Source organism: Acanthopagrus latus, chromosome 16 (assembly GCF_904848185.1).
Source record: "Acanthopagrus latus isolate v.2019 chromosome 16, fAcaLat1.1, whole genome shotgun sequence".
NCBI lineage: Eukaryota > Metazoa > Chordata > Actinopteri > Spariformes > Sparidae > Acanthopagrus > Acanthopagrus latus.
Window position 1 is genome coordinate 3,062,248 of NC_051054.1, and position 122,504 is coordinate 3,184,751.

General features: G+C 43.6%; 5 protein-coding genes, 1 long non-coding RNA gene and 2 other non-coding genes across 13 annotated transcripts; 4 read left to right on the top strand and 4 right to left on the bottom strand.

Moving 5' to 3' along the window:
* Positions 1-16,917: 16,917 nt before the first annotated feature.
* LOC119005107 lies at positions 16,918-17,623 on the bottom strand. Its single transcript, XR_005070383.1, has 3 exons — positions 17,492-17,623; positions 17,203-17,303; positions 16,918-17,114 (listed from the first exon to the last, which is right to left on the bottom strand). It is a non-coding gene; the product is annotated as an uncharacterized LOC119005107 (long non-coding RNA).
* Positions 17,624-42,230: 24,607 nt separating this feature from the next.
* Positions 42,231-43,556, top strand: LOC119004640 (phospholipase A and acyltransferase 4-like). Its single transcript, XM_037071742.1, has 4 exons — positions 42,231-42,428; positions 42,549-42,657; positions 42,795-43,063; positions 43,191-43,556. The coding sequence occupies exons 1-4, from the start codon at positions 42,414-42,416 to the stop codon at positions 43,308-43,310; spliced, it is 513 nt and encodes a 170-aa protein (XP_036927637.1). The 5' UTR covers positions 42,231-42,413; the 3' UTR covers positions 43,311-43,556.
* An 11,219-nt stretch (positions 43,557-54,775) lies between these two features.
* Positions 54,776-61,217, top strand: foxi2 (forkhead box I2). The gene is made up of 2 exons (XM_037125083.1): positions 54,776-58,255; positions 59,431-61,217. The coding sequence occupies exons 1-2, from the start codon at positions 57,649-57,651 to the stop codon at positions 60,030-60,032; spliced, it is 1,209 nt and encodes a 402-aa protein (XP_036980978.1). The 5' UTR covers positions 54,776-57,648; the 3' UTR covers positions 60,033-61,217.
* A 12,212-nt stretch (positions 61,218-73,429) lies between these two features.
* Positions 73,430-73,501, bottom strand: trnat-cgu. The gene has a single exon. It is a non-coding gene; the product is annotated as a tRNA-Thr (tRNA).
* Positions 73,502-73,672: 171 nt separating this feature from the next.
* On the bottom strand, positions 73,673-73,744 carry trnat-cgu. Its single transcript has one exon. It is a non-coding gene; the product is annotated as a tRNA-Thr (tRNA).
* A 20,600-nt stretch (positions 73,745-94,344) lies between these two features.
* On the top strand, positions 94,345-96,566 carry cfd (complement factor D (adipsin)). The gene is made up of 5 exons (XM_037072663.1): positions 94,345-94,501; positions 94,654-94,810; positions 94,930-95,071; positions 95,185-95,475; positions 96,200-96,566. Exons 1-5 carry the CDS (start codon positions 94,438-94,440, stop codon positions 96,377-96,379), a joined length of 834 nt encoding a protein of 277 aa, XP_036928558.1. The 5' UTR covers positions 94,345-94,437; the 3' UTR covers positions 96,380-96,566.
* Positions 96,567-96,716: 150 nt separating this feature from the next.
* On the bottom strand, positions 96,717-100,678 carry LOC119005138 (GTPase IMAP family member 8-like). Of its 5 annotated transcripts, none has more exons than XM_037072659.1 (4): positions 100,628-100,678; positions 99,642-99,721; positions 98,695-99,525; positions 96,717-97,975 (listed from the first exon to the last, which is right to left on the bottom strand). In XM_037072659.1, exons 2-4 carry the CDS (start codon positions 99,649-99,651, stop codon positions 97,263-97,265), a joined length of 1,554 nt encoding a protein of 517 aa, XP_036928554.1. In that variant the 5' UTR covers positions 99,652-99,721; positions 100,628-100,678; the 3' UTR covers positions 96,717-97,262. The 5 variants fall into 5 exon arrangements, with proteins under 5 accessions (XP_036928554.1, XP_036928553.1, XP_036928556.1 ...); XM_037072658.1 differs by having other exon boundaries at positions 99,642-99,724; positions 100,628-100,673; XM_037072661.1 differs by lacking the exon at positions 100,628-100,678 and adding an exon at positions 100,265-100,558.
* Positions 100,679-100,926: 248 nt separating this feature from the next.
* On the top strand, positions 100,927-121,500 carry c16h20orf194 (chromosome 16 C20orf194 homolog). Of its 2 annotated transcripts, none has more exons than XM_037071175.1 (37): positions 100,927-101,108; positions 102,061-102,140; positions 102,286-102,411; positions 102,515-102,639; positions 102,961-103,057; positions 103,275-103,381; positions 103,462-103,539; positions 103,656-103,757; positions 104,062-104,117; positions 104,211-104,346; positions 104,716-104,797; positions 104,975-105,011; positions 105,122-105,206; positions 105,294-105,370; positions 105,483-105,527; positions 105,642-105,687; positions 105,770-105,881; positions 106,068-106,138; positions 106,243-106,290; positions 106,377-106,467; positions 106,602-106,705; positions 106,820-106,963; positions 107,166-107,251; positions 107,372-107,473; positions 108,119-108,222; positions 108,368-108,458; positions 108,567-108,701; positions 108,848-108,973; positions 111,374-111,411; positions 112,468-112,603; positions 112,960-113,046; positions 113,759-113,865; positions 114,156-114,230; positions 115,018-115,205; positions 115,331-115,396; positions 116,056-116,149; positions 116,420-121,500. In XM_037071175.1, exons 1-37 carry the CDS (start codon positions 101,053-101,055, stop codon positions 116,524-116,526), a joined length of 3,447 nt encoding a protein of 1,148 aa, XP_036927070.1. In that variant the 5' UTR covers positions 100,927-101,052; the 3' UTR covers positions 116,527-121,500. The 2 variants fall into 2 exon arrangements, with proteins under 2 accessions (XP_036927070.1, XP_036927069.1); XM_037071174.1 differs by having other exon boundaries at positions 100,928-101,108; positions 108,119-108,236; positions 108,370-108,458.
* The last annotated feature ends 1,004 nt before the right edge of the window (positions 121,501-122,504 follow it).

A 122,504-nucleotide genomic window follows, 5' to 3' on the forward strand; every position in this document is an offset into this window, starting at 1 on the left:
CATTGAGGCTGGTTACAGTACAGAGGTCATTCGTGGAGTTTCCTGGTCGACAGGTACCAGGAGATTTGACCTACCGTAGTTCTTGCACAGCCCGGGACAGTAAAGTTCTACTGTGGCTGCCCAGAACATCAGTGATACCATCTACAGAGCTTCAGTGAAGTGAGATGTCTGCACAAAGCTTAAAAGAAATCACTCAAAGACAACTCCAACCTCAGCAGCAGTTCACCCTGCTGCCATCTGCCAAGAGATGCAGCAGTATCCGCTGACAGACAACCAGAACACCCACAGCAGCTTCTCTCCTCAGACAGCAGCTTCTCTCCTCAGACAGCAGCTTCTCTCCTCATACAGCAGCTTCTCTCCTCAGACAGCAGCTTCTCTCCTCATACAGCAGCTTCTCTCCTCAGACAGCAGCTTCTCTCCTCATACAGCAGCTTCTCTCCTCAGACAGCAGCTTCTCTCCTCAGACTGTGAGACTCCTGAACTCATCCTCCGTACCACACCACAAAAAGCTATTTTCTTGTGTAGCACAACAAGACTACAACTCACATTTTATGACAGATAAATTCACTTTGAACCTCGAAGAAGAAGCCACCAGTCTTCCTCAAATGATCAAAAAGCCAATCTGACAGCGACTGTCTTGGGAGCGACTCACCGCAATTAAGAGGTTTTCAACTGGTAATGGAAATGCAAATTGACGCAGGATGGTTTGACTCAATCCTGCCAGTGGAAAAGCCCGACCATGAGGCGGATTTTGTTTGCTTTGGATTGATTGATGTAGCTGGTACATTTGCATTTCTAAACATCGGTATATATAATGTGCAATTATGTGTGTCACTGTGACATGATAAGTGTAAACAGACCACAGCGACTGGTGGTCTCCAGTTTGTGCCAGTGCAGACCACACGCTTGTCCTCTGGTACTAAAACACACTGAAACATGCTTCTTTTTTAAATGCTGCTCTTCAGATATGTTCATATTCTCGTTCAGGAACTGTGATCCCATCCTGGCCATCAATTTGCTGCTGATTCATTGATGCAAAATGCTCAATATTGCACCTTCTTTACACTTAGCAGCTGGATGATATTGGACTCTAAGTGATGTGTAGCTGAGGCTTGTTTGTGCTGCTGTGAGCTGATTGTGTCTTGTTTACAGTGTGAAGGCTTCTAACGGGATGATCACGCTTTCCTCTCCGCCACTGTGTGATTAAAGATGGAGCTCTCGCAGATTTCTGGCCGCCTTTTATTTTCTCCGTGCGCCGCCGCACACACTCGCACAGATGACTCACACACGCTCTCTCTGTTATTGTTATAAAAGGGAGAATCTGTAATTTGTTAGATTGGATTACGTCTGAATTACGTTCTAGGGGCCCTTTTCGACAGAGTTGTTCTCTTCTGCAAATTGGATTAGCTTCTACTCTCCGCTTTGTCTTCAGCGTTGTGTGGTTAAGATGTTATTGGCATGACAGAAAGCAATATCTGGTGTTCTACTGTGTACTCTTTGTTTATACTGGAGACAATTGGGCCCAATGAGTCTCAGTTTCGAGGCTCGGTCCTGAATTCATTTGGCCATATAAATTTAAAGTAGGGAGGGGTTCGTGTACATCGTTGAAAAGCTGCACTTAAATATGGAAAACAGGCGTATTGCCCCTTTTTATAAGGCATTTAAGTCAAAATAAAGCACAAAGCAACTTTAAATTACCCATAAATGACATGTCCATCTGTTGTTTCTGTCACTTATGTATTTAACTTTTCTTCCTGTCACTCCCAACTTTATATTGTGCAAAGCATTTATACAAAATGCCAAAAGTCATGACGCTTAACTGATACAATGAGGTCTTTACACACTAGAGATGATGAACAAATTGCACCAAAAATGGAAAGTACTTACCTGCAAAGATTTCACATGAAAACTATTAAAAGTCAGTCGCAACACAAAAGTCCACTTAATCCACTATTCAGTCAGCTCATTGAGCTAATCTTCATCTAACTCCGATATTATGATGATCACAGTGAGGAGTGAATTTATTTCACTCCATTCTTTCTTTTGTTCCCAGTTAAGTGTAAAGTTTCTAACCTAGATTCTCATTAATTAATGAGTCCTGTTACCTGTTACCATCCTTTTAAGTAACTGCACAAGCTGTAATTAGCACCTATAAATCGCGTATAAATCGTGTAGCGGCAGACGTAGCGGCCTACACACACTGCAAGCGTTGTTCTGTCGGACGTGCGTCACATGCACACAAATAGTCAAACGTGGAGGGAAAAAAAAAATACAGCATGAATCACAGATCACGCTTTTGATTTTGGATTTAGAATTGAAATCGTGACAATATATACACAAAACAAGGTTGAACAGACGTTAGTTAAAACATTATTTCCTTCCAGCATCTTGCCACAACAATCTCAGATGACATCTCGGTATTTACTTTCCTCAAAGTTTGCATAAGTGCATCCCACACACACACACACACACACACACACACACACACACTCCTCACTGCTGCGAGGCTACTTCCAGACCTTCCACCGTGAAGCTCCCCAGCGTTCAGCTCCTCGGCTCATGTAACACCCAGACGAGAAACTCAAGACGACGGTGAGTCACACTTTAAATACCTGTGTAGGTGCGAGAGCGTCGCATCCCAGATTGCTCACTTCTGTTCCAAGAAAAGGATGAAGGAGGAAAAGTTTCATGCCACTTTTATTGTTTTCCTCTCCTCGGTTTGAGAGATAACATTTATTGCCTGTGGAGAGACACGAAATAGAGAAGGGAACATTTTAGTGCTCCACAGCAGGAGGACGCCGACTGTCTCTGCACCGCAGGGGATTTGTGTTTATACCTCCTCAGAGGTTCAAATGATCTGGAAAATGAGGAAATAAACACTTTACTGATTTAGCTCCTCAGGTAACAAACGCTCATCCGTGTAATACCGTCAAGTGTTCTGTCTCCGCCTCGTAGGACAAGATAGTGATGCTGCACGCTAAAGGTTTCCAGGAAATCCATGCATTCCTCGTTGACTTTTTTAACCGTTGATTGCTTCCCTCGATTTAGACTGAATTTATGCCTCACTGTTTTGTTGGCCGCCACCAACACTGCAGCAGCTGTGAAGAATTACTGCGAGGAAACAATAAAATATCCCTCTCTCCTGAAAATGTGTCAGGAATGTCTTTAATTTGACGCGTCTCAGCCATTCAGAAACCTCACATCTCATTGTGTCACCAAAATCAATTCATGGTCTGGCTCGTAATGCAGAACATATGAGGATGTTGTTTGCTGTTGTGGGGCGTCCTTGTTTTGGAAAAAAAAAAGAAAATAAAAAAAAGAATATTCAAGCAAAAATAATAAGGATTTCACACGCAAGTTTGCCAATAATGACAGGGAGAGTGGTCTGTAGTTTTATGTTTCACATTTTTCATGTGGTGAATCTCATTTTGGAGTAAAAATATTACAAAATGTGGGAAATTGTTGTGAAAGAGAAGAGGAAGAAAGCGACGTGACTTTCATGACTGTCGACTTCGACAAAATCCAGAAGATTTCGCCACAGTTCAGCTCAGTTGAGCCAGAACAACTGAAAGTAAAAGTTCGGTAATAAATTACACCTCCTTTTTATTGCTCCTCTGTCGCTGGTAGGTCCTCGCTGGATGTTTTTGAGTGAAGTTTCCGGTTTGTTTGGGATAAACACAGTAAGAAGTGGCTCGTTAAGTAAAACAGGAATTTGTGGGTTACCGCCTCGGTCACAGGCCACCTTCCCACACTTGTGACCAGCAACACCAGGAACTCAGGCTCATTATACTTTTACAGGAAACCCATTTCACTAAAATCCACTCATCTATAAAACCAGACCCTGCACGGTGCTTTTAAATAGAAAACATCAATATTGAAATATTGACAGCAACTGCAGGGAAGACACACATTTTCTTTAAAGGTTACATATTTATAAAGGCTTTTCAAACCTGCTAAAAATGTATTTCATCGGGAGTCAGTGAATCTAAAAGTCAGATTAAAAGGCAGAAAGTAGCATCAAATTACAGAATAACAAATCGATACGCTCAAATTTGCTTCTGTAAAACTTAAATCATTCATTTTTTTGCAAACACGTGTCCTGATATAGTCACAGTACAGTTAAATGTGCTGAGTTTCATGTCAGGAAGTGGAGGCAGCCCAGCAAAACAGCTGCCAAGCAAGACACCACTGTTCAAGATAACGTTCCAACATTTGTAAGTGTGTCACAACAAGACGTCGGGACATTTTCCAGCTGCACTGGCGCAACAATACTTGATTTTTTTGATGTGACAATGAGACGATGTATTTCTTTTCATTTCCTGTTGCTTAAACTTCCAGCATCCGTCTTTCCAGATAAACTGTGGACGAGTAACCGATTAGCTTTTAAAACTTTCCAGGAACTCGAGTTCAGTTTCCTGTTGATGCAGCTTCACCTCATCTCTTACTGCTCGGAGCAAATTCACATATTTTTTGGGATCGACTTTATATGCAATCAGTTCGACACTAAAACCCCCTGTGCACTGAGCTTTAACACACCTATGAGAGTGTTTCGCTGCTCTCTGACTCTTTTGTTCAGTATCTGTCTTGATCTTTAGACTCTTGCTTGATCTGCCCAAATCTTGCACATAAATTCTGCAGCTCGCTCGCTCTCTGTTTTGTCTCAACGTTCCCTGAGATACACGATTTTTAACCTTTCTGCTCCTCGTCTTGTTTTACATCACAGGCATCAACCTGTGTAAAGGCAACTTTCAATATTTCTTTTTGCGTTTTCTCTCTTTAGTGGTTGACATCTTTTATCTTTGTCTCACTCCCCCTCCCCGCCTCACACACACACACACACTTTTCCGACTCTCTAATTCTTTTTCTCTGCCGCTCTCTTTGAGTCTGGGAGGCTTAGACTTGTGAAGAGGGGGTGATAGTGGAAGAATGATGGAGGGAGACGGGACCGTTTGAAGCATCACAGCGGAAATCCAGAGTCCTCATTCACTGTGTGAAGCATATGGAGAGCACATGGCTGGAGTCTCGTTCCCTTTCTGTCTCCAGCTCTCCTGCTCGCAGAGGTTCGGCTCGGAGGGCTCCGCTTTGATGATGGTCCAAAACAATCTTCCTCTTCGCTCTAGACATTAGTTATGAGGATTAGTTGTTTCCTTCTGTAGCGTTGGCTGCAGCGCCAGCCCATCAAAGGCGTCCCAAAAATGGTCCTGTCTATTTTTAGACCGTGATTCCCTTTTTGTCTTCGGGCAGGGAGGATGTACGGTAGCAACCTGCTCGTCTCAAAACCCTGACTGGTGGTTTTGATATAAAAGACTAGACTGTGAAACTGGAAGAAAAGAAGGAGAGATGAAAGAGTTGGCCTGGAAACCCCGGCCCAGTTACAAAATCTGTCATTTGGAAATAGTGTGATTGTAATGGATTTTTCTGGCGAGCACAACTTTCAGTTTTGGCCCCGAGGACGGACGTGGAAGTGTTCATTCAACACTTTGATCCACAGATAGATTCTGTGTCTCAGCAGCAGCTGCAGGTCAGATTTTAATGAAATTCATTGCTGATGGTCACCAGAGGAGGAACCTTGTAGTTTTTGTTAGCAATCAACATCAGAACATGACCTGAAATACAACACAAGAACTATCACAAAAACTTTGACTCAACTCATCAAAGGATTCTGGGTCAGAATTGCCAGAAATGCACGCTTGACTTCACTGCAAAATGCTGCAAATTTCTGTCTTACAGCATTTGGACGTATGAAATATTTTTCTGAAATGCTAAATATTATTACTTGGACTTGTTTTGCCCTCTCATCTTAGAAACACTTTCTGTTAGAGTGTTTTATTAATATTCATTTGAATCGCAATATATTTTCTGAAAAAGACAGTCTTAGCTGTACTGAAAGATTGTGTTTTACTGTTTAAGGAAATTGGTCATTGACATTTAACGATGGGCACAATTGTGGTCATGCGTCTCCGTGACGTCTCCGCCCCTCCACTGAATCACCAGAATATGTTTGCTGAAGATAAAATCCCCGTCATTTATGCAAAAATATTGCATTTGGAAATAGTTTAAGTTATTGGGAGACAATTACCGCTGTCTTGTTTCTCTGAAAGTGGAACTGGGCTCCCCGTCTGCCAGGAACCCTTCTGACTTGCACATTATTGCTTGCTGCATGAAGTCCCAACTGTAAACTACAATTACATCGCATTCCAGGTCAGTCTGTGGTTGTCCAACACATTTATATTGCCTCAATTAACTTCCCCAGGCTTTAGACGTGAGGGATAAATTCACCCAAATGGACCTCTGGGCTGCTGGCGGTTCCAGAGATATTTCATTTATTTATCGCCTCAGCATTGTTTGTGGCTCTGTGGCTTCAGCGTTCCCGGAGTTGTCACTTGGACGGGCCGGCACAGCATTCCGATGAAAAAACGTGGCCCGCCATCGTCGGGGGGGGAAGCTGCCGTCGTATATTTTCTCCACGAAACATGAAGGAATGTTTTTAGTTGAGTTAATTATAGAGTACTTTCTCTAATTATTGCAATTCAAGACTGGTGTGACAAGAGAGCTGCATGTACTGAAGCGTTCGTCTTCAAGGAAACTGTTACTTCATGTCTGCTTTTCAAAAAGAAAAAAAAAATTCAGACACACATTCACACAGTATGGAAGGAGGCTGCGGTTGTCGACGAAGTATCGGCTGCCATGTTTTTTGTTAACATTTGATGTTATCCACCTGGACTGTTTGGAGGTCGGATGTTGGAGAATCAGACCTCCGACTTTGACTGGAAGGCAGCAGAGAAAGTAACGTGAGACGTGTGAATCTAATCTACAAACAATCAAGTAGGTGAGAAAACAAACAAAGACAGGAAGTAGAGTTACTGAAACAAGCAACAGGTGAGACAGAAAAATCAAAAAACACTTCATGAAGGATTGGGTGTGACTATTGAACTTCTTCTCTTCTGGATTCCCGACTTTTCCAACAGAATTTTGGAGCCTGGCTGCAGAAACTTGATCCCGTTCAACCACAGCAGCATCAGCGAGTCCAACACTGATGTTCTGGCGATAAGGTTCTGCTTGCCGTCTGCGTTCCAGTTCATTCCAAACATGTTGGTTTGAGGTCGCGTCTCTCTGCAGGCCAGTGGAGTTCTTTCACACCGAGCTGGGAAAACCAAGATTTCCTCTGACTGAGTAAAAAAAAAAGAAGAAAAAAAATCCAAAATCATACTTCTGATTATACGATTTGATTGCCGTTTAAATAAATGAAGTTCTTGAGTCCCAAGATGTATGTGAATTGAGTTTAAATTGATTGATTATATGATATTATCTTACCTCTTGCTGCCATTATGCCATTAATGTCTGGCTGCTCTCAGTAAGACAGACTGAAATTCTCTACTGCTGTCATAAAACCAAGGCTTTACTGGAAATCTTGTAATAAAATCAGCTTTTATTGGCATTTTTAAAAAAATGATGTGGCTATTTTGGAAAGTTTGGGCTTTTTAATGTTTGAATACAGTCAATGTTGTTCTTACTGCTGCTTTATTTCTTTGGTTTAAACTATTTTAATCAGGTTTACTTTTAAAGTCTCTTGTCTCTGGAGGGAGTGAGTTGATTGTTGAGTTTCATTCTTTGGGTTAATGGTTCAGGCTGGAAGTATTTGTGGTGACAGTGACGGATGAATGGATTAAAAGAGACTCAATCCTTATGCAGAAACTTACATGTTGTTGCTTTATGACTAAAAACTTGCAGTTTTGTCGTCTTTTGGATGTTTAAAAATGAAAAATGATCTTCTTTTCTGTGTCTCGTGTTCTGTGAGAGAAGATCCGAGGCTGAAGTTGCAACCAGGAAGTTGCATTTTACACGATATGCATCACCTGGACATTCGCTCTACACGTGTAGTTATATAAATGCAAAGCGGAGGAGAAAAGCCTTGCTCAGCATTCATTCTATTATACATAAAGGTGAAGTAAAGATCCTCTTAGTGCCACACTTTAAATTCATATAGACGCTTCACAGCAAACTCTCTCTCGCTCTTCCTGGTGATGCTCATGAAAGATTCTCACTCCCAGGTGACCTGACCCACTTCAACTCTCTGAACCCACTGCTGGCAGGTGAAATATCGGATCAGAATTTATCTCTCTTTCTTCGTTGAGTATCTAACTATCAGAGATGATATTAACAGACACATGAGATTCAATATATATACTCTTGTGTATAAGAATGTGAATCCTCAGCGGCTCATAAAACATCTCTCTTTAAATGGCCCGGCCCGGCCTCAGCATATGCTCTTTTATCGACTTCTTCTGGTCCACCTTGGACGCCGGGATTTACGGGGTTCAGCCGCTCCGCCTGGATCGCTTTCTGAGTGTAGCAAAGAGCACGAGGCTTCAGGAATGTCACAACAGATCCAGGGTCAGGGGGATCACCGACCTTGCACCCTCCTATCTTTGGTCCTAGTCCTGATTTAGTGATGCTGCCTAAACCCCCGTCACCTTGGAGGACTGCAGAAGGGTCTGGATGGAGTTTTCTGGAATGTCCTTTTATCAGCTGCAGTCGAACAAAGACGCCATGCTGGACGATGAATCAATTTGGTTTATCCGCACTATTATCTGGCTACGCTGATGAACACATCCTGGAGAAAAAAAAATGTGCATCATACTGCAGAATACCAACATATAGAATGACAGCGTGAGTTTAAAGTGTCACTCATCAGGATGCCAATTTGTGTGCCTTGCTCATGGGGGCTTGAGCCACAGCTGACAGGCGAGGGGGGCAACCCGATCCTCATTTTCCTCCGGTGGAGTGCGTTAGCTGAGGAACAGGCCGCCGCGTCCGTGAAATTGCTACACCGCTTCTCTCCATTTCCTCCCACAATCACTGACAATAGAACAATATCCAATTATCTGGAGAACAACACCGCCTCACTGCCAGCTGTACATTAGTTCTCAGTTTCTGGGAATGAGTCCTAATATCTCGCTTGGCACGGAGAAGGGCCTCCTCCACAGCTGCTCCGCTCGGCTTCCAAAGGATGGAGACAGGAAGAAACCAAACAATGGCACGCAGTATATTTTCCGGATATATCTAACCAGCTATCTATATACTGTATCTATATATCTGTCTGTCTGGTGTATAAATCACACAACCCCTCCAGTGAACTGCGGCGTTTCCAGAATTAATTTTGGCATTTAGAGGAACTGCTTCACTTGTGTGTTTCATTGATTTTTTTTGCAGACTCTTCCACCACTGATTGGACGCAGATCCCAGTCTGAACAAAACCTGCAGGGACAGAATTTTCTCTCTGTGCATTTCAAGACTTTATTGAGGGTTTTTGAATCAATTTACAAATTTAAAAGAAGGTTTGTTGTGACCTTCTACTGTGTGAGTGTCTGTGGGTTAAACTCTGGATCACACTAAAATATCTCTGAGTATCTGGTATCTTTAAAGGTTTGACTTCAACAGCAATTACTGTTTTTGAGTGCATCAAGTATTAGATATATAATATGTAAGAATTCTGCATCGAAATGTCTAAAAACGGATCAGATCAGAGCCCACTGTTCCTCTGGGTGTTTGTTCCTCCAGGAGGTCCGGCTCTCCAGAATAGCTGCAGAAATTGATTGTGTGTTTGAAAGTGATCTTCTTTTTGTTGTTTGAACGTTACTACATACTATAGTAGCAACCGTTTAAACTTTCAAACCTTTACATTTAAATGCAAAGTATGTCATTTCTGCCACTAAACTCTAAACTAACGCAATGAACAAACAAACAAAAAAAAAACTAAGTAGCGTGGCAAAAAAAATTCTGTTCACAGATGATTTAAAAACCCAAATCTCCCCTGGAATTTAAAGCAACAGAAGACCAAATAAAACAGAATTACCTTGAATAAAAAGACAGATTTCTCCGGTTTGGAAACATCTCAGATAACGCGAGGACACTCAAGAAAACATTATATCTTTAATTGTTTGAGGTTAAATATTAACCACATTATTTGTACTTTATTAGTGCGAGACGACTACAACACGTTGGTGAACAGTGGCCCAATCAGGAGACAGATTTTTTCAATCACTCCATCAGTTCAGTCTCATGCTCATCTCCTCTATTCTGTGTATTTTGTCTTCTCCTGACTGACCCTCACACATCGTATCTGAATTTACTACAAGAAGTCGAGTTCTGCTCCTCATTTTAAACCCCGGTTCAATTTTCTAAGCATGAATCCAATATGCTTTTCCGAGCGCTTGAGCTGCTTAAGCGAGCTGCGAGTCTCCTTCTACATATGTAATTTCCTCGTCAAGAGCTCTTAGGTACATTTGAACCCAGAGCTGCAGCAGCGAAACGTCTCGCTGCTCATTTCCAGCTGTGGAGAGGATGGAGAGAGAGAGAGGGAGAGAGGGGGAGAGAGAGGGAGGGATTGAAGGGGATGGATGAGAGGAGTGAAGAGATGAGAGGCGAGATTGGAGTTTGGGGTTTCCTACTGTAGATCACAGGGTCAGAGAAGAGGGAGGGAGGGCCTGAGAGGATATTTCATCTCAGCGTAATGTTAGATGTCTATCTTCTCCTGCCGTCATACATAATGTAACATGCTTTTTTTTGCCTATTCTGCGGATACAGAATCATGAGCTGCTGCTGCTGCTGCTGCTGAGAAGTGTATGTAAGCAGTGAAATCATGCCGGCACACATTGAAATGTATTCTCAAGTGTCGTATGAAGAACAGCGTCTCCACCTAACGAGTGAGATGGAAGGATAACATATGCATTTTTAATAGAGACATAACATATACACCGTGATTAATCAGGGATGAATTTATTTCGGATAAACTCATCGCTGCCGCAGCACAAGCGTGTCGTCTTGGGAGACATTTCATCATGAAACTTTGTCATCCAGGAGCTCATGAAGCGAGGCGGCAGCTCTGGCTTCTCCGTATGAAAACTACGTCCAAGAAGGATCGTCTTTGTGCTTTTTTTTCTCCCCCTCCTCTGTCTGTCATCCCGTTCTTTTATTTTTTTTTTTATGGATGTGCTGCTCACAGTCTCTCTCCTGAAGTGGAAAATCTGAAGTAATTGGTTTCTGAATTAAAGAAAGCACGCAGGGATGAAAACAGGCTCTAATTCATTTTACTCTCTCTGGGAGAACGGGGTGGCGGGGAGACTTTGGGGAATTCTGGCGAACGAGCTCGTTCGCCCTCGATTTCCCCGCCAACAATCAGCCGCGTCACTTTAGCATCTAGGTGTTCCTATTAATAGAGCTCCGGGTCAGCGTCGGCATGCTGAGGCTTATTTTGATTAACCTCACGCCTCTGCAGCCGTGGCAAAAACCTCTGTGGTTTTAATGCACTTCAGAGGAGGAGGTTTTAGTCGAGGCGAGAGACGGGTTTGCTGAAAGGGGTTTTTAAAAAAAAAATACATAATTGGCCGGCTGTCAGGGGAACACAGCGGCAGAGGATCGTAATTGGGGGAGAGAGAGAGCTTCCACTCAAGCTACAAGAATTAAAGAGATTTCTAAGTTGGTGTCAGGAGTCTGACACGAAGGCCTGACGTGGTGTATTACCTGAAAATGAGGCATTACACTTACTCTGACAATGAGCCATTACATCCAGCCGGCATGATATGCTTAAAAAGGGGGTTCAGGTAGCCGCCGTCGTCGGCATACTTAGTAGTTAATCTGCAGCTGAAAGTCTCCGTCTGTTGAGAATGTGACTGAACTTTAAAGTTTCAGAGATCGTTTAAGTTATAAAAGCCTCCGTCACAGCAGATCTGCAGTCAAATGGCTTCTATACGTTTGTTAACGGACACCAACATGCCAAAATGAGTTGTTTTCTAAGACACGTATGAGCCGAATGTTGTGAGATCGGATTGTTTTGTCTTCTACTTGCTTACGTCTCCAGTTATTCCTTCTGCTTGCTGTTTCGTTTCTCTGTGCTTTGGGCATTTTTTGTTTTTTGTTTTTCTCTCCTCCATCCTTTCTGCCCGTGACCCTGAAAATGATATCAGCGCTCCGTTTTGATGGATGTCTCGATTTCCAAAACGCTTCTCGACGGGAGGGGGAGGTGAGAGGTGAGAGGAGGAGGCTTGGCTGGAGGGGGCTGTGAGAAACAGGTACAGGTGTGTCCTCTGCAGAAGGGATATATAAAAGAAACACAGCTGGAAGATACGAAACCATGGCAGGATCAAACTTTCTGCCCTGGACGCGTCTCAGGTGTGACGGACGAGGAGGTGAAGGCTGTAGAAATGAGGAGGCTGCTCCCTCCAGCTCCTTAATTACTGTTCAGCTGACTCACCTGTTCCAACACACTCACCTGCAATCCATCAGCTCATCAGCCCTGCAGTGGTTCTTCAGATCAGTCAGTGTGCTGACGTGGTCTGAAACCTCCCTGTGATCAGTTCTCATCCGCCTGCCGGCCGTTCACTCACCTGCCTCGCTCGACTACAACCTCCATCCCACCTGTGAAACTCAAACAAATGACCGATGCTGCTAGTTTTTTAGCTTCTGGAGCTCTGTGGCCAACTCAGTGGTTTGCATACACACAAGCAAATGTCCTGTTTCAGTTTCCTGACTGAACCTCCTTGAAAAGATTGGGATCAGCCTCTTTGATTTCAGCTTTACCATCTGTAAGAGAGGACAGTTCTTCTCCTTCTCCATCGAACCGCCAGCAGAAAGATTCAGCGCTCCTGTACTATTAATAAAACGCATTCGTGTAGCTTTTGCTCCCTTTTTCCATCTCAGGGAAAACAAATAGCTTCCACACTGAGATATTGGTTACATCTCTCGCCCGTGGCCCCGACCTCCTCTTCCCATTCCTTCCTTTTCTCTGAACGATTACATACAGTGTTACAGAGCAGCTAGCGGCTGAATCGTTCCCACATTTATTTTCCAGGCTGAACGGCTGAGTGTGTGTGTGTATGTGTGTGTGTGTGTGCTGTTAGTTGGTTTATTTATGGCAGCAGAAGGTGGTGACTCACGCAGCATCAAAAGGTTTCAGCAAACTTAATGTAAATAGATGTTGATGCAGCCGCCTGCAGCCGTGTTGATGTGAATGTGTGTGAAGCCCAGAGGAAGACGGAGACGCATCCATCCATCGCTGCCACCTGAACCCCCCTGTGAGCCTCAGACTGTTAGATATATGTATGGTGTGAGTCTGTTAAGCGTACATGCAGTTTACATAATGAGCTAGATAAAATCAGAGGGTGCAGAAATATGTCCTGTGTGTGTTCGTCATCTCTCTGGTTGGTTCTTGTCACTTACTGTCCTCTCTCTCAGCTTCTAACTCCACCGACCTCGAGACAGACAATCCCAATCTGAGCGCTGAGGTGGAACCCAACTTCAAGCTTCAAACTTCTTCTTTTTTTTTTTTTTAGAAAAGTGCATGATGCTACAAATTGTGACTGGATTTGGCTTCTGTCCACCGCGATCTCCTCCGAACTGAGGGGACAAAACGTTCCCCTGTGGAAATGTGATAAGAAGATAATGTGATTTTCTTCACCTGTGGTCAGAAATGACATGAGTGGACACAGAGAAACATTTTTACGTGGGTCTTTGTTTCCCCGAAGGTTCTTGAAATATGCAAGAACAGCGTAAATGTTGGTCAGGGATGTTTCCTCCTCACTTACTCCATCTTGATCAGCTGCTCCGTCAGTACAACGTACCTCATCTGTACAACTCAAGATGTTCTGACCACATCCCAGCGTCCTCTCACTGTCCTGAACTCTGTATTGATCTTTGTCGTTTGCTTTCATGATGTTGATCTCTTGTTGGTATCCCAGCTGTCAGTGACACCACAGGGGGGCTTCGGCTTCTCAGCAGGGTGAAGAAGAAGAAGAAGAAGAAGAAGAAGAAAAAACTGACATTAATGCAAAGCTTGTGTTTCTAACCCAGGTTACAGTTCAGCGTTTGATCCTCTGCAGATCAATCAGAGATATCAGTGACATCACGGCTGTGAGCTGACGGTGATGGATGTGCTGCAGGGAGTTCACACACTGTAGAGCGGGAACTGTGCGAGTGTGTGTGTGTGTGTGTGTGTGTGTGACTGGTATCATCATCCCCGCTCTTTACTCTCAGCAGATAACCTCTGCTTTGTACGTGGGGGTTAATCCGGGGATGATGGTGTTGGGGGGGGGACGTTCCTCAACGTGCTGCATCTGCAACCCCTCAGTGTTCGGGGGGATTTAGGCCGTCCAACAGTAACAAACACAACGAGACAACTGTCCCTTTCAGTCCCGACCCCCCTGAAAAGCCCCAGCGTCCCACCAGGATCACAGCGCACTGATCAGCAAAAAAAAACAAACAAAAAAACCCCTCATTCACTCAACCGCTGGATCACAACATAAAGGGGATCAATTCTTTTTGAATGAGCGAATCCCTTTCATGGGATTTGACAGCGATCGGCTGGAGAGGGTTCGTTCTGCTTGTTCAGATCAGTTTCTGTCACCGCCACAACTATGTGGCATCGAAACAAGAACGCAGAAACTGTTCTGGATGCTTCTTTACTCTAAAATAACCGAATAAGGTCGCTCCAAATTAAGTTTCCATGTTAGCAACACATTTTGGGAGCATGTGAGGATTTTCTTTGTTCATCAAAATGCTTTTTAAGATCATAAAGTACAAACAAACTTCTTATTTATCCTCCGTTTTTTGGAATAAATGTGTATTTTTGCAGAGGAACGATGTCAGCTCACATGTACATCATCTCACGACGCTGTTAGTTTGCAGGTTTTTTTTTTTTTTTAGTTTTCACGCTCCACACATACCTGTCTTTGAGTCTTATTCAACCTCTGCAGCAACATGATGAATAGATGCTGACACTGAAACACAGGAGGGGAAACTCTTTTAAAGAGACTGTTAATTGGAAGAAATAGTTGTTTTGTAAGCGACGCGTTGCAGCGGCCCTGATATGTAGTACTTGCTGTGTTTTTTGTTTTTTAGCTGAGCTTCAAGGTCTCTCTGGATTGATTGCTGTGGATTCAGATCAGTGCATGTGGCTTAATAATGCTGCTCATCCACCTGAGCAGCAGCAGCAGCAGCAGCAGCAGCAGCAGCGGTGGTGGTGGTGGTTGTGTACGGAGCTCTGAAGCCTAAATTAACTAAATCCAATCAGGATCAATTAAAATAATGCTGCTGTAGCTTCCAGGTGGGCTGTGTTCTTCTTTCTCCGGTACGTTTTTTTTTTTTCCCCCTTGATGATGGATCGCAATAAACTCCCCACATGTCTCTCTCTTTTTGCACAGCAGGCTGGACGCTATTACATGCAGCCATGATCTAATAGCTCCTGCTGATGAAGAAGCCATATTTCATTTTTCAACAGCAGAGAAAAAAAAGAAAAAAAGAAATGGCTCCTAGGTTACAAAGAAAAACACTTCTTAAAAGTCTGGAGGAGTTGGAAAAGGAACCGACCGTGGAGGCCCACACACACACACACACACACACACACACACACACACAATTAACATCAGACGGACGGATCCTGGACTTTTTTATGACGTGTTTGTTTGAATCTCTGTTTGTGTCTTTCATCGGGTTGTAAAGAACTCCGAGCCTCCTTTTTTGTTAAAAGTGCCGTTTCTCAATAAATGTGTCTCGACTGGAAGTGGGTCAGGAGCACTTTGTTCATCCTCGGCCTCTCGTGTTTTTCTGACACTCTCGCTCACTATCACCACATGACAGCCTGATTGATGGAACATGCTCTGCAGATTAGAAGCGGGGTTGTTTGGATACGGTTTGCCTGATAGAGCACTTACACAAGGCTCCACTTGTGTTTTCCTTCGTGTCTGCTGACAAGTCGGGGATTGTAGCCGAGCGGCGAGGGACGCCGTGTTGGGCAAGGCCGACTGGTGCAACAACACGGCAGTGTTATCACAGACAACAGTGTGAGGTTAAAGCAAGACGGTTTCTTTTGGCACTTTGATTTATTTGGTTTTATAATCAAGAGAGACGGGAAAGCGGCGCGCGGCTCCACTCCGTATACTTTTACACTTTTCATGTTGCATTGTGTTTAAACATGAAGTCATCCGTGATGTCAGAGTCACTTGGTTCTGTGGTTCTGTAGGTTTTTTTGGGGAGGTTCTTCTGCTGAACTTGGAGAAGAGGATCCCCTCTTTGCTGGCTTGTTTTTCAGAGGTTCTCTATCACGTCTATAATCAGCTATCCAATATCATCATCTTTTAAGGTCGATCTTTTATTTTGAAAAATTCAATTCCACATCTGTGTCACCTTTCAGTCCAAACCCGCCTCCTTCCTGAGCATTCAAACAGCGCTGGCGTCGGGCAGGTAATGGCACGCAGCCAAGAACAAGACAATCACTGCTTTTATTTCCCTCCTGGGAATAAATCAGCAGCGTGGGAGACATTTTGGGTTTTGGAGAAAAGACGACATCTCACTCAGCGGATTTCTAACTCGTTGCTCTCAGCTGTTCTGTTTCAACAGTGTTGGATGCAGAGCTGAAACTGAAACATGATCATCAATCCAAATATGAGTAAGAAAAAGTATAAATAATACATGTGGTTTGTAAAGCGATGAGGAAAAACTGCAGGCTGATAATGCTGATGGTCAGAAAACAAACAACTGTACACTTCTGTTCTGTTAAATGTTCTTGATGTTAAGTCGTGTTTCATGTGTGATGGTGGAGTCAGTTTAAAGTAAACTGTTCACCAAACATCTTCTTTAATCAACTCGTATTGATTATAGGCTCCTGCAATGGATCGAGATCATGTTATCGATGTCATGTTGGACCCTGATTAAACTTTAATTTGATTGATCTCTTGAAGACGCTCATTTGCTGTGTCTCAGTTCAGGCTCTGCATCGCCACAAAGGCCGAGTCCTTCAGAGACCTTGTTAACCTCGTCAGCCGTTGTTAAATGTGGGTCTAGTCTTTGGAGCATTTCCTGGTTGCGACACCAGATGTTTTCCCCTTACGTCACGATTTCTGCCGCCCAGGCCCGCGAAAGTGACGATCTACGCCACGCGATGTCGCCATTTTCTCTCTTTCTTTCTTCTTTTTCTCTTCCAAAGGATGCAAACGCTGAATTGAGACACAGCAATTGTGTCTCGTTGATGTCCAGTTGGTTGGAACATCGTTGGATAAAATGAAACATTCCAGTCTGTGCTGGTCCTGACTGGGAGTGTCGCCGATCACAAATCTGCTAAACTAAAAAAAGAAAAAAAGAAACATAAAGCACAGAGTCTGTTTTCTAACGATCCTTCATGGTGGAGTTTTAACACTCAGCTGCAGAGACCTCAGTGCTGAGCGTCTCCTCTCCACGCACACGTCTTGTTACCGTACACGATGTTACGTTTTGATGATTTTGCACCGAGCTGCATCGACAGCTACAGAAATCTGTGTCGGTTTAATATGAATTTCACTTAAAATCCAAACAGGAAATGTGGAAAAAGGGAAATGTAAATGAATATCTTTATAAAATCACATCTGACTGCATGAAATAATAAATTGTAGGTTCGATGTTTTCTAGTTTTTGTAAGCGATTCATGTCTTCTACCATGATGTTAACATACAGAGCTGCTCACATTGAGAGATGAGCCTCTGAATAAGACATCACTGAGATCCACAGGATCTCCATGTGCTGCCCCCCAGGCCTCGTGTCTGCTGGTTCCCAGATAGAGAGTGTGAACAGCTAAGCCCTGAAGGCCTTAAATTCCCTGCTGCACTTTGTAGTAAAGTAAAAAAAAAACTCTGAGCCAACCTGGGCAGGAAAGTTTGCTCGAATGGATGTAGGTCAAACAGAGGAATCTTTAATTCCACATCAGATTCTTAGAATTCTTTTAAATATGCAGATAATTCCACCATAATACAGGGATTTATATTCCCGACATCATTATGCAAGTAAATTAATCTAATCAACAGAGAATTAATCAGCGATTAGCTGACTAATTACGTATTTAACAGCTGCTGCTAACACTTCCTCAAAAGGTGAGAATGTGTTACTTTATTCATCACTATTAGCATGCTAACAAGCTAATAAATGAAATATTGCATGATGGTTAAAAAGCGGTGTTGTCCCGTTAGCACGTTAAATGTGAGCTCGTTAACTTGCACGTAATTATGTTGATATTCTAACACCAGGATCATTAGCATGCTAACATTAGCATTCAGACAGCACGCCTGCTGAGGCTGACGAAGTATCAGCTGATAAAGATTATCTATAAATGGCCACCATAGGAAGGATAAGCTGTCCTGATCTAGCTTACCAGCTTATCTAGCGAGCTGTGGAGGCTGTTGTTGTGTCCGCAGTGCCTCCTGTGGTTAAGATCTAAGAATTTAAACATCTGTGAGAACCAAAACACTTTTATTTCCTGGTGTATAATCAGCATTTTTGGTAGTTTGTCAACAACTTCATTTGTCGAATCGCAGAAAGTTGTCTTCACATCACAAAGTTTTTCATGGGAGTCCTATTTTTAACCTTTTATCCCCACTGTGATCCCGATTGGTCATTTCTCTTGTAAATCTCTTAATTTGATAGTGTTACGAATTAATTAGGCGTTACTCAGTTTGTGTGTGGGATAAGCGTCACTATACCTGGCAACCCAACCCAGAAACAGCAGTAGGCGAGCACAGATGATCCTGTCTGACGTGCATCACTCGTCACTATGTTCATCAAGCCAAGAAGAAAAAATATTTGCAAAACATCCCCCAGAGTGTTTGTCAGGATGATTGTAGAGAATTGTGGGAAAAACATTATCAAACATGCTAAAGATGCTAAACACAAATTGGCTCCCTCTTTTTCACAGCCAAATATTAGCAGCTATGGTTTAAATAGCTGATTTAAATACACATAAAGTTGTACCACAGTACAAAAAAACTGGACGGAAGAGGCAACAGAAAAAGAGTACGGAAGCCCAAAAGTAATCTCAGGTAAAATGTGATCGAGCCGTGTCAGTGTAACAGGATAACTGAGGTCCCCACAGGCACCTGGGTGGAAAATTGGCTAACACCTTTAGCAGGGAGAGATTCACAGGAACCAGCAGGGACAGGAGAGGCAGCGTCGGGCCAAAATCTCATTCAGCTGGCAAGAACAAATGTCTGCAATGTGTGTCAGTGTGCTAGTGTTCTGTGTAAACTGTCCCTGGACCAGCGGCACAGCCACACATTCCACAGCATTCTTGGTGCCGACTGCACTCTTCAGAGCTGGCTTTTCCTTTTCAAGTCAGATTATTCCGTGTGGAACCTGAAAATGAGCTTTTCTGGGGCCATTTTTCTGTCTCCCGTGAACATGTTTTGATGAAGAGATGCACTTTGGAGTTTTGACTTAATTGAGGCATCTCCCTAAACAACCGTTGCGACAGCGATTTGGCTGTCTTTGCTGCATTGTGTGTGCCTCGTTTCCCCCCCTACCCCCCTCCTCCCCATGCAACCACCGTTCGCTCTCTGCCAGGCTGATGTTGGTGCCAAAATTATACTTGTCATGGCTGTGATTACATTTAAATACAAAATGCATGTAATTTTCTCGGCTTTGGCACACGATTTCCAGCCCAAATTTCCACGGCGCTCAGGAATTTTAAGATTCAAATCCGATCTAAGTCGCGTCTGCTGCACATCCAGCAGACAACGGGCCTTTAAACTTCCCCACGAAAAAAGTACTTTCTCATTTGCTGGTTTGAAGAGTCACAATCTGATGGCTGCTGAAGGTGAAAACCAGCAGCGAGAGTTGGGTGAATGCTGATCCGATCTCGAGCTCTATCAGCTTATTCAGCGCTGGGTGTTTTTCAAATGAGGATCCTCAGGGCGAGGTAGATGGAAGAGCAGGCTTGTTGATCCTTGAGAAACTCCTTATCTGTTCTTTGTTGGCCCTGCGCACATTGATCACGCCCATTGTTGTGCTTGTCCCATTGAGGCCGGCGTGAATGAGCCTGCTGCGTAACAGCTTTAATGCTCCCCCTTGAAATGAAGACGTTCCCACCGAAAGAGATCCTGACACGGAGAGTGAGACGTCAGACTTTCTACACAAAACCTCATATATATATTTAACACACTATTAATGTCTTAACACAAACACATATTCAACAGATTATTTCAAAAGGTATTATTTGCTAAAACTCTTGACATAAATAGCTGTTTTTCCACTTTTCTTGGAGCTGTTAAATCCTCCGTTTTCTAAATGAACCATGGCACAGACGGTCTGGTCCGCTCCCGTGTCTGCTGTAACCCTGACCTCACTTGTCAAAGCTATATTTTATTCACATTTTGTCATATATTTTTAACTAGAAATGGCCGTTTTCGCGGTCTAGCTGTCCAGCTGAATAAAGTTTGGGTCTTCTAATTTAAGATATTCGCTCCAAAACAAGCCCACCAAATGTGCCACGGAGCATCCTCCAACCTACAGCTCATGCTTCCTGGCCGCCGCGCGCTTCATGGTGACTTAAACATAATATTTACTTTACTCTCATTTACCGTTAATGGCCATTTTTCCGTCCCCCTTTTTTTCTCGTCCTGCTTTATAATTATTGTCTTTCTTTTTCCCCTGCAAGAGAAGTTGTTGGCATAGTCTCATTATCGAGACATATATTTTTCATGGGCACCAGTGTGGGTTGCGTGTGGATTATTTATAGAAGGAATCTACCTTCATTTTAATGATTAATTAGTGCTTAATTTTAATGAATTCAGTCGGGATCCATATTGTACATACAGACCAGAGTTCAGAGCTGTGACACGGGGAGAAGAATTTGGAGATTGCACAGCTGGCCAGTCGTGGAGGGATTATGAATTTTTAATTGGGACGAAATTACTTCATGTCTTCATGCTCCTAAAAAAAGAGAGAGACCATATTCTTCACAGACACAGTTTCATCCCTATAGCCTCAAAATGTCGCCTCAGAAGTGTGACACGTCTCGCAGCCTCGCGGCTTCGTGTGCCTGTGGTTTGGGTGTGGTGATTTAAGTGTTTGTGCTGCTCTGTACATACGTTGGCACATGTGAACCGGGCGAGGTGTGACTCAAGTGCCCTCTACTGGCGGAGGCGAGTCCCCACGTGTTGTCAGATCTCTTCCCCCCGAGGTGGTTGAAGTGTAATGGGGTTTGCAGAGGAAGAGGAGAGGTACCGTCAGAGAAAAAAAAAACATCTTTTTGTGTTATTGATCGTCAACAACGGGCGTGAAATTCTCTCTTTAACCGTTCCGCGGCCTCTCTGCAGTGTTGATCCTCAATAAATACGCCGTGCCGGTCTGTTTGTGTGCAGCAGGAATGAGAGAGAGGAGAAAGAGGGATTAAGTCGACATATTTGCTAAGTTTCATACCACTGACCCCGAGTTTAATGAGTCTCTGCGCCACTTACGTTGATCCGCTGTGTTGGGCAAAAATACATGAGGGACCTGCTTACTCTGAATCAGTATTACGGTCCTGCCACAGTTCAGACTGCAGTCGTGGTTTAGAAAGTGCTGAGGCTGTGAGTCTTTTTCAGTTTGTTCATGCAGACAAACCCTCATTCACAAAGTTGTGACACTGAAGCAAACTGAAGTAACCAAACATCTTCTTTAATCAATCAGTAATCTGCTAATCCTTTCTGATTTAAACTCAAGTGAAAACAGCACAAAGACGATATATTTAATGTTTTATCTCATCAACCTCATGGTTTTTTTTCCTCAGTTTACTCTGGATTTAATGGTAGCAACACTTCCCAAGAAGGAAACGAGACAGTCGAGCAAGGACGGGGCAGTTTGTTTGCCAAAGATTTGCATTTGGTTTTAATCACACAGCATCCCAACATTTCTATGGACATGAAGAAGACTTGGGTAGCGTTGAATCATGGGAGTTGTTGCCTTCATTGTTAAACAACCACCAAAGAGAGGAGAAGATCCGCCTTATTTTGAAAAATAAGCACAGTAATGAACAGTAAGAGGCAGATTTTTGATTGCATTTTGAATCATGCTATGAATTACACACATTTCTCAGATTTGAAGGCAATTTTGCACGTCATAGTTCCTTGTGAACATGGTAAAATACTGTCATAGTCAAGATACGTCACCAACAGTGACATGGCCACAGGGATTCACAGAAAAGGTGAAAATCACAACAAGTCTGGCCATCGTGAGAAGCTGCAGTCATGCAAATGGAAACTCAGTCAGTTTGTGAGCTAGATAACGTTCAGGACCGGTTCTACAAGGTTTGGGTTGCAGGATTTGTGACTTCACCTCTCTGTTGCTGAAGATAATCGACCTACATGACTCAGACACAGATACAGAAATAAACAAAGTCACAGATTTTCACGGACGCTGCTCTCCAGGTCTAATTTCTAGTCCAAAATATCTCAATACACACAGAAACCAAGGCGACAGGTTCAAGGTACCGCAGGTGGACACAAAGCCTGCAGAACTCCACAGGTTGGGAAATCACGCATTCGTCACCCGGCTTCTGATAAATGTGGAATAAGATCTTAAATGGACACAGTGTCTGGTATTGTTCGCACCACGCTGAATGTTTGCAGGAGACAGAAACAGTAGGAGACCACTTTGTGTTTCGAGAGTGCAGCTCTTGCAGCGTGTATGAAGGAGGCGGATCGGCTCACGGTTCCCCTTTGCTTATCTTTCCCATGGTAGCGCGTCTCACGCTGCGTGGGCTGGACTCGGCCCTCCTCCTGGCCCTGCCCGGCTATTCTCCAGCCTCAATAGCTCTGTTTGACTCCCCCAGCGGAGTTCTGAGTCGTCTGAGGGCCCTGCAGCAGAGTCCCTCCTCTCGCTGGGACCCCGAGTCCTGCCCCCCCCCTCCACCACCACCATCAGGGCCAGCGAAAAAACCCCAGCGCCACAGGCAGAGCGGCGGAGACCAGGGGTCGGTCCACGCCTCTCACTAAAGAGCTCCAAGACAAAGGCAGAAAAAACAAAAAAAAAAGAGAAAGGAAAACTACGCTACCGGGCTGACCCAACGCTGGTGTGTTTGTCTGACAGCACGATTTATGGCAGAGCTTGAGATACTGCTGGAGCCAAGCTAACAGTTTACACACTGAGAGCTGTTCCCAAGGACAGACCCTCAGAAGGGAGGGTGAGACAGAAAACGAAGGGAGGTGGAAGGACAGAGAGACCGAAGACAAAAAAAAAAAGCGAGGGGGGGCAAAGCAACGGGAGATGGGAAGTGACAGGTATAGAGAAAATGGAAGATCAGAGGGGGAAGGAATCGAGACAGGACAAGAGGAAGGGAGAGAGAAGGAAAGACTGTGGTCGACTGAGAGAGATGAAACAAGGAAAGAGAGGAGCAGGATGAGGGAAACCTTCGTTACAACCGAGTGAAAACAACCCCACATGTTGCAATTGTGTTATTTCAGAATTGTCAAGGACGCAGACAGAGTTGTGCACACACGCAAGAAAAATGATTCTGGAAGATAATGAACATGGTTGAAATGATGCCTGAGCTTGCAGATTTCAGAAACAAAGACTTAAAGGACTCTCTGGGAACATTTCTACCTGTACAGTTCAACCTCACCTCCGTATTGTTTTAAACGCGGTGCATCATTGTGGCTCCTGCAGACAAAAAGCACTCATGTCACGCTGCCACTCATCATGTTGTTATCGGTCCTGACGGAGACTCTTATTGCATTCCCTTCATCTCCAAATCACATTTATGTCGGGAGGCAGCAGTGAAACGCCATCTTGAGCTCTCAGTGCCTCTTGAGTACATACGACACACATCTGTATAGAAGCTGTTAATGGAAATGCCAATAATTCAGATTTTTCACAAGGTTTGCCGGTAGATTTACATATTTCGAAACCCTACACAGTTTCATAGATTAAATACAAGCACATGAGTGTAAAATACCTTTTATAGGAGTCTTAAATTCATAGCTCACAGTAAAATAAAGGAGACGACGTACAAAAGAGTGTTTGTGGAGACGTCGTTGCCAGGTAGACAGTCGGAAAGTGCACGAGGATAAAATGATGCAGTGTGAAGGGTGAAGTCAGGAGAGACGGGACGTAAAGTCTGACACCGAGCTGCAAGCTGAGCAGGAGGGACGAGTTTGCTCACCTCCACCTCTGGGTTGGGTTGCCAGGTATGACGGCACATATCCCCAACAAGAAACTGAGACATTTCCTTACAACTTGTAGGACTGTGATGTTTGGAGAATCAGGAGCGCAGCAGGAGTTAAAAATGGAGTGTCTAAAATGTGTTTCACAAACAGCCAAGTGTTGTAGTTTCTTTAACAAGCTTCAGTCCTACGAGAGTAAAGATGACACCTGATGTGCTCGTCGTTATTCATCTAAATGTGATTTCTCTCATGTTCATTGTTACGTAGGAACATTTCCTCCAGTACGTGTCTCACTTGTGTTCTTTTGTTCATTATTCTTCTCCAAGAAGGCACAAAGAAACACATTTAAGCTCTACGCAGACAGTAATTGTTGGTAGGATTCATCCACTGTGCTCGTTTTGTGGGTCTTCTCACAGGTTTTGTTGGAAAGATGACTAATAATTGACGTTAAAATGACTTCATTAGATGGAGATTCTGCCGTGAGGGGGTGGGGGAGCCTAACAAAGGTGTAATGAAGAGTGATTGAGAGTGGCGGACGGAGCGAGAGGAGAGCAGGACAGATGGAAACAGAGATGAGTCGGGGGTTGAATGAGGGGATTGGCTGCACGCTGAGTCTGAGGTATCAACTGAATGACTGTACGCTCGGCTTGCTTGCTCGCGGTTGCCATGGACACCTCGCAGCGGAGGAGCAAGCGTCCCGGGGAGTTTTCTCGACGTCCGTGTTCTGAGAGAATTGTCAAATGACGTCGTCAGCGGCTGTAACCGTGGTGACAGCTCTGACATCAGACGAGCGGCGCTGTTGTCGTCTGCAGGTAGACACTCGCTCCCCTCAGTGACGCCTCCGTGAGACATTATCACTTCTTCTGTACAGCCTCCACGCTCTTTCCAGGAGAAATATTTATGCCATGCTTTTTTTTTTTTTCCTTTTTTTGTTTAATTTCCAATTCACTCAATGCTCAGGATTTCCGATATTCAAGCTCAGGCTACAATGCCGACTAGTCTTCAGGGAGGACAGAATGTATTAATCTAAGAGTTTCAAAGGGCGAAAAAAAAATGTGCAGAATTCTTTCGGGGATGTAAAGACTGGGAAAACATCTCTCTCAGCGCGGATAAATATTTGGATTAATCCTGGTTTTCTCATGCAAAGTGGGGCCTTAGCGATACCTTCAGCTGAGCGCCGGCTCCTGGATGAGTTAAGTAAGCCCCAACAGCTTAAAGAGATCAATTGGAATCCTCCCCTCCTCCTCCTCCTCCTCCTCCTCCTCCTCCATTTTCTCCTTCTGCCCATTCAAAAGAGTGGCCAACAGCATGAGATGGAGGCACACTCATGTGTGAAATAGACTCTTCATGAGGACGCTGGTCTTTGGCCGTCTCGTTTTGGGACCTCCGTCTTAATCCCCCTCCGGATTCTCGGAGGAGGGAAGGCGAGGACAAGGCCTTTTCTTTGGGAACAGAGGGCGAGGGGCGGGGCAGGGGGAGAGGCTGACGAGTCTATTGACAACAGTTGCGTATCTGTGGAGATTTAGGTGATGATTTCATAAGAAATGGTTGACTGAGCAGCAAAGGGCCCCGTCTCTACCCCCGAGAGAAAAACACCCTCAGCGACGCACTTTCTTCCTCTCTGCTGATGGTTGTGAATCCCAACGGCTGAAGTTTTCCTTTAACGCAAACGATGAGCTCCACCCCGCCTCAAATATACATTCAGAAATGCCAGTAATGAATCTTATTGTGGAGATTATGATCTCAGGAGGACAATTTGTAATGTGTAACCCTGTAATTTGTGTTTCAGCGTCACCCATGATCAAAACTTTAGCTTGACCCACACTGCAGTCTCTGGATCTGCACATGGAGTTAACAGTTTCTTCTTTTTACCTCCAGCATTTACAATATCTAACCCTCCTCTGTGCAGAGTCCCAACTTACTGGTTTAAAGGTCCCATATTGTAATAAATTAGATTTCCATGTCTTTTTTAATTATAAATCAGATCTAGTTGCTATATAACTACTGTGAAAGAGTCCAGATTCAGGAAATGTGCCGTCAAACAATCCATCGGGACTTCTTTAAGTTTGTGATGTCACAACTTTACAGTCACGCCTTCTGCAGGACCCGGGTTGCAAAAACATGGTGGGCGGTGCCTGCTCAGGCCTGCGAGAGCTGACCAATCAGAGCGAGGCAGAGACTAAAGCAAAGTGTACAAACAGAGAGTGAATAGTGATTGTTCTTTAAACATTAAAGTGTGTTTTCTGTGCGCGATATGGGACTTTGTTTTATCACCAGCTGCACGTCTGTTTGTGGTCACATTTGTTATATTTGCATAAGTTTGAAGGGAAATTCTGAGGGAATTTTTAAAGTTCGGGGTGTGTAAATGATTCATGCATTCCAAAAGTGTTTGGAATCGATCCTGTGGATCGCCTCAGCCGGCTTTAAAGGCTGCAGTGTAATCCGACTGTCAAACTGCTTGTTTTTGCCCCTGACAGGCTGAGATTGTCCAAAAAACATTACAGAAACGATTCCCGCAGAGACAAATCTTATTCATTCTTAATTTTTATGTTGCATATTGGGTGAAACAGGACAAGAAGAAGTTGGAAGCACAGAAACGTGGATGTGATCCGTCACTGCCAGCTGTGCTTATTGAAAAACACAATATAATGAGCATCTTGGAAACACCAGTGGGAATTTGCACTTTCAGTCTTGTTTAAAGAAACTCTCTCTTTCACACACACACACACACACACACCAGTAAATAATCCCTCACACGTCGTTCTGAGACATAAACAATCTCAGCAGCACGCACACACACACACACACACACACACACACACACACTGATTGGAGTTTGCATTCATTCTTTTATCTGATAATGAAGAGTTTCTGGGGGTTTCTGTGCTCCACAATGAAGCCAGGCGACAGATAGCTGTGTGTGGTTTTAGTAACAGATGCTGTGTCCTCTTTAGCCTCCAGTATAATGAAGCTCTGCCTCTCTCGCTCTGACTGGCCCATAGATTCAGCTCCAGCAAAGTAATTATCCGTGCTCCGCAAAGTCCTCTCAGCTCAGTCCGTGCTAATGTCTAACGGATTCATTATAGTGTAAAATAGATAAAAATTCAATTATTTCCTCCCGCATTAGTCCCGACGACTGTCCTCTTCTTCTGTCGAGGCCGCTCTCATTGGCTGCAGTATCAACACCGCATCACAACCGGGTGGCTAATGTGGCGTTTCTGCTTGAAAAGATAGAAATTAATTGAAAAAAAAAATAAAAAATCCCTGCGAGAATCATTTCCAAAAAGAGAAAAAGTTCCACTGATCATCGTAAAAAAAAAAAAAAAAAGTCTTTCACAGCCTGTTTTCTGTTCACAAAGTCGTCATGTCGGACTGAAGGCTCCGTGTCTGCTCGGGGAGATAAAAACACAAACTTTGTGTTAATGTTCACGTCTGTTTGTCCTCCATCACTGCGTTCTGCTGCCACACTGAAGCTGCAGATATGAGCTCATGTTGTGAATATATTAATCTGCTGTGTCATTTGATTACGCCGAGAATTTCTCTATATATGATATTTCAAAAAGACTCACACGGAATTATTAAAACGCTGTGAATCTCGGGATCGTTTATCTTTAAATCCCAGCAACACTTTTATCCCAACAAATAAACCTTCCACAACAGATTAAACTCGGCTGTGATTGGTCGATTGCCGCGACCTCTGAAAGCAGCTTTTATTCTTATGACCTATACACAGGCATTTATAAATGATGAAATAACCATAGATTTGGACTCAGCTCGCACGTTTTGAAGGATTCTTTTTAAGCGTTTGCGAACAGAGTGAAAGTTTTAAAATGTTAAAGTAAATGTGTTTGTGTCAAGGTGATGAAAAACGGAGCTCCTCGCTGGAAACTTTGTAATTATTGAGACAATTTACAGGATGAACGACGCACATTTCACATTAGGAGACCTGACAGAGAGTGGCCAAAAGTAGGAACAGCCAACTACCTGTCTCCTGGTGAGCTATAGTGAGGTCACTTCCTGTTTAACTGATAAATTAACAAGTCAAATGTGACATTTTGACATTTAATTCGCCATTATTGGTCATAGCAGACTGATAAGACTTGTAATCGACAGCAACATCTGTGTGTCTTACAAGCATGAATCATTTAAAGCTGTGAGGAGTGTTTGTTAGTCAGCAGACCAACATGTGGATCCAAATCTTCACTACATGAATATTTAATGCAAAGGTTCAAAATTCAGACATTTAGTGGTGACATGAGGAGGAGGAGGACACAAACATCCAGTTTTACATGCTCGTCTTCTGCCTCCATCATCTCATTAATGACATCATCGCCCTCTCCATCTTCTCTTTCATGCCATTTACACGTGTCACTGAATGTCAGCTCGCACGACGCCGATCTCTCGATTTCACATCTGCAAGCGCATTAATATTCAATCCGCTGCTGAATATTGCATTTCCTCTGGTGCCCGTTGAACTTTAAAATAGGAGGTGCGATGTGTCAATTCAGGGGGGGGAAAGTTGAAATCTGAACTTTTTGAAATGACGACGTTCACGTTGCATTCAGCGCGTGCAACCATTGTTTTGTTTTTCTAAATAATAGCTGACAATTGTGACGAACATTTACGCAGATTTAGTGGCAAAACTCACAGTTTGGTTTAAACAAATCCAAACCAATGTGTCTTATTTATTTGCAGCGTTACTGAAGTTAAAACGTCGGAGTCACAGTTAAAGAAACGAGCTTCAGGTTGTGACTGGTGTCCTCGCTCTCTGCAGGACTCCCCTCCCCGCTCACAACAGCACCAACATTTAAAACTCACTAATTTGTTTCCTCGTTTATCGCTTAATTAACTTGCAGCATTTCAGCCGCAAGACTTGACGATCAATATAAATCACTGCTACAGACGGAGCGAGGGGGGGAGAGAGAACGCCGCTAATGAGATCAGATTAAGGAACGGAATTACACCCGCTGCCACCACCGATGATTAGAAATCACTAAGTACCCCTCTGTGCTATTAAAAGGCCATTTAAACAGCGTCCGTATACCCTATTTCTGTCTGCGACGATGCCGTAATTACAGTCGGTCGGACGCAGATGAATCGCTGCCTCCCACTCGCTCCTCTTGGCCTCTCGCTCTCCGGTCTCGCTGTGCTCGGAGAGAAACCCCAGCAGTTCACTCCGACTCGGCGTGCGACGATTTACTGATCTGTTTCCACGAGGGTACGACAGCAGCGGTCGGCGTTCATCAGCTCCTCGATACTAATCATGCTCCTGAAGCCGCTGGGGGGTTACAGACGACTCCCAGGCCGTTTTAACAGAGCCGGAGGAAGATTTTAAAGAAAGAGCTGTCACTATATTCACGTAAGAATTGTCTGAGATTGAGATAATACAGGGCATGTAGCTGCTGTGAACAGATCTGAAAAGTCGCACGATACATGTAACAGTCAGCCGTCTGTGGGTGTTGACATGACATATATTCAGTGAGCGTACGTGAGAAGCAATCGTACAGAGAGCAGCTCAAAAAGCAACCAAGACTGGATAACCTCAAAATAATCTGAGGCTCGACAAAGAAGGAACCTATGAATGTTTCTGAACCACGATTTTCAGCTTTTTACAGTTGCTTTTGTGGGGATTTCTTATTTACACAACAGTTTGGTCAAATCATTTAGAGGATGCAAATACTGTAAGAGTCTTTACATTGTTTTCTAGTCCACACCAGTTCATAATCAATATCTTCCTTTGGGTTAATAATACTTAGATGTCTGGAACCCGTGACCTCTTCCCTCTGTGTGCGTTGACTTGATCAAACAGAATGACCGATGCTGTTTGGTTTCCTCGGGAGAAGCAGCTTCACGTGTGGAAGCGCAGTGTGAGTGTGTAATAAACAGGCTGCACAGTTCTGATATTATTCCTTTTTATCATCCCGATGGCGCGAACAAAACCGAGCGACGGAACAGAAACGTAGGTGAGCGAGTCGTCGTCCTCACGCGGCTTCCATATGGAGTCGAACCGACCTGCTGTTGATCCGAAGCAGCCGGTGACAAACATGTTGACATCACCACTGTGAGGTGTGAAGGGAGGTGTGATACCGCTGTGAGCTTATGTTTGCCTTTAATGTGTGGAGATGTAAAACATGGTGTGAATGCATCTCTTCTACTGACTCTATTAGCACTGTGGTTCTGTTAAACACTGAGCTGATAAGGAGGATTCCTGCACTGCACGGCTCTCAAGACACAGGAGGGAAACTTAAATGCTACCGAGAGACATTTTCAATCTAACCTAAGAAGAAGAAGAAGAAGACGGCGTGTGAGACTTAATTGTGCCTGACACATCCGACTGCTGCTGTAAAAAGTATTCACCAGGGCCCGATAACAAACCCTGTGCCTGTCTGTGTTTTAATTTCAAACATGGAAACCGACAGTAGATCCTGAGGGCCGGTTACAGACCCTCCACCTCCGTGTTTCCCACTGCTGCGCTGAGCACCTGTCTCGCACAACAGCCCGTCGTCCCAGGATCGTTAATTCACCGTGACTACGTACAGAACAGTTGTGCGTGTTAGTGTAAACATTACGTTTGGCCGGCGGCCATACCCTCCGACCATCCAACAGCTGAGGCTGAACAGAGGCCGATCCCCAGAGAGGGAGATCTCGACAGAAAAGGAGCTTCTATCTGCGGCCTGATGGAGAATCAATCACAGCTCCTCTCTCTCGGATCGCGCTGACCTCCTGTTTCACGGACATGCGTGTTGTAAATCGTAGTCTTCTCATGCACGAGGAAGTCGCCTGCTCGCTCGATTAAGAGCCCGTTTAGGTGGAGTGTCATCGCAAGAGATCTGTGACGGGCAACTGGAGGAGACGTGACGCTAGAAGATTTAACTTGTGCATATTTTACTGCATCTGGGGAGTTTTTCTGTGGACGTTTTCTCACCATAAACCGCAGAGAGCCCAGTTTCTTCTCCCAGCAGAAAAAAAAAATGCCATAGTGACAATATATCTTAGCAGATTTAGTAAACTGTACCCATGTGGCACTCCACGTACGCTTAAACAAACCATCAGAGATATTTACGGCTGCAGCAGGAGAACGTACTGTACTTTCACCTTCCACACCGTCTCTGTCCCCTTCACACAGGAAAAGACATAAAAAATTAAGAGCGTGTCCTCTTCCCACCCCCTGCACTGTGTAGATAATAAAGATTTAATAGGTGAATTATGGGAAGACGACTGGGATTGGGGGGGTTTACTGTGTGGCAGTGGCGGCCATACATCTCCTCCTCTGCCTCAGTCCAAACAAAGCTCTCTGGGTACGGAGCGTCTCCAGGAATAGCCCCATTCTGGCATCGCTCAAGGCCTTATAAAGCCAGGTACAGAGTCCGGATGCCAGGGATCGAGCTGTCTCTGGGCTCAGACGGGCTGAGATACTGCAGGGTTTCTTCAGTCTTCACAGCCAAGTCGTGTTTCTCTCCCTCTGCCCCCTCGAACACTCTGACAGGAAGCTCTGTCGTAGATCATGACTCATCCGTGACTTTTTACACAGAGTCGACGCGCTGGAAGTCTTTTATTGCTCCGTGGAGCGAGGGAGCCCGTCTGATACGGGCCGAGTTATAAATACAATCCAACTTAACTCCAGTTGTTGCCGCAAAATCTTCAAAAATCTTTGAGAGTGTCCTCTGTTAGTCGTGTGCCTGACAGGTGAACAGGATTACTCACCTACGAAACCCAGTGACATGGATCCAGTCTCACAAAAACACTTTAACCCAACGCGACCCAATCTCCAGAAAATATGCTGCATCGCAACGTACAAAGGAAGAAGTTCGACCTGCTTCAACCTCCTCACCAGGAGTCGACTTCCTGTCCACTGCTCTCAGAGAGGGGCAGTGCAGGATGAGGAGGTTAAGTTGTCGAGGTTAAGAACGGTGTTGGTGCACAAATTTCTCAACAATTCAGAGCAACTTAATCCATTTTTGTGTCACTGTGTCCTCAGTGGATGTTTCTACAGCTCTGACCTCTGCAGCTTCTCAGGCCGCAGCAGCTAAACTTGTTTTTCCTGCAGATTGAGCTCCTTCTTTTTTTTCTAATCAGAGCCAGAAGTAACATTTCCTCCTGGAGTAAACTTTGTTATCTTTGTGAGCTCTCTCTCCCATTTCCTGACTCTCAGTCCACAACAAGCTCTCCTTTACCTGCAGCCAGAACACGAGGCTGGGTGAGACGCAAGGTCAAGAGAGAGAGTCCTCCTGGGTGTGATGGTGGGAAAAAAAAAAAAAAAAAAGCAGAGGCAGTGTGTATGATGTTATCTCTAATAATGTGGGAGGAGGATGTTTGGGACAGCCGGGTTTCCTGCTCAGCAGATTGTGTATCTGGTCTTCTCCCACTCACAGACTGAGTGCAAATCATCCTCTGAAGGTCCTCACAAGGTGTCAGAACCTTCTGGCCCCGGATACAACTTGACTTAAATCAATATGACATGACATTTCTGAGATGTCTTGTTTTTACACAGAACTTGATAAGATGCGATATTTTGGGGCTTGTTTAAAGACTGCGTGCTTTAAACTGTGACTCATACTGCAGGTGAGAGACGAGCGAACATCACCGCAAAACAGTCGAGGTTTAAATATCAAATGGAATTGTTTCTTTTTTCCCGTGGTGCCGCAGCAGGGATGCTGACTCTCGGTGACGCGTGTCTGCTTTCTGTCGCTGCCACCTGAAAGCGTCTGAACGAGAAAACGCCAACAGGTCCTCAGAGCTGAGCCGCTCTGTGATTTCCTTCTCTCGGTCTGACGTCTTTCGCTGCATTTCATTTCTCCTCCTGCTCGCAACAGGTGTTCGATTAAAAGTCAAGTCAGATTTATTCCTCCGTGCTGGTATTTCTCTCTCGGAGCGGTGACGATGCTGAGAGGGAAAACAAGACGAATTACAATCGTAGATAAAGATGTGAAGCTGCAGCGGCACCTCAAGTCCATCTACTGTATCCATTAGCAGGAGGAGAAAGCGGCTAATGAACGGAAGGTCGTCGGTTCAGGTCTCCAGCGGGCCCACGCTGCTGTAATACATTCGGCACTTAACCCGAATCTTAACCTGAGCCGGCTCATTAAACATCCAGCTGTACAAATGGAAAAAAAAACGTGTAGAGAATGTTTGCCGTTTGGGGATTTTCTTTCAGGAAAGCGTCTGCCCGGTGATGAGGCATTAAAAGGAATCAGTTCCTGTGATGTGGGGAGTTCAGACGGGGTCAGAGCTGCAGGACCGATCTGGCTTTCGTCTCTCCTCACCTCCAGAGGCAAGTGCACAAGAGGAGCTTTTATTGTGGAGATCCTCGTCCCTCCTACAGCGTCCCAAAGTCACTGAACCGTTGTTGGCTGTCGAAGAAAAGTTTCAAAAAAGCTGCCTGTCCATTTCACTTAAACTTTCAAACACCTCTTCGGTGTTTACACTTTGATTTGCTTCCCGAAATGGGAGCAGAGAGTCGTTAATTACAGTCGGCGCAGGAACAAAATATCAGCTCCGTCCTCCGGAGAAAAAAAAGGTTTGCCCAGGTTTGTGGAGGACAAGATAAGCTCATGAAAGGGAAGTGAAGAGAGGAGATAGCTCGTGTTTGTGTACGAGCTCAGTTTGTGACCTTCATCACAAAAAACTCGCACTCTTCTCGTTGAACCTGTTTTTGAAAGGCCACTACTTGTTTTTCATAGATAAACTCTGAACAGAGCTTTATTGTGCAGCAACAAAATAAAAAAAAACAAACTCACACTTGGAAACAGAAGCTAATTAAAAAAGTGCAGCGGCAGCCAGTTCTCTGTGCCAAAATCATCTCACCACCCAACCACAACAACAACACCAGCACCCGCCCGCCTGCACCCTGCGTTAGCCTCCTCACAATGAAAGACATATCATGTATTTTTAGTCTCTTTATTGAGTCGGGAAAGTTTACTATTCTCTTGGCTCTCAAGATTTCACTCCAGGGAATCTGTGGAAGTGATTCTCGTCCCGCTGTGCAGACGTCTACTCAGCCCGAATCTCAAAAAGCTCAAAGTTCTCACTTTGACATTTTTAGTTCTGTATTTTTGGGATCATTAATTATGTTTTTTTTATCCAGAAGATTCATCTTGATAATTTAAAACTAGCTGAAAATGGGATGAAAATGTAATTTTGGATTAATAGATGATCATTTAAATAGCAAAGAGGCTGTTGCTGATAGATATAATATAAATCCTGCATGAAAATGTCTCAGAATGAATAGATCTTTGTTATATATTTTGTATTTAGTCGTTACTTCAATTATCACAAATGTTTCCGGCAGAGAAATCCAAGAGTTTCTCAGTATATTTCATTAAGACGCCATCACGACGTCTGAGATGGTCAAATCTGCAAACGAGACTAAAATTGAGGTGAATAAAAACTGAACGTGTGCAGCAGAGGTGGTTGTTTAATGCTGAATACATCAGTGAAGCACATTTGACAGCAGGAACATTTGTGTTTATCTTCCCCAAACAGCCAGATTACTTTATTGTGCATCGTCCAGACGAACAACGGCGATGCGGGAGAGCTGGTTTGAGGAGTCGGGGTCATCGCCAGATGTCAGAGAAACCCAGTTGGAGGTAAAGAGTCGTGCTTTGGTCCAATTAAGGAGGCGTTCCATCCCAGACACTGCTGGGCTCACCTGGGTAATGGACACACGAATCAGTGCGACAAGTGCCAGTGGAAAACCTGGTGCACTTCCCTCGAACGTGCACATAAAATCAGTGCTGTTCTTCCCGATACGACGGACCAGGCGCTGGTAGGTCGTAGGTGTGTCCAACAGGCTGCGAATCAATTTGGCTGCTCGCCGACTGAAGGCATTCCTCTCCAACCAAAAAGCCCTGTAGAGTCAGAGCCAGACCTAAATATTCAAGCTGCCTTTCTTTGGCTACTTGACCCCAGAGCTCCACCAGTGATAAAGGATTAAATGCCTTGCTCATGGGGCTCATCTGCAGCATGAAATAATTTGGGCTGTGAAGCTGAAGTTGCTGCAGTGGGTGACCTAAGCTGCACAAGCGGGGGGTCAGCGAGCTCGAGCGATGCCCCCCTGCTCTCTGCAGCTGTCTGCGTTGGCAGCGGATGCGGCCAGACCCTGCCAGTCACCAGCACTGTCAGATCAAGTCAGTAACGATCTCCTGGAAGCTGTTCAACAACCCAAAGCCATCAGTCAGCCAAACAAAGGCCCGCCCACAGCATGGCCTGGCCCAGAATGCAGCCATTCATCGCGAGGGGGAAGCCGCAGCGCCGGCCAAGCCTTTCATGGACAGAGAAAGGGATCTGTAACCAAACCATGCTCAATTAAGGCTCTGATTCGCCAGGGGAGATAAGGGGTAATCAATCATCCGTGGCCGGGCCTTGTGCAAACAACGTCAGGATGTGTCAGTCCGGCAGCGCCGGGCCAAAGTCAGCTGACGACTCTCAGACAAAGGTGCGAGGGCTGGTCCTGTCAAACGCTCTCACACAGAGCTGCTGTGTCAGAACGCAGGTCTGCAGAACAATAGAGCTCTGTGCCGTCAGCACCGGCTTATCACCGACTCATTCGAACAAGTGGTAATGAATGTACAGTAGATAGACTCACTCAAAGCCACATGTGAACTAATATCTACATAAAAAAACACCCAGCGCTCTTACCTCATCTGTGCAGACATGGGAACACTTTCCATCAGCAGGAGCAGCCGGTGATGTATGAGAGAGTCGCTCACTGGCACCCTCACACTGTAATCTAGCTGAGATATGTTGGGTTTATTCTACAACTCCACTTCTGGAAGGCTTTATGATGAAACGATGGTGAAGTAATGCTGCAAAAGAAACCCAGATCTATACCTGCTCGATCAGTGTGGAAACAAGTTGTTGCCTCACGATCGTCAAATCTTTCCATCGCAGCGGGATTTAAGCTCCAGTTCCATCTATTATAACATCTGACTGTGGAGCTGAGATCAACAAATCTAAATATACATACAGCAAACCCTGATTATTTATGAGGTAAAGACAGATATATATATATATATACATATATATATATATATATATATATATATATATATATATAGAGCTTCTGGTTTGGCTCAGCCCGAGGCGATGTTTCATTAACGTCAGTCAGATCTGATGAAGGATCATTAATGGAGGATAAAGAGCTTGAAAAATTGAAAAATTTGTATTTCTTTTGCAGAGTATGGATTGTGATTTTTTTCTTGTCCAACACGGGGGAAACAATAAACCTTATCTTATCTTAAAAATACCTGTTTGTGGCCGTCAAGATCTCCAACTCCCCGTGAAAAATAACCAGTTTTGGGGCGACACAGAAATGGCTGGGAATTTCTCCTTGTTGTTAAAATTATCCAGTGGTGTGACTCACACTGAGGTCAACCTCGCTGGTGTATAATAACCCCACCACCACCTGGATAATTAGCATATAATGTGAGTGTGATACGCCACATTATATCACTGGCACACTATCTGCAGTTCCCAGAAGCATTAACAGTGAACTTTACATCCTGGCGACTGGAATACATCGTGGGCTAACAGCTAACAGCAGGAGTATGTTGCATAGATGTTTGTAAAACTGAGGCATTAAATATTTTGTCTTTACAAAATGTGGGTTTAATTCCCCGTCTTTATCTGATCAGTTTGGTGGATGATGGATAAACAAACCTCGTCTCTGTGGTGTCACTCGGCCGTACTGTGAAGTCGAGGCCTGACTTTCCGCTCCTGTTCCTGTTTTCTTTCCTTGTTTCTCTTGGTTGCTATCTCTTCTCATGCTAACGTCCAAAACCAGAGACGTTTAGTGTCTCATTTTCAAGCAACACACAGTTTTTTTTCCAGGGAACGAGCTCCCAGACTCGACGTGATGAGACCGCAAATGTAAAAGCCTTCACGAACTGGCTGCAGGTCGAATCACTGGTAGCAAAGCGGACCTTTATTTACATAAAGCTGTCGTGCACTATTACTTTTAATGTTTTAAAGTTTTGCCTTCCTTCTTCTTCTTCTTCTTCTTCTGCTGCTGCTCACATGGGAATCATTTCCAACCCGACAGACGTGTTATAGCGGTATGTTTCGCATGAGTCACAAGCAGTTGGGCACCTTTCAACTCTTGCCTGCTGTTTAAAATATCCACCGTTTCTCTCTCCATCGCATGGCGGAGACCACAGGGAGCGAGCAGACGGCAGCTTCTTCTCTCTGTGAATCATCATCCAGCCTCCTGCCTGCTGATTCTGACACTTTATTGAACTTTGAGGAAAGAGTTTGTTTCCTCCAAGTCTCAAACGCTCATCAAGTCTCATAAAGACATAAATAGATGTAACGTGATATGAACAGAAAAGACAAAAATCCAGCAGCTGCAAAATCAAGCAAGGAGCTGCTCCTGGAATTAACTGTCCGTTCTCGTCATTGACAGAATCGCACATTTCATCTTAACAAACCGAGCAAAAACAACAAACTGTCACATTTGGATTTTCACAAATTCACAAGAACGCGTCCGCTCAGCTGGGACAGACATGCAGCAGCGAGGAGACGCAGTGCAAAATGCGACTTCGACAACTGTAAAAACACTTCTCATGAGCTGGTTCGCTTCTCTCATTCCTCAGGATCTCTTCTTTTACCAGCCAAGGATTTTTCCGAGAGGAGACGCGAAGAGAAAAGAGTGGAGAGAGAATAATAATGCCAGCTACTGTAGAGTTGTCATCTGTGGAAGCGTGACGTACCCGTTGAGATCTCTGTGGCTCCGGCCAGTAAAACTCACAGCAGCGAGCAGCATGGGATGATGGGCGATGTGAAAAGGGCTCTCGGTCCCCTGTGCGGACTTCCTGCTCTGGGCCAATCGGCCAAGACAAATCATAACACAGTGTACCAGACAACCACAGGAACTGATGTGACCCTGAATGCAACTCTGACCTCCCTCTGCAGGATGTGGCCTCTTCTCTTTTTCTTCCCTTCTGCTGCTGTTCGTGTCCGTGCTCGTACATGTGGATTTTTTTTTTTTTTTTTTTTACAAGCGATTGGCTATTTTCACGTGAGAAAAGGACATTTTTCCAACCTGTCCTCATCAGGAAAACGGCGTAAAGGTCCGCTTTAAAAGCAGTTTGTTACGGCCCATATTTGTGTTTGTTGTAAGGCGCCGACCTCTCGTGGCTGTGGTGGATTTCAGCAGCAAAGAAGGACGTCAGGCGATGGTTCATGTACGAAACAAGCTCAGCAGTCCGCTGCTCAGGTCCTGTGTGCAGCAGAAAGTCACGTTGAGTTATTTTAACTTAGTCCGCAAACACAATCTGACTCAAAGTACGTCTGCGAAGCCTCACAAAGCCACTAGCTTGGCGTCAGAGCTGCGAGGGCTGTTTTCCAACACGCCTGTAGCAAATTGAAACCCGGTCTACGCAAACAGAGATTCAATACGCTGATGCTCAAACTTGTTTATGATTTTGACCCCCAAAGAAAAACTAACTGGATACCAGCGGAGGAAAATAACTTCCCTGTCTACGCCTGGAGACAGAATACAGACAACAGAGGCTGGAAATCACATCCAAGAGAAATTGGCCTAAACTGGACAAACTCCTGCTTGTTTATTCTCCCCATTTAAAAAAACCCTGTGTTCGTTTCATTCACCGTTACTTGTACCATTGTTTTCCTTCTAGTATCCAAACTGCCTTTCAGTGTAATTATACACAGTGCGCCGCCGCCGCCGCTGCCACCGCCGCCGCCGCCGCCGCCACAGTAATAAGGAACTCAGATGTGAACTCTGCCCTCATCCCCCCCGACTATCCTCCTGCCCACTGTGCTGACCAGTCGCCATGGCAACTGGCACAAATCTCATCTTCTTTTTAAAATTTGGCTTACGTCTTTTTGGGGAAAAAAAAAAAAAAAAAAAAAAGAACAGTTGTATTTGCTGTACGCGCTGTGAAAACACATCTTTCATATGGTGCCAGAGAGCCGGCGTGGCTTTGTCCTCTGTACAAATATGAGTGGCAGCCTCTTTTCTAGCCCCCGAGCAAACATCACAGTCCTCATCATCCTCCTCCTCCTCCTCCTCATCGCTCCTCGCTGGGCTGAAGGTACCGTGGGACTGCTGCAGTGTAAAGAAAGAACCGGTGGCACTGGGATTGATTTGGCTTTAATTAACCATTGTACGATGATCCACGAATTCTGCCAAACAGCCGGCATGATTTACGGCCCCGCCTGTGGTTGAATGCGGGGGTACAGGAGGCGGCTTCAGCTGGGCTTGTTCTGCTGCTAAAAGCATCCCGGGCTGAGCCAGAACCAGCCAGAGTTCTAATCTGATATCCAAAATAAACATAAAGTCAGTCTGAAATGTTTTGTCAGCATTTAATTTGCATAAAATCTGCAGGACATTTTCTCCAAAAATGAGAGGGCCCCCTGGTGGACAGGAGTCCCACTGCAACTGCTCAAAACGCATAAAGGCAAAAAACAGCCTTGGACTAAGTGGTTGTTTCGCAAGTCACACGTAAGTCTTGTGACAACATCCACATATATACTGGTTCCTTATAAAAGCCTTTCATTGCACAACCAGACATGTGTAATTGTTTAAGAGGTGGTGTGAAGGTTTTCCTCTGTGTGACCTCGAGTCACCCGTGTGTTGTTGTGTATTTACTTCACACACAGAGGAAAGTAAGCCACTCACCTCTGTGTGTACTTTGAGCTCAAGATGATAAAAAAAAAAAAAAAAAGGAGCAACCCTGTAAATGTTCCTCTGTCCTGAACGCACAGCTCTCAGCTGATTGGAGCGGCTTCTTCTTTTAAAAAGGGAAACGGTGCAAACGACTGACTAAGCAGAGCATCCCGAACAACATCTCCTCCCTCTCTCAGCGTAGCAGGCCGAGGATCACGCTGCGCTCGCATCCCCACCAGTCAATACTTTTAAAAAGACATGAGAAAGAGGAAAGCATTAGCATATCAAAGGCCGGCATCTGACAGGGCCCGGCCTGCCTGCTTGAACCTACAGTAAAGTGGGGAGCAGAGGGAGGAGGAGGCGGGAGAAGCGAGCGTCTGCCGGTCGAAGCTCACCGAGAGGTTTTTTTTTTTTTACCACTGCTCGTCAGTCACACGAGGAGAGGTAGTCTGCACCCACAAGGAAGGGATTAGGAGGGATACGAGGAGGCCGCTGGTAGAGATGAGGGCTCTGCTCCTCGCCTCGGGCTCTGATTAAACCTAGCACACACACACACACACACACACACACACACACACACACACACACACTAGAGTTTGCAGTGTGAAAAGGTCAGAGGGCAAAAGTTGAAAGGGTGAGAGGGAAGGTGCTCATGAGAGTATAAACGGATGTGAGGTAAAATGGAGAGGAGAGGACAAAAGGTGTGAAGCAGGTACGAAAACAGAAGATTTTCATATGTATCTAATGTAGAACTAGAATACAGAGTTCCATTAAAGTCAGACTCTCACCAAAATGCAACCGAGGCTTTTTTTTTTTTTTGGTCATGGCAGCCGAGAAGTGATGATTTCCGAATGCAACGTAACATGGAGGACAGTGAAGGTGGAACTTCTGTCTTCCTGCAACAACTATCCACAAAATATCTCACGTGACTTTTCCAGCTTTTGATTTTAGTATTGTTTCTTACATGAGGCTCCTTTTTCAACTTCAGGGTCAACATTATTTTTCATTAATTACAAAACAACAGATTATCTGTGCATTTATATGGAACTAAGCTTTTTACTTCTCCACTGGCAGAACAAGCTACTGCTAACGTGAGCTGTTCAAAAACTTTCTTTTTAGTAAACTCTGTGTACACAAACAATGTTCTCAGTGCTGGTGTTCATGTGTAGAGACCCTGGTGATGCTACCAGCAAAGATTTTGATGCTATTGTAAACGTGCCCATAAAATGAGGTTACGATCTTTATGTGAAGGTAAGGTAATTGTTTTTTCCCCTCATTTATGTGCAGACTGCAATCCTACTGTCTCAAGTGCAAACACTTCTACTTAAGTGGGCTCTTCTTTGTGCTCAGACGGAGAGAGAACACGCGGCATCTGATGCTGAGAGTCTGTAGGAGAGGCAGCAGGCAGGTGACGGCAGTTCAACAGGTGCTGCGGTAAGAGGCAGCGCTGACAGACAGGAAGAGAGATGAATGTTCGGTGTCGAATCCCTCTGCTGGCTCCGGTCCGCTGTCAATGAGGTGAAGACAACCAGAAGAGAGCAGAAGAGTGAAAAGAAAATACGGAGGGGGGGAGGAAAAAAAAAAAAAAAAGGAGGGGAAAAGAAGAAAAAAAAAAGATTCTTGGCCGGGATGTCGGACGTACTGTATTACAGCTGTATTTAATAAATGGCACAGCAGCATTGATCTGAGACGGGGGAATTTCTCCAAACATCCTGTAGAGCTAAAAAGGCCGATGGGATCCCCGCGCTGCTCTGATTGAGGGCTTCCTGTTTAAGCACTTAATGAGGAACTGGGGGGAAAAAATGTAACTTCCAGGTCTCCCGGCTTGGATGCTTTCCTGAAAATAAGAAAGAAGCCCCCCCCTCCACTCCAAAAATCACCTGCTACTGCTACGTTTGTGTTTAAAGCAGCTTTAAAGCCACAAGGGGGCGGAGTGACGCAGTTACACCTCCAGCAGAGACAAAGCTATTAATCATAACTCTACTGTTTCTCATCACACTGAAGGGCAGATCAGGAAAGTTAGCAACTCACAGGAGAACATAATGGAGAATTGGTGGTAGAGACCAAAACAGAGCTAAAAGACAGTAAATACTAGACTTAAAGCCGTAGCTCATGCTGCCCAGTGGTGAAATGTGCAAGTTGCTGGTTTGCTTTGTTGCAAAATGGTTTTAAAAAACGTACCTCAGTCTGAAAAGTTTACATTAAATCACGTTTGCCTTGTTCGTCCCTGAGCGATTCATCGTGAGCCATCTCATTTACAAATTAACTCACTCCAGCAGTCCGTTTTTATTAACTAACCTGTCCATCTTTGTCTCTCTGTCTCACCTTCAGGACATTAAGGTGAACGACTAACAATCAATAAAGATTAATAATAAACCATTTCTTATCTGTTCCAGATCTGTTTCTCAAGTGTGCAGCTCCGGCAGAGCTCAAAGATCCGCTCAAAACTGCAAAACCCTGTGTGACCATAATAAAATAAAAACATGTAGCAGAAGCAAGTTCACTTCCAAAATAAAGGCTAAATGTGCCGTATTCAGCAGGAAAGACTTCCAGGAAGGAGCTGGGAAACCCTGAAACCTTAAGTTGTGATCTATTTGTGCAGTTCATAAGAAACGAAACTCAGCCGCTGCAGCTTTATTGCACTCAGCTGACTCACCCCGCAGCTCCTCGGTCACAGCATTTGCAGCGACTCGTGGGGTTAATGATTTGCCCTGCAGCCTGGTATCTGTGTTTATCACCGCTCCCTGTGTGTCTTTGCGTCTGGAAAACGAAAGTGCACTTAGGTTTCCATTCTAGCGGCATAAATTGGCTGCAAGACGACGCTGTTGTCACTCGACAGCTGAGGAACTGAAGACATGGCTCCAACACTGGTGAGTCTCCTGCTGCTTTAACACATGTGGATTTTAATCTGCTTCATTTGTGCTTTACACTGGCATCTGATCTAAATACTTGTGGATTCATTCATTTATTATTTATGTCATCATTTTTAGTACAACCACGGTGCGAAGCCCGGAGACCTGATCCAGATCTCCCGTGAGAATTACGAGCACTGGGCCATCTACATCGGCGGAAATGAAGTCGTCCATTTGATTCCTGCAAGTGAGTGAAGTGTTGCATTCAGAGGACCGACTGTAATCCTCAGCCAGTCATGTTGATTTGAGTTTTGTTACTGAATTTGACTTATCCTTGTTTCTCCTCTGTCTGTATCTGTTTCCTCTTCCTCCGTACGCACACAGCTGATGATTTAGGTGCTTTGGGTAACCTGGCGATGCTCTTTGACAGCAGAGGAGCGCAGGTGAGGCGTCAGAAGATCTGGGAGGTGGTCCGCTTCGACAGTTTCGAAGTCAACAACCTCCTGGATGACAAGTACCAGCCTCGCGAACGTCAGGTCATCGTGAGGGAGGCTTGCAGCATGGTGGGCGACGTGATGCCGTACTGCATCGCCACTCACAACTGTGAGCACTTCGTCACGGGGCTGCGATACGGCAAGCCGGAGTCACGACAGGTGGGTGTTATTTTAACTTTTCCTAAACATAGCCAATCTCAAATCTCAAAATATGTACCACGTTTGTCCCCAGGACCTAAAACAGTCAAATAAAATTGCCACATCTTTTATTATTTGTCTTCTGCAGGTTAAGCAAGTGGCTGCGATTGGAGGCGCAGCCATCGCAGGTGTAGGCATCCTCGCTTTGGGCGCTGCTCTGTTCGCCATGCTCAAAGAAGACGACCACGAAGAGAGACGTCATAAGTGACAGCAACAATGCAAGCAAGATACAGGGACTGACCTGTGCATAGTTAGAGTCATTTCACATTTCATTTTGTCTTTGTTTGGCAGTGGATCACTGTGAAGACAGTCTTGCCACACTGTCTGTTAATTAACTGCTGCAATGTTCAGGTTCACGTTTGTTTGAAGTCTGAAATGTATATTATGATTATGTTTCCACATAAGACACTATAAGTTGTAAATAAAGTCAAATTTAATGTATTTATGAGATCCACTTATGTTTGTTTGTCTCCTGTGTTAATGTTTTTTTTTTGTATATCTATGGTATAAATTTATGTGCACGATAAATTCAAACAATTTTACTTTGACCTCTCATTTTGTATCATTTTAACATGTTTTGTTCTGCTCTTTGTTCAGCATTACATGCAGATATAGACGCTCATATCACTTCTGTTTCCCATCAATCACGACTGACAAGAGATACCGAGCAAAAGCAGAGGATATAATAACTGTACACTGGGACCGAGACGGCTCAGAGGAGCAGGAGAAAACTGAGTAATGTTTTTCTTTCGGCCTAGTTATGAGCTTAAAGGGTGTTTATCCCCCCGTCGTGTCTGTGCCAGCATTGTGCCACATCACAATCTTACCACTGTTCACATGTGGATCCCCGTCACAGCTGAGGCAGGTGGGGAAGAGTAGATTCACACAGTAATACCATGTGGTCCTCTCGCTGTGTGTGTGTGCGCTCTTGTTCCTGTATCTCTGTGAGGACATTTGGGGAAAGAGGATTTTTTTTTTTTTTAGAAGTTGGGCCTGTTAAAGAGTTTCATAGTGCACAAAATACATCTGGAGACTTACAGCAAAACAGCGTTACAGGGACCTGAATTTCCATTTGCATGAGGTGTGAGAAAATAATGACTCAGTGTTTATTTTGTGGGTGAAGCTACCCTTTAATGTCAGCATGGCTGTCAGAGGTATTGGAGTACATGTGTACACATTAGCTGTTGATTTGACGGAGGCCTGTATATGTGTGTGTGTGTGTGTGTGTGTGTGTGTGTTTGTTACAAAGTGAGGACCACGTTTCTTGACCTACAAAGTGAGGACATTTTGACGAGTCCTCATTTATTTATTTAGTTGTGAGTGAGGAGCTCAGGAATCATTATGTTGTCAATGAGGCTCCTCACAAGTATAGTACAGAAGTGTGTGTGTGTGTGTGTGTGTGTGTGTGTGTGTGAGGGTGTATGTTACGGCGATCCTTCACTCAGCTGTCAGTCCACACACACACACACACACACACACACATTCTCTCCGTGGGGCTGCTCCTCCCCTCGCTGGAGGCCAGTGAAGGATCAGACAGAGCTGCTCTGCAAAAAATTACAGTGCATCTTGTCAACTAATATTCTCAGCGTTATCTACTGTCTACATTCTCAGTTTTTCCAGAACAAAAAGTCGCCTTGTGCAGCAGGAAATCTGGTGTTTTGCAGTATAAATCCAGCCCTGTCTTTGTCTGTTTAGTCTATTAAACTGATGACAAATTAATCTGAATTTGTAATCTGACTAAATGTGGGTGACACATCACTTCAAAATCCTTCACACCAAACTAAAATCTGTTTTTTTTTTACAGTGTAGAAAACAGGCCTCGGGGCCCGCGGCCAGGCCTGTAAAGCTGCTAGCAGGTGGGGGCAGTTGGGCTCGCCTGGTCCCCAGAATCAGCACAGCACCCCACATTGTTCCCGAGGTCACCCCCTCAGAGCCCCATGAAATCCAGAGAGGGCTGCAGAGGCTCGAACCGTGGGACCGGCTCCAGAAATAATAAAACCTCATACCCACCACGAGAAGATGGCTTATCGTGGCTGATCATTAGGCTCAGAATGAGCTCAGAAATAATCACCATGCATAACAAATGTGTGGCGATGTCACTTAGTGGCACTGATAGAGAGATGCAGTGACACTACACGGCATTACAGAGAGACTGGTGATGAAACAAAGACTTTTGTTTAAGTGTTTATTGGACGTTTACGTTTATTTTTTAATCAATAATTACAGACAGATGCCAAATGTACCACCCAGCTCTTCGGTTTTCATCAGCACCTCCATCGCCTGTTCCGATGACATCAGCTGCGTTCGGGAATTTGGCAACAACCTGAATTCAGCCGGTTGCCAGATAGAATTTGTCCCACCATTACAGTCAATAACTGCTTCCATAATGGCAGCAATTACCAGCATTTTAAGGAATTAAAAATTATGACGAATCCCAAAATGGGACCCAAATATTCAACCCAATATTCAATATACAACCAGTGTCGGTTTCTGAAATGCTTCATCACAAAAGGTGAGGATTAAAGACAAGTTCTACTCCTGGCAACTTGTTTTAAATGGTAAAATGAGCGATTGGTATTCCTTCGCTATCTTCTCTGAACTGGCCTTTCCCAGCTGTCAACCGGAGCATCTTTTTTACTTTTTGAAAAATCGAACTGCAATCTTGTTTTTCTCTACATACAGATCAGTGTCCGCTCCACTAAACTCCAGATGGTGGTGCTAATGCATATGAAGTAGTTTGGCAACCCAGAAAAAAAAAAAAAAAACGCCACAAAGGGAACAACTTTTAAACTTTGGCAGCAACAAGAACTTTTCGCAGTCGTCTTACGTGCAAAAAAAAAAAAAAAAAAAAAAGGTGTTTTTACAGAGAAGTTGGGAGATCTTGCAGACGTCACACTAGATATTATAATCAAGACATCGCAGCCACCTTAGGGCAACAAAACCAGATATTTTTAACAATGTGTCAGGACCTTTTGTAGTCATCTTTGGATATTTGTGATGAGAAATCTGGACTTTTGACGTTTGGGGCAACAAAATCATTGTCGTGACAAGATCATTAAAACTGAAACACAGAGAAACACAAAGTTTCAATATATCAATATGATTTGAAAGGTAGAGAGTGACATGTCCACATTTATTTTGGTGAAAGTGTTGGAATTTTCAATTTATCTTCAGCTTAAGTTGTTATTCCTACAGAGCGGCTGCTGATGTAGTTGCACCGTGATGATCTTAAATGCTTCTCAGATGTATTTACACTTTATTATTTTTGGTTTTGGTTAAAAGGTTAGACTTACTGTAATGTTCTCCCACTCCTAACCCTCATGTTTTGGTTGTAGCTCTTCCATCTTCCACATTTAAAAAAAAAACAAAAAAAAAAAACACCTTTCTAGCTGACAGGGTTAAAAAATCTCACATCGCTGTAGGCGAGAGGGATTCACATCACGGACTAGCACGCGGCAGGATTGTCACATCTGATAGCAACATGTCGGTATAGGAGGAAAAACGAAATCTTGGAAGGCGTCCCTGTGGATATAAATCTGGGATGGTGTCCTAAAAAAGCTGCCAGCCAACACAGGAAATCATTTTCTTAGCATTTAAGCATATGACCACCCGGCACCACATGTTCCACCAGCACCTGCGAGTCTAAGGTAGACGATTAATAACATGGTTAATTAATTAAAGAACTAATATGCTCTAAAGTGTTGGGAAATTACAGATTTTGATGTCCTCCCTGATTAAGAAGTAAGATTAATGATTTCGGAGATGCTTCGCCATGGAGACCCCTGCTCAGTTGATGCATTTTCCTCTTCGGTCATGGTTTACGTTTAGCGAGCTTCCATTGTGATTGGACTTAGAAGCAACACTGGGCCAACATGAATTACCACAGCCAGTAAAAGACCAGTGTGACAGGCAGCCATGGAGGCCAAAAAAAGCCAACTACCTTTGGTGTCTGTGTCACAGGATATATGGCCCCCCCCCCCCTCTGCAGCCTGTCACCGCTAACTTCTCATGTTTAAGTTCCCACCCGCCCGTCGGCAAGACGGAGGGGAGGTGGTGCAGTTAAGGCAGCGGCCAGGAGCGCTGTCAAAGCCCCAAACTTGGTCCATTTGGTACAAAGATGTCATTGAGCCTTGTGTCTTTGCACCTGCTCGAGTCGTGGAGGAGATGGCAGAGGCTCTTCCTATGTGTCTCGGGGGGGGGGGGACAACAGTCCGCCGCCTCCCTCCAGCAAAACAAATCCAACAAACGGTGTTTAAAGATGTTTCTTTTTTCTTTTTTTCAAGGCGAACTGCTGCCGTGCCAGATAAGTCAACAAATGAGGGCCAGTGAAACTTTGTTCGTCGTGTGAGGGGCTTTTTGTGTAGAGAGAGGGGAATCAGGACCACATAAAGAGGAGAGCCAGGAGGACGTGGTTTTGGAGATGGCAGGTTGGACCACCCTTAATGTGAGGTTTTTTTTCTGGACGGAGATGCCCGCTCAGGTGGCAGCGGTTGAAGCAGCCACATCACCACCTCCATCCACCCCTCCTCCTCCTCCGAGCTCACAATGAGGAAACTGTTTCAACGAGACGAGGAGGGCTCTGACGGAGAGAGATTAGAATAACAATGGCCCTGGGTTAATGATGTTTGTGCCGTTAAAGCCACAAAGTCGTTACTAAAAAAGCCATTAAGGCCTCGGAGTCAAAGGCGAATGAAAGGAGTGGGTTTTTTTCAACGCTGATTACTCGCAGTGAATTCTAAACAGAACAGTGATCAACACACAAAAACACCAGTGGCTCAATGTCCCGGTTTTTTTTTATGGCGTTTCGTGTTGCTGTAACTCCTTTATTTTTAAGTTTATGAGATAGTGGCATGTTTCATGAATTAGCCGCGGCTCCTTTCAAGGCTCCTCACCCCGACTTCTTCTTCTTCTTCTTCTTCTTCTTCACTCGGCTCCACTCATCATGTCGAGGCAGCAGGCAGAGTCGAGTCAGAGCTGGCAGAAGGGGGCACAAAAAAAAAAAAAAAAAAAAGGCCAAAGGAGGGGGTGAAAAGAAAAAGAAGGCTTTGAAGAAGACTGAGCTCGCAAAGCTGTATTTTAAAGTTGGATGGCACATCAGAGGCACGAGCGGCTACAGTTCTGCCTTTTTAAGGGATATATATGAGCTCGCAGTGCAGCATCCAAAAAGAGCATTCTGTTTAAAGCCAAACAGACTGAGACCAAACATGCAAACGTGCTCCAAGGCCTAATTATCCTTTTGGATCACAAACAGTTGAGCCGGGTTTCAGAAGAGCAGACACGACGCGAGCAAGAGGACGGCTACATCTTAAAATAATTAAATGTGACATGATTTCAGCTGTTATTTACATTCACATTACGGGCTGACACTATCGCTTAGGATGACTTAGTGCAACAGTAGAATAACTTTCATTTCCCCGTGCTTCCCCCGTGTCCTTGAAGCGTACGTCTAATAGAGATATGATAGGGGGAAACAAATGAAAGCCGGGCCAAGAGTAGAGCTGAAAAGAAAGCTAATCATCGAATGTTATCCTTAGAATCATAAATCTGCTCCGTGTTCAGAGCCACGAGTCAGCTTGAACTGCCTGGTGTTTTCTTGGAGGACTCTGCAGGTTTTCTGCTCCCAGTCATGAAGTGAATTAAAGATTACATCAATTACGAGCAGCAGTCATCTATTCGGTAACGAGGCGGGTTAAAATTAGAAGTTACCTCGATGTAATTCTAAATGTTTGAACCACAACACTGCCATTACAATAATTTTGAAGTTTTGTCGTTCAAAAGTCTGATTATGAAACTTCTCAGTATGCTAAAAACATCCTCAGACTTAAAAGACGTTGCCAGGCCTCGTCTGAAGGTAAAAGTATTTATAGCTGCTCCAAACACCAAAGCAATTTCGGGACGCTTTGACTCTCTTGTATTTATTTTTGTTTTTCCTTCCAATATTCTCGCCATTAGCATCAAGTGCCGTACGTTTCAGTCTGACTCATTTAAAGTTACAGTTTTGTATTTGGTTTGTCTGAAAATGGACTCATGTAACACACGAGTAAACTCGGACAGAACCTCAGGAAGTTTTAGTTGTATCTTCTAAACAGATGCACTTGAATGTTTCAGACTTCCATATCATTTTTTATCTACGTCTGACCTTTCCTAAGTGAATTACAGCAAATATTATAATAGTATTATCTGCATTTTTCAGCTAAAACAGACGTAATCTTTTATTTAATTTACTGACCATGAAGATCTGTCCAAATAGAAAGGTAATTAATCATAACAGAAGAAAACATCGAGGCAAAAGTGACCTTTTTTCAGATAAATATATGATCCAGCTTGTTGGGCAAGAGAACGAAACTATCCGGGTTTACAGAAAGTGATGGCGTAGCCACAATCACCACAGAGCCCAGAAATAATTTGATTTAATTTCTTAGTGAAACGAAGGTCTTAGTGAGCTAGAAATAAACAACTTTAGTATTTTTAGCTCCTCCGAAGGGCTTCAAGTGAAGGCAGGGCAAAGAGTCTGTAATCAACATGATAATATTTTAAGTATTGGGGTAACAGCTCTAGAAATGGTGTGAAAATCAGCCTATAAAACAAATCTGAGACAGGAATTCTAATCCTGCGTACTTCCACACTTTGCACAGCTGGTCAGCTGCTGCATGAAAGAGGTTTGTTTGTCCGATTCATGGGAAAAACTGACTGAAATTCAGATGCAACTTTCCCAATTTCAGTGTTAACAACTGTTGTTGGAAGCATACTGACACGCACAGATTGACCGAGCTACAAGGTGATAAAAAAAAACAGCCTGAGCTTCTTACTCTGACAACAAGCCTGACAAGATTTAAGGAGTAAAAACCTGATTCCCAGCTGTGTCCAATCTTCAGACCAGACATCATATTTTCATTTTCTGATATTGCAACAGCAGCTGAAACTCAAACAGCAGTAAAACAAACGTAAACTCCTCGGAGGCCCCGGGAATATAAGCAACCAGTAGTTAGCAGCATGAGGGTCAAACCAAACAATAGAAAAACCAAATATTCCCCCTCAAATATTTATCTTTGGGAGAATTCCCGTCTCTCTAACATTACACTCAATCAGCGTTCGGAGTAAATAAGACGACTGCGGAGGTCAGCGCCGCTTGAGACGCAACAAAGAGTTTGGGAAACGAGAGCCGGGGTGGTGAAAGCAGCTTGTGATTGTAGATACGCGCAGGGAGAGGAAAAAAAAAAAAAAGAAAAAACGAAAAAGAAAGAAATTAGAACGCCTATTTCTGAAAATGATGAAGTGTGACATGTGCTCAGCCCTCATCTAAACGCTCGCCGCCTCCCTCCCACACAGGCTCGGAGAGGTGACTGGGGGGAGAGAGAGAGGAGGAACTGAGGAAATGCCTGTGGCTCAGCCTTCTTATTTTTCCATGGCAGCGTTATAAACATATAGAGCAATAACGTCTCCTGTATGTAGCCCTCGCTGCCCGCAGAACTGTGGCCGGCCTCTCAGAAAGCAGCACTGTGTCATTACCGCCTGCTCTTGAATGCCGCCTGTGTGCACATACATGTTCTTATCAGTCTTCTGCTGTGCTCTCACATCTGTGCCTGCGACACAGAATAAGCTCAAATGTTTATTTCCAAAAGCTTTCCTGTGTAAAACGAGCCCCGCTCCGAACACAGGTAGATTCACGGAGCCTCGACGCGCTGGCGTAAATATGTCGCAGAAATAGACCGGGGAGGTAAATGGTGGAGATTGTGTGTCGGCTGAATGGACCCGACTGTCCAGGAAACAGGAATAAATAGGTCTTTGCGTGCACAGATCTGCAGCTCAGCCTCCCCCCGAGAACCCGGAGTCAAGCCTGACACGTTTACCTGTTTATGTACACGAGGATTTTATTGATTATGTACAGTGAAGCTATTCAGGGACGGAAAGAAAGTCTCCACCACACGTTCATCATTCAATATTTGTGTAATGTGAAGTTTCCAGGAGTGTCGCTGACTGTCGTTTATGTCAGCCATCATTCTCCCAATAAAATGTACATTTTACACCATTAATGTATTTTTAGTTTAGTTTTCTGTTTATTTTACAGATTTTAATACGTTTAAAATGACTAAATAGACTGAAAATAGAAGTCACAAAGTTTGATTCTTATCACGTTTGTTAACTGTTTTCTAAAAGAAGTACTGTGCAGTTTCATAGATTTGTATATTAACTGACAGACGTACGGAGGCTGTCACAACATACATAGTACTGATTAATGTGTTTTTTATTAATTTCATCAATAATACAGATGGCTGTGAAGGTAGCCAAGCATTAATACAACAGTGTATTTACACCAAATCAACACATACATGTTTTTTTGAACATTTTATCCTCATTCAATTATATGATTACCCACGTTAATCGAAAACGCACTGTTCTGCAATTTAAAGCTTGGTTATTTGTATTATAACAGTGTTTGTTTTAACTGTTCATAATCAAGAATTAAAAGGCCAAACAACATGTAAAATTAAAGCAAAAAAACTGTATTTCGTTAACAAATAATTACCAAATTTTTTACGATTTTGTATCTGTTATTTTAAAGTATCTTTGGCGCCTCCTGCTGCCAGAATATCACTGTTTTGTTTTCAGTGACAAAATGGGTAAATTATCTACGGCTTATCAACCGCTTCACTACTTCTTTGACTGAAGTCTCCTCAACCCGTTTGATGCTTCTTCGATAATGGTGCTGTCCAACACATCCAGAAATCACCCACATGTGCTCATCCGGGTTGATATCTGGTGACTGTGAAGGCTGCAGTTTATTATTCACATCGTTTTCATTACCGTCAAACGACTCGGCGTCCAGATGTCATCTTGGAACAGACTACGTCTTATTGATTTGCAGTGACTCTTCCCTCTGAGGAGACGCAAATCATGACAGATAAACGCCTCCCACACAATAACAGGGTGGCAAAAATACAAAATCAAATCAAGGTACGTGTCTGGATGAGACCTGTGGGATCAGAACGGTGTGTCGTGTTGTTCTGTTTCGACATCTGAAGCTTCGTGTCAGTGTAAAATCGCGCCGTGTCGTCTCTCTGCTTCGTATTTAGCTCTTGTTTTTGTCCTCGTTGTGTTTTTCAGAACAAATTAAAATACTTCTCCACGCTTTCCCGCCCCGCTCTGTATATCACGCTCGTCATCTGTGTCTCTTTATTTAATTGTGAAATTATAGTTTTTTTATGATTTATCTGTCTGTTGTCTGCCACAATACATAATCCCTCCGACATCTCTCACACGCAGACAGAAAATACACAACAAAGCAATCTAAAATTGTGTTGTTTGTCGTTTTCTTGTTTTTGCCATCTTTCGTCTGTAATTACACAGTCTCATATCAAAAAAGACCGTATGAATAACGTCTCCATGATGTGTCCTCGTCTGCCTCTTTAAGCGTTTTCTAAAATAAACTTTTTTCAGGAATAACCAATTGCATCTAAAATGTTTTGTCTGGATCGGATCTCTGCACGTTTTCTACTTAATTTGACATTCAGTGCTTGATATCGACGTGAAAGCCTGAACTATGTATGAGCTCCTCGACATCTTGGAGCATTTTCTTTTTGTAGATATTCTGATGAAAAGCTTTGAACAGGCCCGATTCTGATTCTGTTGTGAAGACGCACCAGCTGGACGGAGCTCGGCTCGCAGTCGGCCTCCTGTTCTGCTTTTAATGGCGACGTCCAATTAAGGTTTTAAGACTGATTTGTGTTTTTAATCGACACAAGTTCAGCCTTAATTCTGTGAGTAAAGGTGGTGAGGAATCACACTGGGAGGAGCACGAGCACAGTTGGGTTAGTTTAGAAGAAGATCGTGGTTTGGGTTTAAACAGCTAAGTTACATTACAATTTTAACTTACATTTTAGGGCATTTATCAGATGCTTTTGTCCAAAGTCACTCACAGTATCTCATATCTTCTTACACTGATGGTGGTGGCTGCCATGCAAAGACTCAAAAATCAACTTTCTTACAAGCTGGCCCTTTAAGTTAAGCCCCAAAAATCCACAAAGAGTCATTTGATTTGACCAACTAGAGCATAAAAGAGGTACAGATGGCTCACTTTCACACCCTTTCCTGGACTGAAGGCCACATTTTTGTGGGTTTTTGAAAAACAAAATCGATCTTTTATTGATTCTCCTCTGTCGAACACAGATCGTGGCCTAACACAGTTTAGAGAAGAAGGGAAACTGATCTTCTGACTTCAGAGTATAAGCTTCCAAAATGATATATATGTGAAAATATAGATGTTATTTAAAGCTGCTAGACGTGTCGTACCACCAGACTACGGAGCAGCTGCTCTCCACAGGCCCAGTTCATCTTCAGCACTCCACCATTAAAATAGTTTTTAATTTTACGACTTATCCGACCTCGATACATCAGAATTGGACCCAGTGACGGGCAGAAATAGCCAATATTCTCTCTGATGATCACATAGACGCTTCATGCTGTTTCATAATCAGTTAAAACATCCTTCTTGTCACACTTGATGCTCCTCCGTCTCTTCTCTCCGTCCTCTGGGTTTCCTTTCTCTCAGACTTCAGACGCAAAAGTCACGATTCCCAAACTGGAGCAGCTTCGTCTTCACACAGTCTGCTGACGGCGGCTGCAGAGCCAGAGAGTCTTCCCTTCTCCACAATCTCACATTCTCATACATACATCTGAGTTTGTGAAACAGTTTTTTTGGCGACGCGCGATGAGCCCCAGGGATTATTGTCATAGCCAACCCCGATATTATAGAATTACAGTCAGACAGAGCGACTCCTGGTGCTGCGCGGACAATTACTCTGCGGCCTGGATCTCAGTGGAAAAGCTGCATTAGAGAGAAAAAAAAACCTCAGTCTATCAGATGCTGAAAAACAGGGAAGTGTTGGCAGATAATGTGTCAATACCAACCAAAGTAATCACTGCGGGGCTCAGAGGGGGTCGACTCGGCTTTATTAGAAGGTTCCTCTCCAAGAAGAAACGCAGCACCGCTGGGTTTTTGTGCTTAACGCAGACGGACGTCTGACCAAAAGAAACGTTCGCCTGAACTGTTTTCCTTTGTTTTTAACGAAACGTATTTACACTGTGAAACATCTGACGCTGGACTCCCTGGGCTGGAATAACCTTTACTGCAGTCGGAGAGCATACTTTAACGTCTTCAAAGACTCTCTCCATCTCCAGGAGCTGTCACGGACAAACCACACTTTCATATTAGATTCCACATCCAGAGACATCCAGCAGTTTGACGGCTGTTTGGCACGTCCAGTCCAGAGACACTTACAGCAGTGTTTAGCTCTCTCCTGTGGAGGCGTCGTCGTCTGCACTGATGTCAGTCCAGACGCCACACTGAGCAGTCTGCTGCCTCCATCTTGTGGTGGGTTCTGTATTGTTTTAAGTGCAGCGGGCCTGCTGAGGTTTGACACAGAAACTAATGCAGCTGAAGGGGGCAGTGTGCCTCCACCAGAGGTTTAATCTATAAAATATGTGAGCCACAGAGAGACTGAGAGGATTTACTCTGAGGCACAAGGCTGCAGTGAGGAGCTGTGAACTTATGTTACATTTTTTAGTATTTTTTTCTTTTTTTTTTTTTAGTTTTCAGCCACGATACCAAGTCAAGACTCAACATCACTTTTAGATCTCATTTTATAGACAGACAATCAGAGCAATGTAATAAAAATCTAGGCATGTATAAAGAACAAAAAGACCCATAAAAAATGACAACTATGAATGCTAGTTTCTCACAAATACTCATTTTAAAACACAGATTTAAACATGTTGCACAACAGTGATATTAAATGTTCTTGAGTTAAAGTTAAATATTTGTCACGGCCACAATAAAACATGCAGTCGGCTCCATGTTGTGACCGGCAGCATGTAAAGGAGGACGTCGTACCCGAGCACAAGTCTGCAAAATAAATACGTTTTATTAACAAGCAACAGCTAAATTAATCAAACCTATGGGAACCAGAACATCTCTCCCAAAACTAGAAATACAACATAACTAAACTAATTAACAATAAAGTAAAATAAAAGCACCAACTGAGGAAAAAGACAGAAACACTGATCAGGTCAGGACGACGTGACTGTTGGAAAAGATTTCCTTCTCCGTTAACTTCCCTTAAATCACCTGATCAGAATCACCTGAGACGGAGGAGAGTGGAGAGGAGGATTTTTATCTGATCTCTGATACAATGACTTCATTTAAAAATGTGCAACTCTGGCTCATGATGCAACATGTCATCTGCAAAGTAACGAGTAACTAAAGTTCATTTCAACACTGATGATCTGTTGCATGTAACATGGACAGCAGGTGGAGCTGTTTCACCTGGACACACTTCGTCTCCAGCTCTATAGAAGCTGTGTCCTCAAACAGGCTGTGTGTGTGTGTGTGTGTGTGTGTGAGTATTCATCACATATCCACGCTTGTATTTTGCATTTCCTTCCTTCCTGTGCAGCCACATATTGTTCCGTCGTACAGAACTTTATTCCGAAGTCTTAGAGGAGAAGAAAACTTTTCCAAAGATACCAAACATGAACAGATCTGCACTGTTAGTATTTTAGTAATATTATCTAAATTACATAAAAATATCTTGGAAATGTGGATAAAATTTCAGAGAAAAGATTTCAGAGCTCGAATGAATCATGTCAGACTACGATTTCCAAAGTTTTTAATGCAACAGTAAATAAGATTTGCAGATATTATATTTTAGGACTAATAAGAAGATCTTCTACTCCGAGAGGTAAAATGTAGTTTTTCAGCTGCACAGTATCGACCCTGGTTCTCAGCAGGCTGATCCTCGTGGAAAGTTAAGCAATGCCTTGATGAAAAGATAAAAAGCAAATGTCTGATTTTTTTTTTTTTTTTTTTTTTTCCTCCAGACACCTTAATTAGCTTCAGAATCGAGTTTTAAACCCTTCAAAGACACGGATTTGTTGTTTCTGGCCTCGGGACATGTAACGATACAACAACACGTCTGGATTGTCAGGTGAGTTTCAGATGAGACCTTTTGACAGTTAACAATATTCATACGCGTAATCGACTCGCTGCCTTCAGCACTGGAAGGTGGAGCGAGCAACTCTGGAGTTTCATATTTGAAAAATATATTTTACTCTTGACTCTGAACGCTTTGGAGTGGCGACCGTGCCGACATGCAGCTTCAATGTTTGATGAGTTGGGAATGAGCCTCAGAAATCATCGTGCGTGTGAGAATTATCTGGCAGTACGACCAGGATACATAAACTGAGAAATTAAGTGCGGTGGGCCCTAATTTTAACGAGGTTTTCATGTTGTAGCCTGGACAGAAAAGATCAGATATAATTCACGGTGTAATAACGGTGCCGAACATCTGACCTGTGGACGTAAAGATGAAGAGAGGCTAGATTTTTCTGTCATATTTGGTTATTTTGTGAATTGTTTAACAAGTTTGTCGGAAGAAATTACAAATGATTTAACTTTCTATCATCACAGTTTGACTAAGAAGTCTTTAGTTTGGAAAGTTTAGAGACTAACGTGACGTGAACAAAGATTAAACTGAACCAAACTGAAGACACGTTGACGGCTCGAGGCTCCGATCTCTCATTTGTTTTTCCTTCTTTTCTCTCTTTTTCTGTGAAGCGTGAAACTTTTTGTTCACTGCAAACTAAACCAAATGTTTCTTCTTCTCTGTGGTGTCTTTAAATGAGAGTTTTAATCTACGTAACCGAAGTGGAAAACACAAAGTCGATATCAGAAGACAGGAGCCGAGGTTTCATTTTAACATTTCGAGGGAATAAATGAGCTTCAGACACTTAATTTTCCTGCACTCTGGTGATTTTTAGGCATCGATTTGTGTCTTTTGTGCATCGATTTACCCTGGAAATGTTCGGCACGGGGTGAAATCCTCCACTATGTTAAATATTGAATATTTTATGTTTTCATGTTTTTGTGCTTTGAACAATCCCTGCACAACAACGTGTCCTTCAGGATCTCATCACCCAGATGATAATATCTAATTTCTTCTTCATCCTCACTTTGGATTAAAGAAGCTGAAACATGGTTAAAAACTATTTAAAAGGTGCAGATGTCCATGAGATGTCTCGGCAGCCTGACCTCCCTCCGCTGACGATCCAAAGTGTTCAGAAGTGAGAAGGAACCAGAGAAAGTGATGATTTCAGTGTGAGTGCAGCTTGCTGCTTGTCGCCTGAGGTTATATAATCCCAGCAGCCCCTCAGACACACTGTGCGCCCAGCAGCAGCAGCAGCAGCCTGTCGTGTCTCTCCGGGAGGTTTTGCCAGGGGGAACCACTGACCCAGTCTCTGCTGAACGAGGTGGAACATGACCACACCCCCTCTGATACCCAGTGTGTGTCTATTGGCTGCTGGGAGTGATCCTGAGCCTGGATGTGGCTGCTGTCAAGGCTTTATACTATTAAAACTCCAGAAACTGCTCCATCCTCCCCGACACTTGTTGCTGCTGCCTGCCTGCCTGCCTGCCTGCCTGCCTGCGCACCGCCGGGAGAGGCCACCTGAACCGCTTCAGCATTTCCTTCTGGGATTTCCCGCGGGGAGTGATGAACTCCATCGACCCTCAGTCCCATCACCAGCACCACCAGCACACCTCCCCCACCGTCGGCTCTCTCCCACCTAAAGGCGCCCAGGAGGCCCCGGACATGGCCGCTGTGTACTGCGACAACTTCAGCAGCATGTACCACCAGCAGAGCCTGCAGGGCGCGCAGAGACCCGCCGGCTACGGCCTCGGGGATTACGCGTCGTCTCCAAACCCGTACCTGTGGCTCAACGGACCGGGCGTCAACTCCTCCGCATCCTACCTGCACGGAAACAACCCGGCGTCGTTCATCCCGCCCTCCTACGGCTCGCAGCGGCAGTTCATCACGAACTCACCTGGCTTTGGAGGGCCCGACCTGGGCTGGCTGTCCATCGCCAGCCAGGAGGAGCTGCTGAAGCTGGTGCGGCCGCCGTACTCGTACTCCGCGCTCATCGCCATGGCCATCCAGAACGCGCACGAGAAGAAGCTGACCCTGAGTCAGATTTATCAGTACGTGGCCGACAACTTCCCCTTTTATAAGAAGAGCAAAGCCGGCTGGCAGAACTCGATCCGACACAACCTGTCTCTGAACGACTGCTTCAAGAAAGTGCCGAGGGACGAGGACGATCCAGGTACCGTGAACGCACCAGAGAGACACTGTTACTGCTGTAAAACAATGTGTTGTGTTATAATGCTGCGTTTAGGGACAGTTTTACTCACCTGGGGGTCTCACGGAGGATGAGCTGGATTTGGGAAATATGTGAGAGAGACAAAAAAAAAAAGGAAAATCCATGTTCAAGTAATTATTATGATTTCCCACCAAATTTAAAGTTTCCATGCAGTTTAAATCAGATCTGTGACGTTTTTCAACAATAAGTTCCAAAATGTGTTCTCTAAAAATCCAGACTAACACTGATTGAGTCTTTTTGGAGATCTAAAGTATTAAAAAACTAAAAGTTATGAACATATGACACAAAAGGACTGTAAAATTATATAACACAAGTACTGTAATACATGAGAAATACAGAGATATGTTAAATAATTCCAAAGAGATGTTAAATTACAATATATTTATTTTATAAAGAATACTTGAGAGTATACTGCATGCATAATGTGTTTTTATTATTATTATTATTATTATTATTATTATTATTATTATTATTATCTCAGTGATTGCAGAGGCTCCTGTTGTTAAAAGTGCTTAAAACTTTAAAGAAATATGAGATGAATAAAAACAATTAATTTGTGAATATGAGACAGAAGTTACTTTATTATAATTGTCTTGAGAATACGTTGATTTCTGGTGTCATATGTTTTCAGGAAAAGTCAGAAAATTGTTGCTTTTCAAAGTAAAAAGAAATGTTGTATTTTAATTTAAAGGTGCAGTATGTAGTTTTGGGGGGGAGACGATTTAAGTAGAAAGCTCTTCATTCATCTGATTTTTAGTATTTATTAATCCCTAAATTATTAAGACCAACTCTTAATTTTCCTGATTGAATAAACAAACTGACCTTAAAGGACAATTTCATCCTGTTTTACTGTGTATGTGTGGCGGACCCTGCCACCTTCCTATCTTCAAACAGTGTCCTTGAGAATATTTTCCTCTGAGAACAGCTTGTTTATTCACCTATCGAACTGATTAATAATTCTATGTGTTTATGGTAATAACTTATTAATATTACAAACATTAAAGTTCTGAGAACAAAACTACAAAGTTCCTTAAAATTATATAACTGGAAAGTTTTATTCAACAAATGTGCTATAAATGAAGTTATTTATATGTTTTGTGTCTCGTCCTTCGTTACAGGAAAAGGAAACTACTGGACGTTGGACCCAAACTGCGAGAAGATGTTCGACAACGGGAACTTCCGGAGGAAAAGGAAAAGACGCTCAGATCCGAGCAGCGCGGGGGGAGTGGCGGCGGCGACGGCGGCGACGGCGGGAGCGGGGTCCACAAAAGTGGAGGACGGCAGGCCGGCGGTGGCGTCCTCGCTGAAGCCTTCGGACAGTCCTCAGCTGCTGGGGCCGTCCTCGCCGGAGATGGAGGCGATGAACGACAACCACAAGGGCTCGTCCTCGCCGCCCGGACTGTCCTCGGCCACTCCTTGTTTTAATAACTTTTACAGCAGCATGTCGACGCTCAGCTCGGGGGCCCCCAGCCGGCAGGGCTCCCTGGGACTGGTCAACGAGCTGTCGAATAGGAACATTACGGCCCTGAGCCCGTACCACCTCAACCACGGCGGGCAGGACACGGGGACGTCGGAGCACGGCGAGGGCGGGTTGCATTTCAACCGTGGAGTGTACTACAACACGTTTGGCAGCGGGCAGAGCGGACAGTTCAACAGCCACTTCTACAACAGCTTCAGCGTCAACAGCTTGATCTATCCGAGGGAAGGGACAGAGCTATAGGAGCCGAGCTGCTCCGCCATGTTCCATGTGTGTTGCGGGGGGGGGGGAGAGAAGTCGCTGCCCCGGCGTTGTTTCACGAAAACACACTCACGTGCTTTTCAGCAGAGAGGTCGGAGAGCAGGCCGGGCTGCAGCGCCTCTGCACCGTCAGCACTTCACCGGAGAGATTAGACGACTAGAGAGAGTATTTTAGGTAAACTTGATTCAACTTGACAAGCACTCAAACTGCCGGAGAGTCGAAAAACACAAAAAACGAGCACTTATCTTTTTACTCTTCTTCTTCTATTTTTTTTTTTTTAATCACTATATCAAAGCTACTTAATGCTAAAAAAAAAATATTCTTGCAAAGTAAGTCAACCACTGAACTCTTTTTTTAAGTCCTTTTTTGTAATATTTTCTAAACATCTATCTTTTGGATCAAAAAAAAACAAAAACAAAAAAACAGAACACCCCGACATGTTTTTAAGATGTAAAAATGTACTTTTGATTTTATTTTTTTTTTTTATTTTTGCCAAATCGAGCAAATTCTTACTCACAATCAAGTCAAATCTGCCAAAGTTGCCTTTATGAGACCGCCGTTACCTCAAAAGCACGACAATCACATGAGATGAGCGCTCCCTGCTGCGACAGGCGTTTTTATATACATATATATATATTTTCCAAATGCAGTAACAATAATTGATTTTAATACCAACATGATCCGAGAACTCGCCTCTTATTTTTTTTTTTTTATGATCCTCCATGTTGACTGAAGACCACAGCACTACGGCTCATGTAAATACATACAAGCAAACAAAAATGTGTATTTTTGTAAATTATTAAAAAGAAAAAAAGATAGTTTGTGACTATTTATGCTATTTATGCTAATAGGCATCGTTTTCTACTGTTTGTCTAGTTTGATTAAAGCAGAAGTGAAATGATATTAGCTGACAAAAAACAAACAAACAACTGCACCGAAAACAGTATCACTAAACAAAAAAAGAAGAAAAACCCCAGATGTCATAAATCTATATATATATATTAAAAACTATATGCTATATCATGGTTTCTCTCAGGATTCAGTGTGACAATCATTGAATGGCTTTTTGTATCTTTTAATGTCTTTATTATTTTTTATCTTTATACAGTACATTCAGCTTCCAGGCAGTTTCAACTGTGACTGTTAATAAATATCATGTGGTCTCGATCTGTATTGTCATGCATCATTTTAAAAATAGGAGCGTCAGTGTATTCGGGGGGGGGGGGAGGCTCATTATCATCTGAATGCTTTACTTTAATCTCATATTTCATTACTTCTACTCCATTTCAGCTCAATGCAGCCTCGTAACCACAAACAGCAGAAGCCTGCATGAGTTAGCTGAGCTCCTTTAGTAAACTCGATGACCTCCAGAACAATTTATCATCATTTTTAATTTCATTGCAGCAGCTTTCTTTATATCTGCAAGAATTTTCTCCTCAAGTCCCCTGTTTTTTTTGGGTTTTTTTTTTTTAATAATCCCCCAGTCTTCCTCTAACACCGTATTTTTTACTTTTCATGCCGCTGATTAGGCTCAAGTTCACGTCCAAGTAAAACAAAGTTAATCTCTTTTCCTTCCTGTCGGATCAGTCGTTAGTGTTGGGACAGTCTCGCTGCTGGAAGACGTGTAAAGACTCATTTACATTTTGATCTCGCTTTCTTTTCTCTCGCTGGGAAGTGGGAACGCTGCCCACTTAACTCTGGTCGACCCTCCAAAAAAAAAAAAAAAAAAACTGCCTCATCTGTTACTGCAAAGGACCAGCGGGTCAAAAAAGTGGGAAAAGAGGGGAAAAAATATATATTAGAGCTGCAAAAATATGTTGTGTTGATGATAATGATTTATTTTACAGGTCAGTAGTTTCCTTAGAAATTCCCCCCCAGAAGTAAAAAAAAAGTGTGTGGCTTGTGTACGAATCATATGGAAAATGGGGACGCTGTTCCAATTAATCCACGCTTCATTCATTGCAAATGCTTTGCATAATCAAGGAGTGTTTACTCAGCGCAAAGGTGGTCAGGATACAGGAACAAATACAGTCAATATGAATGGAGAACTGATTAATGAATAGATATTTAGTGGGGTTTAAAAGAGCTTTTCTTCTAAGGAAATTCCTATTTTCTCTACAGTTAATGCCAAAAGTTTGTTTTTTTACATTCTATTCACTGTTTAGGTTTTTTTTGTGCAACAGGAGATAAAGAAAATTCCCAATTCTTCATTTTTGTTATTAGAAATATCTGTTACATCCTCCAAAACGCTTTAAAACTTTTTACTCAATCCAACATGTCGTTCTCTGTCACCTTTTTCTGAAGTGATATCTGACGCACTCCGGCGTGTCCTCCGGTGCCGCAGGCGGAGACGAGCCGTGCGTTTGGTGGGGCGGGGGAAGCTTTTCTGTCGTGAATCAAAAGAGAAAGTTCAAGTTTTGGAGGCGAGCCAAGCCGCCGGCAAAGACACCGCCGTTTGACAGACGTCTTGATTCAGAAAACAGTGAAACAATGGAGGTATTGTCCTCGCTCCTTCACGCCAATCCCCACGTATCAATTAGGGACTCTCTGAACAGAGGTGAAGATATCCCCCTCAGACCGACGGGGTTTAAGCATCTCCTTTGTCTCCATTCTGCACCACTGTTTGCCCCAAATTGAGAGGAAGCCATCTTGCTTTGTTCCCTGCTAAGAAATGACGCATCCAGAAGCTCCCTCGGCAGATATTTGCCACCCATCGTGCAGATTAAGGACAATGATTTGATCATTTTAGTTTGTGTTCGGGGTGTTTTAGAGTTACACCGCGAAATTGATATGATAGTGGGGGCTGCGTGATGTGATAAAAAGATATTCTGACATATTGTTGCTGCGATGTGATTCAGGATTAGTGGGGGAAGGATCGCTTTTCTGCATCAGAGCGTTATTTTGACTGTTAGAATCAGGACGGCGGTCAAGTTTAAACTACAACACACACAGACAGGACAAGAAAAACACAATTAAAAGAGAGATTATGGTTTAAAAAAAAGTATATTAGTGTCTGACAAAGAGACGACTGTGACGATGACTCCACAACTTGGACTGGTAGGATGAAGTCAAACCTCAAGTTCGATAACAGCTGAACTCAGACGTCTGTACAGATATTAAACTTGAACGCAGCATTGCCTTTAAATATCGTCATCACCTGTCTTTGGACGTGTCGTCAGCATCCATCATAATCTCCCAAAGATGTTCTGACCACGAGATGCTCTGCTCTCCATCAGAACCTGCAGCTGACACCGGCTGCTGCTGGTTCTGGTGTGAAGTGTGACAAGATTCTAACCTAATAAACTGCTTGTTGGATCAGCGTACTGTATACTTTAATATCTGCATGAGTAATATTTCTTATCAACACAAAGCGAAGCCTTTGATTCTGATGTGTGACGTTGTTTCTTACATCTGAAGAAGAAGATCTGTAGGTCAGGACGTCTCTCAGTATTTAGTTTTGTCATATTCTACCTTCATTAAAGAGTTGCAGCTTCTGTGATTTGGATATTTGCACGTGGCTGGACTGCAGTATCTATAATATTTGGATTACTTGTGCTGCTTCAGCCCTCAGTGAGTTTTTTAAAAAATGATGTGAACAAGTGCAGAAAGCGTCCTTGTTTCTAAATATAGTTAAAAACATAACTGTCATTTGATACTGATAAAACATTGTTGAAAGTATTTCACCTCGTGGCCCATGTTTAATTAATCAGACTCTGACTTACTAATTAAGACCAATGAATTCAGCTCCTAATGAGCACGACTGCCGCGCCAAGACTCATTCTGTCGTGATCTAATGTGCCGAAACTCACAATGCAGCACGTTGGCGTTAATTTTACCGTTCTTGTTCATCTTAAATCTGAGTTTCTTCCTCATCAGCGAGGCACCGACGCCAGCGGTGACTCCTGAGCGACAATCCAGTGACCCAGATCTGACTGTAAAGGTCGAGCTCGGCTGTTTGAGTCGCACAGGCGCTCCAGAACTTTTCCACTCTGGCAGACAGCACCAGCGCAGTCTGCTGAATGAAGACCCCCGCTGCCAAGTGTGAGCTTCTCAATTAGAGGGGATCCACTGACCCAGGCTCTGTTTGATCACCTCCTTTTGCGCCTGGAACACCAGGCACCCCGTCCTAATTTGGCAACCGGGCGGCTCTATCGGGTGACATTTGAAAAGCGCCATTGTTGTTCCGGCTGGGAAGCGGGTTGAACACGGGACCGCGGGTGCTATTTCGATGGTCTGACTGTACTGTAGGTTCATGTCCTTAAACGACCCCACAGGACCCCCTCACCCAAATTGTTCCTCCCGATAATGGCCAGGGAACAGGTGACGCCTCGCTAATGAGAAACATCTTAGAGGGAGCACAGAAAGCAACTGTTTGGTCTTGTCAGCATGTTTTAGGTGAAGGCCTGGAGATCAACTTCATCCGGGATGTCTGACTGTGACGCTAAATCAGGACAGCAGAGCGACGCGTCAGACGGCCGGCTCATTTCAGGACACGGGCGTCAGTCAAAAACCACGACACACTCGATTCTCATCAACGCAGGAAACACTTTCTTACAAAGTCGTTATTACATGAAGAAGCAGAAGCTTTGAGAATTATTAATTAAAATGAAAAATGTGCAACCTGGGCAAACGTCGCTTCAAGGTGGTTTCAAACTGAGGTGACCAACGTTGACTATACTGAAAGAAATTACAAGATTTAACATCCGTAAAGGAGAAAAACTCTTTGAGCTTCGCCGTTAACTTTTGCTTTGTTACGTCCTGTCGGTGGAAATGACCCTGACTGACTCTCAGGTGTTTGCTGGGATGCTCCTGTGTGCTGCAGCCTCAGAGTCCGACATGAATTAAACTACAGGCCGATAATAATCTGATAACAAATGAATCATATTCTTTTTATGTGTTACTAGTCAGAATAAAATATCCTCCCTTTTGGCCGAGAGTCGCTTCACTCTGCAGATTAAAAGAGAGTCTGTAGTTTTAGCATCTCTGCTGAACTTTGTGTCATGAATCAAAAGTCGTCAATATCATTCTGAAATCATCATGAAATGTTCATGATTTCATTCCAGCTGCTGTGTTTTATTTCTTCATACAGTCATGTTTTGGAAAAAATGGGATTAAACAAGTTTTAATTACCTGAGCAGCAGTTAAACGAGTATTTTAATTATACTTAATAATCCTGCAGATTGTTTTTTCAAGATGTGATCAGTTCTTCCCTCATGCAAGTCTCGTCTGGCATCTGTCAGGCCGTCACGGTAAATAAAGAATATTCTCAGTGTCTTGTTTATTCTTTTATGTTGTAAACCTGCATAATATCCCAAATCAGTCAATTTACATTGAATAAAAGCAACACAATGTACTTCAACAGTGAATAATGTTAGTGAAAGGTGCAGTAGCATTATCAGAAATACAATTCAAGAAATCATAAGGTTTGAAAAGTTCAGATTCAAAAAGAAAATGCAGAAAAATGTCACGTGAGTTGAATATTATCACATATTTCTCTTGTTGTAGGAAATGTCAGAGCTAATTTCAACTGTTTAATTTACTGTTTCATAGTTTATTTGTTAAACTACACAACATATTAAACTTTATTCTGCAACAATTCATCATATTTTATCAGTTTAGCATATTTTTATTACTGTAGCTGTGAAACAAATGTAGAAGAATGAAAAATACAATATTCCCCTCTGAAGATTAGCTGTCTATGATGTAAAAGTTAATTGAAAGTATCTTAAATGTCTAATTCATGCACAATATTTGAGTAAATGTACTTAGTTGCACTCTGACTGGTTTCATAACTTGTTGCACGTGTATCTTCATGTTCCATAATAATCTGAAAACAAATCAGAAGCCTGGAGGAGAAGAAGATGAAGCTAAAAGATGTTAAAACAAAAGAAAACAGTAAAGAGGTGGAGGAATGAGAGTGGGTGGGGGGGGCGGGCGGTGTAGGAAAACATCTTGATGGGTTGTGTCCGGGAGGGAGGTGGACGTGGTGGTGGTGGGGAGGGTCGATGGCGGGGGTTTGGCTTGGGGGGGTCCTGAGTATGATTTGATCCTGGAAGGCTCAATTAAGTGGTTCGTTTACCCCTCGTGTGGAGCTGGTGAATTGGAGCCAGGTCAGCTCCGGGTTGAGGTGTTGTTCATTATTTTTCCGCCTGTCGGATCCCATGAGCGGCCGCTGGAGACGGTGGCTGCTCGGCGGCCGAGGAGCAAAGGGCCTGCCGGTGGGGTACGTCAAACACACTCAAAGCCTCTCCCCTTGCCTGGGGGATTATGATCAACAAAGCATGTCCCACACCTGCACCGGCCAGCACAATGGAAACTCCGCGGGCCAATGGAGACGCAGGGAGAGACCAGTTATTAGAGTCCCCCCACCAATGAAATGGATTACATTAACCCCTTCTGTTGTTGTTCCTCCCGGAGCTTAAACATCGAACTGACAGACTCCACATCCCATTGAGAAAAAATCCCACTAACACTTTGTTACAACAGCTTCATTCCGGTTTATCCACCAATGGGGAAGTGTTGTGTCTCGGCCGCTACGCTGTGCGATGACTTGCTGAAACCGGCTGGTTTTTGCGAACATTACTTATTGTTGACTGTACAAAGTCCTAAAGCAGGTTGGAGAGAACAGAGCAAAGACCCGACTTTAGCTGCGATAAACAGACAGAAAAGACAGAGAAACACAGTGAAGACAACACACAGCTAAGCTAGGAAGCAGCTTTACTGTGAGGACGACTGCTCAGTTTATAATTAAGTGTCTTAGGAGACGGCTGACAACATGTCCGTGGAGCGACAAGGTGCTCTCAGTGTGAGAGGGTGGAGTAATTCAATAAATGAGTCAGGTGTCCCGACACAGAGCGCTCAAACAAACACGCCTTGTGGGCCTGAAAAGTGGCTGTAAACTAAAGTTCTCTTCAGCTGCAACTGTTGGCAAGTTTTTATTAGATAAGTTTTCTTTCGGAGCATTTAATGGAGAGTCAGATGACAGGAAATGAGAGGAGAGACAGTGGAGATGACTTTCACTGCTGGTCCTGACCGTTCTCACCCCCTGGTTGTGAACACCAGGCAAGAGTAGTTTGTAAAGTAAGTCAGCATGTCATATCATGCAAACTGTTTGTCAGCACGCTTTATTTTGAGAGTGTGAGCATTGTTCCTTATGTATTGTTACTTAACCACAGAACCTTTATTTTGAAAGGGCAGTGGAGCCTTCAGGTGCAGAACAGACGGAGGTGAGGTACGTAGACCGTTATAGTTTGAAGCTCCACTGACCTTGGTCCAATATTCAGCAAATACAAGTGTGATGTGGATACTTGAAGCCTGAGAATTGTCTTTACAGTGAAGTAGGAGACATTAATTAGACTTTTCTTCTGCAAAAGCAACATCAGACACATATCAGACTGTTTTTAGTTTATAGTGATGAATGTGCTGAGAGTATCTTCAAGAAACATCTGGAGTCATTTCATCACTGATGTCGAGAATGCAGCTGTTTAGACATCTTGAATCTAATGAGGCGACATGTTATATTGGATCTGATTTATCAGAGAAATGATCAGTGATTTTATTATCCTTTTTCCCTTTACAATAATTAATTATAGCAGCATGTCACAAGAAGTTAAGAGCTGGGAAAATTAGAGGCAGGCGGCTCTGTCGGTCCCAATCACATGGAGTCATGTCATTAAAAGACAGAACATACAGAAGTTCTGGTGCTGGTGCTCCGATAAATGTCTTTAGAAATGTACGACATGCTTTTAAAATGAGCTCAACACTGAAACATTACACCACAGTGCTCAGACTGACTGAGAGCATCTTCTGATCATGTCAGCTTCATCTAAATGTCATTAACTGTACTGAATGTTCTGTATATATCGCTCTGTACCGATGTAAACAAGAAATACTATTCTTTCATGTTCTCCATGTCCCGTTCCTCGGACTGTATCAACAAGTAAACAGCGTTGTTTACCCATAACTGTGCAGCGGTAACGTAGCCTGCGAGCGTGTTTGGGGTTTGTTTCAGATGTGTTTTGGAACAACAGAGCAGGAGGATACTCAAATATTTTCGACGGAGGAGGGTGTCTGTCCCCAGGGAACCCGTCATGGGCGAATTAGACCGAAGCTCAGAGGAATGCACGTTGCTGCCCTCGTCCTCACCCCCCATCCCCTCCACACACACACACACTCCCTCCCTCCCTCCCTCCCTCCCCTCTTTTCTCCTTTAATTGGGCCCGTTCTTTGGCACCTCTCCAGATCACACTGTCACTTTACACTGCGTAATAAGCTATTAGCCCCGGCCGGACCGGGCTCTGCCGCCACCCTATGCTAATCGACATGGACATGGTCATTGTGTGGGACTGGGACTCAGGACAGCACAGTCCGGCTATTGTTATTGCCCGGACCTCGGAGCCCCGGACGCCCAATGCCCTGGCTCGCTGAGGGGTGCTGGGGGGAGGCGGGGGTGGAGGACGGCGCGGGGGTAAACAGAGAGGGAGATCAAGGAGAGGTGAACTCTCTCTCAATGCCCCCTAGGAAACAACAAAACAAACTGTAACACCTTTGGTTCAGTTATCTTGCTTTGGCAAAAATATGACTTTGTGCCGTGTCACAAAACAATGGAGCACCTGTTGGAGAATCGGACCCCCCGTCAGCCGAAACTACAGCAGCAATTAACCACGCAACTCATCTCAAACGTACGGTATCCACTCTGGTTTTTTCCTCATTTTATGTGCAGCATGCTCAGTTTTCTGTTATCTCAGATCACAGAGAAGACTCCTGCAGGTAAACAACACCGTTGGTTATTTCAGGGTTAACAAGTACTTGAAGTAAGAAAGCACACAAACGTGTAAAACGGAACTTGGCACATCCAGGACCGGGTGGATTAAAGACCGCAATAACGGCCGTCATGCTAGTAGCTCTGTAGTCGTGTCTCAATCCGATATCCCATTGAAAGTGAAGCGAACTACTGAATTGAATGAAAAAAAAAAGAAAATGAAAAAAAAACAAAAAACAGAATGCACATTTGTTTATCAGCTGGCATCAGGTTACACAAAGCATTGATTCATCAGAAGACGGCGCTGGATGTGTCACACACGGGTGTGATAAGGTCAGAAGAAGGAGTAGAAAACAAGAAAGGAAACAAACCAGTTGTCTGTCAATCAAACCAAAATGCTCACAGAGAAAACGTCGGCATGCTTTTGTTCTATCAGCTTTGTCTTTTATCTCAACATGCTAATATTTGCGTATTCAGCTCAGACTGATGGGGAGGATGTTGGGTTTTGCAGCTCATGACTGAAAATGCTGGACATGTGAAGAATAAAGTTTCTGGTGGTGCTAGATCTGAAAGACGATGATCACCGAAGTTGTCACAATTGAACTGGAGGTCTGAAGCTCGTCTCACAGCTATCCATCTCACAGTGGAGCAGGATGACAAGTGAGGGACTCATTGAATTCACCCTCCGGACACCAGTGATACATGTACAAACAAACACAACGATCGATAGCTTTTGAGATAAACTGGTCCCACAGTGTCCCAAAATGTGTACTGTTTATTTCTCCCGCGGGTCAGAACGTATTTAACACGAGTGCAGCTCAGCTCTGCACGATGCGGCCGAGGAGGGAACCTTCCTAAACCGCGCTACATCTCTTGAACAAGTCCCAACACCTCCAGGCCCAAAATTAAGGGGTTAGACGAGGCCTTGGCGCTGCAGCCTGTCTGAGGAGCTTATACTTGCTCACAGCTCTGGCAGGGGAGGGAGGGAGGGAGGGAGCTGTATTTTATGTTGGGGATGTACAGACTTCACACTCAGCGTCGAGCGTCAATCTCTCATTTGTCACCAGGAGGAGATTCCTAAACTTCTGCTGATGCAGGATTGTTATACAGACGCATTAATCAAACATGAGGAAGTCTACTGATGGGGCGCGGTGCTTAATTACTCTGCTGGGGGAAAAAAAAAAAAAGAAAAAGAAAAACAGCGATGCCTTTTTTAAGGATATCAAAGATGTAAGAGTGTGGAGGAATGCTGCAGGGGGGATGGAGGGCAGGCCGGGACAGGGCTGTGAACAGGTGCATGATGGGGTGGGAGTCCAGGGCGGAGCCCCGTGTGGTGGTTCGGCGGCGGATTGGCAGTGGGAACGTGTGTGTGGTTGGATTTTGTGGCGGTTGTTGGGGGTCTTTACTTCCACAAACTCTTGAGACTCTTCAAATAAATATGTCATACATATTCATTCAGTCATCTGTGCACCTATCTATCTAGCTATGGGTAGAGGCACACACACACACACACACACACACACACACACACACACACACACACCCTTCCTGCCTCCACCCTCTTAATCCAGCCCCCTCTGAGCTCAGGGTCCCGGGGAAAGGTTCATCCAGAGGGCGGAATCAGCCTCCATGGCAAAGTAAGAAATAAGGGGGCATTCAGTGGAGGAGGGGGGCGTAACGTGGTGGGGTGTGTAAGAGTTTGCATGTGTGTGTGTGTGTGTGTGGTGAGGGGATGGGGAGGGGCTGTGAGAGTGAGAGGGAGCATCGTTCCTGATGGTAACGAAGAGGCGTGATGGCCGGTTTGGGTTGTTTGCATGTGTGTTGGAGGTCGACTGGTTCTGAGGTTCCTCACCCACGTTCGTCTGGGTTCACTGCTCCGAGTGTCTGCTCCGAGGTCACGGCAGAGAGCTGCTGGTCAGATCCTGGTCATGGCGGCAAAGTTAAAAGACAGTTTTTTTTTTTTTCAGGGGGGTCAGAGGAACGCAGGGCTCTTAATTAAATGGGGTTGTCAATTTGTGAACATCCTCTGTAGTTTTCAAACTTGAGAGGCCGTCCGAACCGTTGCGTGGTCATTTTTAGGAAAAAAAAGAGCAGTCACAGTCTTTAAATTAATTTCCAGACTTTCATGTAAAGACAATGCATTTCATTTCTTTTTGTAAAGTTTGAAAATCATTAGACTCCTCAACAAACGCTGTGACATCCTGCATCAGTTCCCCCGGGAGATAAATCCTGCCGACACCAAGAATTTGAATTTTCACTTGTGAATCACATGTAATTTGTTTGTTTTTCATTTTAAAATAATGCTCCTCAATTAACTGCTTATAATGTTAGATTTAAAAGCTACAGTGTGTTCATTAAAAGTCCTGCAAAAGTTTATTTTCTGAACGCAAAACTTGAACATGTTGCCACTCTGCAGCCAAAGTAGAGTCGTTGGATTTGAAGCGTGCCATGTGAAGATTAAACCTTTATACCCTCATGAATGACCCGAAGCCAGCGAACACGTGGAAGGCGGGAAATCACCTTTAAAACACATTCACACCTGGAGCCTGCTTACCAGTACAAGCACAGTTGGCAGCTCTAACAGTAAGTGCCCTGCTCAAGGGCATCACGACGGTGGTAATGAAAAGGCGAGGTAAGGTGTTAATGCGTGTAAACTCTTACCAGAGATCAACAGTGACACAGAGAAGAAACAGGAAGGGGGAGTGGCTGCTGCAGCAAGTAGGTGTGTGTGTGTGTGTGTGTGTGTGTGTGTGTGGGCGTGTGTGTGTGGGCGTGTGTGTATTGTTTACAGTTTACACAGCAGCACACTGGCAGAGCATCAAAACCTTGTTGCTTTTTGTTATGAGGTAAACACAACCCCCAACCCTGAGGCAGGGCCAGGACAAACAGCGGAGCCCCGGGGGGCCGTCCATCATCCATGATACCCTGACGACGCTCCAGACCTCCAGGGGGAAGACTTGTAGACCCGGAGCACTCCAACACTTTATATACGTACTTATATACGTAATGAAACAGATGTTTACAGATGCAGTGTTTAAGGTACAAACTCACAGATGTTTACGTGTGTCAACCCCGTCTTTCTCATGTGAAAGTAAAAAGAAAAATCAAACAACTTTCATTTTAATAATAAGCGCTTGGATCCGGTGAAAATCTGATATTTATCACGTCACATGAATGTTAAAAAACATCTGTGTGGCTTTGCTTAACATGCTGAAATACAGTGGTTCCATATTAATGGGGTATTAAAGAATTAATACCACCTTTGGGTGGTTTGTGCAGGTGTTTTTGTGTCATGTCAATGCAACGAAATGCATTTTATTTCATTGCATCATCACGAGAAATAAGACATGTTTCTGATCGAGCTATTGAAACTTGGGGTTTAGGGAATTTCCTGTATTTTACTCCGTGACCACACAAGATCCACAGTTGATGTTTAAAATCATAAAAGAATCGTGGTGAAGTATGAAGCAAGAGACTTAAAGTTGCAAAACCTCGTGGCAACAAGACGAGACAAGAAATTACATATTGTATATTGTTAACTTGACTTGTTCCTTTCAGTCTCGTCATCCACTGAGACACGACTGTCAAGCTCGACAGGTCGACACCAGATTACCTGCTTGTATCACAAAGTCATAAATTTCATGTCATTTTTTCTTTTTAACGTTTAATTTCAGAGAATGTTTCTCAGGCCTGGAAGTTCTTCTTTGTAGTATTTTGAAATTTCTTTCCATCCCGACATTTGCTGCAGGTTACGGCTTCTGGAGTCTTGGTGAATCTGAAGGCCACCTGATTGAAAACCCACAGAAAGGGGGAAAAGAGAAAAAAAAAAAAGGGTTATGGTCTGGGGGTTGTGTGTTGTGTGTGTGTGTGTGTGAACTGAAGGGGGGAAGAGCTGGAAAGCCCCCAGTGCAGGTGCAATCCAGGGCCATCCGCGACGCTCCGTCAGCTTCGCGCCGGGCCAGCGAGGGGTTCAGACAGAGGGGGGTGGAGGGTGAGATCTTCTCACCCCGCTGGCCTTCTTCTGTGAAGCGGAGCTGGTAATTTGGACAGAAAACTGGATTTGTGCCCAGCGGAGCCTGGGCAGCAAGGCAGTGAAGCAGCCCGCGGTCAGGGCTCACAGCGGGGGAGAGGGGCTGAACTCAGGATGACCAATATGTTTTCACTCATTCATTCATTCCTCTTTTCCTCAGAATGCCTCTCACCCCTCCGCCCCCTCCCGTTCTCTCACTGTACTGATCCGCGTTTCTGTGATCGGCTTAGTCTGCCTCGACTCCCCCCGGACGGTTCATCGACTCCATTGTTGACAGTGAATACCAGTGGAAACACAGTTTATCTTGGCCAGTACATTCGTTTTGTCTCATCGCAATAAGAAAATATTGAAAAAGTCTTAAAATATTGAATAAAATTGTATTTAAAAAAGTACAAAAACATGCCATATAATGAAAAGACTGTTAGAGCAGCCACAAGGAGCAATTTGGGGATCAGCATCAAGTTCATGGACGGGGAACAAATTTAACAATGTTTTTAAGAGTTGATGTTCCTGAGAACCCCAAAAGAGCTTTTTTTTTCTAATATTACCAGACTGAATTCAGAGATGTCACGGTTCATGTGAAAGGAAAGGCGTGGATGGGGGTCGAACCCATGATCTTTGGTTTACGAGACCAACGCCGTACCACTTGGCCACCACGCCTGCCCCACGTGCTTCCATTAGCAGTTTTTAATGTTATTTTTTATACGTTTTTGCCATAAATAAAGTTATGTCTTAGACTTATTTGTGTATTTCCATTGTCCTGGTCACATTGCGTGGTGTTTCAGGAGAGACAGCATTGTGTACGCTGCTCCTCTTGAATGTTATCATGAAAGGCATGGATGGGGATCGAACCCATGATCTTTGGTTTACGAGACCAACGCCTTACCACTTGGCCACCACGCCCACGCCAAGTCTGGAAACAAAACCTGCCGACTAAGACGTACCTTGACAGGATGTGTTCTGTCAAATGCTACATTTGTCAAAGGACAAGTTGCATGACTGGTTTGCTTCAAGGATTAATAATTAATTTATGAAACGAGTTTGTGTTGCTCATCGCAGAGTCGGTCATGAATGACAGCACTGTTCTCACATGAGGGGGATTGAACCCATTATGTTTGATTGATGCGGCCAACGCCTTAACCGTTTGCCACCACACCTGCTGGCTGACTGGTGCCATGCAACCGTAGTGAAGAATTTAAGACAAGGATCAATTAACTTTTTATCTCATCTAATTGAAATGTGATTTGAATATTTGTGTCAGCTCCAGGCGGCTGTAACCTGTCGTCTGTCAGCATTGTTGGTATCAACAAGTCAGAGACTACGTAATCCCCCTGCTGATATGAAACACTGCTCTTTTTTTTTTTGCGTCTCTATTTTTGCACTCAAACAGAAAAGCAGACTTGTAGAATCACCTGCCAAGCTCTGTTAGTCAGTGTGAGGTCTGTATCTGCCAAGGCAGGCACAGCAAAGTAATAGAAGGTAATAAAGTACCCCGTAATAGAGCATCGCAGAGGAGGTAATTACAGTGAAGGCAGCCTTTTAAAGGGTTGTTTGTAATGATTCATGGTTGCACAAATGCAATTTTCATTGTCACTCCCCTCTCATCACTCACTGCTGCTCGCCTGGATCTACAGGTAACCTTCCCCTCACCCCTCAGAGGAGCATCTCCAAAGACACCTGAAACACCTCAAAAAAAAACTTTCCGTTCATTCCACTAATGTTCATTCTGACGTCCTCTCCGAGCAGTTTCTGGTAGCGCCGTAGCTTCCAGCGCAAACCGTGTCTTTCATCGCTCGCACCAACACAAGCTCCTTCCGTGAATACGATTATCTGCTGCCGATAAACAGCGAGCGGGAATGATTCAGATGTACTATCTGACCCATTTTACTTCCAGGCAGCGTGCATGTGCGAGCATGCAGACGAGGGTTCACAACCAAGGTGGTAAAAGCCGGGATTAGCCGACTGTAGTAGCCAACAGTTGCTAAGGGATTAAAAAATCTTGCAACGTAAAAGCGAATGAGAGAAAATTCCGTCGTTTTAGTCGGGTCCGCACCAGGAGTTAATGTGGTTCATTCCGGGCCGAGACGCGTCCTTCTTACAAGACTTGGGAACTCTATTCGGTGGAGTTTTGTTTGTTAAGTTTAGTTTGGAGGCTGCACGTCTGTCCAAACTCAAGATTTCCCTCCTCGCTTTTCTCCAAAGCTTTTACCAAATATCTCTTCTTCAGTAACCTGCTCAGGTGTTTTGCATGAGCTAATAACTGAACTTCAGCAAGGTAATCACAGGTAGTCACATGGTGTCAGGATCCCAGATGTACTGGATATTAGTTCCAAAATGTTAGGAAGTGATCAAAACCTCTCTAATGTCTCTCATCTAAATTCCACTAAAGTTCGTCTTTGACTTTCTTTGCTGTCGTGTTTCAGGTCATCGTCTCTGCCCCTGACACATCTCTGATCCCTCTGTCTCTCGACTCAGTCTTGACAACCTCTACGGGCCGATTTGCCACCACAAGAAAAGCTTCTCAGCAGCCCGTGGAACCCCCCTCTTCGTCTTTAATAACCCGGGTTCGCATGAGACGTCATTCATGTTCAGAAAACCGCTCAGGCGGGCTGGAAGAGACTCGCGGCGGAGCATGCAGCAGCACACCGTCTCTCTTCCCTCCGCATCCTGGCCCCAACCGAGACCCAGACATCAAAGGCAGGTGGAGTGAAACCATGAAATTACAGGTAAGGTGTCAATTACCCTTTGAAACCAAGCACTCTCCAAATCCAGGCAAGACCGAGCTGGTCCCTGGAATTAGAACAAATAAAGAGGAACTGAAGGGAGAATGGCAGAGAAGTTAGAGGGGGGGAGAAAGAGGAGTGGAGGAGGAGGTTTTACAGGCCGTGTTGACAATATAGCATCAGTATAAAAGGTCCTAATTCAGCTTTAAATTACCCCCCTGTCCTCGTCTACTCGCAGCGTACAACCACCGCCTGTTTGGGTGTGTGAGAGTGTCTGGGAAATAGGAGGAGAAAGGGCCGGTTGCAGGTAAAAATCTGCATCTACACAATTATTTTTTACTCATGTTAGACTTTCTCCTGCAGAGTATTTAGCTGGTAAAGTGGAAACACTCACCCGCCTTTTCACGCCAACAATCCAAGGTGTGTAATGGAGGGCAGATCAGATGAAACCACCTTCTAATTAACTGGTTCGTATCTTTTTTTATGAGGTATATTAAATCTTTATTGGGTTAACTACACCAGGTAGCATCAAATTGATGTCAGTCATTCGGGTTTACAGCCTCGTAGGAGGCACAACAAGCGCTTCCCTCACACAAAATGTGGATTTTTGTTCACATTTGTTTTTGTGGAGAGGAAATTATTTCAGGAATCTGAGTAAAGCCTCACAACACAAACACCAACAATCTCATATTTCTCTGGAGCTCCAGTTTAACAATACACTTGATTTATTATTTTCTCATTAAGAAAACTGTCACTGTGGGAATTAATTGAATTAATTATGGTTCTCTTTTGGCTTCCCTCTCTCTCTCTCTCTATCTCTCTCTCTTTCACTCTGCGTGCCATGAAGCCGGTTGACAGCTCATGTGGGAAAAAAATCCAACCACAGCTTTGGGTTACACAACACGCACCCGCCCGCTGAGCCACAGACAGCGCTAGGCCGGTCCAGCCCAGACACCGCAGAACACCCACAACGCTCTCCCCGCCCCTGGCCTGCCTTCCCCCGAGCCAGGTGGGCCTTCCAGAGCCGGGCTCCGAACTATCTGGAGGACGGTAAGGCTGACCTGGCGGGAGGTCGCTTCACAAAATCACCCGTCTGCAGTATATTTTATGTGCACGTGAGAGTATGAGTTAATAAACTGAGAAAGCTGCGGCGGATCATCTGGAGGACAGCGTGAAAGAAGAGCGCATACCTGACACTCATATGGAGGAACTGAAGGGACCAAACACATGTAGAAACCAGAGCTATATGGTTCAATTGCATGTTCACTTCATAATTGTAATTTACAAGTTCATTTCTAATCACATATACACTAAAAAGCTACGTTCAAGACTAGATAAGAAGTAGTGCGAGTCAGAATCATGTGCCAGGATGTGTATATAATTACAAAGGTGACTTCCAGTAACTGATTTCATCTAATATTGAATGTCAGATATATCTTTCACCGCTGAAATCTTAACACTTTTCCAACAACTGCCATCCTTTACAGGTAGGTGCACACATTTCTATATTGCAGATGCTCTGCCAGCCTTTTGCTTGTGATGTAATAATGCAGTCATGTATAATTAACCATCAGAATTTTCTTATTGACTTCCTTATCTCGAGCCATACTTGTGTGCTTATGTCTCACCTGCCGTCACGCAGTAAATCTTGTCTCGCGCTGTATGTGAGGTCCCTCCTGATTTTCCCTTTGCGTTGTGTAACTGTCTTGTAATGTGCCAGCACCAATTAATTAAGACGGATTCCTGGTGTACCGCTCGGGGTTGGCACGCAGACGCGATCCTGACATGGAGCAACAGTAAACAGGTTATGGTTTCATTCAAAATCTCAATCGAAACTTCTACCCCGCGCTCGAAGATGGAGGCGCAAAGTTTGGCGGTTACCGTGGAAACCACAGACCGAATGCTTGACAAACGGCGGCGCGAGGAGAATGTGAGGCAGGATTGTGTTACGGCAGCTCTTCCGTGATTAACTTTGTGAGACCTCCCTCAGGTTCACTTTACCTACGAGGTTCACTTTAAAGGTGCTATGCGTCAGAACAAGTAGATTAGTAGATCAGTCTCTATTTTTAAAACAGTAAGAAGTCTCGACACAACATGAAACTTTGCTGGTAGCATCACCAGGGTCTCTACACATGAACACCAGCACTGAGAACATTGTTTGTGTACACAGAGTTTACTAAAAAGTTTCATGTTGTGTCGAGCCTTCTTACTGTTTTAACAATAGCGCCCGTAGCCTGTAGCACTCCCATTGAAAATGATCTTAAAAGTGGCGCTTTTGTCGTAATTATGCTTTTAAATGAAAGTTTGACTCAGGTACATTCACAAAAAGACCTTAGGTTGCATTTTGGTGAGAGTTTTGCTTTAACCACATGTTATTCAAATCACCTTTTCTTACAAATCGCACCCTTAATCTGCACTATATCTATAATCTGTGGCACTTTTAGCTTAAGTTTACAGAGGCTAAACTCAAACCATATTTTAATCATATGCATGGTGACATATATCAGAGTTAGAAGTATTAATGCATTTTGTGATATAATCATTAAAGGCATAGAGACCGCAGATGAAGCTAACCCTGGAGTTCACCTGGTAGCATGTACGTTGTGCTCTGATACGGTTTTTTGACCGTGATCCATCATCCGGCAGAGATAGAAGCCTTTCGTATCTGCGACAGAAGGGTCCAGATTGCTGGAGCTGCAACGGAGTAGATACGCAATGCTGAGCGGCACCGTTACTAAATATGAAACCCTTGTGCTAACTCGGCACTTTATAAAAACCTTCTGGGATCTGTAATAACTACAGATGATGCAATGAGTGACAGTAGAGGGTGCTAGATTGCACAGAAAACAAACTGCTACATAATGTTGCTTTAATGGTGTGTTTAGTTATAACTCGGCCGAGTTTGAACGAGCTACATCACATGTACAACTCAGAGGTGATCTGAGGTCGCGCTCAAAGGCTGAAACCGCTGTCGGAAGAGGAATCGTTCGCTCAGTTAACCTACAATAACAATCGGTTATTATAAACAGATTGTGTGTTTACAAATGTTCCAGTTGTTAAATTGACTTCTAATATCCGATTGAATGTCGGAGAACAAATTTGCCCGTAAACAAACTAACAGAGTGCGACAGCCAGACAGAGCAGACAGCACGTCTGTCAGCAGCCTGATGAAAATAATAAGTCATCTACCTCTTCAGGTTCATAAACAACTTCCCATTATTAAAGACGGCTGTGATTCACTGAGGGCTGCGGTCTGCAGCTCGGGCTCAGCCAAGTGTTTCATGCGTGCGTCGTGCTGAAAAGTTTCGTGTGGCATAGTTTCCAGCCTCGTGGGCCAAACATCTGTCAATTCATCTTACACTTCCTAATGAACTTTTAGGCCGTGTCGCTTTCATCATCTGGTGGTTGCGCCTCGCCCTGGACACTGCCGGCTCAATGCTGGGCACGGATCCTGCTTTCAAGCCAAAACTATGCTTCATGTGCTCATCGCGTTGCATAATGTCGCAGACCGTCACTCAGGGAGACGAGGTGGGTTAGGTTTCTTCTTTGATGCCCTCTACTACTACATGGAAATATGGGATACTACCAGGGGTATTAAAACATTCCCAGATTTTACACGTGGTGGCTTCAAAGGGGAATTCCAGTGTTTTTTTTTTGTTTTGTTTTTTTTAAAGCTGGGCCCTATAATTACTTGGTTCAGAGTGTAAATGACTCATACTTAACAAAAGTTTTGGTATCCGTCCAGTAGATTGCCAAGCTGGCAGCGGCGACACAGCTGTAATGGTTGCAAACATAATCCTTTGAGGCAACTCTGACCACCTCTGTTATTCCAAGTATCTGACAACATTTTCCTGTGGAAATAGATCTTTTTGTTAAATGATAAGATCCTTTTTGCAACGTGTTCAGTTGTGTTCGAGAGGGGAGTTGTGGCAGAAAGACGACACTGGAAACTGGAGTCAGAGTTGGAGAGAGGAGTTTGCAAAGTCATGACTAAATATTTAACTGTTTCTGAAGGTCCAGATGAGGTCAAAACAAAGAACTCAGCTCCAGCATCACAGGACTGATGTCAAGATTTCAGTGTGACGCAAAGAGACAACAAAATAAGATGGACACAGATGGAGGAAAGGTGTGTGGCGACGTGAGCAGTGACATGGATGAAAGTGAACCACAGTGCAGATTCTGGGAGACAAGACATTCCCCCACCAATCATCTTATCTCAGAGCTGGATAAGGATAATATCAGAATCTCCCAAAACATTATCCAGCAGCTCAGTCAAGACCTCAGATCAGTTCAGCCCTTTACTGTCCAACCAGAAATGTTCAGTGCACCAAGGACTAGCATTGTAGCTAAGTTATTGATCATTATAGTCAGAATTTAGGCTTTTTTTTTTAGTTCATTAGAAGTTAGAATGGTTTAAATGTACAATATGCAACAGAATGTATAGACTCATATGAACATAATCCCTTCAAATCATCATGTCTGGAAGATTTAAAGGGAGCCTGAATTTTCTTATTTTCTCAGTTGGTCAGCTACGTCTCTGGACAAACACAGCGCCTGTACTGTATTAATGTTATTTGAATTAAGTTGAATCAGTGCTTCTACTTTTGCAGTGTCTGAAGTATCTGCTCTTCCATTTGACTGAAGAACGTGGATGCTTTCGCCACCTCTGGATGTCACATAGCCACATTTTTTAATTGTAAGTGCTGCCGTGCCTCCGGCTAAGTCACGTAAGGTAAACCCCTTGATCGCGTCTCCGTTAGAGGTGCTGAGCTTTCAAACCACTTGTGAACTCGCCTTTGTCAGAGGCGGCACGACAACTGAGTGACACTTTTTGTCTGAGTCTGCGGTGGAGGGGAAGTGATGCAGCGTCGGGCCTGGAGATCCAAAAACAACTCGGAGCTGGAAATCAAAGAGGACGGGCGTTCGCTCAAACAAGCCGTCCTGCCTCGCTGACAGACAAGGTGCTTCAGTGAACGAGCCGTGGAAAAGTCTCCGGGTTTGATGTCACTCCTCTGGTGTCACTCACACACACACACACACACACACACACGACACACACACACATTCAGATATGTCTCAAAATGGCTTCAGTGTTGATATCTTGGTGTGCAGGGAGCCAAAAGCTTCTGGGCGAATGTGAACAAGCTCCCCAGCTGCCTGCCGACGTCAGCGGCTGTGTGTGGTGGATTTGCATCTTATGACTCAAACATAAATTATAGATAGAGATTACAAAATGTCACATCATTCAAGTTCTGATGAGTAAAACGCAGCTCAGAACACGTGTTACCACAGATCGGCCCGGCAGCGTCGAGAGTTGGAACATGAGTTTATGAATATTTTCGCTCTCCAGAGGTCTGTTTTTGTTTCTCAGCCGGGGACAAGACAGCTGGCCGCCGACGCTGTGCCCTACATCAGATCCCCTTATTACAGAGGATCCCAGCAGTAATGGAAATAACCTGTCGTCCCGGGCCAGGTAGCTCGACAGGCCCATAAATCAAACCAGCGTTTGGGGAGGCGGCGGGAGGTGGAGGTGCAGCGGGGAGAGAAAAAGTAGGGTAAAGAGAGGCAGGGAGGAGTTTCCTGTGCTTGTTGACAGGCTCAAACGAGGCTTGAGCAAACAGGCTCTTCAAGGTGTGATGGGTTCAGACAGACAAGTGGGTTAGACAGGTAGGCTGGTAGACAGGTGAGGAGCAGCGAGGCAGCCTGGTGAAAATGAAACAATTCCCTGGCAACAGCAACATGTCAGTTATGGATCCAGAGACTTCTCTTTTTTCTTGTTTCTCTATTTATTGGTTTTATCTTTTTAAGATGCCGCCACATAAAACTGGTTCTGGCGGTGGGATGGGAAGACGAGGGCCGGTCACATGAAATAAAGTTTATTTCAAAGAGGCCAACAAACACGCCTGGAAACTTCCCGACTTTATGTCAAAAATGTGTGAGCCTACATTGCACACGTGGTCACAACACGTACATCCCGATGATCAGCGGATATAATTTTTTATCATCTTTGTTTCATAGCAACAGCTGAGTGATCCGATGAAAAGTCAGAGGTCACCAAACTTGTCAACAATTCATCTGATTGCACAAAGTGCCGCAGTAACTCATCCGACAGTCGGTGAGATATTTCAGTCTGGACCGAACTAGCAGAATTCCCGACGGACGGACCGACGTCGAGCCTCGTCGCCACCGTGGCCAAAAAGTTAAACATGTCTCTCCGTGAAAAAGCAAAACGAGAAACGTATCCCGCTCTAATCTGCGTAACGTGCAGTGCACCACCCGGGATCACTAACCTCAGAGCCTTTTGCAAATTGTTTGGTTGCTCATAATTAGCATACACACATGTTCTCCGCGGTGGTTTTGCTTTGAAACAATTTGTCAAAGAGCGTCTTGCGGCGTCGCGATAATCAAAAGCCAATCTGGGATTTGTTTTACTTTGTCTGGATTTTGGTGATTTGTCTGTGTGAAGGGGTTAAATTCCTTGTGGTGTTGTTGCTGAACAATCCTGCCACTGTTTTCTCCTCCTGAGTTATGGCTGATTAGGAGTTTAATTATGATCTTGTGGACTGGAGGAGGGGGTGGAAGCTCTTTGATCTCCATGGTTTATGTTGATTAACATACGATGTTTCATCGCTGTGTAAGGGAGTCAGAGGAACAAAATGTTTTTAGATGCTGCTATGGAAAACTCTGCAACGTCTTCCGCAGGGTGTTTTATGATCGACTGAGGCAACAGCAACACACATCTCATATTTCATAGAAGCAACATTACATCAGAGTGTCGGTGTCGTGCCAGAGGAAAGAAAAACAGATCAGCAAAACAACTGTTTTTGTACATTTCAAGGCAATACGGCAACAATGAAGACACATTTTCCATTTGCTTTCCACCTTTTGTGACACAAAACATAACGTCAAAACATCACAACCGATATCTTATGACAGATTCAGCTCTGTTACTACCTCCACTGAAGGCTCAGAGATGAAATGACTCCTGTCTTTGGACCTTTTATACAAAACGACCAAGTGAGCATCATGAACACACTCAAAACAGTCGAGAGGTCTCTGAAAGTGTTTTATTTGAAGCCATTAGCAACAAAACATGAACTATCGTCACTAATATCAAAGCGCTAGATATGCATAAATAATTGTTCTTGTTAATAATTAGTCTTGGCTGTGTTTTGGCATTTGCATGGATGAATCCGGTCCAACTGTGAGGATGGTCTGGCAGAGATGTGGCGTGTGTGAGAGAGTATAAAGCCATTTAGAGAGGCGCATTTATCACACCCATTAGTAAAAACCACCGAGCAAAACACAGGTGAGCGCCGAGCACAATGGTGCAATTGTTTTTATCAGGCGATTTTAATATTCACATATATCTGTTACCAGTTTAGATTGCAGGCTTTTCCTCCCTTTCCAGGAGGGCTTTATCAGCGCAGAGCCCTGGGGGGAACAGGTGGATTTTAAGGTGCGTCCATAAACCCGCACACACCAGGAGACAGCAGCACAGAATGGATGGCATAGTTCAAATGTTTTTAATTAGCTGGTAATAGCGCCTTTGTGTCCTAGATCTGCGTCATTAGCATAACTCATGAGTCGGAAGAGGGCGATTATGTTCCATCATGCCACCCATGGATGTTTTCTTTGGGCATGCGATGCTATGTGTGCTTGGCAGGGGTGCCAGTCTCCGCATTTCAACACAAAGTGTTTTGTTTTAGTGCTAATTATACGGCAGGCGAAGGCAGATGGGCCCCGTTTCCTCCTCCCCCTCTGCGAGTGACAGTTATTGACAATCGGCCCCGTCTAGCCATAATACGCCCGAGGTGCTCGATAAACCACTTCCAACGTAAACAGCGCCGCGAGAGGAGTTTGAAATAGGGGCAGATTTTTTTTTTTTTTTTTTTTTACCATGACAACTGTAACTATGTTCAACAAATTAGTCCCAGAGTCCCCCTGGTGTTTACACTCCTTGAAATGAAGGAGATTGCCTTTCCCCTGACTGACAGCAGGGATCCTTCAGATTTTTGTGTGTTTTTATTTTCATTGCCGCGGTGGTGAGCGGGCACGGCGGATGACAGCCCACTCCAACATGGCAGTCGGATTTTGTTCAGATCTGAAGCGTGTGACTTGCCAGAGGGTTACGTCGTATTTGCAAACGGTTCTCGGCGTTTGTTGTGGCCTGTATCGCGTTCCAGATTTACTGAGGAGCAAATCAGAACATCAGGACTGATGTCACTTTAGCTGCCAGTCACAAAAAAATCACCCTCAAGTTCTATTTTCTCATGAGCAGTTTAATCTTCTCTCACTCATTCTACAATATATCAAAGATCAGCAGCACCGGTGCATCGACGTCCGAAGATTTAGTCGTTGTCCTCCCCCGCTGAGTGAGTTTCCATCATGTGTGAAAATGGTTGGAAGGGTCAGCGGCTGCGAGTGACCCTCCGCTATCCCCTCGCTCCCCTGATTGTCCCACGTCCGCCTCAAACACTGAGTCGCGGCTGGCTTCAAAGGAGGAGGCCCGTCACAGCCCGCACATCAAACGCACACTGTCAACATCCGCGCCGGTCAAACCGTACGAGTGAGGCGGGTCTTTGTAAGAGGAGACGCAGATGTCGCCTCCCGCGAAAACGGACCAGATGCAACGTTGAAAACGTCGAGCTGGTCCTCGTCCCGGTGGGATCTAACACGGCTCCTGTCCTGCTACGAATGAGCAATTTTTTTGGTTTGTTTTGAATATTGTCTGGGGGGCAAAGAGATGCAGAGAAACCAGCAATTTTTATGTTGGTCTGATATATTTGTTCAGATCGAGCGTGACCCATTTGTTACAGGGAGTGAAGTACCTCAAGTTTGGCCTTACGGTCGTCGGCATTTCTGAAAATTCCCTGAATCATATCCTTGTTTATCGTCTATTTTAGTCTAAATGGGACCATCATTTACTGAATGAACATCGTGTTGTGTTGAAGAAGACTTGAAACTAGCGATTTAGACCATAAACTCATCAGGAAACTGAGGTGCGAGTGAGAAGTCACACACAATCAGACTCCTTTTTGAAACTTGTGGCGTCGCCTCCTTCAAAGATCCATCAATTTTTATACATTCAACAAGTCAAACTGAATAACCGCAGTTCTACCAGTCGTTTAGAGTATTTTATTTTATCAGGTGTTTACATGAGAGACAATGAAACAGCACAATCGAGTACAGACAAAAATACTGCAGGAATCAGCTCAAAGTATTTGAGGATGCTGAAATGGTGAAAAAGGGCCATTCAAAGGGGGATTTGGTCTTGCAGGTCTACATTTTAACAGAGCAAACACACACACACACACACAGATTATGTCGTGTCATCACGTGTCCAAATGTTTCCTGCTGCAAGAGGACACTGATCCCCGCCATTTACAGTAAACAAGGCCTTACTGCAACAATGACAGCTCACATACTGTAATGCTTCAGGTGATGGAGAGGAGAGGACGAATCAGGATGGAACTGGATGGAAGTGATCGCGCTGACTGTGCACTGAAGCAGCGGCGTGCTCGGGATGTTTGAGGGTCAGGGGCTTAAAAAAAAAGACAAATTGGGCACCGGGTGGTCGCGATGCATTCAAGGGCACCCTTAGAGGGCACTTTCGCAGCGTTTCTCAAATACGAGGGCAGGGATTGTCTGACTCGGTTTATTTTCCGTTTAGTAAATCTTTGTTCGATCATTTCGTTGGGTTTCCCACCTCAGCGCCTGTCGCACCTCAGGGCCCTATAAATCACCATTATTAACACCTTATAGCAGCTTACACAAAGTGTCTTCTATTGTAAGATAACACACCAACATGATATAATGTGTATTCGTATTACTTAAGAAACTTGGCAGACGTTCGTGCCATAAATCATTCTGCCTTCAAATCCACCTGAGGACCTTCAGCTTTCTCTTTTAAACCCCCTTCATCTCCTCTCTAATCTGCACAACATCTTAAAACGCTAAAAATGAATAAATAAATAAATAAAAAGGGAGGCGAAGACACTTGGAGGAGGGAAGAACCAGCGTCTCGCCACAATTAAAGCATTGACAGCTTCCAATAGATTCGTCTCCAGTGACGGCAGCTTTAAACCGCCTGAATCCCTCGAGGCTGAAACACACACATGTTCATCCAAACACACTGGAGTTGTCAGACTGTCAGAGCGGCATTGCTTTTTCTTTTGGCCTCAGATCTCACCCTTTTTTTTTTTTTTGAAACGTCAGGTTTTCTGTCCTCTTCGCTCTCAGGAGTTTTGGAAGTTTGTTCGCATGAGCTGAAGTGCAGGTGGTCCGACATTCTGCCAAAGTGATCTGAATCTGAATCTGTGTAAATTACAGCGTCTGAAAAACCTCACTTTCATGACATGTTGAGACGAGGCTCTCGGTCGCAGGTCTTTCTCTCGCTCCCTCTCGCTCTCTTTGTCTGTATGCAAATCTTTTCTTTGTTTCCCTCCTTTTTTCTTTCTCTTCCTGCCGTGTCCCACTCGTTCTGTCCTCTCTCTCTTATCCCCACGCTATTGATATATTTCTCTTTAATTAGTCTCCTCCTTTTTCAGTTCTCCAAAGTCATGCAAACTGATCCAATACCAAAAAGTTTAGATTCTTCTCTGCCACCTTCGGCTAAAATAGAATGTGATATATATTTTTTTCCACTGAGCAGGGTAGCATGTGTAGAAAATGAGTATTTTTACGTGGATGAAAGCATTTATTTAATCCAAAGACCAGCCTGTACAGAATGTTTTGTTATTTCTCTACTGCTGTTATATTTGGAAATATCATAATTAATCAACTTTTATGTATTTTACGTTTGTTTGTGTCACTCCATCTTGCTTACTTTTTAAAATAAGGCTGACAAACCTTGTCAACAGATTGTGGTTTGGTTAGATTTAGGCTTTAAGATCATAATTTGGGTTGAAACAGGACTCAATCTCCGGTTTCTGGTGAGAGGGTCCACTGTTTGATCCGTCCAACACTTCCAGCAGAATACCAATTTATCTCACAGTAAATTCTTCCACTTCAAGATGTGATGCTTAAGGAGTCTGTGGAAGTTTAATGGAGGGAGATACTTCATCGTTTATACGGACGACCTTCATTTAATCAGGTAATCTTGCTGAGATCGAGACCTCTTTTGCAAAAAGAGGCCTGAGAACAACAGATAGAAGGAAAAACACACATCAAACCATCTGCATTTGATGTTTCTCTGCTCAAAAATTCAGGTTTTTTCTCTTTAATTTGACCCCGTCAGCATTTTTCAACAGAAAACACTGAATATAATAATGTCTTTTTTTTTGTTTTGGTGTAGAATTTGTATTTGGATCTGTGAAAGTTTGAATTGTATGGCAGAATAATAGTCAGAAATCGTCGTTCCCTTTCAGAAAGTTTCTCTTTTCCAACCTTTTTCTGTTCCTAAGTCAGATTTTGGACCTTGAAATCACTGTAACATCTCTTTGTGATGCCTGTTGTTGATTCACGGCTTCATTTTTACTCCCAGTAGTAATTACAGGCACATATTGTCTTAATTTCTTTACACGTGTTCTGAATTGGCTCATTGTGGGAACATGGGCAGCCAGTTTTTTCAGGTTTGTGGGACTGTCGCTCGTTCTCACCCTGCTCTCTGGATGTACAAACAAACTGAGCGCTGTGCGCAGATGGGGACAAAAGGCAGGCTTATGGGCGAGGCGAGGAGGAGTCAGGTGGATCAAGGAGCGATGTGGGAAAGGTGGAATCTCCCCGAGATCCTCCTGGGACCACCACCAGGAAGAGAAATGTCAGATTTACAGGATTCAGCGTTCGCCTGGGAAACAAGGAGGCTTTGACGCACTCACACTCAGCACACAATTTCACACACGTTTAATGGGAAAAATGGAATAAACCGATAGTAGACGGATGCTTTTACACGTCGTACCATTCATGAGAAAAGAAGCTGATGGATTTCACACACATTCAAACTTGTAGAGTCACACAGTTGCTCGAAAATCTGTCTGGAATAGCTGACACGCTGTCGGCATGTGATAATACAGGAAGACACATTCACACAAAGTTCAGAATAACGTCGGATTATCAGGATTCGCCGGCTGATGGGAAACTCACACAAACATGCTTTAAATGTAGAGGGATGAAACTCCATGTATGAACTCAAAGAACACGTTCTCATGTGAACATTTGAATTTTTCATCGTGTTTTGTTGGACTCACATGTTTTACTTATCATGCAAATCTTTTTTTAGATGCCATACATGTGACAGACATGGAAATGTGATTTTTGCATTGAAGGCGGAAAACACTTTTACTCACGTTCCCATATGGAAACGTAAAGATGTGTTTAGGATTTCTGCATTCAAGTGTCTAAAAACTAACAAACCTTTGTTGTATATTTCGTTGAGTTGAGTACTTTATTCAAGGTAAGTTTGGTCGTTTGCTTGCTGTTCGGTTAGGTTAAGGCTAAAAAAATACTCGGTTGGGTTTGAGAAAACATCATGGACATCCTTCTTTGTTGCTGTAATAATCGCCACTGCCACTAGAGGTCGCCACCTAGCAAGAAATAAAGTACATTTTTTGCCTTAATAAGCTGCTCACTGACAACCTTTTAGTGCATTTTTCTGATGAGGATGGGCTGAACTTCCAGGAGAGAGTCAGAGAGCGAGGACGTCTGCAAACAAGATTAAATGTTGCGTGAATTAAAATGACCTACCTCGTCTATAAACTTATTTTCCCCCCTCGTCTCCCAGTCCAATCGCTTTCTCTACAAACACTCAGCAGACATGTTGTGTTGTATTTGACTGAAGGACCTAAAGTGACAGATATTACACGCTGTGAATTTAAGTGTCCAGTTCCTTTCTTCTTATTTTCTTATAATGTTATTTATTTCTCACACGTATAAGGAAAAAAACTGACATATAAGCGTTGATTAATCTGACAAAATAAAAGACAATATCCAGAAAAAGAAGAAAAACCAGGGTCCAAAACGCACATTTACGGATTGATGTGTTTCCAAACTCATTACATGACGATTCATCATCAGTCTTCCATGAAATACACAGTAGATTATGGTTTTAAAGCACAATAATTATGTTTTATGGTTTCCCACTTGAACAGAAAAAAAACACATACACACCTTTCAAGAGTGCCTGTGTTTTCCAAAGTGAAAATACAGGCTGTCGTGTTTTCCAAATGGCTTTGGGAGAAATATGAGTGTGAGGACGGCAGGTCTGTGGGACCCCGGCCTGAAGTAAGACGAGAGATTAGAGAGATTACAGTTAAAGAGCATCTCGTCCTGTGGAGCCCCTCCTAAACACCAGCTCCCATCAGATGGGCCTGGACTGACGGAGGAAACAGTAGAGATTATACCCGTTTAACAGTAATCCCCCCTCCGCTGGAGCAACGCCAGCGCCGAGCACAAGACCACCGCTCGGCAAGACAGACGCAGACCGAGGTGGTGAGTCCACGACTTTCTAATGAGATTCAGACTGTCACGTCGTTTAATGATGATTTCTGCTGTAGTAGTGTTTAAATGGAGCACTGCAGCTCTCATCATTATCACCACTTTAATTTATAAAGCTTTGTTTTGGAGACCTTTCTGGTCCAATCCCAGAACACCTCTCACCCCCAACATCTGTTTACGTGAAAGTCACCTGGGTTCATTTCCAGCTGATTTTGTGGCCTCTCATGGTGAAGTTGGACCATCTCCATCCGTGATTGTCCTGAACCAACACAGGTATTCAAGGGAGGAACCACGATGTAGACCAAACCCTTCATCTACGAAACTAACTCGTAAAGTAAAGTTGCATCGCGAGGAAGCATTCAGTTTAAACTCATCTGTTGAGTTCAAAGTCACAAAGCTCAGTCAGAATCATGTCCTGGTTGTGATTTTTCCCCTTTTTGTTGAACATAATGAGTCTCCTCACCTGCAGCATGAATAAAACACTGATGTTCAGCTGAGCAGCTTCTGGTTCACCTGAAACACAACAGAACTACAAAGCCACAGCCTGCAGCTGTATCGTGGCTCTTTCAGTTTGGGTGTATTGCTCCTTTTTTTTTTATAACATGTCTGTGCCCAGAGGCCCACTGTTTCACAATCAGTGCCAAAAACTAAGATGGAAGTCTAAAATATTCCCGTTGATCGAAATTTATGGTCATTTTGAGACGACACGTGTAGTTTGTGATCCCTTCAGTGCAGAAATCCAGCTGAGTTTGTTTCGGTGCTGGTGAAGGTTTATTTACCACCCCTGTTTTTCTGGTGAATGTATTATTTTGAGTGGGTTCGTGTCTGTCAAAATTATTTCTGTAAACTTTTCAACACATCACCTAAACGTGTGTTTATGTGTGACTGATGCAGTGATGACTCACCGACTTCTTTAAATCACAGTGACACATAAAAGTGAATCACGCTGAGATGAGTAACAGTTAGAACGGCCCAATCTGAATATGTTTCAGCAATTAAATTGTGGATACTTCTGCATGAATACATCACAGCCTTTTATTTTAGTTCTTGTTGTCATATTAAGATATTAGATCAGCTGTTAAAAACATGATAAACAAGCAGTGATGGAAGGTAAGTTTAGTCAACTGCTGTTCTTAATTTAGTTTTACTTGCCCTTTTTAATACTTTATTGCGAGGAGATTAATCTTAAGTACATGTAATATCAGACACTTTAAGATTTTAAGTACGATATCTTAACTTTCATTATAACAAGGAGGGCACAGGGAGGAATGAATGATGTAAAAATTGTAAAAATGTGCTGTTGTTGTGCATTTAGACAATTTTGAGTAAAATCTGGAGAGCAACGACTGCGAGGATGCATGATGCCGTGTCACTTTTAATGCTTCCGCCGGGCGATCTGTTCTTTAATTTGCTGCTTCAGTAAGATTTCACAGTGAAGTTGTTAATTGTAGCATGCAAGAATAAGTCGTGTGCATAAGGTCAGGTGCTTTTAAATATTGTTATCTATGAAAAGGGAGGCCCCTGCAGCCCTGCAGACTTCTAGGCCTCGTTTTAAAAGACCTGTCAGTGTGGAACTGTTGCATCTCTGCATGTCTGTCGCTTTAAAACTCACTAAGAGGAAAGAAGGAAGAAAAAGAAATAAGACTGGAACAGGCTCAGACAAGGAGAAGATGAAGGACATAAACAGACAGACAAACCGACCGAATAATGAAAAGACAGACGAGGCGAATGATTGATTGACGGATAGAAGGCCTGCCAGACAGACTGACAGGCCTCGCTGACTCAGTGTCTGAGAATGAAGAGTCAGAGGCTGGAATGAGCGAGCGAGGGAGGAGAGACATAGAGAAAGAGAGAGAGAGAGAGAGAGTAATGAAACATTTAGAGAACATAAAGTGGAAAATGACTCTGTTAACTCACCTCTGATATCTGGTTCGCTGCCAGACCACACACACACACACACACACACACACACACTCACACACGGATGAACAGATATGGATGACTGCACAGGTACACACACATGAACACGTGTAACACACACACACACACACACACACACACACTACATACCTGGCTGGGTGGGCTCTGCTGCTCCAGGCTACAGTCGCAGTTGTAACTCGTCTCCGTGGCAACGACAACAATGCTCAGGTGCCAATCAGAAGCCTGATGGAGCGGACAGGTCGCTCTTTACATTAGATGTGTGTGTATGTTCTCTGTGACATTCATCAAACACAATATATTCATGAACTCGTGAATTTGCTTTAAATTTCTGCAGCCAAATGAGCTCCTCATTATCTCGGTGGATACAGATGTTTTTGTCAGTTTGAACCTGTAATTTCTGACTATTATCTTCTTCCCTAACTTGTAATTGCGAGCGTGTGAGTCACGACTTAATTGGAGTGGAGTTTGGAAAATGTTTTTTTTTTAAAAAAAGAGATAGCAGGTATTATTTCCCCTCACTTTACAGTAATGCGACCACATGATCGGTGCGAGGTCAAACTCCCCCTGAGAGATTAGAGAAGGAAGCGCTTCTAAGCGTTTGTGCAACTTTAATGCTCATAATCGGTCTATTTCTGAGTAAATACACATAATGATACTAAATTGGCCTTTCAGTCAATAGACTGTTACACTCTGACAACAGGACAAGACATTTGTTTGACACTGACTGACTTTAACTCACTGTGCAGGTGAAATGTTACATGTTAAGGTAGCAGGCAGATGTTTTCATTAACCCTGATGAGCTTGTTTGTTTTGCTTTTCTGTAATATTCATATTTTCTAGCAGTTCTTGTTTGTACCTGCAGAGGACAGTGCAGCTCTACAGTTACAGCCTGCTCTGCTTCATGTCTCTGTGTCATGAAGACAAACATGCTCCAGGGCTTCATTTGCAAAATATACTGTAAGATAATCTACCAAAGACCACCAGAATATCATAAATGATCTGTTACCTGTCTGACACACGATACAAACATGATGTCTGTGGTGCTTCAGTTTACAGGGAGTAAAATAATAGAGGTGACCTGGAGAGAATGATGTGATTTGTCAATATTTTACTGAAAATACAGCGTTCAATTATTCCAATTATCATATATTATAGAGGTCTGTTAGCCGACACACAGCAGGTCAACTGACCAGGCAAAGGGTTTGAATTTGTGTCTAAAAAGAGAAACAATTCAACATTTATTAAACGCTATATTTACTTATATATTTAAAAATGCTTAAAAATGCAACAAACGCTATTTTTTCTTGTATATTTCATTCATTATCTTTTTTTATAATAAAACTTGTAGGAAATTGACCTAAAATTTGAAAATGAACTAAAACGAAGTGTAAACATGACGTTTTGTTTCAGCTGTTCATATCACTGAAGGTCATAAATCAGATCGTGATGAAGGTGCAGCAGCTCAAGTTTTTGATTTGTTCTTTTGCCTGAAGAAGCTTTCGATTACACGATGGTCTCCGAACCCAGCAGGAACTCGGAGTCTAAAAATATTGTGTATGGTGCCAGTGTTCGTGTAATTTCTCGTGCTTAATTACTGATGTGGGCTGAACAGCTACAACGTGGATTTACAGTACAAAGCAGCACAGAGGCTTCTTCATGTATCTATACCCCTGTCCATAAAGAAAAAAAACCTGCTGGAACAAGCTGCACAATGTGGTGGAACTTAAAAAGACATAAATCAAGGTTGACTAGAGCACCAATATTCAGTAATGACCTGGTGCAGCGGACGTTTTGCTGGAATAAACCGACACTGGGTGAAATATTTGAGTTGTAAATCTCCTGGAAAGACCTCTCTTCCCCTGCACTGCACCTCCACCCCAAATACAATCAGCCAAACGGAAGATTTCCCAGACCGAGGGCAATATTTCTTCACAAGTTCACAACAGGATTATTCTGTCCAAACAGCAGCCGAGGAGCCAAGGAGGTTCAGTTAAACAAACGTTTCTCAGAGCCGCTCTGGAAGCAGAGAGAGAGAGAGAGAGAGAGAAAAAACTGTTTGTCTGGACAAGAAACATCAAACTGGTGCCAAGTTAAAAGACAAAAGGTAAAGACAGGTGGAAGTAAGGGTGTAATATTTAATTCAAGACATAGAGGGAATTGTTCACGACACTACAATTATAGTCTTTACCGCTGTGAGCACTTAGACGCTGCGTATAAAACCCTCAGGCAAGTGACATCCTGACCTGAGCTGTGTTTTTGAGAAAGAGGCATGTTGGCAGTTGTTGCATAATGTTTGACGCAGAGAATAATTAGAAAAAAAAGTTGCAAAAATTGGCTAAAACATGTCAGCATCATGAGTCTGATCTGAACCTGTGTGAGGTTCCCTCTCTGGGTGTTTTGCGGGGTTCCTTTTGTAATAAGTTTTCCATCTTTTGTCACCTTTCTAATGAAGCCTGGAGGGGCTAACGTCTGCTGTCTGGTTCTGCTGATGTCTGGCCTTTTTTTTCTCTTTATCAGAAGGTGCTGAAGACGAGAGAGGAATTCCTTTACATTACAGCTTGCAGTGTGTTCCGCCTCTGCAGCGGCCCAGCGTGTTTGCAGATAACAGATGAAGAAGTCATGTCAGGTTTTTGATGACGGGCCTGGACCAGACAGGCTTCCAGCGTTTGCTTTGATAAACGTTCAAACTGTACGTAGATGCTTCAGGTGCTTCACTGAAGATTTACACGGTCGCTTAATACAGTATTTACATTTTCTGTCGAATTTAAACATGCCAAATAATCTGTCGCCTCTCTTCTTCTCAAGATTTTTTTTTTTCTGGACCTTCACCAGTTTGCATTCAGCAGTAAAAGGCCCACAGATGATGCCACAGCCACTGCCCTCCCTCCAACAAACAATGCAAGTCACAGTGTTATCACTGGTGTGGTATTTTGCAAAGTACATCGAGTGTGCTTATTGTTCCCAGTCGACTGGGCTTCGTGTTTTTTTTCCGCTGGATTTACGGGAAGAAAAGATGAAGTCCTCGTCCTGTCGAGTGCACCGGGTCATCATGTCACAGGGTGGTTTAAATCAGCATTATGTAACATGAAATTACATCATCAGACGAGTCAAAGTGAAAGTTTCTGCACCTTTTCTGCTTCTGTCAATACATGTAAACACTTTGTAAATAAATGTATGTGTCTGTTGTGAAGGAATGTGCATATCTTCTGATTTTACAACTTCATCCAGATGTGAAAACATACAATAGTTCATCTACTCTGTTGAAAGTTAAGAAGAAGAATAATCATCAACTAATTTATAGATGCAAGAGAAAAGTAGTAAAAGTGAAAATGTTGTTTGGGTTTCCTGTTTTTCGTCCCAGGAAACGGGGGGAGCAGGACGACTGCCAGACTCCCACTCATGTCTTGCACCATATCTACTTGATTTATGTTTCCTCTCGGTCAAGTGGGAGTCTTTAAAACACCGCGGTCGGTTGTAGCTGTTTGTTAAACCGGCATCATGGCGACAGAGAGAGATGTTCTGGTGGCCGCCGCTGTTTTTGTTTTTGCCCTCGTTTCACACAGTGAGTTCGCGACTCGACGTTTAGGAGTTCACTTCTTGTCGCTGTCTTGTTTCTATTGTATCATTGTGTTACCTTGTATTTGCTGTTTGTGTTTGCTACTGCAAACAACCAGAGATGTTAAAATGGTGTATTGTTCTTCTGCTCACACCCAGGCGAGGGTATAATTGGTGGCAGAGAGGCAGCGCCACACTCTCGGCCCTACATGGCCTCCATCCAGGTGCCAGAAGGAGAGAATATGAAGCACGAGTGTGGAGGGTTTGTGATTGCAGATCAGTGGGTGATGACTGCAGTGCACTGTCTGCCAACAGGGTGAGGCTACCTTCTATCACAAATCTAGTTCTGTGGAAATGTAATTAAAATATGATTTTGTTTGTGGGTTTTACTGGCAATAATATTTCTAACTGTGATTTTTTTTTTTTCCCCCACAGGCCAAATGGAAGGAAAGTGGTGCTGGGCGTTCACTCTCTGAGCGAACCTGAAGACACGAAGCAGACGTTTGATATTTTGGAGCTTCACAATCACCCAGACTTCAGCCACGTTAATTATGATAATGACATTGCTTTAATCAAGGTGAGTGTATGTTTTGTGTACATGTGTTTGTGTAGGAGGAACAACTCAACAACAGAAGCCTGAGATCTAGAGATGGAGTCAAATAATGTGTGATTTATTCATTTCTCCTGCAGCTGGATCGTCCATTTAACGCCACTGAAGCTGTTCAGTCTGTGCAGTACCTGCGAGCAGGCGGCACGAACCCCGACACAGATGCAGAGGTGGAAACAGCCGGCTGGGGATCCCTGGATAACCTGGGGTCCAGACCGGATAAGCTGAAGGAGGTGGTCCTGGAGATCGTCAGCTGGCAGCGGTGCAGACGCTCTGATTACTTCGGCAGAAAGTTCACCAGTAACATGATGTGTGCACATAAAGTGTGTCCAGACCCCTGCGACAAACCCCTGAAGAAAGAAGACACTTGTGATGTAAGTTTGAGCTCCTTCTCTTACACTGATTTATGAAGGTTTGTATTTTTTTTTAAATGGAATAGACAATATGACGTTATGACGACCATAAGCTGAGTAAATTTAGTTTTTTCTTCTGTTTTCTGTGCTTGAAACTTTAGATAATTTATAGTAAAGTCAGATAATGTTTTTATTTGCTTGACATAAACTACAAATTGTTTGCCAGATATCAAACTTTGAATCAGAACTGTAGGAACCCAAAACCGTCTGTGGTTGCATTAATGTTTTTGATGCGGTAACCTTGATATCACATTCGTTAGTTTGACATATGAAGCTTGTTTTCTCGTTGTCACAGATCAATTTTGATTTTTCATCAGAAAGCACGAACACACAGAACTCTGTGATGCAGTTTGGGGTATTTCAAAGCGAACCATGTGAACTTTTTATAAACTTCTGCCATTTGTTGCCAGTTTTTTTTTTGCAAACTCTAAACTTGTTGAGACATTAAACATCTTAGCTTGCATAAGTTAGCACGTAGCTCTGCTGCAGAGCCTCGCAGAGCTGCTCGCCCGGCTGTAGATCTTGCAGTGTGATATCTGCTGTGTTTACAGTTTTAATTGTCAGTGACCTTTCACTGTCATTCTTCTCTTCCTGCCTACTGGAGTCACTGCTGCTCTTTATCAGATGAAGGTCTACGTAGGTTTCCGTTACTTCCTGTTCTGCTTGTCTTTCTGTCGTCCCTCAGGGCGACTCTGGCGGTCCTCTGCTCTACAACGGCATCGTGGTGGGAATCACTTCCAACGGAGGAAGAAAGTGTGGCCAGTTGAAAAAGCCTGGAATTTACACCGTCATCTCGCACTACACCGAGTGGATTGACGGTATCATGAGCCCACAGACCACTGCGGCGCTGGAACCAAGCAGTTAAATCAAGGAGAGCAGGCGGCCATGTTTCTGCCACGTTCCTGCTTCAACCTACTGAGTTTTGTTATTCTTCTTGTATATTAAAGTGTTTACAGTGTATGTTTATGTTCTGATTAACCACAATAATACATTTCACAACATTTTATCAACTCACATTATAAAGAAATCAATAAAAAAGACAGTCGATCTCATTCAGGTGTCACGTTTGTCTTGAGTTCTTCTTCAGCATGTTGAACAATAAACATCAGAAATGAGAGCAAAGATAAAATCTGCAGGGACGAAACATCGACACGAAAGGTTCACTATGAGCACAAAGATAAACAGTTGTGACGCAAACTGCAAAAAAATAAAAACGTAAGAGTTACACAATATCTGCTTTAATAAAATCCAAACAGAACTGTGCATCAGTCTTGTTTTTAGGCAGTTGCAGTTGGCAGCAGAGTCCATCTGAAGGACGCGACTGTTCGGCAGCGATTTCAGCACGTATATCTCATGAACTTGTCAGATAAGATCCAGCAGCAACGTCCAAAAGTAAATAAAATCTGCAGCTGTACTCCTTCTTCTCTTCCCCTCTGAGCTGCACAGATAAACAGACATGAATAATCCCTGATGTCGTCCGATCTCCTGTTCCATCGGGAAACTCCCCAAAAATCACCACTGATGTTTTTCATCGTTGCAATATTAAGAAAAGTAAAATTTCAACATATATTTATTCTGGCGATTGATTTGTAAAAAATATATAAAAATAATAAATCCAGTGCAAGAACTTGTAGTTGTTTTAACACAATAAACTAATGATCTTAACCGCAGGCATGTTGTGTTTGATTCTGTGACATGGTACAGGTGTTGCATTTATTGTAGTCACCTGCTGACTGTGAGTATAGAAATCAAGCATCTCTTAATAAGTAGTTCCCTTCTAAAGCCCCCTCCTTCCCCTCCTCTATCATTTTCTTCCTCTCCTGCAGCTCTTTTACAGAAAACCTCCTCACCGAGAGGGAGCGGCCTCCGTGTGAAGCCACCAGTTTGTTGATTCCAGAGAGCAGGTCTTTCACCTGAGGGTAGCTCAGAGCATTCTGGGACTTTGTAAGATTCAGCTCATAATAGCGGCTCCCGTACTTCTGGATGAGGCCCTGCAGGGTGGGGTGTGCTCCGGCCACGTAGTCGTCGATCCTCTGAGGCCTGTGCTGGTTGCAGTCGAAGCGGACGAAGAGGACGACGGCGTGCTCTGCAAAGTCTCGTCCGAAGATCTTCTGCAGGTGCCCGAGCATCTCGCACTCGCCCTGGGTGAAGCGCCCTACTTGGAGCACCAGCAGGAAGACGTGAGGTCCAGGGAAGGACAGAGCCAAGCAGTCCTTGACCTGCTCCAGATTCTCCACCCCGTCCTCGTCCCACAGCTCGGGGGTGTCCACCAGGATGAGCGGCTTCCCTGCTGCAAACACCTCCTTTCTCTCACAGGACAGGGTGGGCTGAGGGGGTTCAGGATCTGAGCCACTGACGGAGTATTGATTACCTGCTCTCTCCAGAATTAGATTCAGAGCGGAAGTCTTCCCGCTGCCAGAGAGACCCAACAGGATGATGGATGTCTTCTTTGTGTCGTCACCTTAAAGCATAAAAGAAAAACTGGCTGTTAGAAAGCACACAGACAGAGTTCCTGAGTTTTGGTTGCCTTGTTGGGGTTAAAGGATGTTACAGATATAGATATAGATATTGTAGACTGTGCCCAGAGTGGAGTCCATGGATCAAAGTTGGTCAGCTATCAGGTTTTATTTGCCCTGCCAGATGTTTCTAGCAAACATTACACACACACTAAAATGTTCTTTAAATAGGCTTGCAGGAGCATACCTAATTAGTTTTTCACATTTTTCTTGCTGTAATCTGAGCACAGCAGCCAGAGTGCCAATTTGTGCATGAAAAAAAAAGGGAACTTCCAAAGATAAGCCGGCAAAACATTTCCTTCATCTGTTCTTACACCATGAACAATATTTTGATTAGACTCGAAAAATGGATCGTCAGACAACAGTTTCTTGGCCCCTGGTCCACTTTTAACGTTGAATTTTGACCCTCTAAAGTAAAGACTTTGGGCGGCCCTGCTGTAGATGACCCACACTGGTATGTAACTCTATCGCCCCCTAGTGAGAGAAGTGTGCAGTTAACTTACTCGCAACAGAACTTTTCTCCATGAAATCTTTTTCTGAAGTGTCCCACATGAAATCAAAGTTGATCTAGAACATCTCATAGTCCATTCTTAGTAACCATCATGTGAATTTTTGAAGCACAACTCAACTAACTCTGATTTAAAACAGAAAAAAAGCATCTCACCATCAGCGGCCCTCATGTGGATCTGCGACATGGCTCTGTGGCTTGTCACAGCTTCCTCCAGGCTCTCTCTTTTTGTCTCGTATTGCTTATTTTCAGCCGCCTCCATCTTTCTTTCCTCTGCATGTTTCTTCTTCAGCCCCTCCATCTCTTTAGCTCTCCTCTCCTCCTGCTCCTGCATCCGCTGCTTGAAGGCCTGCTCCTTCTCCTCGGCCTCCTGCACCTTCCGTTTCAGCATCATCATGGCCGAGTCCTCCGTGCTCCTCTTCCTCGCCTCGGTCAGCATGGCGTCTGTGTAGCCCGTTGCACCGTTTTCAGCCAGCATGTAGTCGACCATCTCAAACAGGGCTTGAAGTTTGTCTGTTGCATTGGATGATGTGATGCGGCAGTATCTCCCCTCGCACATGTTTATTAGCTCCAGAAGGGCGTCTTCCAACGTGTCAGCAACCTCTCCATCTTCCAAAGAGAGCACCACCAGGTATTTTAAAGCCTCAGCTCCAAAGTGAGCCTGCAGCGTCTCCACCATTCTTCTTTGCCTCTTGGTGTAATGTCCACCTTGGATCAGCAGCAGAAATGTAATGACTCCATCTGCGCAGGATTTAAAGCAGCCATCTATCGCCTGGCTGATGCCCTCCTCCGTCACATCCTCCTTTAAATCTGCATAGTGCAAGCTGATCGAGTGACCGTCTACCGCCAAGTCACACACTTGACTTGATCCCAGACTGAACTGGACATGTTTCTTCCCAGAGTTATCCTGCAGCAGAGACTTGAAAGCGAGCCATTCCTCCTCTGCGGATATGACCACCATCCTCTGACTTGTGTTAGTTATGCCTTCTGCCAAACAACACAGTAATGACTCGTCAATAAAATTATCATTTTTGATATGTTCTGCAACCTTAAATACAGTGAATAAGTCTGAAAGTATACATTTTAGAAAAACAACTACTCACGGTGCGACATGTCTTTGCAGGTGCTCTCACGGGTCTGAGATGCTTGTCAGCTCAAGATAACCTGAAACTGGATCCTCTGGCTCCTCAACAAACAAGATAATGGGCAGAAAAAAACCTAAGATGCTTCCTGCTTACAACATCTCACATGTCACCTGCAGTTATATTGACGAGGAAGTGCATTCCACAACACAACTTGGAATGACCCAACCGCTTGCCCTGTGCATCTTTTTGTGCTTCTGTCACGGTTAAATTAAACTTCCTCCACTCAGGAGCTTTGCTTTACGCACACATAACCTGAAGGCTCTCTCCCTCTCCTTTTTGTCATACAAACACTCACATAAAGTTGCTTTAGTGACTCATTTCATTATCTTACTTCATTCCCCTGAGACTAACCCTAGCATAAAGCACAACCACTGCAGGCCTAACCCTGAGCCTGACTCTCACCTCAAGCAGAAACCACATTTACCTTAATGGTTACCGGCTGTTTGCCCTCAAATACAGTCAGTGAATCCACGACAATGTACATGTGTGAAGCGACTCACATCCCCACAATGCAGGCCTAAGTAAGTGGTGAGTTGCAAGCACCTAATCAGCTGACGTAGCCCAATATTTCCTGTTCCCACCTGACTCTATCAAGCCGCTGCACTCTGCACAATAATGCCAGCGGGAGAGGCATCCTGTGATTGTTTTCCTCTTCGCACTTATTGCTGAATCAGCCTCAATGCAGATATTTTGCCAAAACAGGAAACGCAGTGCCACGAGATGCCAGATAAAATGTGGTCCAGTGACCAGGTGAGTATGCACATCAACGGTGATGACCCAGATGAAAAAACACTGGTGTTCTCTCTCACAGAAAAACAACATTTATGGTATTTTTTAAAATTATTTGATTAAAATGTCATTACATTTAAATCAACATAAAACATGCATTTATCACTGGTAGCACACGGATGTGCTGTGATAGTTGCACAGATGTAAATACATACAGTATGTGAAGGAGTTCCCCTGCACACACAGCAGCTGAGATTACTGAGGGATTGCACCATCTCCCTCTGCTGCTGTCAACTGGCCCAAAACAAGGCAGGACTACAGACAAAAATGGGGGGGGAAACCGTCTGGCAAAATCAGATACATTCACATTTGTTAATCGTTTGATTTGGCTAATATGTGATATGATGCCATTAACATAAAATGCTTTAGAAATATTAATAATCTGTCGTGTATGTATTCGATTTACTATCTAAATTATCGTACTGGTATTCTGGACTCCCCTAAATATCAAATGGTTCGCTCCGTTGCTCTGCTATCTTGTGTGGACATTCTCCAGGGTGATGGAGGAGATGTAGCTATTCAGCCTGAAAATACATCGCTTTAAAAACGCAAATTGTGTGAACTGTGACAACAAATTACAATGGCCGGTATAAGGAGAGTGAACGGGAAATTATCGGGAGTCAACCCGGCCGTCAGGTAAACGCCAACATCGAGTTGTGTTCACGGCCAACGGCTGAGCGAAACCGTTAAGCTAGCGAGGCTAACGTTAGCCGGAGCCGCTGACTGATATTTGTCGGTTTGTGATCGTCGGTTAATGTTAACGGTTCCGGAAAAAACACAGTGCTAATGTTAGCAAAATGTCTAACAAGCTACAGGTCATATTAACTAGCTGGTTAAGATACATAGTTATCAACCTTGTAACACCCACGTCGAGGAATTCCCCGTTATTTGTAATTGTTAAAACGTTAAACATGCTATTATGATGTATAGCTAATGAATTGTGTGGTATCTTTTACTGCATTCCGACACACAAACACACAATAAATGATATGCAACGCTAATAATTGCACATATAAGAGTTCATAATTACATATTCGTCATTATCCCGTCATCAGTTGAGAGAGTATTTCTAGTTGTTATGAGAAAAACAGTGGTCGAAATGTTTGTTAGTCATAACATGTGAACTCGTGACTGGGGGGTTAATTTGGGGTATTAATATTTATCATCATGATTGTCTCATACATTGTTAATAAATGCACTGAATAGATTCAACCCTACTGGTAAACTTCACCTGAAGTATGACAAAGAAATTCAATATAAGGTGCGAGTAACTGGCTATTTACAGAGAGGATGGAATAGTTCACTTCTCCTCAGATGGTTTGTGTTATACAGACCGCCAAAGCACTTTATAACACTTGTCACATTCATCTGTCCACACACACATTCATACACTAATGGCAGACACTGCGATGCAAGGTGCCAACCTGCTCATCAGGAGCAACCGGGGGTCAGTGTCTTGCTCAAGGGTACTTTGACATGAACCTTCTGATTATTCGACGATCCTTTGTCTCCTGAGCTTCTACTAAATAACTGAATAAAGGTTGTGACTAACTAGTTATATCTGGTGTTTTATTTTTTCATTTTCCAGTTGCTGTCGTCTGCGTCAGGTTCAGTCTCTGCTCTGTGAGGGTGGAACTGCTACTCCTGATGGCATCCTGTGCTCTCTCGGTATATCATCTCGCAAAAATTATTATCTTTAAGCTTGTATTTGCATGTCTTACTAAGACTCGAGTAAGTTATTTTGTAGCACAGATGCTGAATAAAACAATTTATAGTCATCCCAATACAAATGGGTTTTTTGTGTGTGTTATAGGAATTGACAGCAGATATAATGAGGGATGCACTGAGCTGGCAAAATACCTGTTCTATGGCTTGTATGGAAGAAACCAGCTGAATCTGGAACACGTCCTTGAGGAATTTCCTGAAGAAATGCTGGATGGTGAGTTGTCCCAAGTGTTGTGCACTAGATTTTGAATCATGTTTTTGTACCTGCTTTATTTCTTAACTGCTCTACTCTGACACGTCGCTTGTCTGCTTTCTAGATGTAATCTTGCTGATTAAGGCAGAGTGTGTCCACCTGTACTGCAACCCAATGAACTACAGTTACCTGCTGCCTTACGTGTCCCACTGGAGGAACCTGCATCTCTACTGCATGACTGAGGCAGAGGTTAAAAAGATCACCTCCTTCCCTACAGGGCTATTATTCATGTTAATTATGCTTCCTGTATGTGTAAGATAGGAGTAGGAACCTTATCAAGATTATTTAGGCATGTTGACCATCCACCTGCCTACAGGTTTAACCGCTATAGGGTATTTCATCACTGACACAATGTGTTCTACACAGGTAGTTGAGCCTTTTCAGAGTTGTTACTTGCCTTATATTGCTCTGAAAACTCAAAAAGCCAACACAATCGTAAATATGACCTTTTACAGCAGTGTAAATAATCAGAATTTTGAGTTCCTGTTATGTTTCCCCTTCTACTCACAGTATGAAGATGAGGAGGCAGCAGAGGAGTTCAAAATCTCCAGTTTTGTCACAATGGTGCAGGACTGCTTCCGAATCGGTGTACCAAACAGCTCCCAAGGTACATATCATCACATTTCTAATCTCCTCATTCATTCGATACACTGTGTGAAAGAGCTTGTGAAATGTGTCCCACACACACAGTAACATGACATTATGTCTCAGTAAACTAGAATACAATGTCATTTTTGCTAGTTTCACCGTGTCGGCAGTATGTACTTACGGGATAATTACACCAACAACAGCAGTAATTATACCTGTCCTGCTGTTACTTTTAGGACACATCCAGAGGTTTGATATGTTTATGGTGGAAAAGTGGCCCCTGATCCAAGCGTTTGCCCTGGAAGGCATCGGTGGAGGAAGCTTTTTTACCCTGAAGTACAAGGTATCTGGTAGAGTGTAGAAATAATTATTTTTAACAACATATTTGTACTACTACATTGTACTTACCTATTGCTTTTCCAGCTCATGGACATGAGTGAGAAGCTGTGGCAGGTTTACAACAGACTCGACCCAGTGTCCCTAGATACAGTCTTCACAGAGGTAACACAGAGCTCCGATTTTCATTAGCTGTTGCATTAAAGATTTAAAAGACCGCCAAAGTCATATTTAGTTTGCAGACATGTACTCTTATCTTGGTCTTGTTTGTCCTATTTAAGGACCTGATGAACTTTGAGAAGCAGTGGAGTGGCTTTTTCTCCAGCATGGACCTGGAGAGCCATCTCTCCATCTTGGAGCTCTCTGAAGCACAGGCAGGAGAGGTACGTTTGGTGTTACAACATTCCTACGATTATGTGGTTTAGAAAATACTGTACAGCATGAGAGGAGTGAATACATGATTCATTCTTAAGTTTGAGCAAATTTGCAAATTGAAATGCAAACAGAGATGTGGGCATGGAGGGAGTGGAGGTGTAGTGACTGGGAGGAGATTAAGTCGATATCTGCTTTAATGACCACCTGCATTTGTTGTAAATAAAATGTAGTTTACAAAAACCGCAAATACTATTTCCATACCTCATTGTTCAATGTCTGGTCTGCATAAAGTTTATTTTCATTAATCCACAGACTTTCCGTACATATTACTCTCATGGACTGATCTCAAGCAACATCACAGATAAAAGGTAACAGTCACATTCCACAAAGTCATCTGTAGTTTTGTAGTTTTGCAGAGTAGAGAAATATTGTTTGCTCAATCAAATGTTTCTTTATTTTAGTAAAAGTCAGCAGCCCTTTGTGTTGTTCGGGAAGCATTCATCCTCAGAGGATTTGGAGAGCTACTCCTTCAACTTTCCCTCAGAGAGTCATCAGGTCCGCAGCACAGGGCCTCGAGGTTCTACAGCCAGACACATGGTGAGAATATGAAAATAATAACTAGTTTGCTGTGAAATAAAAACAAAGCTAACTTTGCAAACCACACACCTTACTGTTGGGTCCATACAAATGGCTGGACGTCTTGCCAAAATGGTTAGTAGAGTAAGATTTGATGTTTTATTACACACCTGCTCAAGTTAAAAAGCAGAAGTGACCTGCAGCACCACCTGGTGAAGTACTGTGGTACAACCAGTGGTGAGTGATGTGCAGAGCAGTGTTTGATGAATCATCTTGAACATCTGGTGCCAAAACACAAGTGATTACTGATCTTATGTCTCTTGCTAGTTGAGATTCTTTTAACTTTGAGAAGTGGGAACATGTCATTAATGTAAAGTTTCTGTCCATTAGATTCTGCAGTGTGTGGCTCCAAAAGGACCTCTATCCTGCTCTCGGACATATTTCTTTGGGAGCACCCACTCTCCGTACCTTGGTGAGGTTTTACTTTTTTAAATATTGAGCTATCTTTCTGTGAAATGTTGCTTTGTGTGAAGTTAAATCCAGGCCCCATAAGGAGCATAGCCGACTTGGTTTTAAGTGTAATATAAGAAGCCCTTATTTGTAGCACCTGTGTATATTTTGTTTACACTCTGCTGTATTTCACACACAGGAAATCAAAACACAGAGCAAAAGAATACAGAAGTCTTGTAAGTAATTTAATTTTGGATCTTATGTTTTGTTCTTCTCTGTAACAGATTGATTAAATGTTTGTTTGTTAAATGTTCAACAATGTCTGAATGAATTTTACTTTTTTCAGACTTCTGTCACAGATTTATTCAGCTGCTGTTCAAGGAGTTCTTTCAGGAATTAAATGCTACTCCTGTACCACCAGCGCCACCAAGGTAAGAAGAGCACTCATCTTAAAATGAATCTTTCATAATGTTCCGTAGCTTGCACAGTTGTTAAATGCAAAACATTTATTCTCATAGGCTAAGGATGTGGCAGAGAACACCTTTCTGCTGGCTTTGGACTCAATGAATTTAAGTCAGTACCGCAGTTCTCTCAGGTACAGATTGATTTGAACTTCTCGCTGTTGTCCAGTATATGAGACTTTCAGCCAAGCATGAAATGAAATGTGTCATTTGAATCGGTTTGATTCTGTATTTTTCTCTCCTCAGGTCCAAATGTGAATTCAGCATTCAAGCAGTGAATAAGCAAGGAAGGTGTGTGATAACTAGTGCTTGTTGGTCGTCTGCACACATGTTTTATTTTCTGACCCAACTCATTAACACTTCATTGATATTTTTTAACCTAAATAGCCTGTTTTTAATTTTCAGGGTTATTCCTCTGACTGATGAAGATAGCCGTTATGTCATAAAGACGGTATGTCAGAGAAGCTTTTTTTTTGCTTGACTAAAAGCTTCCTGCTTTTTTCATTTTGACTAATTCTTCTTTTTTTTCTAAGGCCTCCATGACTGTCCATGACATCCCAGACCTGCAGTGGGATGGCGGGGACCTGGGCTCTGTGGTCTTCTCTGAGTCCTTCTTGGAGTCCAGCATCAACATTCAACAGAAAGGTACAGTATTGATTAGATTAAGTCTAATTAGAATGGATTACAGATACACTACACAGACTATATATTAAGCGAGACAATCCCCCTGCAGGTCAAAAAGGCAAAAGTCATTTTGTAACAAAGAGAGTCGTGATTCATCTTGCACCTCTTTGTCTTATCTGTCTCTGCTTGTGTTTTCCTCTCCTGCAGATGGCACTGTGTCCTCAGACAGCTGCTACACCATCCTGACTACAACTGTGCCTCGCTATGCATGCTGGCTGGTATGTGTAAACAAAATGAAAAAAACAAACATGTTTCATCCTTAGTTTCAGGGGGTAAACAATTGATTTATTCCAACATTGTCTTACAACCGTGTTGTTTCTAGATGGAATCTGATGTCAAGCAGTCTGAGCAAGCCCAACATCTTGCTAAGGTAAGTCGAGCAGCTTTGTGTGTCTACTGTTCAAGAATACATCCTTATGCATGAACCTCATCACTTACAGTATTTTCCTTCATCAGAAAGAGGACGGCACTTGTTTGGGAACTGCTCTGACTGTAGCAGATGCTGCATATGTGTTCTCCAGCAGCCAGCTCTCCACACACGAAGAAGGTGACACTTTCTAATATTGGCATTTATTCTATGAGATTGATATTCATTTACTATAACTTTATTCAATATTGACAAAGATTTGCAATTCTGCATAATTTTTGCACATTTAACATGTTTTTAAATGTTAATTTTAGGGAAAATCATCTTCTTCTCTGAGGGTCTGCTGTTCATCCATTCCCAATATGGAAGCATTACCCTGTCCAAGGATCACATCAGCAATATCAAGTTCTACGACCCGGTAATACTTATAGTTACCTTGCAGTTAAAAAACAGTTCTTTTGTTTGTTCCTTACAAAACCTCGATAAAACATTACCAACGTGTGTTTGACTTGAGGCTCCTCTTATTAACCAGGACTCCAGCGCTGTGGCGTCTCTTTTCGTGGGGTATGAAAGCAGCCTGCTCCCCCACCTCCCGTTCCCTCTCCACAGCTCGGACCAGTGTCTGGTCTTTGCTCTTCAGCCCAGGTCAAAGAGCCACAGGGCCTTCTATTCCAAGGTATGACCTCTGAAAGGGTTTTAGACTGAAGATTCACACGGACCATCTGAGCATAGCTGATTCTGTCATCATGCTTATAAAACATTAATCTTTGGATTGATTTCTAGATGGATTTATATGGCGTACTTCTTCATCTTCTTTATTTAATGCTTGTTAAAGATTCAGCTTCACTTGTATAAACCTTTTGGTCTCTTGGTTTCAGGTTTTGTCAGTTTGGCAGAACACTGACTCTGGACTTACTCTGCAATTGGTGGACAAAGATCACCTGACCTGGAACCAGAAAAACATGTAAGATGTCTCATTTTCTTTTCAACTAAACATCTGTTTTACTCCCCATTACAGCCACATTATTACTACTTTGTTAAGATAGCCTGTGATTTGTCTGACGCTGACATTTTTTCTCTTCAGGCACACCAGACTGCAGAAGCTGCACGACAGCCAGGAGCCACCGGTGGCCAAGCGCAGAGGCAGCCTGAAGACTTCCAACTCCCAGCTGCCAGAGCAGGACATGTTAGTATACACTCAAATCACTCAGTAGAGTGTTCCAGAGTTGGACTGAGCAAGTAATAAAATTCAATGCTAGGTATTGCTTAATCAAGAGCATGTCTTCCCATAGCAGCAAGCCCACATCCAAACTTGGAAGGTCTTTTCTGCTTAAAGAAAGAATACAACATCACGTAACTTAATTATCTAGGCCAAAATAAACACATTTCTTTCCCACCACTGAACCTAAAACAAAGAAGAATACATGAAAGGATAACTCTGCACCTTTGGCAGATTCATGTTCTTCCCAAATCCGTCCTAAATCTGTCACCTGGTATAAATAGACATCCGGCTGTTTTAAGGAAATACAGTACAGTGCTTCTAAAAAAGAGTCGCTGTCTTTTGCACAAATTTGCAGTCTCATTTTGAATTGCTCTGTTCCCACAGAGATACGTGATTGATAACTTTGAGCTGTAAAAAATGTAAGCAGAGTAAGTAATGAGAATTAAAGATGTGGCTGGTGCAAGGACATTAAAGTCTTGAGTTGCACTCATTTTGATAATTTGCAGTACAAATGCAAGATAAGTCCCTACATACATTTTTTATCTGGTTGTGCGAGTGAGTCATGACCCAATTTCTGCTCACTGATTGTTTTATTGTGGTCTATGCCAGGTTTCTTCAGCACTTTGCTTTGAGTAGTATTGGTCAGGAGCCAATTCTGTACGACCACCTGGGGGTGCTCTTCCCCTCTGCAGAGCTGAGGAATCCAGCCAGCAGTCAAGGAGACAAGGTGAGCATGTTGAACAAGGTGAAGTTGATTCTTTTCATTTAAACGCTTGTGGTTCCTTTGAAAATATTGTTACCGTTGTTAAGCTTAGCTGAGACTATTCAAGTCTGATGTGGGCTTTTTATTGTGTGTAAAGGTTGTGATTACCGTCATCACTGGATTACCTGGAAGCCATAAGAAGAGACTCTGCGACTTCCTGGTCCAGTTAAACAAAGAATGTGGAAGGTGAGAGATTTTATCCATTATGTTTCTTTTTTAATAAATCTTACATATGTTATACTTACTGAAAAATGAAAAGAACAACACAGACAAAAATAATTTGTCCATCTGTAGGTGGGTGGTTTACGAGCCCGGCCCCGACAGCTGTGACAGCTTCTCAGCCTCTCACCTGCAGCAGTACTTGTCCAGCTTCCTGGAGAGTCAGAGAGGCCCTGGAGGCAAACCCCGTCTGTTGGTGCTCTCACCTGGGTAAGAAAGCCAGCTGAACAGCTTGATACAGCTTGATACAGCTGGGAACTGAGAAGTCAGGACTCATAATCTCTGTATTTTAAGAGAACAATATCAAACAGTATTCAGTGGTGACTTACTCAGTTGTATGTGTTTTGACTGTGCAGATACACAGATGTTCTGGATGTGGTCCAAGCTGTGCTTTTCCACCCCGACCCAGTTGTCCAAGCATGCTTCACCATCGGTGCCGTAACTGCTTGTGTGGACCCCCTCACTTCCTGTATGGAGCACAGGTGAGGTCTTGTGTTGCGAGTAAGTTTGGACAAGCTTCGACCGGCCAAGAGAAACGTATATCAGGTTAATTCATGTCCATTAACATCAATCTCCTCCTGTTTCTGAGTCGGCATTTAAGAAAATCCCAAAATGTCTAACTGAAGTAGACTGATTAGATTTCCAGATGGGTAAAAGAGGCTCTTCATACGCTTGAAACTAAGTGTGATGGACTGAGACCAAACAAAGATGTCAGTTACTTTGCATATGCAGAAGAAAATGTTTCAAAGTTGTGTTGTTTGCATTGTTGAAATAAAAAATGTAAGACCAGTAATTATATATTGTTCTGATTCAGAATTGACTCAGTTGCAAACTTAACACTTCAGTAAATGTCCTCGAGCACTGCTCTCTGCTTTGTGCCAATGTTTATTACAGGTTCCCAATAACTGGCAGGCTTTTACTATGAAGAAACTATGCATATATCAAGTTTGTATTAACAGCATCTGAAATAATTCTTCTCCAAAAATCTATCCAATGTGTAGAAAAATATTCAGCACTTGTAGGTGTGAAATGTGACACAGAAAAGTTTGCAGCTTGCTCCAGAGAACGGCAGTTCAGTCAACCAGGATTCACAGCAGATACAATAGATTCAGTGACCCAGTTTCACAACAAAAAAACTACTCAAATCACTCCTGGAGCACAATATGCTCTTCTGCTATCTGTCTGTGTGCTCAGAATGTTCCAAAAAAACATATATTTTCACCAAAAATAGATTCCATTTGGTCCTAGCACAGTTAGCTTCTTACATTTTTTGGTTTAAAATCGTTAAATGCAGCTGCATGTAACAAAGGTGAGCGTCTAGCAGCAAATGTTAGCAGCATATTTAGCTGTATTTTGCAAAGTTAAAGAGGTCGAATAAGATAAAACAAATCAGTGGAGGAACCTGAAATTCACATTTAGGGTTTCATGGAGTTCAGTTTTTGAAGCAACATATGGACAGAGCAGATGATGACAGACAGGCCCGGATGTTGATAAATTGTTGATGCGCTCGAGGTTTCCAGGACGAGGTCGAGGCAGGGTCCCTTTTTACAGAGAGGATCAGTCCTACATTTAATCTCACTCTTCTTTTGTTACAGGCTTTAGATGTAGCTTACAGAGCTTCTCGCTGCCGTAGATTGACTGAGCTGCTCCACACAATATGACATACCACTCCGGTTAATAGGCTGTTTTCCACTGCAGAGCCAAGCATGGTTGGCCAGTGATACTTATATACAGATAAATTCAATCAAGAGGGTCCAGCTTTTACAACAGTGGTGCTGCCATCTTTCTATACCAGATATTTAATTAAAAAAGTGGTGTAACAAATGCTCTCGTCACTGTTCTGCACAGTAACGTTTGTATGTAATAGAACATACATGCAGGATTATGAAAACTCCCAGACTTGTTCCGACAAGATGTTTGTCTAGTGAGCTGAACTTTAATAATATATTTTTTAAATGTGTTTTTGATCCTGGGCTATAAACATGCTGTGATGACCCTCCAGTCAAAGTCTGATGAGCCTCATCGGCTCAGAAGTGGAAAAATGTGTAATAAGAGGTTTAGTTTGCAAATTGTTTAGCACTGACTTTTCCATTTGAGTCTTCCTCATCAAGCCCCCTATCACTGTCTGTTGCCATAGATTGCGTGGAGGTCTGCAAAGGCCCACTATGGCGCTAATTGGGTGTGGTTAGCCCAGCTTAGGTCTGACCTGCCTGTCAACCCCCTCAGCATAGCCCCTCTAATCCCCCCAGGTCCACATGCGCGACCAGCACACCCTCCTCAGCGAAGCTCATCAGTCAGTCATGATCCATTCTTTGTGATGAATGTAGACAGTTCATTACATCAGGACAGGAAAGATAAATGCCTTTCAAATTGCTGATGCCCCAGCCTGCAGGCTCCCTGAGAGTCTGTGGAGGCTGGAGGGGGTGTGGGGGCAAACTTGGCTCGGAGAAGTTGTGTATAACACTGATCGATGTGAAAACTCAGGATAAATTATGTTAAGATTAAATGAGATTACAGAAAGCTTTTACATTGGTCAGTTGCCAGTCATAGTCATGATGTCATCTGATGAAAAAAGCCTCACGATTGATAACCGGATCGCTCGCCAGGGGCCATAACATGGAATTAGCCTGTTTATTTCTGTACAACGTTGGCAAGCACCCATTAGTCATAACTAGAGTTATTGTTTGTGATGATATTGTTGGAAAAGACATGAGTTAGAATAAAGAGGACTGATGATTTCATAGATTAAAACACAGCTCTTGTATCTGTTCTCTTAGGTACAGTGTTTCCCACAATGCATCAGTGACAATCTGACCCTAACCCCAACTGTACTCTGTGTATTATGATTTAATTTGATGTCCTGCTGTCTCTTGTTCTATCAGGTTTGCTTTCCCTAAGCTGTTGGAGCAATGCAGTCAAGGTAGGTCCCGTCCCTGTTGCACTGTTCGACTGTCCAACGACAGAATAGAGGATAAACTTTGTTTTACGTATTACTGAGGAAACACCACATCTATATTCATTGATATTGATTTTTTCCAGAATTGTAATGCTCTTTTGGAAGCTGTTCAACATTGCCATTCCAAACATATGTCATGCTGCCAGGTTGCACAGTATCACCATTAAAGTTCAAGAGGAGGAGTTCTGCATGCACATCCAATGATAACAGTCATACTCTCGCTGCAGAATAAAGAATCGAATTAGAGATCCAACACAGGCGCGTGGTGAAGTGATGAATTCATGTGCAGCAATGCTTCGTGGTTAGCTTTTGCGATTCACACTCCAGCAGAACAATCCTCCATCTTTGACGAAGGCCAAAACAAATATGGAGGTCATTGTGTTCGTTTGTGCAGTGGAGGGCTTAGTACACCTTGTAATGTAACACAGTCCAAGAAAATTAACATTTTGAGATTGCACAGAACTTGCTCTCATGGTGGTCCGACAATCACTCATTATGCAGCTGTTCTGCACCACTATTGCCTCGGAGCTCCAGGTCCTTAAAAAGTCTCAAAATTAAAGTTTAATTGGACATCCCAGGAAAGGCTCAGGACACCTTTCCCCCAACCGTTCTTTCATGTTTTAGAGCACACAGTCTGTCTTGTACTCTGTAGTGACAGTTTGAAGATTTCATTGCCATTATCCTCACTGTCTTTGTTTCTGGAATCAGAAAAATCCCAATTTGGGCCGCAGGGAGAAAGTCTGGCTCAGTGGAGCTGAGGAGCAAACACCACAGTTTAATCTGTCAAAGGATTATTTATTATGTGTTTTATATCCAAGCAATCTCTTCGAAGGAATCAGAATGTCAGTTTCCCTAAAAAAAAATTCAACCTGCAGGTGGAGTGCAGCTGCAGTAAATTGAACCTTGTGTAAAATAAGCTATTTCTGCAGTAGCATTACAGATGTGGTTTTGTATTTTCAGGAAAGTGAGCCAGTTTTTCTTGGAATTCATATTCCCTTTCTGTGCCTCGTTTTATGTCAGGTATTGTGAGTACAGTGGTGTTCACCGGGCTGACAGCAGAGCAGAAGCACCCTCTCATGCAGCATGTTCAGCAGTTGGTACGCTCTGCCAACCCCACCGCTGCCTTCATACTGGCAGAGAGAGGAGCTGTCACCAGGTAGGCGCCCACAGAATTGTGATCAATGCCGCAAACAGTCACTTAACTGCTTTTTATCTTTGCCTAAAATATTCACTTCAGGCTACATTTTATTCTGCTTTTCGAGTGTGTGTCTGAATATGTTAGGTCAGAGCTCTGCTCAGTTAGCGCAGGGATGTGTCATGAACATTTCCCCATGCAGTCTGTACTTAAAGAATACTTATTTTTAGTAATTAAAAGTAGGACATTTCCTGAAGCAGTTGTGTGGCTTTTTCACGTTGTATTTGCGCAACTATAATACACATATTTATACAACCTGTGTGGGTTACGGTTAGTGTTACATATTCATACTGTAATGGGTTTTTTTTATTACCTAGGAATGAAGATGTGAATCTGATACTGTCTGATAGCAGCTTCAATGAGCCGCAGATGTTGAGAGCCCGTTACGTTCTCTACCCTGGATGGTAAGAACCTCATTCTGCGTTCCTCTCTACTGCTTGTGACCCCCGTGTGTCCTCCCGTGTCCACACTCAACCTTTTGGCCGTTGAGCGACAGATTGGTGTTGATTCCTGCCTCGGCGTTTCTCCGCCCTGCCTCTGCTCCCTCCCTGCGGTTTAATTGACACTCGGCTGCAGTGGTGGGGGTATCGGCTGCTGATTGCTGTAAAGCCCCTCAGGGCATCTTGTGTTCTATCACCAGCTGCCTCCTGGCAGCACAGTAACAAGCTGTTGGCCATACAGTTGCCATGTACACAGAGGGGTTCTCCTTCCCTTTGGAGCTTGTCCAGTCAGCCTTCATGCCACAGTGGTCAGCCTAATATGAACCTCTGCTAAATCCCCCAGTCAGATCATATGCTGCATATCTGCCCACAGTCTGGCTCTTTCGATTGACTCATCTTCAGGCTTTATTTTATGTCTGATGCTTTTTATACTTTCTTAACTATTTGACCATGGCCTAAATCTTTTTCACCTGCTGAAGAGAGTATCAGTATTAACAGATTTATCTTCCACATGCACAGTGATACCAGCAAATCTCACACACTGGCCTCTTTCCTGTGGGCAGCTGGTAGAGTAAACAACTTTCCAGCCAAAGACAAAATGTAGCACAAACACTTGGCTTGCTCCAGACTTAACTTTCTCACCATTTGTGTTATGTGCACGTGTTTTGTGTTTCAGGTGCAAAGGCCGCTTCTTCACCGGTTCTGGTTCTCTGGTCTTCACCCAGCACCGCCTGGCTTTCAGCCGCCCCCTAGAGAGGCCTCTATTTGTCACCCGCTGCAAAGGTGAGATGGAAAAGAATTCTCCCCCCCTTTTTTTTTTTGACTGTTACACGTGACAGAAGCTCCAGATATGAGCTGGCAGGGTTTGGGGATGATTGCATAAGCTGCCTCTCCATCCAAATATGGAGACAACTGAGGTCTCAGAGTAATTGTCTGCGGTTGCTGTGAAATAATCTGTTTTCCCAAAAGATGCACTTATGACATCTTGCCAACAGCTATGCTTTTCAAGAAAATATAACTTAATATTGTTTAATCCTATAATTTATGCTTAAACTATAATAATATTTCTGCAGCGCTCAAGTCGTCGCTGAGGCCCAGCCCCTTCCGAGGAAATGTGTACAATGTCTGGGGAAAAGTCCGATTTTCTGGTAGGAAAGACGTGTTTTTATTTTACTTTCTCAGATCAGATTTTGAATTCCTGACAACTTGCTTTTGTCCTGCATTACTAAACAAATATGACTTCTTTCCTTGGTAAATATTTCAACCTGCATTTGCATTTCCCAGTTTTGGGAATAATTAAAGAAAAGGTTGCCCTCAAGGCAGGCAAGAAGCTCCTGACGGTAGGAATGCTGCTCGGTTGTTGCTCTGGTGTCTGGTGTTTAGAATTCAGCTCATAGTCCACTGCTTTGGTTTCCTCTGCATAGTTTTCTCACTCTTTTTTCATTGGGAGACTGTGTAGAGCTGTTGCATGAGGAGAGAGTGCAGGTGGCTGTGAGGAGTTGTGCAGAGAGCGTGCAGATATTTGTAGAGAGTTGTGAAGACAGAGGAGTGTGGAACGCGTGTGAGACTCTACTGTATGATCCTATCCTGATACTCACATTCCTTTAGTGTGTTTCCAGTCTGTCTGTAGAGCAGTGTATCATTTACATCACTTTATATTTAGTTTATTTTACTTTATTTTAATTTAAGCTGTTGCACTCTCAGTATTACTTTTTACATGAAGTTGGGACATAATTGAGACGTTTAATCTTATTTTTTTGCCACGCACGTGAGTTCTGTGAGCCATTTTTGGGAACAGAGAGGTTGAATGTATGTTAAAACATTAACACCCCCACCAACACCATGCTGTTACCATATGAAGCTGCCGTAGCACACGCAAGGTGTAAACTGTATGTGCGACTTGGGTGCGAGCTGCTCTTTCTCTGGAACCTCCAGACTCAGACCAGCTGATGGAGGTGAGCTACAACACGGCGAGCGGGAGCCTGAGGGTCGTCCCAGAGCAGACCAGTGGCCCTCTGCCCTCGGGCCCCAAGGGAACCAACACCTCCTTCTTCCTCATCTTTGATGGTGTCGGCCTCACTGAAGACGGCCTTAAGGACTGGCTCAGACTGTGCGCTAAGCAGGTTGGCATTGAAGTGTCCCTGCTGTTTTTGATAACAATACACACTGAGATTCGTTTGTAGCATCAATCAAATCCTGTGTAAGAAAATAAACAGCTTAAAGGCTGTTTTCTGTTTGATGTTTACAGAGGCAGACAAAGAAGCCGAGGAAGACTAAAAATACCCTTTCACCACAAGAAATCAAGCACATACATGTGAGTGTGTTTATATTTATAATTATATAATTACATACAATGCAATTTTATATTTACCAGAGGTGGAATATGTGATGGCCAAAGTACATTAAAGCCCCTCTGGGGTGTCGACTAGGAGCAATGTTTTTATGGGCTAGCACCTGCTTTGTTGTGCCTATATTGAATTACTGGCATGTATGCGTACAATGCACATTTGCACTTCCCTGTTTATAGTATCGTACTCGGTGCTGGTAGGAAATGTAGCAGTGTGAAGAAAAAAACGTGGCTGTATATAATGCAGCTTTCAAAACATTTCCCCGATAATGTGCTTTGTAAATGTTTGACATTACATCCATCCAACACAGTTCCCACAGGAATCCATCGACATGCATACATCGCAACTGTGTTTGTTTGGAAGAAAACCCAACACACTATTTTTAGGCTTATTGTCAATAAATGCCCCGGCAGGAGCGAAAGGGGTGTGAAATCTTTGATGTTGGATACAAGCCTCAGCAGAATGTCCTCCTGGTGGTCTGATGCTGTTCTGTTTGTTTGTCTGTTTGCTTGGAGGTTTTTCCTTATCTTCTGAGAGAGCTCAGCTCGGGTCAGGAACTGATATTGATGTGGGCCTTCTCAGTCGATAACCTTGAGTGAACTTGATATTGTGTGTTTCTCTTCAGATCACCAGGCACTTGGATCCACTACCGCCAGGCTACTTCTACAACGGTTACCAGTATGTGGACATTTTTGGAGGAAAAACAAATCTCCATCCCAGTATCCTTCTCAGTGACTCTTGCTAAAGGTTAGGGTTAGAGTAAGGTTCAAGTTTGGAACTTCAACTATATCTAATTTTACACCTGTAATGCTGTACTGGAGAGGTTTTTATGTGTGTTACAGAGACTAACAGAAAGAAACAGTTGCTCTTTGGATCTCTTACGACCAAAGAAAGCAGCGATCGTGACTCATTCTGCAGGTATTCTTGCAACTGCATTGTTCTTCATGGTCATTGTGCTGCTGTTTCCCTTAACATTGCTGTCACCGCAGACATGGAAGAGTTCATTAAAGACTACATCACCGAGGCCAACAGAGAGATCGAGCTGTTCAACCGTCAGCTGGAGCTGCAGGGACAGCCTGACCTGTTTGACCCGTGATAGAATCTGTCCGTACGTCCACTGCCTCCATCGGTCTTGTTTAACTCTGAGGGAGCCGCAGTGGGAGGGACAGGGAGGGAACATGGGGTTTATGTACTGAACGCTCCACTCGCATGGTCAATGTGTGTTCACACCACATGCATCTGCACAAACCGCTGCAGTCCATTCGTTATCTATCCACTATGTCACTTTGTTAGCATGGAAAGGTTGAGTGCAGGTGAGATTTTAAACAATGACATCACTATGATACGCCAGTTATGTCACGTTGCCTCGCTGCAACACTACCAACGGTACACTTAGCACTTTGGCGAGTCAGATATCATATTAATCAGATAAAAGTGTTAAACTGCTGCGGTCACTGGTGTCATTGCAAAATTAAGAAGCAAGAAATGAGAGTCGCTCACAACTGCAGATAAATCTGAAACATAGCGCAACACAAGAGTCCATCTTTAACCCGATGTGATTACGACACTAAGCCCGAGAGCTATGAGACGTTTCACAATTGAAGGGAATTTCCAACCCCACGCTCCTGCAGCTTGTGTGTTTCTGTTTATCACAGTTGGCAAATTAATGCCTCTATTTCTGGATAGGCATGGATAGCCGTGTGATTCTGGTGGGCTCCCTGGTGGGGTTTCTCAAGAATCGCTCCTCCTCTGTTGTCACCCAATCCATGGCCCACCTGTTATCTTGTCTGCGTGCCACGCTGCAGCAGAGGGAGCGCTTGGCCATAGAGCTGTAAACATTGGACAGCCTGTTGGCTGCAGACAACTGATGAATGATGCCATTAATCACATAGCTAAACGCCGTCCCAGTGCTTTATTTTAAGACTCCTAAAGTGAATCTAATGAAAGTGCAATAAAGCAGACTTCAGTCCCTGCAGCAAAGTGTCGTAGTTATGAAACAGCTGAGGCTGACACACATTAAATCACTTCCTGAGGTTTTGTGTCCACCAGAAACTGTATTCTGTTCATTTTAATGCTGCTATTGAACAGCGAGAAAGCAGGAAGACACCGAAAGTTAAGCTAAAGCTCACAGCAGCAGGTTGGGATGACACATTTCACCATTTCGGTCCAAATGTTCGTTTGTTGTCATTAATGTGAACATTCCTTTTAGGGTAGGAAAAGGGGGAAAATGATAAAATCCGGGAAAAAACCTGGATTCAGTTTCCTGTTTGGTGGTTAGGTGTGGGTAAACACGAGTAGAGCCTTTAGTGAAAGGTCCCGAGGCTTTGTATTAGTGGTGTGATGTTGCAGAGAATCAGACTTCATGTCCTGCTTAAATGGGTAGTTATGCTCCTGTTTGCTCTGCGATCGTGTGTCACACTAACGTTCTATGCATGTCTTCCTCTAACCAGGGTTCCTACACAGAGATGTTTGAAATGTTATAACTTAAAAAGGAAAAAAATGTATTTGATAAGCTCTTAGTAATATTTGTGAAATGACACGTTGAGTTGTCATTTGGCTGCACATTTGGGTTGTATAAAAACCCACTTAACCAAATAAGAATTTCAAAGTAAAAGTGTGCTAAATGAGCACACTTGAAGCTGTAAAATGTGTAGGAACCCTTCTACAGTCTCCGGAGATGTAACGGCTTTCGTTCTCTATGGGGTCAGCAGTGTACTATACAGACAGGGGTGCTGAATTGATACTTAAAAAAGGAACATTTAAATGCACACGAAGGTGCGTGCATACTGCTGCTACTACAATGGTACGATTTATTACATTAGCCTTTTGAACTTTGTACCAAAAAAATAAGCGCCTGTACTCGATGTTGAGTCCTGTGAGATTTTTATCATTTCAGATAAGAGAGGGAGGGTGTTTCTGCTAAGAGAATATTTTAAGTCCCTAATCTTATTCCTTAGCAGAGGAGGGGGGGGAATGCTTGCTAGTATTCACTGTTGTTTGATGCAGATATTTTTAGATCAGTGGGACCATGTCTGCCTGTCAGCGCTGTCAACAGCCAGTAAGATTGAGAGAATCAGTAACTTTGTTTTTCAGCTGGCGGACAAACCGCGAGTGAAAACATCGTTGGCGAGTTATTTTCCCCACCGGATCGATCGTGATTCAAATGATCCTGACACTGCTGGCCCCATCCGTCCACTTTGATCCGAACAAGCCATACCATCCTATGCTAGATGTGCCACTGTCTTTTTAGATGAATAATACAATTGCATAGAATAGCACATAACATAGCAATGACATGTATTACCCTGGCATGTTCCAGCCAGCAAAAGAGGGGGAGAGGAGGAGCAGCTCGCCCCGCGTTACTCATTCCATTAGCTCCTCTCTCTCAGTCCTTCTCTTTTACTCGATGAAAGAAGTGCAATTGTACCTTGTGGTTTTTATATAGTCTACTTACAGTATCCTCAAAGAGCTCTTTAAGGACGACAACACGCAAAAAAAAAAAAAGCGAGCCACTAAATTCTCAGTCTCTCACAGCTTTTGTTCTGTCGTCCGCTGGATTCGGCCTTTGAGCGCTTGTAAGTTCACGTAACGCCGTAACAAGTCTGAACAACAGGTGAAGGGCTTTTCTGTTGCCAAATGAGATGCCACCAGGAAAAAAAAAAAAAAAAAAACATTACCTAAGATGCAAACAGATTACAGTGCTTTTTTTTTTTTTTTTTTTTTTTAAGCAGAGCAGGATAATATGTAACATAAATCCGCTTGTTGACAAAGTCATAACTCTTGTTTAAGCTGGATCCCCTGTTTAGCGTTTCAGAGATGTACTCTCAAAGCCCTCTTTTTTTTTTTTCTTTTTGAGCAACAGTTGCTGTCGTTCTGGAGTTACGTAATACTGCAGAGAGTTACCTTGATTGACAGTGGAACAGTCTGAGGCTGAAGTACGGGAGACTGAAGGTGCCACAACTTTGAAAACCTGCTCCACACGTCAGAGAGCAGAGAATCTGAACCCATAATTGGCCCACGAGATCAGAAGATAGTCCTTAAAGAGTCGAGGGTTACATAAGATGTTTGTGATATTTAAATCAAATTAACACTAACACATATACACACACATATATACACGACTGCTACTACTAAGTACGTCTACACTATTTTGCATGTGTTGAGATGTCATGTGAAATATGATGCCACATATATCCTGACAAAAATTGCCTTTCACCAAACTGGTACAACAAAGAGAAAAAAAGAATCACCTTTATTTTACATATCTGCGAAGAAATTTGAATTACCTCAAAGTGACAAATAGTATTTTTGTAAGAGAATTGAACACTGAAGGTGCGAGCGAAAACGTCTCCTCTCGCACAAGCTACAAAAAAAAAGCAAAAGCAGATGCAATTTTTTTTTTTGTAGGAAAAAAAACTAAAAGAGAGAATCTGATCGGTTGTGAGATGTCAGGTTTCTCTGATCCAGCAGTGCCTTGGCTACGGCTAAGAAGAGCAGAGATTAAAGCTGCATTCAGAGCTCCATCCCTCCCTCCGTCACAGGGGGAGGAGGTGTTGTCAGGCAAAGGATCCGTCCTTCAACAGTGTTGGTGAAAGGAATCCATGGAGTTGTTGTTTAAAGCAATGTGTTTTTACTAAGCCAGAGGGTAAAGTAGGCGTCGTCACGCGGGGGTTGGTCGCTGGAGGGCTCGGGGACGATTCAGGTATTCTTGCAAACTAATCAAAAAGATGTGGGCGTACAGGCTGGGTTCCACAGCGAGGGCTGGAACCAGAACAGTTCTGAGACTGTAGTTTAATTTATTTTCACAGTGGTACGTTTATTGGTGGCGCATTTGAATTCATTTCATGAGCAACACATCGTATCAGTTGATACAAACACTAGAAGCAAAGCTGCGTTTTGTTCGGGTTCTTTTAGCTAATTAAAATAGAAACACTTATATTTATTTTTTATGCCCAGCCCTAGTGTGGATACAAAAAAGCTTTGTATCAGAGTATGGATAAAAAAAAAAGAAAATGCAGATTGAGTTTGTGACTAAAGTTGGGTGACCCCTTCTTACTGCACATTGGGGGCCCACAGAGCCCTCCACGAGCCTCTCAGCGCGACCGCTACGCAACTCTCTGGCAGACCGAGCACCCTGCTGTCTTCATCCTGTGCGTGGAGGCTAGCCGTTTTTGTAGCTGAAGTTATAGGACAAAAACAAAGTTTGGTGTTAATTGGTTTTATATAAAGGGGTTGAAATGTGACGTTCTCGCGCTGCAGCGTGATAACGCAGTGCGAGAAGGTTTTTGTTCTTTTTCTAGTTTTGATGATTGGCTCCGATGTTCCAAAAGGGCCAACGGTGTGGAATGTATGCACTTCTTGACGAAGTGGATATTTCTGTGGTATTTTTGTGCTTATTGGAGGAAGGCGGCTCGGAAATGGATTTTTTAACTGTCCAAATTTTCTCAGGCCTCAGGGGACCGCTGGTACTAATTGTTTGGGCCGCTCTGTCCTATGGAGGTTAAAAGGGAATCACGGGCTCTTCACCCCACTGTCCTCACAGACAGCGAGAGGAATTTGCTCAGGTCTACTTATTATTTCCAAACCTGAGATTACATATTTGTCCCATCAATCTCGAGTGTTGCAGAAGAAGATGGGGGTGAAATTGTGGTTAATATCTTCTGTCTGTAGCCGCGATGCAGCTGTCGAGGAACAGTAACGATTCGAGTTGGGAGGTGTTTGATGTCACGATGGCAGAATTAGATCTGAGGGAGAAAAAAAAAAAAGCAAAGGGCTCATTTCTTTCTCTGCCATCTACAGGCCGTCCAAAATAAAAAAAAGAAAAAACTAACTTATAAAATAATTTATTGTCTCTATTGTGATGAGAAGCAAAAACTTCAAAAGTGCCAAACTGACCTCCGCATTTAGTTTTGAGGGTGTTAACATGCTGCGAGCGTGTCAAGTCAAACTGAATTGCATTTGCACAAAACTACTGTAACTTCTGTTTTTTTCCTGTGACTGATGCTTTTATAATCTAACTGTTGTTTTTATTGCACCACGTAATCCATTAAATATTTATATGGTTGATCAACCCCTGTCCTTCTCTGTTATTATTATTTCTTAAGGAAAGTCTGCGTTCTGTTGCTGTGTGATTGTGCGATAACAGTTTTGCTCTCAGATGTCAGCCGCCTCACACGCGGCCAGTTTGACATAGTAGTGGATTTGACACTTGGTGAGACGACACGGATTCACTCTGCGCATCCAAACCATGTATCAGCACCAGCTGAGGCGGTGAGCTCTCTGTTGTTGGGCCTGGGAGAGCTAGACTAAACAGAAACAGTCTGCCGAGTGTGTGTGTGTGTGTGTGTGTGTGTGTGTGTGTGTGTGTGTTTAGTGGTTCGGCTATTAACACACTTCGTTAAAGAGAAATGGCAGCTGAAACGGTGCTGAGAGAATGTGAGGAATCCTGCCCCACATAACACACTTTTAGCCCTTCGTTTCCTTGAGTGTGTGTGTGTGTGTGTGTGTATGTGTTTCTGGGTGTTTCAAAGAAAGGAAGATCGAGTCTGTCTGTGTGTGTGTGTGTGTGTGTGTGTGTCCTTGTATTGTTGCCAGGCAGATACAGCCCTCCACATGGCTAACCTCTGACATCAGCGTTTCCTCGCCTCGCTCCTGCCACCACTGAGCCGCCAGTTTCTCCCCAGCGACTCAAGGCGAACCCTCCCCGCCCTCCGCCCAGAGCACTTAAAACACACTCTTACCGTATCTTTTCCACCGTTAACCGCCCTTTTTTTTTCTCCTCCCCGCCCCACTATTGTATTTTTACTGAGGCAGCGAGCCCAGGCTATTTGTGGGCTATTATGACAGCCACATGTAAACACTCATCACTCTCACTGGCGTCTGCCAAAGCCTGCCGAGTGGGCCCAGGTCACTGCAACAATAGTGCACTGTACAGAACTGGATCTGTTCACTTTTACTGAGCGGGATTGTGGGGGAGTTTTTTTTCTTCTTCTTTTAAACTAAAGCTGTTAAAGTGCTGCCAGCCTTGATCTCGACTTTAACCGTCCCTCTGGGTTCGACTGTTTTCATGTTGTT

Excerpts from the sequence above, each read along its gene's own strand:
- LOC119004640 (XM_037071742.1), top strand. Across the intron at positions 42,658-42,794 it reads CGTCCATTTGATTCCTGCAA|CTGATGATTTAGGTGCTTTG; the intron begins GTGAGTGAAGTG and ends GTACGCACACAG. Across the intron at positions 43,064-43,190 it reads GCAAGCCGGAGTCACGACAG|GTTAAGCAAGTGGCTGCGAT; the intron begins GTGGGTGTTATT and ends TGTCTTCTGCAG.
- foxi2 (XM_037125083.1), top strand. The coding sequence starts at position 57,649 with ATGAACTCCATCGACCCTCAGTCCCATCACCAGCACCACCAGCACACC. Across the intron at positions 58,256-59,430 it reads GAGGGACGAGGACGATCCAG|GAAAAGGAAACTACTGGACG; the intron begins GTACCGTGAACG and ends CCTTCGTTACAG.
- cfd (XM_037072663.1), top strand. The coding sequence starts at position 94,438 with ATGGCGACAGAGAGAGATGTTCTGGTGGCCGCCGCTGTTTTTGTTTTT. Across the intron at positions 94,502-94,653 it reads TTTTGCCCTCGTTTCACACA|GCGAGGGTATAATTGGTGGC; the intron begins GTGAGTTCGCGA and ends GCTCACACCCAG. Across the intron at positions 95,476-96,199 it reads AGAAAGAAGACACTTGTGAT|GGCGACTCTGGCGGTCCTCT; the intron begins GTAAGTTTGAGC and ends GTCGTCCCTCAG.
- LOC119005138 (XM_037072659.1), bottom strand. Across the intron at positions 97,976-98,694 it reads CCACATGAGGGCCGCTGATG|GTGACGACACAAAGAAGACA; the intron begins GTGAGATGCTTT and ends TTATGCTTTAAG.
- c16h20orf194 (XM_037071174.1), top strand. The coding sequence starts at position 101,053 with ATGGCCGGTATAAGGAGAGTGAACGGGAAATTATCGGGAGTCAACCCG. Across the intron at positions 105,207-105,293 it reads GTACCACCAGCGCCACCAAG|GCTAAGGATGTGGCAGAGAA; the intron begins GTAAGAAGAGCA and ends TTATTCTCATAG. Across the intron at positions 105,882-106,067 it reads CATCAACATTCAACAGAAAG|ATGGCACTGTGTCCTCAGAC; the intron begins GTACAGTATTGA and ends CCTCTCCTGCAG.